Consider the following 108,728-nt stretch of genomic DNA (forward strand, 5'->3'; position numbering starts at 1 on the left):
CCTCTGTGCACTCCCTCGGTGTGTTTGACTGGATGACAGGAGATCCACTAATCACAGATGGAAGAAAAACAGTCACCAAGAAGTTAACTTTCAATGGAGAAAGAAATAAAGTTATCCAGACATGAGCTAAAATCAAGTTCCACTTCTTCTTCCTCTGCCATAGACATTAAGAGGCTTGAGAGGAAGGGCCTGTATCAACATTGATATGAACATGTAAATAAGTCATGGCTAATCTCTCTCTCTCCTTTTCTGTTGCTCTTAGTCTCTCTGTAAAAGCCGTATGCACATTTTTAGAATTCCCAGAGTTCTGCTGACGTAAAAAAAGAGATGAAAGATTCATGCTTGTTTAAAAAATTCAAACAGATGTCCTGAACTTTCAGTACATAGCCAATATAGATAAATTATTTAGTGATATGATGCCAGAAAGGGATTGTGAGGATTGGACTGCACACATCCAAACAATAAACCAAATGGATAATAAAATCAGTTGTTATTACTTGTGTGAATCATCATTATCATCTACAGCAATAACTGTGACTGCTTTGCATGTCAAGCCAAGCTAAAACAATGGTCGTCGAGTAGAATTCATGTATATTTAATTTTCTTTAGCTCAGTTGTTTTCAGCAGCACTGATGTGCACTGTGCTGCTGGCACCTGCAGGTGAAGCTGGAGAGCTGGTCAGTGAATGCACCAGCAGAGGGAGACCATGTCACATGACAGCACTGTGAACACTGCTTTGCTTCCATTTCACTCTTTTCTTCAAGTTGTAATCAATTAAAGTGGTATTCACGGAACAATTATAGAAAATGGGAGACATAAATATAAATAAACCATAGTAGGACAGACTAATGTAGGTTTTTCTTTAGGTATGTCAGCCCTTCAAACGTAATACTGTTAATACTCGAACTACTCTAGCAACCCCTCTAATGTTGTCTTAACATATATGACATTATAACAAGGATTTTACCTATGTGTATTTTATTTGTATCACACTGCCACATTTCCATGGCAATAAAGTTAATGATGTTGTAAATGTAAGTGCTGATCAGCTGTTAAGGGTTAAACTTAGTCGGACATGACACTCTGATCAGTTCCTTGTGTATTAGCTTGCTGTGGTTTAGCCCTCGCAACCATTCTGTTTTCAGTCTCAATCACACAAGTGGGTTTCGAGTCGTCATATAATTTGGCAAGTGTGTGTGTGTGTGTGTGTGTGTGTGTGTGTGTGTGTGTGTGTGTGTGTGTGTGTGTGTGTGTGTGTGTGTGTGTGTGTGTGTGTGTGTGTGTGTGTGTGTGATGCAAACCTCCCGCGCCTGTCTGTGCTGCGTCGTCCTCTGGTCGCGCACTCCCGTCCTCCGCGCACTGCGTCATGGCGACAGTGGTGGAAAAGTTACGCATTTCCTAAACGGAGTGTGAGGAATATCCCTGTGGCTGTCAGCAGACACACATGTAAGTCGTAAATGTTTCTCTACGCTGTGTTTGTGATGCTAGTGTGGAGATATTTCTTCTTCGGCGATTATTTCCTGTTGTTGTCATACCTGTGCAGCCAGGTAAGCTAACACCTGTAAGCGCGTATTGTTTACTGTGAACTACAACGCGTCTTATCTTAGTATTTCCTCTTATCAAAGAGTTTGAAGTTCTAGCAGTACATTCGTGTGTTATTATATTTTTTTACAGAGGGCTCAGTTATCTTGTTACTCATTCATTGTAAGATTCCTGACAATAGCGTCCATTGAATGAGCTTCTCATTCTTCTCTCTGTCAGTATGGTGGATTACAGTGTTTCAGATGCAGCAGGAGTCTCAAAGAGAGGGGGCCCTTTTAAAATGGAGGAGCTGGCTCTGAGTGCCTTGCTGGAATGTCCAATGTGTTGTGAGCCACTGGATGTGTCAGCCAAGGTCCTGCCCTGCCAGCACACTTTCTGTACGTCCTGCCTGCAGAGGCAGGAGGCAGCCCACTCCCTGCTGCGCTGCCCAGAGTGTGGTGCTCCTGCATCGGCCAGGACAGTGGAGGAGCTCCCTGCAAACCTGCTGCTATTGCAGCTCCTGGAGGGGCTTCAGGGTTCACAGGGGCCCAGCAGGGACAGACACACAGCCCACTACACAGTACCCATGGTCAGGGGAGGCTCAGCAGTAAGGGAGAGTCAGCAGCAGCAGCAGCAGCAGGAGGATCAACACAGAGAGACGCAAGGCCACAGTGAGGTCAGTTCACGACCCCGGCCTAAACCTCTGCAAAACCATTTGAATATAATGTAGAACAACTTTGTCTCTAAATAGGAAAGGAATCCAGGTTCTCCATAATATAAGAACAAATATTGAAATATTTAAAAGCCTTCATTGTGGTGACTATGTTGTTTAAAGGTCTTTGTTAGGGTACTTAAATTTGAAAACCTTGGCAAAAAATTACAGAGGATTGCCATCCTGTTAATCCTGTTTCAACCCCATTTTTAAGCACATCTAACACATTTTGAATCTACGCTTGAGTTCCTAGCTTTCTAGCATAATTTTTTGTTGGTCATAACCTAGAGAAATGCTTCCCCAAAAGAAAAGAGTACATTGTGTAACCCAAAAAAGAATAATGCTGGCTTAGTGGTTCCCTCAACTAGTGTTTGTGTATGCGTTAGGCCTAATTACTTGAAGGATCAAACGATGACCAATATGTTAAGCCCACAATCCTGAAATGTGAAATACAATTGTTGCTCCTTACTCTGGATTTCAGACATGACTACGGTTATTGTGATAGTGAAAATCAATTGAGAAACGTATAATGGATGAAATTACCAGACAATGAATGTGTGTTATTGGCTTAAAAAGACAAATCACACTTATCACATTGAACATCATTAAAAAATCAAATTTTGCAATCTTGGTCATTGATATGCAACATTACCCACAAATGCGCCCACCCATTTTAAAGAAGAAGAGCTAGCTCAGTATTGAGATTGTGGAAAAATCTCTTGACTGTTTAGAGATATACAGCTCTGGAAAAAATTAAGAGACCACTAAGAGACCGATTTTTCTTAAGTATGTATCTCTACATGTATGGCAGCCATTCCAGTGTCTATTGAATTCCAACACAGAGAAAAATTGTCAGTAGTTTAAAGAATACAATAAAACAAAAAATATATATAATTTAACTCAAAGACATATCTATAAATAAATAAACAAGAGAAAACTGATAATGCTGAAGTGTTCTCTTGATTTGTTTTCCACGGCTGTATATTTCCTCATGGCATTTATTGACTTGTCATCCAACCCTATGATGGCTCATTGATTTATTCTTTCTCCTTTTTCTTGGAATAGGACCTGGTGTCTCATCTCTGACCTATTGAAATACTTTCTCACCACTGTGCTCACCATCTTAAACTGGACTTTTAATGGAAAGAGAATCAAATAATACAGTGATTAAGAGCTGACGTTTTTTTCTCATAAAGAATACAATCCTCCTGGTTTTTTTCCCTCTCAGATACCTCCTTGGTGAGGAGAGCTCTATTATATCTAGCGACTTTAAACACATCTGCAGTGTAATGTGTGTACATACAAAGCGCCAAAAATTTGTCAAAAGTTAAGGAATGACCAAGAGAAGCCAAATTGTAACATCTATAACATAAGAGACTCAGATGCTTGTAGATTTGAAGTTTTGGGATTAATAATACATTAAAATGAATAATACCTTGCCTAAAGCTTATTATACTTCAGTACTTCTCTTTTCAAGTGTAAAGAATCTTCAGAAATATCAATAAAATCTGCATAATGTTGAAAATAGACTTATCTGTAAAAGGCAGGACTGTCCTGCATCACCTAATTCAAACCCAGAAGACATCATGAAAAACGTTGCAGTGTGTTAATAATGAATGTTTCCATTTGATGTTTTATTCTCTGAAGTGATGAGAAACATAGAGACCTGCCTTATCTTTAGTTTTGTGCATACACTGCTTAGAGAGCGTAAGAGTTTAGTTTTAGTCCGCAGCTTGAGTTCAGCCAGAGTTCAAAAAGTGCAGCCAGGCTCATAATGTTGCTAGTTATCATCAAGACGTTTAATTGCTTACTTTTGGAAATAAGCCATGCAAAACAGTAATGTTTTAACTGGCTAGGTATCTACTGTTAATGTCAGAGTGTTTATCTCATTAAAACTTATGTTATTTATGTTAGGAGCGTGCTTAAAAAGTGAGCTGGGGGTGATACTAAAAAGAAAATGTGGAATGAAGTAGACAATTTATAAGAATCTGTGCTAGTTTATGCAGATAATTGTAATGGAATTACAATTGGTTTTGTAGAAAAAGGTAAAAGTTTCAAACATTTTTCTTTGATTTGCATAAAATAGTTTAGTGTCGCTGGCCATTCTTGTGCTGTCATATCCCTTCACCACTAAAACGTGTAACTGAAAAAATACATTAAACACAAAAGACAAAAGACAAAACTGAATATCATCTTAAAACATATATTTTTTGTGTTTTATGGCACACACACTGGCACACACACTCACTGGCTGTAACATGTCTCAGGCGCAGCCTTTTGCACCTAGTTTAGCCTGTTGTCCAGCAAAGTCACTAGCCATTGTTTGTCCCAGTTAAAAGTAAAGGACAATTGATTGAAAGACATTGATTTTCAGAAATGAATTTCATCCTGCTTAATACACTACTTTATTTGAACATACAGTATCTGATTTGTGATTCTCTCTTTTTGTTTGTTCCTCAGCTTTCTTTCAGAGCTTTAATGCGTAACCAACGAGGTGATCCTTCAGGAGAGCTGTTCCTCACACCTGCTAACGGTATCACTCCTAAACACAGAGTGGATGAGAGCTGGCACCACGGAAACGGCGGTGAAAGTCGTGGAGCGTCTGTCACTGCCAGCGCGCCGCAGGCTGTCAGCCAGATGCATCAGCTGCAGTCCCAACCTCCGGCTCTCTGCAGGGCGCTGCACGACTTTAACCCTGAAGAGAGGACTCTGGAAGACAGTAAATATTGTCTCAGCTTTCTCAAGGTCTGACACTCATACAACTGACTGCATGAAAACATACTTCCTGTCACAGCCTTCTGTCCTGTTTGTGTACACTTGTTTTTTTTAAATACTCACAGGGGTTTTCTACATTTTAACTAATGCACAAAGAAAATTATTAACTTTAACCTTCAGGGAATATCAAAGATTTTACCTTCAGGGGAAAAGATTAAAGGTGCTATTTGACCTTAATTATGTATATACCAAATCATTTCTACATTAGCCGTTTTGTCTATGACTCATTCGTAAGTGAGTAATGTTGACATCTTCCCAGGTTGGTTTTGTTTTTAGGAACAGTCAAAATGGCCAAAGTTATTCAATTACCCAGAAGGAAGAGTTTGAAAATCAGAAAATATTTACATTTACATTACAGCCAGTTGTACAACATTTGCATATAAAGGACTGACCGCTTGTACTATTAAACTTCAAAAACTGTGGCAAATACATTGTATGTCATTTGACAAATCATTGCAAAATTACTTTCACAGTAAAATCTCAAATAAATTAAAGTTAAATTATGTTTTTTTGCTCTTTTTCCTGCGTTGATCTTGAGGCGCAGACCTCTGCTGCAGAGGTTGTTATTTACCCTGAAGGATTTCTGAGTCAGTTATATAAAGGCCCCAGTACTTGTGTGCTCTCCATTAAAGCACACTTGCGCTCAGCTTTTCTTTCTTTTTTTTATGCAGATGGTCAAATGGTTTTTAGAGTGAGGCTGGCCACAGAAAGGACCGGGCCTGTAGACACAAAGGCAGTGGATGTCACATGCTGCAGGAGAAACGTAGAGAGATTCTGAGTGCTCAGTCTTCAGGGCGAGCGCGCTGTTGAAAGCACCTCGCATCCTGTTTGTTAGTTTTTTCAGCGGGTTCTAAGCCTCTCACCTTTTTTGCCACTCTAAGTTTAGTTTTGTGACTGTTAATTATTTGTGTTTTGCAGGGAGACGTTCTTACTTTCATCAGACGATTGGATGAACACTGGATTGAAGCCAAGCTTGGGGAGAAAGTTGGAATTTGCCCTCTGCAGTTCACAGAGGTGAGTTCTCCTTGGTCCTCCCTTTTTTTTTTTTCCTCCTTCAGTGTTTAAATGTGGGTCATTGCCTCTTCAGCGTGATCAAAGTTGACACCTGCCATTTGGCAATTGGTCTGAAGGTGTAGCAGTGGTAATGAATTGAACCATCGATGTCGTTGCTGGATGTCATTCATTCCGGGTCATTGCCAGGGCGCTTACCTTGATTTTCATTCATATCTGCGATTCACCTGTAAAAATGGTTCTTGTGCTCCAAAGTGCTGAGGCAGAGAGCCAGTGTGTGAAGCCGTGCTGTGTCTGCAGCTGCTCATTAGTGTGTGACTATGTGCCTTACTCAGGTTGGCAGCGCGTGCTTAGCTAGCTGTCTGTCATTTGTTTTCCTTGGTACTTTCTGCCTCTGGGAGTTAACTTTGTCCGTGCTGGGGAAAATTGTTTAGACAATATGACACAGTAGGGTTAATGGGGTGCTTTATCAGATGTTGTTTACTCCCTTCACTTGTGTGGTCTGCTATAGTCTTTCCTCATATTTTGTTCCTATTACCCTCATCTTATGAGTTCCTTTTTTGATGTTTTCTGTCCACACGTGTCTTCTTCGTAAGCCCCGCCTCAGTTGTTATCTTTTTCTACCTCTATACTGTATTCTTTCAACCTCCTCTTTTCTCCTCTCCCCTCTCCTTTCTGAGACTTCCTCTCCTCGTGTTGTGCATCCAGGCGTAAAGACACTGTAATGCTTTCTCTGCTTGGGTGGCATAACAGCACATCACTGTAGGTAGTGAAAGCATTAACCCTTGCATGCCTGTCTGTCTGCCTGCCTGTCTGTGCAGCCGTGATCTCAGCACCAGTCAACCCTCCCTACCGTATGGCTGGTACTTATGCTCCTGTCTGGCCAAGAAGTTGTAGGGGTGAGTGCAGTATTGATAGGGGGCAGTATTTACACAGCCATTTCTTTAGTGGAAGCAAAGGTTGACATCAGTGGTCAGCAGGTAGGACCGAGTTGGAGAGAATTCTCTGGAGTGAGGTTTGAATATTCTCTGTGTTGGGATTCATCTCCATGGTTTCGTCTCTTTCAGCCAAACTCAGTGGCTGCCAAACTGCTAGAGGGAAAGAATCGAAAAGGGAGTGACTCAGCAGAATTTCATCATCGGTCTGGGAGTGGGGGCAAAGACAAGGCCACTGACGTATCTAATAGGACCACCCACTACGGAGCGCCTCAAGTCCCAGCAAAGACACCCATCATCAATGCTTTGCCCCCCAGCCAGCGAAAACAGCCCGCAGCCAGCAGCATCAACTTTTATCCGACTACCAAAGGAGAGGCGACCAACATCAGCACCTACAACGGCCGTCAGGGTCTGCCACACCGCCTCTCTGTGTCTCTCAGTGCCCGGGGCCACTCTCATTCTTCAAGAGTGAGCTCTCAGCGAATAAGACGCCACTCTGACAGTACACACAGACACCTTTTTCAGGTGAGTAATGGGCCAAGATAAATCTGCCTCTATGCATGCTACAGCGATGTTATAAGATGTCTCAGTTTGATCAGATTCGTCTTTCTCATAACATTTGAGCTAAACTTTGTTTAGTTTGCAGTGATTTGTTTTAACAGAAAGCATGTGGTTGGCAAAAGGCATGACGTTTCTCTGTGAGGTTGTAGATTGTTTTTTATTTGAGTCGCTGAGGAATCAAGTTCTCCTCTGGGATGAAGGGAGGGAACCCTGACACTAAGCTTAGGAATGAATGAGAGAGAGGAGTCGTCCTGATCTTGGCTGCTGTGTGATTAAGCGGCTGTAAGTTAGATAACACAGATGTGTCTGAGGGGTTAGATATGTAATGAGTGAGGACTGAAGGATAATAGACCGAAACTTTAAAAGATGTTTAATCTAGAGCCCTGGGACAAATACCAAGGTTTCCCTTAATACATAAAAGTGGTTTAGCAGGTGTCCTTCTGTCTTTCTGCAGTTCAGCGAGATGCAGTACTTGACGAAACTTGTAGAATTGTATTGATTGTAATCTAGATTGTTTTAGTATGCTGAGTGTTAGAGATATCGGCCTGTAGAGATGTCTGACTTCTCTCCAAAATAATGGAACTAGATGGCACTCAAAACATCAAGAAAATACATTTAAAAAACTAAACAGTAATTGATATAGTTCCAGAAATTCTACATACCTTTTTGTGATCGGTTTCAGGTAGGAACTAATTTATTTCTACTGAATTATATCCACTCACTGTAATCACCACACAGAAGGAAGCGTGCATCCACTCATGGACGAGAAGGTTGTGCTTGTGACAGCGTAACATGTAAAGTAAATTGCGTCCCACTGGGCTAAGCTGTGAATTAAGCTAGCTCAGAAAATCCTCTCCTCCATGAGTAGATGCACGCTAATTTCTGTGCACTGATACACTTAATTGATGTAGTTTAGAAAAAATAAAGTATAGTTCCTAGTTGCCGAGTATATCTAATTTGAAAGAAGGTAAACATGTCCATGGTTGACATCTTTAACACCTGGCAACTCACACCAAAACAATCATTGATAAATATTTTTACACGAAAGAAGGAAACAAAATATTTTCTACTGGGTGGTGAAATAACGTTTGAAATAATGCTGATATTTGAGCGTAAAACACAAAGCAGCCCAATGTATTTCCTAAATAATTAAAGCTTGGGTGGGTAATATTGGAGAAGCCAGCAAGAGTAAGGACATTTTTAAAATGACCCAATTGGAAAAACCCAGCCCAATATTGTTAATTCTCTTCCAATAAGGGTAGCAAACAGTTTTGCAAAAGTCGCTAAACTGAGTAAGAAAGGCACTAAGTTTGCTAAGCTGACAGCCTGTCCCGCTAGGCCTCCCTCCAAAGTCATTCCCCAAAAGTTATCATTATGTACAAAACATAACTACATCAACATAAACTACAAAAATGGCTGTTTTTAGTACTCAGGCTCTCTCAAGCTATCAAGACAGGCAGCTAGTTTCACAGGCAGGTCCAACAGCCTTTTTCAAATCTTTTTTCATTAACTTGAGGCCAATTTAAATGACTAAAGGAATTTATTACAGGCCTGCAAAATCCCCAGATACCAGATTTTGTTCCTCTTTTTTTATGAGAGCTTTTTAATGATTGATAGCTGTCGGGATATGGGGAGAATCTCATAAATTAAAACAAGTTTTCATCCCAGCTCTAACGTTTATGAAGCACTATTTGGAAAAATCTGATCTTGTCCTTACAGCCAACATGCCATCTAAATTATTCCAAAGTGGAGCGTGTGTGTGAAGTAGTCTCTAATGCTCTTGAAACTGACAATTTATACTTTTTCATGATTTGAAGAAGAGGGTCTCCTTATTATAATTTAGGAGCTTTTGGTTCTCAAGCTATTGTTAACCCACTGCTTTCATGTTACCAAAAAGATTATTTTATACAGCCTATAATGTATGTCAGCATCATGGATAGGTGATGAACAATTTGCGTGTATTTCTAAGATAACCATCAGAAGCATTATGACAGTAACCCTCTTAAATAGACTTCTGTGAAAAGGAAAACAATGACATTTGACTTATTTACTTCTGATCACCATGACTAAAAAGTTTGGATGATTAATTATTTCATCACATGACTGCGTTTACTTCATAAACAATGTAAAAAGATAATGTGAATGCTGCATGAAGTCATAGCCAGCCAGTATCTGATTGCAGTGCCTGTGCAGGGCTTGATAATGTAACCTGCTGCCAAGTGCCCGACCTACTGAGACAACCATTTCCTTTGATTCAGTATACATTTCACACATCTACCCAATTAGGCATAGCAGAGTATAAAAAATGCTAAACCATATTCAGGTTGGAGAAAAACCAGGAGAGGAAGGGAGGTGAAGGACACTTGAGAACAAGATAAAACAAAGGGAGGAAATAAGATAAGGGAGAGATAAGACTGGAAAAGGTGAATGGATATACTGGTGATAGAGAAAATAAATGGTGTAGAGCTGGGAAGAGAAACAGAAAAAGAGTGTTTGAGCTGCAAAGAGGCAAAACACAAGAAGTAGGAAGAAGGAGGTTGAGAAATAAGAGATAGATGTTGCGAGTGGGAGGCTTGGAGAGTCCCTGACTGTGTCTGCTTATCTCTCTCATGCTGATGATGGTGAGTCACTGCTGAAGTTGGTTACATAACAGACCCCTCTCTCCCCTGCCTTCAAACTCCTTCCTCTTCACTAAGCAGGTAACACTCACGCTCACATCAGTGGGCCAGTAATAGCAGACAAGCCATGCACCCTTTTTAAAGGAGCGGAGGGCTCTGTCCCTAAAGCCGAGGCTGCGCTCCCCACAGACCGAGGCATCATGAGTGCTATTCTTAGTGCTGCTGCATCCCATCATCAGCTCTCACCTCTGACTCCACTGTTTCCCAGTGATGCTTCTTCTTCCTACTGACTGTGGATGAAAAGATGCATATTATTGTGAATATTGGCATGGTTATGTAAGATTAAGGATGGAAATGAGCCAAATGCCAAAAACATCTTCAAATGCAAGATAGATCGTCTTAACTGCTACACCGAATGCCTTGTATTATTAGTACAAAAAGCTCATAGACAGTAGTTCTCCTAAAAGTCCAACGATTGAATTTAATAGACCAGAATACTCTTAAGTTGATTGGGTGGAGATGAATCGGCAATTATCTTGGTCTTTGATCAGTGAGTAAGTGGTTTATTTATATAGCACATCCCAAGTGTAAAACTGTACGTAGAGCTTCACAATATAAATGTAAGGTAAGAAGTACAAAAAAATGATTGAAGAAGGGTACCCACAACCCAAGTACAAAGAAAACAAAGCATGTTCAAAAATCTAGAGCAGCTCTCTTAGAAAGTGTCTGCATTGAGAGACTTCAACAAGCACTGTCTCCTTTAGTTTTAAATCTCTAGCGAGGAACAATAAAACCTGCCATCAGACAATTTGTTTTAGTATTCCATGAAAATATTTGATCTTAGTATACATTACAGAAAGCTGTATTAATATTAATACTGTATAAGATGTCTACAAAAAGTACACAAAAACACAATTTAGCTTTTATTTCAAATATCATTTTATTATGAATGCAGTTTATCTGTAATCTTTGCTTCATTGTTGAACAACCCAGCTTCGATCGATCATTTTCATATAGAAGTGCAACAGGAACAAGAATGTGTTGTGTATAAATAAAAATATATAAACTCAAACTGAAAATGAAGACTTTCCAGACAACATAATGTAGCTTTTTGTCATCTGAGCCTGATCTGTAAGAGCAGTGTACAACCAGGCGTATCCCATCATTTCCTTTTTTGTGATTGCTGCTGGCGAATAAAATGATTTATTAAAGTTTGTTGAAATCACAAATAGCGGTCTAATTGACCATGGCAACTGTGTGTTGCAGGGCCTTCACATTTACACCAAACAGTGTTGGCTATCGTGTGTGTCCAAAACTTTACTTTTAAAAACCTTGTCTGCATTTTATACATAAATACACTCTATGAGTTAGTTTTGAGTTTTGCAAATATTTCAATAAAAGGTATCTGTTTTGGGTGGGATAAGGGGAGTTTTCCTCCACTCTTTCCAACAGGAAACAGTTCTGACTCTTTCTTTGTGATTAGATGACTCACAGATGTAAAAATGATTTATCGTAGTTGTCGTGGATATTCCACACTTAATCACCTTCTGGTAAGAAAAGAACATATCTACAAGCTTCAATTCAAAGGTGTGTTATTTAATAAAGAGTAGAGCATTTAATAGAATCAATTCCAGCTGGAGGCCAGATAACCTGCACAACCAATGTCGTACCAGGATCTGATCCTGATCAAACATTAAACCAGATTCTTAAAGGGAAGGAAGAAGGGGAACAGCCAATCAAATTCTACATTACAGGGTATTGGAAAACATCTGGCCAGAGGGAAAAAACTTCATACATACGTACATTTCTACGATAATAGTAAATTGTGTTTACATTTTTGTTCCAACAAATTTGTTATGTGTAATGGCAGGGGAAATAATTTTCTTAAAAAGATAATTATAGAACCTGGAAGAAATCATTCAGCTGAAATAACAAATCTCTGAAGCTATAAAAAAATATAATATAATATATATAATTTCCAACAAAACTATGAAATCTTCTCTCATCTTTCTTACTTTGAATATGTGAGATTAACAACTGCTCATTCACCATTCTTGCTGGAATACTAATTTTGTCAATTGGTTTATTTACGTTAGCAGTGATTCTTCCTGCAGGAGCAAGCATTTAAACCAAATAAGACCTTGTTTCACTGCAGGACCAACAGCAGAATTACTCTCTCCATGTAAATATAGCCCATTTCACTGATGGGTCAGTGCACCTGGCCATAGCGTGATCGAAGAAGGATACCATAAAACACAAGAATAGAAAAAGGACAAAAAAAGGAGTAAATAATTGAATGCAGGATAAAATTTGCTGGGCTTTTTTTCTTTGCTTTACACAACAATTTGAGGAGATAGCTGGGCTGTTAAAAGACAGTGATTTATTGCACATAAAGATGTCTAATGCTTTCTGTCCACCCTGCTGCTTCTCTCAACTAAAAGTGAAACAGAGTAGTCACAGCAAAGAAAGGGAGTTTTTCTTTGAGTAAAAATGTCACAAACGAAGCCAAGAAAACTTTAAATGACATTGCTCGTCCTTCAACTCTTATATATGAGGCTGGACATGTCTTCAGGATAATAAATCATGACTTTATAGCTTTACTGATGCCTCACAGCACTGTCTTTGACAAGTCAGCCTTTGCTTATTGCAATGGCTGCCTCTCAATTATGCTTCTATTGTGCTTCTTTGAGGTATAGTGTGAATGCATTGCAGCTTTATGGTGTCTGAGCTGCAGGACACAGGCACATGCTGTACAGAGGAAGCCCCCGGCCCACAGGCCAGCATTAATGTTTTAAGCAGTAGTTGAGTGGTAGGGCTGTAAATAGCAGCAGCACTCTGAAGACGTGACTGCGGAGATAATAGGCACTGGGAAAGTTATCTCCGCCTCTCTCTCTCTGCAATCAGAACAATAATACAGCATTATGTGGGTGGGGTTTGTTTGGGCGGACATAAATATACAAATGAAATAAAAAAAGTTTTTTTATTAAACATGAATCCTTTTTTTTTTTGTTTGGCAATTAAGTACTTAGGTTTTATACTGTGTTGTTAATGGTTCTGAGACACACCTAAGTGTCCCTCCCTGCTTTTCTCTGGCTATGCCAGGACTGACTCACACCTCATGACCTCAAGCCTGTCAGTTTCAGTTTTAAAAAGAGCAGCTTTGGTCTGTATAAAGAAGTCTGCTAGGTCATTATACATATTTCGACTGGCACAGTATTTGACATACTTTAAAATGTATAAATGATAATTCCTTTATTGAAAAATCAGGTTCAGAATAACCACAGTAGGTTTTCACATACAAGGAAATTGCTTTGGTGTATTGGTACACACATACACACAGTAAGAGAAATGAAAATGGAAAAAGAAGAAACTATTGAAAAACATAAATGAAATAAGGAATGTAAACATTACACTTAAAATAGACAAAAATAATCTGACAAATAACTTTAAAGAAAATGACGGAAATCACACTCTGAGGGGTTTGACACACTTTAACCACAACTCAATCCAATTGAACGTCAGGTTAAGACAGGGTCATAACCATCATCATTTAAACACAAGTATTATTGTTCAGTTCATTTTATTTGACTTGATGAAAACGATAGGTTCCCATCTTTATCTGTCTTGAAACAATACACACATTCCCCTTAAAACAGTATTTTCTGGTTGTTATTATACATGCAATTCAAATGTATTTTCCTGATATAGTTAGTGTAAGGCTTCACTAGTCCTAATTGGATAAATCAAGTGGATAATCTAAAGTCTACTGAGCATGTTAGCATGTTGACGTTAGCATTCAAAGCACGGCCGCTTTTAACATGTAAAATTACGTTCTAAACACTTTCCTTTGTGTTAAATGTCTTTTTAAGGAGACATTTTAGGAAAGCAATTTTCCAAAGTAAAATTCAAGATATTCTTTAACTATGTGCCATGCAGAACAATGTGCTTCACATTTAATTATACTTTCAAATCCATCCCATTACAGAGTGAGAAGAAGATGACCAGTGAGACTCCACCCACCGTCTCTATGGCCCTGCTGAACCCCCAAATGTCCTCTGCCTCTGCAGACAGCAAGAACTCCACGCAGCAGCTCTCCATCAGTGTGTGAGTCATTGTTTTTAACATTATATTAATTATATGATAATGGAACACAAAACCCCTCCCTCAAATAGTGTTGAAAACTATGGTGTAATCTTGATATACTCGTGAAAGATAACAAAGACAGATCCCCCATTTGACTCCTCAGGTGTGCCGTCCTATACTCCTACAAACCCCGACGGCCTGAGGAGCTGGAGCTGAGGAAAGGAGAGATGGTGGGAGTGTACGGAAACTTCAAGGAAGGCTGGCTGCGTGGGTTATCGCTTAGAACGGGAAAAGTGGGCATTCTGCCGAGCAACTACATTACGCCTGTGCTCAGGTGAGAGGCTGTGATCCCTGACTGCAGAGAGTGGGAGCTGAATGACATTTGGATTCAGAAAGTAATTTAATGTGGGCAGGACGACATGTCATCATGAACTCAATGAATTATGAAACAGTAATAAAACACTGAGGCTGGTGCTTGGTGCAAAGAAACTTTAACTACAGTATAATAAGTGATATTCAGTAGGTACTTATGTACTAAATTGTCTCATTGCCTCACTACAGAACCTCAGCCAGACTACTGGAGACCAAAGCAGCTAATGCGTCCTCTCAGTACAACACACTAACTGGAAAGAAACCCACAGCTGCCAGGAATCCTGCTGTGGTCCTTGCTCTTGATAGGGTAAACTCTGATGGAGCGATTTACTCAAAAGGACAGGTTCCATCTGTGCCAAACGGTGCACAGCATGCAATGTCATCCACTGGCGCCGGAAAACCATCCCTCTATGGGGCTTCACAAGGATGGGACACTGTGAGGCGAGTCTTCAACCCTCATAGAGGTGAGTGCCGCCTCTACATTCTGATTGCTCCATTTAGTAATTCCATTTTCAATTAATGCCTTAAATGTTTTTTCAGGCTCACATCATTTCTCCCATACTTCCAACCTAAATAACCCGTCCAACTCACAGCACTTTGCACAAGTTCAAGCATCCGGCTACTCACCTGCCCTCCATAGGAAGAAAAACAGCAGCATCTTCTCTACCCCTGGCAGAGGCCGGGGCTGGATGACTGAGCCAGCAGCACCCTCTGCTGCTGCGCTTTTTAAGGACAGAGACTTCACTGCCTCACATGACAGACAGCTTGTCAATGGGCCCCACTCAATTCTAGTCAGACACGACTCACACAAGAATAATACAGACAAGGTAATGTCATACTTAGGATTTCTTCCAAAAGGCGTGACTATTTTATTTTGTATTTAAAATGGGAATACTCGCATTGAGACTCAAAAGGCACAAAAGAATAGCATAAAAGAGAAAAACTACTGACTTAAGATGAACAGCGAATGATATCAAACAATAAATAAACAATGTTCAGTCATAGGACATGTGTGTTCAGTGGTCAAATTGTCATTTACTGTGTTTTTAAATCCATAATTATATAATATCATTTTGTTTAAAATTTTGAAAATGAGATAAGTGTTAAAAAAAAGAAAATGTAAAAGCCTCAGGCAGTGTGCGTTGGAGGAATGAGGTACATCGCTTGTCCAGTGACTCTAGGTTTCAACAAGTCATATTTTAGAAGTCAATACAGAATATAAAGTGAAGCAATTTCTGTAAAATGGCCTCATAAAGAAAAAATGCATCCGTGTTCAATTCTACTGATGTATAAAGAATGCAAACTTTCTCATACAAACTGTAAATGGTGCTGAAACCACAATCAGATAAAAATCATAAAGCACGACTGAGCCCAGCTCTGTTTGTTGATGGAGTTTAGAACAATAGTATCTTTTTTTAAAGAAAAAAAACATGAATATGAATATAGAAAAAAATAACTTTGATTTATTGCTGATGAAGGCTTTGCTTCATTTAATGTATTTCTTGCACCGTAAGAAAAACAGCATTTGTTTATATAATAGAGGTGTCAAGTTAATTACTCTCTGTTGCTCTTCTAAAATTCTTCGATGATTCCTGTTCAACATGCAACTTACTGTAGATATTTTTCTCCCCTAGCTGGCAAAGTCAGTGCGGTTTTACACAGAAGAAGACTCGCCGCCTCCCAGACGCCGGACCTCCTCCTGGTCGGCAGGAAATCACGTTACCTCCCACTACAGCTCTGGCCCACCTCAGTTAGAAGTGTGGGCCCCATCGCTCACGTTGGGAAGAGACGGACCAGGGATCATTCTCAAAGAAGGAAAAGCTCCTATTCTCAGGAAAGGCTTGGAAACCATCACCTCAGATCAAAACTCTAACCTGCATAAACCTATATTTTCCCATCCGTCGCTGTCAGCCGTGTCAGCTCAGTTCAGCCCCAGCAGGTACTTTAGATTTTTCTGCTTGTCCTATAAACAATATGCTTTATAATTTCAGGGAAAGATGAGGTAGGCTTGAATGTTTTTTCATTGATTAAAATAAATGGAAGAAAACTTCTGGCTTCTATGCTTTTCTCTTTCCAGACACAGAGTGACCACAACGCATTTAGCCCAGACGGATGCAGAACTAAGTCTGCTTCAAGGAGAGATGGTCCTCGTCCACAGGCCTCGACCCGATGGACGCGTTCTGGTTACTCAGGAGAGCAGTGGGCAGACAGGCCTCTTCCACAGTGTTATTCTTCAAGCCCTTGAGAGACTCAGTTGACTGTAGAACTGCCATTGTGTATATTTCTATATGCCATGTGTTCAAACTGCCCAATTAATAGATTGACCTGCTGAACAACAATATGCGTGTTAAAAGGTTAATGCTGCCATTGACAATCCTTTCAAGGAGGTGTTTAGTTTGGTCCTGAGTGCTATGAGAGTGTGGTTAAATTCTCCAGACATATATTATGTGTTCTTCATTGTATGTGCATGTTTGTTACACATGTACTATTTAACATTTGCACAAAATCCCACCTACTGACTGTTCCTTGTTTAATACCCATGTTACACGCATTGGTGAGTGCCTTTGTCAAAACCCACAAAGAAACAAACTATATTTAGAAAACTATGAAGTAAATAAACGTATATGGTAATAAACTATACTTCCAAGTTGTTTGTGGTTTGTTGTCTTACATATGTAACATATAATCCTTTAATAACAACACTACCGTAATGGAGAATCCGTTGCTTAAATGCAAAAAGTTCTACAACTTTAATTGCAACTAATTATATAAGTAAAGCAAAAGAAGGCCTACCTTATCTTGAAGCAACTTAAATTACTTTTGCAAGAAGTATAAAGCTAAGGTTAACACTCATTATTAGGCATTGGGAGTTACCTATGTTCCACAAGTAAGAATTTGTTGTGATACCTGCAACTCGAGGTATCCAACTATTTCACTGTGTGGCAACTGGTTTGTGGTAATTTGTTTTAATAACAGTTTTTTATATATACGTTTGTATTGAAGGAACGGTGCAATACTGGTTATGTGATAAATTAAATTACTCTCGTTTGTATTTTTAAGATTCCCCTCAACCACCCAACTGAAAACATATTGGCAACATTTAAAAAACTCTCACCCTCTTGAAGTATGTCAAGAGGGTTTCAGTAATAACTATTTCATTTTGATAGAGAATCCTTGAATATAGTTATTAAAGGGTTTACACAGAGGTGGACATTGTGGTTGAAATAAAAATGTATTTCTTTATATAATGTAATATATAACATTTGCACACAAATAATAATAATATATACTAAATATATTATTATTATTATTACAATATACTAAAATATCTTCAGTACGCTTTAATCGGCCTTGACCAAGGTATTAGCTGTGTCATTTTAGCACAGTGCTTGCTAAGACCAATTATAAAGACCCTCTTTATTTTAGTACACATGAAGTACGCCAAGTTAATGTGTGAATCAACAAATTAAGACAGAAAAAAACTTTTGGCCAACCAATAGGCCTGTTCTAGCACAGGAATGTCATACAATGCACAGAGAGTTGGAGCAATGGGGAGTTAATGGGGCCCAGTAACTCATTTCTGAACTTAATGTACTTTGATTCCACTTCACTGCTCTTAATCACCTACAATGTTACACTTTATTAATACTTCCAACCAAACAATTTGCCTATATATGTCCCCGATTCGTTTCATATGTACACAACGATGCTATTTATTAGTAAGTAAGTAGTACAGCATTTACTGTGTCCAGACTTGTGTAACCAGACAAGTGAAGACCCCCCCCCAACCTGAATCGTGCAACGCATGCGCAGTGGGACCCAGACAGACCTGACAACAAGCCATCGGATGTGAGCCTTTGATATGGGCGCTGCGCTGGTATTTAAATTATTCGGTTAACCAAGAGGCAAATGAACAACCCCTGCAGACATTTCATTGTCATTAAGTGTATACTATAGTTGCTTCCCTGCCCTCTCACCATGCCGGTAAGTCGATACGCCTGTGCACTGCGGTTTTATTGTTTTGTTTGCTAGGGGTTCCTCCCTTCCTCCAACCCACTGATGTGATGCTAACCGGCTAGCATCGATAGCTTACGTTCGTGTAACAAGGAGACGGTAAACTGTTCTCAGCGCTGGATTTTGCCCATTTCATTAGCACAAAGTGTTAACATTGTGAGTTTTTTTACATAAAACTATTACCAAAATCTGCCATTGTCCTTTTATTGGGCTAGCCAGCTAATTAGCTAACGTCATCTCCAACGTTAGGAACGTTAGCGTTTGCCTGCCTAGCAACCCATCAACGGTAACTAACTGCGGCTAACGCTTGCTAGCCTCGTTTTGACCGAGTCACACCTAAGACAGAGGTTACCATTTATTTTTCAACCAAGGACACTTTTTAAAGAAAGATAATATTAAGAGAACCCCTTCATGTTTACCCCTTTGCTGTTGTAAAAATAGAACACAATCTGAAGTTGGACATACTTCTAATTATGATCTCCTCCTACAGCTACTGAAACCTATTCAATTAGCTGCAAGTATCACTGTATCAACATGTCAAAGGCACACACGCACTCGAATGAATTAAATACCACACCCTGGCAGAGTGCTAGGGACCCAACTACTGCCTTGTATTATATATATTTTAATCAACTTGACAGCTGGGCCCTAATGTCCATTTCAATTAAACGAAATTGTACGTTTACTTAATTGTCACTACATAATATTTTACGATTACATCCTATGCCGTAACTATCTCTCATCATGGTTTGTTTATTTTTTCAGAGCAATAAGCATGACAGGCCCGAGGGCAATGATAATGTCAAGGTGGTGGTGCGATGTCGTCCCTTCAACCAGAAAGAGAAGATGATGAACCACAAACAGGCTGTCCTTGTTGACGAGATCCGTGGGACCATAACAGTAAACAAACTAGAGACTCCTCATGAGCCTCCTAAGACTTTCACATTTGACACCGTGTTTGGACCAGACAGCAAACAGCTCGATGTCTACAACCTCACTGCCCGTCCCATCATTGACTCAGTATTAGAGGGATACAATGGTAAACATTTTTATAACGTAATGTATACACTTTATTAATAATTTAAATGTGGATCATCAATGTCATTAAAAGTCTATGTTATAAATGACACACATTTAGATATTATTAACTGTAATGTGAATTGATAAACATTGTTTTTATTTTATTTTTCATTAATTCTATACTGACACCGTGATTTGATCCTCTTCCATCCTTTTCAGGCACCATTTTTGCATATGGACAAACTGGCACAGGAAAAACCTTCACCATGGAGGGTGTGAGAGCAGTGCCAGAACTCAGAGGGATAATCCCAAACTCCTTTGCTCATGTTTTTGGTCACATTGCCAAGGCAGAAGGTGACACAAGGTAGGAAAGCATTCTCTGGGCAGACATTCAGTAAAATTAGCAAAAGATATTTTGGCTACACAAATAAAAGGTCCATCTGACAATTTTGTACAGCAGAGACAAATTGGGTCAAAACCTTGGCGTCTTTCTGAGTTTTCTAATAAGCACACTCAACAAGACTTAATCTTTTGAAAAAAAGTTGTGTGGCCAGAGCTAGATACTATTATTAGTCAACTGCCTTGGTTTGTTCTGAAGCAATAATTTAATTTAAATGGAATCTGATGCCTTTTTTGCATGTAACAAAAAAAAATGATTCAAAGAGGATTTTGTTGAAAAAGACTTACAAATTATAGGAATAACCAGTGTGGTAGCATACTCAGAAAAATACAAAGTATTTAGACAAATTATTTAAAGAACAACTTATCCTCTTTTAAAGCCAACCTGATTATGCCCATGCCTTTAAAAATGGATCGAACTTCTTTAAGATATTTTATGAGATAAGACTTCTTATGGGACAGTTCTGTCTCATTTGGTTCTTATATTACAATAAAAAGGCTCCATGTAGACAGAGGTTCTTGTAAAGGTGTTAATAGTGAAAGATGTGTTAACATGCTTTATTTTTCTATTTGTCACTTTTCAGCATTTTTCTGACTTAATGTAAAAATACACTTTTAACTTCCACAGGTTCTTGGTTCGTGTTTCGTACCTGGAGATTTACAATGAGGAAGTGCGAGACTTGCTTGGAAAGGACCAGTTGCAGAGGCTTGAGGTAAACGGATATTCAAAACAAGCATTAAATAACAAGGTTCAGTGACTCATATCAAACCTGTCTTGGAAGATATCTACTAAAGGGCACAACAGTCATTTTTTAAAACAGGAAACCAGAAGAAGATGCCTGAATAGTTTTGCTTGTTTTAGTATTCGAGTTAGTTCATAATGAAGTTACGTTATTTCATCACAGGTCAAAGAGAGACCAGATGTCGGCGTGTACATAAAAGACCTCTCTGGCTATGTCGTGAACAATGCTGACGACATGGACAGGATTATGACTCTGGGTCACAAAAACCGTAAGCAAAAAACTGAAAGCATGAAATAGGAAATACACACATAAAGGAAAATATACAACAGCGAAAAAACGGATATTCAGATATTTATCTGTGGGCTAGTAGTAAAACCTCATATGCAAGAAAATAACAACCCCTTCGAAGTTAAGACGAACTTTAAACAGGCTTGAGAAATCTTTCAGTCTTGAATAAGATGCATAACGCTGTGTGGACTTAGCTAATTAATGTATATAAAATAAAACACCTGCAATTAATCCTTTATTTAAAATTCAACACATGTATACTATCTAGTAATGTGCTAATGCTGTTTTATAATCTGAAAATACAGGGATATTAAAACGATGGCAGGCTCAAAAGTACGTAAGGGTGTATCACACATATTTATAATAGTTTGTGTGATTAAATAGTATTTCACTGTGTTTAGGGTCTGTCGGTGCCACCAACATGAATGAACACAGCTCCCGTTCTCATGCTATCTTCACCATCACCATCGAATGCAGTGAGAAGGGTGTGGATGGAAACCAGCATGTGCGCATGGGGAAACTTCATCTGGTTGATCTTGCAGTATGTACCTTTACGTCCTAAAGTTCTGAGTAAAAATAAACTACTTCCTGGAAAATCAGATGCTACAGATGCTACTAGGATATGCCCTATTGGCAATTATCCATCTGAACACCACCAAATCATCTTTCTTCCATCCCCTACAGGGCTCGGAGAGACAGGGCAAGACTGGAGCCACAGGTCAGCGTTTAAAGGAGGCAACAAAGATCAATCTGTCTCTCTCCACGCTGGGCAACGTCATCTCTGCCCTGGTGGACGGCAAAAGCACACACGTGCCCTACAGAAACTCCAAACTTACCCGTCTGCTGCAGGATTCCCTGGGAGGAAACTCAAAGACTATGATGGTAGAGTGAAAGTTTGAAGCATGTGTTAGTACGAGTTGCACACAAAACTATCTATCAAGTTTTAAATGCACACTGGTATTGCCTCACTTTTAAAAAGACATACTTCTCCCCACCAGTGTGCGAATATAGGCCCTGCAGACTATAACTACGATGAGACCATCAGTACCCTGCGTTACGCTAACAGGGCTAAAAACATCAAGAACAAAGCCAGGATCAATGAGGATCCAAAGGATGCCCTGTTACGCCAGTTTCAGAAGGAGATTGAGGAGCTAAAGAAAAAACTGGTGGAAGGTACCGTAAAACCAGTCAAATCGAATACATCTAGCTTTTTGGATTGAAATATTTCTTTTCCAACCTGACTTCTTTAAAATGTTGTTTTGTATGATTGTAGGTGAAGAGATCTCTGGCTCAGAGGGCAGTGGATCAGAAGAGATGGATGAAGGTGATGATGAAGGAAGGGTGGAAGGAGAATGCCGCAGGAGAAGAAGAGGTAAGAAGTTGTAATTAATGCTCTGTGTGCAATAGAGAAAAGTGACTGAAACCTTATTATGCAATCTTAATGAGCCTGTGGGAAGGTTTTTTATTTATTTAAGGGTTTTGTCAGTAGTTAGATAAACATCTCTTTAATTTCTATGTAGCTAGTTTTATCTCCTGTCATAAACTGTAACATGAGTCAGCATTTACTTCCTCAGATAACAATCAAGCAGAAGCAGCTTTTAGGTCTCTAGTTAAGCCGTACCTTTTTTTAACAGGCTTTCATAAACCTCTCATTTAGGAGTTCCCCTCATATTCTCACCTTCCTCCTCCTTTTTAAGTGTAAAGATTTTAAAAAGATCAAAAATATAAAGTCATCTCAACACATCAAAATGATGACATCAATGTTCCTCTGAGGTCACCATTCACAATGCTCTAACATTTTCCAGGTTTCATTATTATACCTCCCCATACTGTTGTATTAGGTTACTGTGAATTATTAACAACCAGAGCAGTCAGCCTCTATATGTGGCTGTGCTATATTCTGCACCTGCAAACCGGCTATCTACCTCTCCCTGCTTTAAACCTCACTTTGGCTGGAGGGGTGCTTCATCTTTTTCTTTTCCAGAGAGTGGCAGCAGCATCACCTCAGAGTCTGCCTGCTCTTCCTCAGTGCGACTGTCCACTGAGGACAAATCTCAGAATAGTGAGTTGGAGCAGCATTCTGCTCTACCAACCCTCCTGCCCACAGACCTGAGCCCCTTTTCACGCATGAAAATTGCATTCCTTTTTAAATATAAATTGAATGCAAAGTAAACTAATCTCCTCTATTCGTAAACATTTAATGCTCATGACCAAATACACTTTGGGGATTCCCTGCAGAATAATATTAAATTGCTAAAATAAAAATTCACGCCAAAGCTTAAGAGCGAATCAGCTCTCAGAATTGACTCGCTGTTTAAATGGTTAGAAGCTGCTTTTGCAGCTGATTGGCTGATTCTCCACCACCTGATTGCTGACCACAGGCAGTGCTTGTTAAGACTTGCCCCAATATGAATTTGGTGTCAGACTGCTTTTTACTTGAGAAATTCAAAATAACTTGTACATTTTTGGTTTATTTCTCTCTATTATCTCTCATTATTTGCCACAGTGCTTTGATTAGCACTTTAAAAATGTTTAGCTCTAACCGTTTTTTTCTGTTGGAATGAATAATAGTTATTTCAAATTCAAACAGACTTGACTGATGTGTAGATGTGGTGTCATTTTTTGCAGCGTATGGGTTTGGGGGATTTTCATGCTGACTCAATTGCAGCTTGAGTGATTTGATAGTGTCTGAAGTTGCATAGATGTCTGGAGGTTGCGCATGATTCATATTATATTTGAATGCAACGTTCTAGTATATATTTTTTTTAAATTGGCCTAAAAGCTCTAAGTTATATTTAGTGAAAAAGTTATTTTAAGACTTACTGGCCATTGGAAGAGTGATACATTTTTTAGGCAGACTTAGACCCAGGTGTTTAGTCTGTATTTTATGCATTCCTTGATGTATTATCTACATCAGAAAATGAGGTAAGAGAGGTGAGGAGAGAACCCTAGACCACCAGGGCTCCCTTTTTATTTTTTTTTAATTTGATCCCTTTGTGTTTTATAATACAGATCCCAATTGAAATTGCTATGCATTTTCTATTAAGTTAACTCTTAAAGGTTAACCAGCTAAGGAAGAAGGAGGCATGCAATCTCATTCTGGTTCATACTTTGCATTATTTATTCAGGAGTTTTGTCTATTCCACCAAAGAATATAATCTTTATGATAACCTCTTCTGTTAATGTTGTTCATTTAATTGACACTTGAGTTGTCCTGAGTAGACAAATCACCAGGGGATTCATTGATTACACTGCATGTGTGAAAGGGGCTCTCTACTTCCCCCTGTGCCACTCCTGTACGCTCACAGCCCAGATCCCCTCCAAATATTTGAAATGAAAATGATTGTAAAGGATTCCAGTGTGCATGTGTTGATAAAGAAGAATTGCAACTTTTTTATCCCATGGATGATCTAATGTACATCAAAGACTTGTTCTGCATCATGATTTTACAAAACAGCCCCTCCAAGACGCAATTCACCCACATCATGTGTCATTATGTAAGGTGATCATTTTGGTTTTGGTTTTTTTCCCCTCATGTCTCGTCACTGTCACATCCGCTCTGATATTTTATAATTACTGAAACTTCTTGTTCTCTTGTTGACTTGCCTTTCTCCCCCTCCTTGACCCACATTTGGTTTTCCACACTTAGACTTATAAGACTTTCGAGATCACTCTGTAATGTGTTGCTCTCTCTCTCTTTCTCTTTCCTCGTCCGGGTGCAAATGCCGCCTGTCTGACTTGCTATACACCTCTTAATTGAAGAAGAAAGAGGTTGGTGTAAGAATCTACAGTCTTACTGTATGGTAGCAACGGTGTTTCTTCTCACACAAAATATCCAGATGTCTGCCGAGTAGCTTTTTTACTAACTGACTAATCTAATAACGGAGGTTTTCGCTTAATCTCTGTTAACATTTGTCTCTCCGTCCATATATGTCCAACCATGTGTGTCATGCTGCCCACCTCCATTGCCACCCTGTCATTAAGAGCACTTAGCACTTTATATAGTTCCCCATTTAAATGTTGCTTACACTAACAGCATTTTAAATATGTGCATTAGCAAATCAGAGCTTTGTGTAGCTCACACTCACTGGCACTCATTCTTACTACTGTGGTTCCTTAAAGGCCTCCTATTATGCTATAATTGAACAATATATTGTAGGGCCATATCTATACAAAACTTGTTTGTGAAGTGTTTTGCTCAAAATACCAAACTGATCACCCATGGTAGCCATACTTCATAAGCCTCTATTTCAGCCCTGTTCCTGAAGTGCTAATTCTGTGATTGTCACTTTAAATTTGAGTAGACCTGAAGCTGGCTACGCCCCTTTGGAGCGCATGCAGCTCTCTCTCCTCTGTGAAAGTTTTCTGCTGGAGAAGATCTGAAGCTAAACGCTGCCGTGATTAAACGCCATATTATGTTCCAAACCACATCAAGCATGCTCACTGCTCAGTGTTTACCGCTAGAACAGTGACATTATATGTGGTATATATACAACAACTCAAAGTCCCTCCTGCAGACATCCTGCTGAATACACAGAGACACACAGCTGGTCGAGGGGATTCAGCTCGCAACTGTATATTGCGGACGATAGGTTGGGTCGTGTCACGTGGGTGGGACGTTGCCAGCAGTTCAATGTAAAGCCAGCCCACATTTCCGATATGACGTCATAACCAAAGCAAATCTGTATCAGCTCGTTTGTACCCCTGTTTTTAGAGATGTGAGTAAGGAGGAAAAGAGAGAGGGTTGTATTTTCTGACACTTTGTGAGTCTCCTTAGACACCAGGGACACATATTTATGTATAAAAGACATCCAAAAGTGCATTTTGCATATTAGGGGACCTTTAAAACAAATTCAATTCTGTCGTACATTTGATCTAAAACCTCACATAATAAACAAATACTACTGATTAAAAACCACAGAATAGAATGAATGAGTCTGCACTAAATCATTTTGACCTATAGACTAACTTGGAATAGGAAAATGCATCTAAAACAGCCTGTCCATTAAAGACACAATGGTTTCCTGTGTGTGTCTCTAAAGGGAGGAAGAAGGTTTCCCCGGACAAGATGGTGGAGATGCAGGCAAAGATTGATGAGGAAAGAAAGGCCTTGGAGGCCAAGCTGGACATGGAGGAAGAGGAGAGGAACAAGGCAAGAGCCGAGCTGGAGAAGAGGGAGAAGGACCTTCTTAAAGCTCAGTAAGTCCATGAAAAGACAACTATAAATATGACGTTGACTTTTTTTTCATGATGATGCAAATTAAATAATCTGTAATGTCCTATTATATTCTAAGTGGATGTAGTAGCCGCTCATTAGATATCATGATTCACCGCTATCCCCTCAGGCAGGAGCATCACCTTCTGCTGGATAAATTGTCGGCCTTAGAGAAGAAGGTGATCGTGGGTGGGGTGGACCTTTTGGCCAAGGCTGAGGAGCAGGAGAAGCTTCTGCAGGAGTCCAATAATGAATTGGAAGAACGTCGCAGGAGAGCGGAGCAGCTGCGGAGGGAGCTGGAGGAGAAGGAGGTAAAGATAATGGGCCACAAAACAAATCCACTGCCAAATACTTCCCACAGTAAACACCAGTATGTAGATTGGCTGATTACGCCCTGCGGTTTTAGTATAAACTGAAATGATTACATCAACGTGTTTCTCAAGTTTCATCATCTTTCACTTTTCTGCTGAAACTGTAGTGACGCTGAAGTTATACTGTCTAGTGTCGACTACATCTACCCAATTAATACATTTGATGATGGGTTTTTTTTTTGGGCCTAATGGTCTCACTTCCATAATGAGAGAAAATATTGCAATAAGATCCCACGCCTAATCAAGCTTTGGGCATAATGTGCTCTCCCCCACTTCCTTCCTCACTATTTGAGGCCTCTCGCTCTCACCACACGTATCTCCAATCTCTGCTTTTTATTATGAAACAACTCCACATCTGTCACATTTCATGACTGCACCTTTATGGTTATTGTCACACACACACGCACACAAACAAGATAAGATAATTCCCAGCGTCTTGGCTGGTTATTAGAACTATATCGTATTCATCCAAACTTCTGGTGTCTACACCTCTGCCACCCTGCGCTGCAGAATATGACCTCAAAAACTAGATTGTTGTCGATTTCAGTGCCATCTTTATTATCACTGAAATAGCTGCATCATTGTGTTCGGAAAAAAGGTCAGAAGCCATTTCACTTTCTTTGTGTAACAGTAAAAAGCACCCTTTCTCACAAATGCACAATGGGAAATTATTTTGATTTCTGCCTTTTGTCTTTGGGGCATCTTCAGAGTCAGGAACACTGACTTGTTTGCTTTTGCACAATCACTGATCCCTCTCCTTTTAAAAACAGCAAGAACGTCTGGACATCGAAGAGAAGTACACCTCTCTGCAGGAGGAGGCTCAAGGAAAGACCAAGAAGCTGAAGAAAGTCTGGACCATGCTGATGGCTGCCAAATCAGAAGTAAGCTCAACATAAATGAGATCATGCATGTGTGGGTTGGGACAAACATACAGCATTGATCATTTTTCCATAGAGACAGAATAAAAATGCAAATTCGATCAGAGTTTACGAAGCTCAAAGCTTGGTGAAAGCAACTCTTGTTTGATAAGTAGGGTCACCAGGTGTGGGACAATGCGGGACATGTTACTGCGATGCTAAGAAGTTTACATTTCAATATAACGTCCATCTAAACCTAAAAAATAAACATTTCTATTGAAACTGTAGCCTGTAAATATGAATTACAACACTTTGCTAAAGGTTGATTGATTTGCACAAACTATGTAAGTGAAAGCTTAAATATATATTTAGTTTGAGTGGATTTTGGAGTCTGGAAATATGAGTTCCAGCGCTTGCTAATATAGAAGTATATATAGAAGTTTCAACTTTCTGAGTGACTATCACTCAAATGCAGGACATTTAAACCACAGCACAATTTAAAGTGCTTAAAAACAAACTTTAAAGCATAACACACACACACACACACACACACACACACACACACACACACACACACACACACACACACACACACACACACAGTAAAAAAATACATGTGAAAACAGGCAAGAGAATATATATAAAATTAAAAAAAGCTAAAATAAAACCAGAAAGGTAAACACATTTCTCAGTGCTGTGTAAGATATACATTATGATTTGATTGCAATTAGAAAAGACTTTAGCCTTGATTTAAAGAAATTGAGAGCACTTGTGTGGGAATTTATTCCAGATCAATGGAGCATAAAAACTGAATGCTGAGTTTAACAAAAGAAATTGATCCATGGTGGTTGATTTGCATGTTAGATGGCAGATCTGCAGCAGGAGCATCACAGAGAGATCGAGGGCCTCCTGGAGAACATCCGGCAGCTCAGTCGAGAGCTGCGGCTGCAGATGCTCATCATAGACAACTTCATTCCCCAGGAGTACCAGGTGTGTCTGTGTTTGTACACTTACATTTATAGCACTACGTCTCATTTTCAGTATTTTGCTTTTGCTTAATACCCATGATGGTCAATCCTTCACATTATTACACACAATGAAATGTCTTACAATAAATACTGCCCTGTCAGTGACAGTCTTTCCTCTTTAAATTTCAGTTTATCCCCCCATATAGATGTTTCTTTCTGTCCTGTGTGCAACAACTTGATACTTGCTCCTGAAAAGCAGCTAATTCAGTTAATCCATTAACAATCAGTAAAAATGAATGCATCACAAGATCAACTGATTAAAATATGCATCGCATGGAGCTGACTTGTACATCGCTGACAACTTCATTAACGCACAAAATCCTGAAATTGTAGCAGGTGCACACATGTAAAAATAATTGTAGGGATTTTGCAGAAACAGCAGATGTAAAGGAGACTGGATTTGTCACTGCCTAGAGGTGATTCTAGTGTAAGACCTTTATAAACCTGCTTGCACTGCGCCTCTGTGGTTAGATAAAATAAGCCGGTTTAGGGATTAATGTCTGTCCTCGCTTCTTGTTCTTATGTTTCCTCTCTTTCCTGTGCAGGAGATGATAGAGAACTATGTGCACTGGAATGAAGACATCGGAGAATGGCAGCTGGTGAGCTCACTCATACACACACACTGGTTTGGAGTTTCATGGACCTCAAGATTCTGAGTTAAGAACACTTGTAAGTAATGTGTGTCCCTCTTGTCTTTCAGAAATGTGTGGCATACACTGGCAACAACATGAGAAAACAGACCCCTGCTCCAGACAAAAAAGAAAAAGATGTGAGTGTTAATCCCTTTTCTGCTCTTACCTGAGATTGTTTTTTTCTAATGAATGATGTTGCTGATGTTTTTCTCATTTCCCTCTTTGACAATGAATTGCTGACCTCTCCCTGGGTCCTGTAGCCTTTTGAGGTGGATCTGTCCAATGTGTATCTAGCCTACACAGAGGAGAGCATGCGGCAGTCCCTGATGAAACTAGAGAGACCCAGAACCTCTAAAAGTGGCAAGAGTGGCCGACCCAAGACGGGGCGCAGGTAATCTACTTCTTACATAGACCGCCTGAAGATTCAAATCCTCTTGAAGATTACTGATACTCCAGTATACTGTAAGTTTCTCATAGGTCGTTGTCTTTTTCCTTGACAGTTGTAGTTTCGAAAAACCTTCTATGCGGGTGTGATTTAATGTATTTTTATGTACACTAAGCCGCATGTATGCATCTCGGTGCTCAGATTTCCTACATGATTGAATCCCCTTGGTTTCTCCCCTCTATTGATGTCATGCCTTCCATTAACCTGGGGGTTATGAACCTGAAACTGTTTTGCGTCTTTTTTATTAATACTTGTAACTATCCACCTAACACAAACATATGTCCCGCATGGATAAACTATTAGTGAGTTGACGGCACTCCCTGACCCATACATATCACTCTGATCAGTGCTCATGTAAAAAAAACAGCACTTAATCGGCTTCTGTATGACTGCAAGATAAAGATAGTGACCTGAATTTGCTGTTACAGAGATGACTGATTTCAATGTAATTTTGTCACTTCATCCACCATTATCACAGGAAAAGGTCTTGTAAATGCCAACTCCCATAGACAGTTCACTGGGGAGGTGTAATGACTGTGAAATGCCTTTTCGAGACCCATTTCAACATCTGGAAAGTGTACAGCTCAGCCAGTTTTCAATTAACCTCTAATTACTCTTGTTTTGAACTATCTGTAACTCGTGATTCTGTAAGAATGTGTTGTGGTCTTAACTGGTGATCAGCTGGTTTCCTGCAACTTTACTTGCATGAGAAACTCAGTCCCTTGGTATAAAAACGTTTTTCATCTTTACCTATTGCACTATATCACAATTTACTCCTGAGTATTCAGAAGAATCATTGCTTGCAGATGTTTGGCCACTCTGTGTAATATGTAAGTGTAATGCATATATAGTATGTCAATACGAAGCAATAGCATAATGGTATTTGCCGTTATCACAATATGCTGTTATTCCGAGAAATGAGAGCGCTGAAAGCTCTCTGCAGTTGTTGATAAATCTTATCTTCACACAGGAAAAGATCTGCAAAGCCAGAAGCTGTTATCGAATCCCTCCTGCAGTGAAGACAGAGCAGAGGGGAGATTGGTTTCCATGCAGCTTTCGTGTCACCTTAGCAAAATAAGTGTCTGAAGAATTTTATTGTTGAACATTATTTAAAAGATTATCTGAATACACTGTATAACTGGTATGGTTTAAAATGTGACAGTTGCACCACAATAGGATCAAGACCTCTTGGCCAAAAGGACATGCTTTAGGTATTATACTGTAAGGTTTCTTTATGGATATTAAACATTTCAATCATACTATGAAATGCATGTTTGCGGCAGCAGCTCCAATTTAAAGGAAAGAAAAAAAACCTTTTACCTAAGAGACTCTAACATTAAACAAACAATAATTACCGTAAAAATGTCTCACTTGCAACATCATTGGTTTTGCAAACACTCAAAAGGACCTAACCTATAAACTGCATTCATATCTTCTGACATGTGCTGAATATATTTAACTTACTTTGCGCTTTGTGATAAAGAATTCAGGGCGTATTTTCACTTAAATTAAAGCAATGGTTCTGCTCTGAGCACAAGCTATAGCATTCGTGTTTTTTTCCTACAATAAATCCTGAACATGGAGAGAAACTAATATTAACATTAATAATGAGGGAGGGAATTTAAAATCATATAACTAAAACGTGCATTCTATACATTTTACTTAGGACAAAAGGATAGGGGCATGCATGCCAGCTCTTAGTGCCATTTGCGTCATCTTTTAATTTATTTAGACATGTCAAAACCCTTTGTGTTATATTAAAAAACACTATACATATTGTATGCCTTAGGTGAATGCACTAGTAGAATATTTTTGTGAAAATAATTTGATTTAATGATGTTCTGTAGTGGAGGCTAACTGGCTTTTACTTTGTATCATATTGTATGTCAAATGTTTACATCCATCTAACCCCTGGATATTTTATTTATTAAATTATTTTACACCTTTTATCTCAGACCTTTGTTGCTCCTTCTTGATTTCATTATTACATTGTTTTCAAAAGTTGATGATGGAATGTAAATTATTTTTAAATGCATTTGCTCAAACAGCCATTATGGGTGGACTGGACAGTTTAACTTCAATGATGAGGCTGAATCGCTTATACCAAAAGCATTATAAGCAGAGAAGCTGGGAAAAATTGACTTAACCAACAAACCAACCCATGTGCCATTATAATTTATTTATATAAATACAAAACAAAAATAAAATATGTAGGAAAATAAATATCTCAAGTCACACAATAAATAGAAATAAGTTAAATATTACATGTTAATAAAATCACACACATGATCACTGCAAGTTACACATTTTGTCTGCACAGTCCTTAAGATCCTTCAGAAGCTTTACCAGTTTAATTTTTTCATTCGTGTTCAGGGTACACGGAAAGCTATGGTTCTGAAAGAAAAAGTAAAGGACAATTTTAGTTTCAAGTGCACAACAAAACTAAATACAGAATGACAGTGATAAACAGCATGTTGGACATCAAAAAACATATTCATTGTTAGACTGTGAGCCTCTTCATTCACTAATTCTATATATTAAAAAACTACATTCATTCACATTGAATTCCTCCTTACCTGGTTATATTGAGACAATTGACGAGCGAGTTTATCTGTAAAGTTGAGAAACTCTGTATTATTGGGCATTTTTAGAGCCTTCTCAGCCAAGCAGAAGACATTTCGCTGCAAAAAAAAAAAAAGGTACAATTAGTACTGGTCTTTAAAAAGCTGGTGGTAGGACTGAATCAGTATAAAGAAACCAGTTGACCTTCAACTTTAGGAGCTCCATGCCTAAGTGGGAAAATTTCAAATGTCCGGTGTACATAGTCAAAATTGTTTAAAAAAGTGTTCTGACTTACCGGACAATCTGTTATTGTAGTCATTGGCACGAACATGTGCAAAATCTGCAAGAAAATAACACCAGTAGGTCAGTATTGGACAACAACAAACAAACAACGATCCTATTTATTTGTGCAGTTACCTTACCATATTCTTGGATTCCAGTAGGTTTACGGTCTCTTCTCGGATTTGTTTCATCAAATTTTTTGAATGTGGTGCTGAGTAGACCATCTCAATCATCATCAGCACCATGAGATATTGGGTATTAAAGTTCTTCATGCCGTTTTTTGAAAGAGACTTTGAGTTAGAACCTGTTAGGTCATACAGAAAAGTTGAATACTCTACACGCTCTGTGTTGCTACTTATATATTGTCACCATACAACACTTAGACCACAGTATAGTCTCTACACGTCAGCGGAAAACACCAAATAAGGATCAGAGGAAGATTTGTATCTGTTTTACTATCAAACTTTCCACTATTTGTACATAGTCATCTATTACTAAGAAATTACCTGCTTATCCCTTATCATCTAAGCTCTCAGCAAGAATTGCAGGTCATCAATATGTCTTAACATCTTTAGAAGGATGTCCTTAAGTCAAAATGACATCAAATCCTATACTGTTATTCCTGATGTTAAATCATTTTATGAAGTGTATTTTTATAATGACTGTGCCCTTTTAGCTACAGTGAAACGGGGATGCTCACAGACCTTTTTCACACTCGACATTTACTCTTTTTGCAACAAAAAGGCACAGATGGAGCTGATGAAATAAATGAGTGACCTGTTTACACTAAGTTTGGGACCGAGAGGCAGGTAGCCGCTGCTAATAACATTCTTATTATTATTAGACACACTATGTGACAAAATGACTATGGTGAGTGGGAACTGGTATATTTTTAAATGCTTTACCCAACACATATAGGGGAAAATGTGACTGACAGATACAATTACTGCCAGACATAGTTTCCGTTTTACTCTCATTCATAAAACAGCCCAAAGAAGGATTATGTTGTTGATCCAAATGTTTAACAAATATATATAACTTTAACAAAAATAAACAATTCTTTAAATAAAATAGGGTTGATGTTGGCTACTAACAAGTATACCAATCATTTTAAAGCATATTTGGTCAACTGCCTGCTTAAAAAAAATAGTTTGAAAGCTCCATTTGAATATTAATTATTGACAAGATTGCAGAGTAGGAAAGTGACTGGAAGTCTAAACGGATCTTGAGTTATTTGCATAGTCTTACTAAAATTTGCCAGATATCACAAACACTGACAGCCTTGGTGAAGAGCCCCATCTTCAGGTGATATTTAGTCACAGATTAACACAACTTTCACACCAATGCAGTTTATTTAAATATATACCCCAGCCGTAGTATGAGCAGAGACAGTAATCAAAGAAGTCAAGATTCGATTCAATACAATATATTACAGCAGGCTTTTTCCTCTTTATTGCCTTCTTAATGATCTCAAGAAAAGCCATATAGATTGTGATACCCTTTGGAGGAATCCATATCAATAAGAGTTGGGAATCACTAGACCTCACTGCTTTATGAAAAGTAGAAAAAGGAACTCCACCTCAACCAGCGAACATGTCATTCTGTTGAGTGGTGGAAGTAAATATATATTTTTACTTTATTAAAAATACCAATACCACAGAAATACCGTAGAAATACTCTGCTACAAAAGTATCAAACATATACTTAACAGAAAAAGAGGAAAGTTAAATTACTCAGTAGCTATGCAGAAAGGTCCATTTCAATATATAATAATGATAATGTATAATATATCCTATACTCATGTATGCATTAATCTGTAAATTACTTATACCACTCATGTAAAGTTTGGCCTTTTTCTTTTAACTATATCCTCTGCCAGGTCTGAGTCAATTCTAATCGTTGTCCATACATTATGTGTTTATATTTTGTGTAAATAATCTGTATCTGAAAAATAGTCAAAGGCACGAAATACATGTACTTGAGTAAGAAGCTCAATATTTGCACTGGAAATGAAGAAGGGAAATATAAAGGAACAGGTTATGGCACAATACTCAAGTAGCCTAAAATACAAGTAGGCCTACTTTACAGAAAATTACAGATCTTCAGAAGTTAGTCACAGAGACTATTTTCAGCATGGGACTTTTACTTGTTACCCCGTAAACATGTTTTTTTCATTGCTGTGTTGGTACTTTAGATTACTTCCGTCATTTAAAAAAAAACCTCTTCCGCTTCTGTTCATTTATATATTTTTAATCCAATAATACATGTTGCTACATCATTCGGAGAACCCTTCCTTATGTTGCAACTGCCAAACTATAAAATATAGTAAACACATTAGTGTGAATTTAAGAGCTTGGATAAAAGAAGCAAAACGGCGCGCCTTGCACTGTTTCAGCAAATGAATGAGTTGGAAGTGGAGCCAACAGCACTTTCCCATCCCAGAGAACTCATTCCCTCGTCGGGCTGAACCAATCACTGAGCTCCGCTGAACCCGGGCCACTCAGAGCGGGAGAGCCCTCAGCCAATAGGAAAGGGCACAGGATTTAGGCTAGATGCGCCATTTTACCGCGTCCACAGCCATCCGGCAAGATGGTCCCCTTGCTTTGTCTCCCCTGACCGGAGTTGTTTCTGTATTCTCAGGATATTCTCGCTTCCGCACCATCGAAAACCTACGAATTGGATTGAACCTGGCCTCTTATACCAAAAACTATACGTATATCCCCAAGTGAAGAGATGACGACGGCAAAAAGCAGGTAGGAACAGTGTTTAGCCTGTTTGTTTAGACAAGTCAATTGTGCATTGATTAACGTTACTGTAACGGGGAGCCGGCCCATGAGTGCTAGTTAGCATTGCTAAGCTAGTCGAGTAGTAGCTGTTAGCTACGCAGCCGGCAATGTTTAAATTCGTGCAGACGCAGATTCAGATGTGGCCATTAGAATAACAAAACGTTTGTCAAAAGTCAAAATAGCTAAACACCATTGTTCGTAAAAATGCGATTACTTGGTTTGTTTTGTAGCTAGCTCAATGTGAACTACATTGCTACTTCTTATGTCAGGAGTAGGGAAGGCCTGCTCGTTGCATTTTTTGGTGCATTTTCATGCATTGGACCTTTTTAATGCACTGCCGATATTGCAATGTTGCCTAGGCAGCGTGGGGCGATGGAAATAAGTAGTTCTGCGTTAATGGCCACTGCTAAACCTGCAAGTGTTGGCAAGCATAAACTTGGCATCCCCGATAAGCAGGAGTCCTTGTGTTGTCAAAACATGCAAAGACTGCGCTGAGGATAAAGAGGTAGCTCAGGGCTACACATGCAGGAGTGTGCGCTGCTTGAACGGCAAGTGGACTCCTTTTCTAAGACTGACAAGGGATTTTGGATACATTTTAGGCCTGTATTCTGCTGGCAGCACGGAGTGATAGCTCAGCTCACTGTGATCTAATCAGCACATTATGATGACGCAAAACGGCACAATAACAGCTCCTGTCTCCCAAAATACACGCACTCACAATCGTGTAGGCAACGCGCAGATTTACATTTTATGAATGTTTAATCACACAACTGCTGCAGTCGTTAATGTTTAAAGGCTTAATAACTGTAATCATTGCATTTTATTGGTTTTATTGCTTGTTGAATGACAACAAACCAAAAATTGTTTGAATTGGCCGAAAACAATAGATATGTCCATCTGGTCTCACGAGGATAATACTGATCTTTAAATCTAGTTACTAATCTTTCTTGAACAAATAACATGCATGCAATCGTTTTGTTATGGAAATATAAACATTTTTCAAAAAATGTTTTGTGAAAAGTAAAAATGATGTTTATTGTCCATTGTTTCATTTTCATGATGGTTACTTTTAAATCAGTGCTTTGTTTCCTTTATACACTCTGTGCTTTAATCGTATGCCAGGAAGCCTCAAAATGAATACAATACACACACTGTTGAAACTCAAACACAAACATACAGAAACAGTGGATTTGTTATATAAAGTGCTGATAACCTTGACAGTCAAAACAAAGCGTGCTTTTTTTCTATCCTTTTTTTGTTTACATTGACCATCTTTGTACAAGTGATCTAGTGGTTATGTACTTTAGAACCAATATGGGACAAGATCAGCTTGTTGTTTGATAAACAGATGTTTTAAAAATGTCTCTCCAGGTAAAATGAGTCTGGGATCTTCTGAATCGCATCAACACCAAATGTCAGAAAAAGCAGAGGAGGTTAGTATGCAGTTTCCTGCAAAACGATGCGTTTGGCCCCCTTTATGTTTAAATGAAATTAAAAAAGTTTACGTCATATTGTCAAGCTTTTAACATAAACCCTGTATTGTCATCAGCCTGGTAGCTCAACAGAAAATATGAAGCCTTCCTCTTCCCGCAACAGGAGGTGAGTAGCAGTTAATTTTAATTGTGGCAGTTTTTTTGTGTTTTTTCAAAAGAGATCAGAAAGACAAAGCTTGAAATATTAAAGCTATGTTTTTACCTATTGTAGGAAGCCCACTTCTACGGCTAAGAACACTGGAGCAAAAGAATCAGACTCGTCAGCCGAGAGTGAAAATGAAGGTGCAACTTCTGACAATCCTTCAGACAATAACACAAGCAGCCTTTCTAAAGGTGTGAACTGTGAAGGTGCTTGATGGTTTTCATCAAGATATTGTTGATGCCGAATATGAGGCTAATTTGAGATTCTCTCACTTTTGCCTGATTAGGCACTTTGGTGATGAGACCATCTGGGAATGAAAATAAAGGCGCCATGAAGCTGAGAGTGGATTTCAAACAGAAACCAACAGGTGACCTAGCTCATTATTTGGAAAATGTATTTGTTTTGAGCTGAGACAACATGCATAGGATTTGAATGTACACAAACTGCATATCCTGAAAGTAATAGTAAAAAGAAATAAAGATCATTGTTAGTTGCAGGCCATTAAAGACAGTGACAAAAACCGCTTTCTTTATCCCAGATGATACTTTGCAGAAGAAGGTAAACTGCACTGCCTGTGGAAAACAAGTAATCCATTTTCAGCGTAACTCGATGTACGAGCATCCTGCGCTCAAAGTACTAATTTGCAAGGTAAGAAAGTTCCAAAATACATTTCAGATTATTATGTCATGACCGCTGTAAATAAATTCTGCACTAAATTTTCCAGTCTATCTTTTCTTGATATGTTTTTTTCCTTTTTCCTCTAGTCATGCTACAATTATTACACCAGCGATGACATTAACAGAGACTCCGATGGGATGGATGAGCAGTGCAGGTAAGGCATTTTTAACCAGAAACAACAAAACATCCAGATTTATGTGTTACTAAATTAACAAGAAGATGCACAATAGAAGTAATAAAATACGAAGTATAGCATTGTTGGCGTTAACTGGTTATCTCGAAAAAGCTTTTATTCTTTTGCTTACAATGCATATCCTTTTAAAACTTAAAAAGTTGTTTTGTGAACATAAAATAAGACCTTGTGTGCTTTCTGACCTCTAACTTGTTGAACTTTTTCTACCCAGGTGGTGTGCTGAAGGGGGCAAGCTCATCTGCTGCGACTACTGCAACAACGCTTTCTGCAAGAAGTGCATCCTACGCAACTTGGGCAGGAAGGAGCTGTCCGTCATTACTGATGAGAACTCAAAGTGGCACTGCTATGTCTGCAGGTCAGAGCCCCTTAAGGATTTGGTCTCCAAATGCCACAGTGTCCTAGAAAAACAAGAACTTCAATCCAAGCAACGAAAACCAGACAAAAGCGAGGAACGTGAGAAAAAGAAACACAGGGAAAAAGAAGTCAAAGAGCACAAACCAGTTGTCAATGGGAAAGAACACAGCGAAGGCTCAGGGACCATGACTTTCTCCTACAAAAAACTGCAGGTACCCAAAGAACTTTTAAAGAAAACAAAAAAGCTTGTTGAGACTACAACAGGTCTGAACAATACATTCATCCAGTTCATCCAGCAGGCAGCCAACGAGCAGGAAGATAAGTCTATCAGATACCGGCATTTGAAAGCCTTTAAGGCCGTGCTTGCTGATTTGAAAAAAGCTCACAGTGCTTTGGAGGAGGCTCTAGGGCCTGAATTAAAAAACATGGAGTTGCACAATGGCAACGAAGGGCAGCATATTGAAAGAGAGAACTCTAAAGTGGCTGCTCCTGTAGATAACGACCATGTGGAGAATGTGGCAGACGTAACAGAGGATGCTGACGTAGCTGCAGATCCAACAGAGGATGCTGACGTAGTGGAGGATGCTAACGTAGCAGCAGACCCAACAGAGGATGATGACATAGCGGAGGAGGCGGACGTAGAGGCAGACGCTACAGAGGATGCTGACGTAGAGGCAGAGGATGCTGAAGTAGACGAGGAGGCTGACATAGAGGCAGAGGATGCTGAAGTAGAGGAGGATGCGGAAGTAGAGGAGGATGCTGAAGTAGAGGAGGATGCTCAAGTAGCGGAGAATGCTGACGTAGAGGCAGATGATAGTGTAGTGGAGGATGCTGACCTAGCTGTGGAGGACGCTGACGTAGCGATGGATGCTGACGTAGCAGATGAAGCTGACGAAGCGGAGGAGGCTGACGTAGACCCAGAAGAGGCTGAAGTAGCTGCAGGAGAAGCCGACCTGAAGCAGCATAATGAGCAGGAACAGGTGTCAAATGAGACTGAACTCAAAGACAGCCAAACTGAAACTGATCTAACCAAAAAGAAAATCAAATCTGAAGTCTGTGAGGAAGGGCTGGTGGCGGCTGGGGAAATGTCCCTCGATCAAGACATCATGTCTGTGCCTCCTTCTGTTCCTGAGGAGCTTTTTCAGATGGTGGAGAGCCTTGCGGATTCTACCATGCTCTCCCAGACCGACACTGATATGATCACAGACGCTGTTACAAAGTCAAATAGGAACTCGACAACCTCAACAGACTGTAAATCCTCCCAGCCCAAGGTGAAGAACCTCATCGTCAAACTGACCCCTGTGCCTGTCGTAACGACACGTGGGTCGAAGCCCTCCTGTTCCAAAAACAAAGAAAATGATGGACAGACGCAAAAAAAGTGCAAAAAAGAAAGCGAGAAGGAGAAAGGTGATGCCCCCAACGCAGTAGACGGGAAAGAAAGCCCACCACCAAGCCGTCGCTCCAGTAGGTTGAAGACAACTCCACTGAGGAAGCAGACTGAGAAAAAGGGCAAGGAAGAGTCCTCTGATTCAGAGTTGGAGGAAGATCGTAAGGGCAAAACAAAGTCCTCCAAGACATCAAGCAATGCCAAGAAAAGGGATGGGGAGGAGACGAAGGATTTCGAGAAAAATGCAGTGGATTCGGACTCGGACGAAGTTCCAAACGTACTGCTGGAGAAAGCTGCAGCTGGCCGCAGCACTGATGAGGAACAAGGAAGCACAAGTGCTAAAAAGTGTTTATTTAAACTGAACAACACATCCACAGAGGACACGGAGAAAGCATCCAAACGCAAAAGGAAGTCTGCAAGCTCCGATTCAGACTCTGGAAACAAAAGTAAAAAGACGTCCAAAAACAAGAAGAAGAAACAGAATGGCTCCGACAACTCAAACTCTGACTCTGACAAAGACAAGGAGACAAAGAGTAAGGTGGGGAAGAGGAGATCTAGCCGTGTGAAGAAACAAGATGAAGCAAAAGAGGAAGGAAAAAGCTCACCAGAGAAGAAAGCAACTAAGCTGAAGAGGTCTTATGAAAAGACGCGCAAGGGAGGGAGCCCAAAAGCATCCTCCAAGCTTCAGTCGTCGTCCAGTGAAGATGATGATGATGAGGAGGGGGAGAAGGCTGATGGGGACTCCGGAGATGACAGCGACGCACAAAAGATCAAACCAATCGTGGAGGATAGCGTGGTGGGAGGCAGTGGAGCTTTCCGCCAATCCTCAGGTAATTCAGTCCAAAAGAGTGTTCAGTTCTGCTCAGGGCTCAAGTTAGAGGTATACGTTTTCCCCTTTGGATGTTGAGCGTTTGATAAATTACCACACCTCTCATGTCTTTACGGTTAATATGTAGCTGAAGCCTAGCTTAGCATGAATCTAGCCATGCTTTTTCCAAGTAACAATCTAAAACTCACTGATGAACATGTGTTCTCATTTTTGGAAGTCGCTTGAAAACCAGAGAGTTTAAAGTAACTTTATAGAGACTTGCAGGGCAACTCTTTGCAAGAAAACAAATATATAGTCAGATATCCAGCTCCGGAAAAAATGAAGAAACCACTCCAACTGTTTCTTAAATCTCTAAATCATACGTGTGAAACGCAAGGCCCGCGGGCCAAATCCGGCCCTCACACTCATTTTATGTGGCCTGAGAGAGTTTTCAAAGAATATAATGTTTATTATACGGCTACACGCTGCTTTACAGAAGCTCGTTGCCCATAAACTACATGTCCCACAATTCATCTCGTTTTGTGACATGCGCACTGAAGCGACTTCAGTCCCTGTCGAGTGAGGCAGTGAGTGACAGAGCTTACAGCGGCACAGCGACACCAAACACGGATCAAAGTCTGCTTCAGCAACCAAGACAAGAAACACCGGAACCAGAACCAACAGACGGCTGCTCCTCATAGCATGGCCCTTTCTGTTAACAGTCCGGTGTCGCTACGGCTCATTCAGAGACACACATGGCCCACGATGAAATTGAGTTTGACACCCCTGCTCTACATGTATGGCAGCCATTCCAGTGTCTGTTGAATTTCAGCACAGAGAAAAATTGTCACTAGTTTATAGTTACAATAAATAAATAAAAAAACATGTCTATAAAAAATAAAACGAGAACATTTTAATGCTGAAGTGATCTCTTCATTTTTTCCGCAGCTGTATATTATAACAAATAATATAAATGATGTTGCAGGAGCTTGGGACTTAGGATTTTCATTGCCATATCTACACAGTGGCACCTGTGCATATATAATATATACTATAAAGCCCTTGAACTTCGAAAGCATACATTGCAGCATGTCAAATGATTCCATCAATGACTTCAGCTTTCTTACATTAACACCATTTGTGCCCTTTTGTTGTGTAGGCGACGAAGAGGACGATAGAGAGAAGGTCTCTCAGGTTTTTGAAGATGATGATGATGATCCTGAAAACAGGTACTTGCAGAGCAACACATTGTAAAGATAAACACAATGGATATACAGTATCTCACAAAAGTGAGTACACCCCTCACATCTTTGTAAATATTTTATAAATCTTTTCATGGGACAACACTGAAGATATGAGACTTTGATACAATGTAAAGTTGTCAGTGTACAGCTTGTATAACAGTGCAAATTTGCTGTGCCCTCACACACACAGCCATTAATGTCCAAACCACTGGCAACAAAAGTGATTACACCCCTAAGTGAAAATGGCCAAATTGTGCCCAAAGTGTCAATATTTTGTGTGGTCACCATTATTTTCCAGAACTGCCTTAACTCTCTTGGGCATAGGGTTCACTAGAGCTTCACAGGTTGCCGCTGGAATCCTCTTCCACTCCTCAATGACGACATCACGGGGCTGGTGGATGTTAGAGACCTTGCGCTCCTCCACCTTCCATTTGAGGATGCCCCACAGATGCTCAATAGGGTTTAGGTCTGGACACATGCTCGACCAGTCCATCACCTTTACGCTCAGTTTCTTTGGCAAGGCAGTGGTCATCTTGGAGGTGTGTTTGGGGTCGTTATCATGTTGGAATACTGCCTTGCGGCCCAGTTTCCGAAGGGAGGGGATCATGCTCTGCTTCAGTATGTCACAGTACATGTTGGCATTCATGGTTCCCTCAACTGTAGCTCCCCACAGCCGGCAGCACTCATGCAGCCCCAAAGCCATGACACTCACACCACCATGTTTGACTGTAGGCAAGACACACTTGTCTTTGTACTCCTCACCTGGTTGCCGCCACACACGCCTGAAACCATCTGAACCAAATAAGTTTATCTTGGACCACAGGACATGGTTCCAATAATCCATGTCCTTAGTCTGCTCGTCTTCAGCAAACTGTTTGCGGGCTTTCTTGTGCATCATCTTTAGAAGAGGCTTCTTTCTGGTACGACAGCCATGCAGACCAATTTGATACAGTGTGTGGCGTATGGTCTGAGCATTGACAGACTGATCCCCCACCCCTTCAACCTCTGCAGCAATGCTGGCAGCAGTCATACGTCTATTTTCAAGAGATAACCTCTGGCTGCGACGCTGAGCACGTGCACTCAACCTCTTTGGTCGACCATGGCGAGGCCTGTTATGAGTGGAACCTGTCCTGTTAAACCGCTGTATGGTCTTGGCCACCATGCTGCAGCTTTCAGGGTGTTGGCAATCTTCTTATAGCCTAGGCCATCTTTATATAGAGCAACAATTCTTTTTTTCAGATCCTCAGAGAGTTCTTTGCCATGAGGTGCCATGTTGAACTTCCAGTGACCAGTATGAATGAGTGTGAGAGCGAGAACTCCAAATTTAACACACCTGCTCCCCATTCACATCGGAGACCTTGTAACACTCAAGAGTCACATGACACCGGGGAAGGAAAATTGCTAATTGGGCACAATTTGGCCATTTTCACTTAGGGGTGTACTCACTTGTGTTGCCAGCGGTTTAGACATTAATGGCTGTGTATTAGTTAGTTTGAGGGCACAGCAAATTTACACTGTTATCCAAGCTGTACACTGACTACTTTACATTGTATCAAAGTGTCATGTCTCCAGTGTTGTCCCCTGAAAAGATATATTAAAATATTTACAAAAATGTGAGGGGTGTACTCACTTTTGTGAGATCCTGTATTAGCTGTTACCTGACATGATTAGTGCTGCATTGCATGCTCGACAATATGTCCAAGATGTGCTAGCAACACTTTACTTCTCTAGCATTGTGCAGAAGCGTACAGCATGTTCTCTGGTGTTGTGTTTTCATTGTCAATCATTTACAGCATGTGCTCAGGGTAGCTTTTCCCTCTGGTTTATGTCTGTTCATCTGTGATTGTGCGTGGTTTTTGCCCATAATGTCGTCACGTCCTAATGTTAAAAGGCTGCCAGTGTTTCCGTCAGATAACCTTTACAACATGAACAAGCTCCAAGGGGAAACTGATATTATGACCCTGTAATTCATCATTCATATATTTCTGAATAATCCCTTATTGACTCAAATTTCCTTCCCCTTTTCTCTTGAAGGATTGCAAAGAAAATGCTTCTTGCCCAAATAAAATCAAACTATTCTTCTGGAGCGGAGAGCTCCTCTGATGATGGAGAAGATGAGGAAGCAAAGTCCTCCAAGAACGCCAAAAAAGAGGACGATGAGGATGAGGATGATGATGAAGAGCAGGAAGGTAGCATAAACTAGCTACTTAAGCCTAGTAATACAACCTTTCAGTGTGTTTATTCTAAAACAATTGCCTTTTCTTTTTAGACGAGGACACTGGAGACTCTGAGGATTCTGATGTTGAAGTGAAGAAGCGAGGTGGACGACACAAACTGCTTCGGCACAAACTCTCGCTGAGTGAGGGAGAATCAGGAGAGGAGAAAGCTGCGGGTAAAGACAAGAAAAAAGGCAAGAAGAACAAGAAGAAAGGTTGGTTCTGATTTTTTTATTTGTCCTTTTTGTCACGTTTCACAATAAGAGTGCAAATGTTCTTCACTCCGATATCGGATATTGACTCTTGTTTCTGTGTGTCAGTGAGCAGCGATGACTCTTCAGACTCGGACTTTAAGAAATCAGATTCAAGTGAAGAGTCGGGGATAAGCGAGGAGCTTAGTGAATCGGAGAATGAAGGAAAACGCAGAAAGACCAGGTGGGAAGAGATGGACACATTCAATCCATCAATGGTTATTTATCACTGACACTAGATATGCTCTCCTGCTGCTCGTGCTTAGATCGATTCTGATTTGTGTTTGTAGATCTTCGAAGAAGAAGGATGATGAGAAACAGAGAAGTTACAAGCAGCAGAAGAAGAAACGACGCAGGATCAAAGTTCAGGAATCTTCTTCCAGCAATGACAAGGTGTTTAACATGCAGAGGAGTTTTTCTTGTCCAAAAGTTTCTTCTTTGCAAGGCAGGATTTGCCAAGTGGAGACGGTGGACCCACATAACGTTTACTAGTCAAGTCATGCGCGACACACAAAATGTTATTTGAACTTACCCCTGGAGTGTGTTGTGAGGATTATTGAGGGCCAAATTAATCATAGGCTGGCTCTGCCACTGATCATAGGAAGTGCCTTTTTTTCCCTGAGGGCTAAAGATCAGAGGGCTGAACTTTAATACTGTAATTTTCACAGAGTGGAGATGAAGACGATGAAGACCGCAAAGGACGCAAAAAGATCCGCAAAATCCTGAAGGATGACAAACTGCGGACAGAGACGAGAGATGCTCTGAAAGAAGAGGAGGATCGGAGGAAGCGTATAGCTGAGAGAGAAGCACTCAGGGAGAAACTTCGCGAGGTAAAAATGAACTGTTTTGTACTAAGTCTCCTGATGAAATGATCAGGACCTCCTCAGGTAATACTTATACAGGCACTTGGATACAATTTGTGGATTTTCCCCAGTTATTGGAGGTATAGGCTTGTTGAGCATCGCTGTGTCATGTAGATATTATAGTATGTGATGGATAAAAAGTGGATGGCACTGTGAGCCAGCCGGCTGCTGATCGCTTGGCTCCTGTCAGATCAAACTGGTTGAGAGTCCACAGTTTGCTTAAAGTGGCCATTAAATGAAAGTTGGAACGATTTTTGCTTTTGTACTGTGATGCATTTACCAGTGAAACGGTTAATTTGATCGGTGAATCATTCACTTTGGATTGGGCCTCCTAAAAAGTAGGAGTGCTTACATCCCTGCTGGCTCCAAACACACCTCCCTCACCTGCTTCATCAGGAGGAGGCTGAAGGAACGAGGAAAGGGATCTTTACTCAACCGTCAGCACAAAATTTAAACTCTTGTCCTTCATCTGCAGGAACTTCCAACGCAGAGTCAGCAGGACATTTCCAAAGTTTGTTTTTGAATCAATTCTACATTTCGCACAATGTTTTGAAAGTGAAAACAAAGATTTTGACCGACTGATGGTGATGGTGATGATAATACTATTGCTAGCAGTGCTATTATGGTACTTAAAAGAGCAGCATTAGGCTCTGGTAGTTTTGCTTTGAGTGTATCATTTACATTTGAATTGTAATTTTACCTTTTAAAATGAATCCATCTGATATCATGTCTGTCTTCGTGATTATTAGGAGATTTTAATTGTACATTATAATGATGCACTTGGATAAATAGTGGATGTTAACTTGATCCCAGGATATACTTTATATCATGTTTTTGTTCAGGTTGTATTTAATAGACATTTATTCTTTTTCAGGTGATTGTGGTGGAGGAGTCTTCCCCGTTGGTCTGTCCCATCACCACCAAGCTAGTGCTGGATGAGGATGAGGAGACCAAGGAGCCGCTGGTACAGGTGCACAGGCACCTCGTCACAAAACTCAAACCTCATCAGGTTGACGGTAAGAGTCACAAAAAAATCAACATGGCTGATCTGCAATGTTGGCCAACCTAAGCCCGCACACGAAACGCAGGTCCTGTGGATTCACGTCGGCCCCGTTGTGTTGGTGTTTTGTTTCAGGGGTGCAGTTCATGTGGGACTGCTGCTGTGAATCTGTGAAGAAGATCCAGAAGTCTTCTGGCTCCGGCTGCATCCTCGCCCACTGTATGGGTCTGGGGAAAACTCTGCAGGTATGGAGAAGAGAGCAGCAGCCCGTCCGGGGTGAAAAATACACTAAACTTGTGTTTTTTAAAAAGGCAATTGATGGAAAAAACATATTCATAATCAATCTGAATTGCAACACATATTCATTATTTTCATTTGGTAAAAGCAGTTAATTCACAATGCTTTGAACGTGCTGATTTTGAGCCTTTTGTGTCGGGGTCACTTCTTTCAGGTCCCCTTCCCCAGTCTTGCACAAACTGACAATTGAAGCCTAATAACCTTTAAACGGTCAGAATCCTGTAGTAGTGAGAGTATATGTGTGATCTATAAGCCTGTTGACTGTAGCTGTGGCTTTGTCCTGTAGGTGGTGACATTACTTCACACTCTGCTGCTGTGTGAGAAACTGGAATTCTCCACAGCCCTGGTGGTCTGTCCCCTCAACACTGTCCTCAATTGGCTCAATGAGTTTGAGAAGTGGCAATTGGGAATGAAGGATGAAGAGAGTTTAGAGGTAAGTAGCTGCCTTTTTTAACCTGTATATTTAACCCCCCCCCCCTGATGTTTGGCTTCTTTTCTTGATCAATGTCTCTGTTGTGTTTACCAGGTGATTGAGCTGGCCACGGTAAAGAGGCCACAGGACCGAGCATACGCCCTTCAGCGATGGCAGGATATGGGCGGCGTTATGATCATTGGATATGAAATGTATCGAAACCTGACGCAAGGCAGGAACATCAAGAGCAAGAAGCTGAAAGAGACCTTTAAGAAGACTCTGGTAGACCCAGGTACAGTGCTGAGTGAAAGCCCTGTCTGTCTCAAAAAGGACAGCTGACACACAAGCACAAAGAAAACAATATGAGACAGAATATTTAATCAGAACTTGGCCACGTTGGGATTGACCTAAGATTTTGGCATTGAAGCTGAATCGGTCATTTATTAATGGTTGTAAACTTGGTTTATATAGGGGAGCAGTTCAAAGTGCCTTACAAAAAAGTACGGAAACAAGCGAACAAATAAAAAGAAGACAGATTTAAACATGTGCTGCTGTAAAACCAGGTAATAAAATAAAAGAAGGCATAACAACAATAACACTTGTAAAAGATGAATATAAAACAAAGGAAGAGCGATGGCTAGTAAAAGGCTTTGCTGATTAAATAAGCAAAACATGTTCACAGAGCTTGCATCTCTTCTAGCCTCAGGGAAACACATCCCATAGTTTTTGTTCATAGCTGAGAGAGGCTCAGCTGTGGATTTTTCTAATTTGTGAAATAAGGGGATGGGCTGTATAACGGGTTCATCACCATCGCCGGTAACAGTCGCAGCTCCTTTGTATATATACCGGATCACAGTGTCTATGGTGCATATTTTAAAACTCCTTCGCTAAGATGTCAAAGGATTATATCGGCTTTCTGTTTCTCAAAGATCACAAATGACGTGGCACCTTTTTTTATTTCAGAAGTGAAAAATCCTGAAGAAATAAGAAATATTCTCTTTTGCTAATGTACACTTTGGAATACATTTCGAGAGCCAATCACGTCACATGACCTTTAACCTCATCATCAGGCAGGCTGCTCATCCCAAAACACCTGAAGTCCTTTAACCAATTTTCATTCCCTTTTCAGAGCCAATAAACTCAATCATGATATTTCTTTTTTGATTCCTCTTACATTGCCAGTACAGGGAAAGATGTAGAATCATAGTTTGGGTGGAGTATCTTTTAGTATAAATGTTCTAATGTCTCAGAAAATATACTTTGATATAAATGTTCCCTTATTTAGGATTCTGTATTTAAGAAACCAGCAGCAGAGAGGTTGTGAAGATTCTAAAACAACAAACATAATTAATGTAGGCGGGTCTGTTAACAAATGAAAATACCTTAAAAAGTGTTAAGAGTGTAAAAGGAGTCACTGTGTTGTTACTAGTTCATCATAAGCAATTATCTAATAGCTCCAGATCTACGTCTACTTTGGAATGACATTTCCCTTTTTCTGCTTGCTCCAGGTCCAGACATGGTGATCTGCGATGAAGGTCACATCCTGAAGAACGAGGCGTCCGCTGTGTCCAAAGCGATGAACTCCATCCGGACGAGAAGGAGGGTGGTGCTGACGGGAACGCCTCTGCAGAACAACCTCGTTGAATGTGAGAGTGCCTGTTTGAGTAGAGAACGTCAATCAAAGGGTTTTTTTGTGATTCTGGAAGTAAAACGTGTGATCTTTGTGTCCCGACAGACCACTGCATGGTGAACTTCATCAAGGAGAACCTGCTTGGTTCAGTGAAGGAGTTCAGGAACCGCTTCATTAACCCCATCCAGAACGGTCAGTGTGCTGACTCCACACTACAAGATGTCCGGATCATGAAGAAGAGGGCTCACATCCTGTATGAGATGCTGGCCGGCTGTGTCCAGGTGAAAAAAACAACTGGCTAAATTAATTTACTCTCGTTCTCTTTGCTTCATAAAAAATAATTCTGAATCTTTGCTTCCCACAGAGGAAAGATTACACGGCACTCACCAAGTTCCTCCCACCCAAACACGAGTATGTGTTGTCAGTCAGAGTGACTCCCATCCAGTGTAAACTCTACAGATACTACCTGGAGAATTTCACAGGTGAGAGCCACTGAGGAAAATAAACGGCGTACTTTTCACTGAAACACTGGGCTTCGTTACAAATGTTGAGGTACTTATTTTTATTTCCATTTTGTGCTACTTTATTGTCCTTCTCCATTTGAGCTTGGAGGCAAATATCTTGACCCTGATGCTTTGGTATGGGTTGAAATAAAACCTTATGTATCGCTTTATGAAATGTATAAACTAACTAAGTATATAAAGTTAAAGTCAACTGTGCCTGTTCATGCTGGAAGTAATTCAATAAAATACCATATCATTTTCAGGAATAGGACAATGTCCATATTGAGTACTTTTACTTTTAAAAGTACATATTGATGCTAACATTTACTCACAGAAGTACATGTGAATTAATTTAGTTTGTAACTGAGTATTTCTACACTGGTATATCAAGTTTTACTAAAGTTAAATATGCAAATACTTTGTCCATGGCTTAAACAGCACACAGTGAGATAATGGCAGTGCCACTTGATGCCTGGTTCAAAGTTCCCAGGTTATTTTGGGTGTTGGGAACAGCTGAGCCTCTAGGGGCCGCTCTCCGGGCTCTTTCACAGTCCGGTCTGATCGCCCAGATGGGGGCCCAGTCTTGGACTCTAACAAAACTCAATTGAGAATTAAATCGGAAAACGCATGTCGTGTAGGACTGGGCTAAATCCTTCTGCAGGAGTCGTGTTTCCCTTAAAGTGCTCTCTAGCATGGATGTCTTTTTCATGAAGGCTTCAGATAAATGAAAGGTCTTTCTGGTCTTCCACTTTTTCGGGCTGCATTGTTAAGTCGTTTAGTGGACTTTCCTCTCAGTGTGTGTGTGTGTGTGTGTGTGTGTGTGTGTGTGTGTGTGTGTGTGTGTGTGTGGGGCAGCTGGCAGAGTGCCGCAGGCAGGGTTTAAGCCCAGTTTCCCACGTCTCCCTAATGAAGAGCTCTGGGAGAGAGGGAACAGAGGGTGGGGGGTAAAAGGGGGGAATGTGGGGGCATAAAGGAAAGGGAAAGAAATTTAGAGGGAGGAGGGGCCAGAGGTTTTACACCAAAAGCGAAAAACAAAGAACAGGAGAGTCGGTATGTAAGAAGACGAGTGATGGTGGGGGTATGTGCTGTGGCTCATTAGGCCAGGTTGTCCACAGGGCAGGAGTTGGGACTGGGGCTCTGGACCTCCTCAGTGATGTTTTAAGACCCACGACCACCAGTTGGTCAACCGGGGGGGGTGTCTCTTCTGTTTGCCGTTGCCTATGTCAAACCCTTCTGTAACCTCTGACCTCTCGGGTCAATGAAGGCAGTTACAACATTAACATTTCAGCAGCTGCCACTTAGATCATAAATCTGCTGATTGAACAGGTCGGACTAGACATGTTTAATCTTCGGATACGGCTGTCAACAAAACGTCTAACACTTGTTTCTATGTTTGATTTGTTTTGAGACTTCTTGTACATTTGGGAAATGCTTACATAATATATTGATATGGTTGAATATGATATTCTACTTGAAAAATAATAGATTTTCAACATAATCTGGCGTTTCATCTACAAACTCTCTTATGTAAACCACAAATCTTTTGATACTTGAAATGAAACAATGTTGTCGTCGTGTTTGTTTGTTTTGTCTCCTGGCTTCTCACACCAGACACAGGGCTAGCTAAGCATTAAATAACCATGATAAAAGCATCAAAGATATTGGGAACAGCTGGTAAAATAAACAAATTGGCCAAATAGACTGATTGATTATTAAGGAAATCTGTGAGCTTTATTTTTCACAATTGGATTTATAGTTACAATTTAAATGTGATGATAACAGCTTCAAGAGTCTGAATATTTTTGGCTCATGTACTATGAATTTTTTTGCACTACATTCTGTCCATAGGCCTGCCTGTATGGAAAAAGTTGAGGGCATGCTGTCAAGTTCATATAATGCAAACGCACATCCATCTGCCTCCTCACACTCTTTCCCTTGTGTGCAGGTGTGGGGAATGCTGTGGAGGGGGGCCGGGGCCGCGCCGGGACCAAACTCTTCCAGGATTTCCAGATGCTCAGCAGAATCTGGACCCATCCCTGGTGCCTTCAGCTGGACTACATCAGTAAAGAAAACAGGGTAGGGCTCCAGACGACCAGACTAAACCACACTACACACCAGCTCAAAAACTGGGAATGCAGCTTCACACATCACACACACTGTGGGGAAACAATACAACTGTAGTGCTAACAGGACATGCACCTAAGGAGATCAACATGCATATTTTCCTTATTCATTATGTTACCCACAATCCAACGTTGATGTACCGTCTCTCTTTCAGGGTTTCTTTGACGAAGACAGCATGGATGAGTTCATCGCTTCTGAGACGGAAGAAGAAACCTCCATGAGTATGACCTCTGAGGACGAAAAGGCCAAAAAGTAAAACATGAATTCAATTCCTTTTCCCCTCGTTGTACAATCGCATAGCGATGACCTCATTGAACTGTCCTGCTCTCTTGCACCGCTTCCTCCCTCCTATTAGGAAAAAGAAGCGAGGCAAGGGGAAAAAGAAAGGTTCTGAGGACTCGGACAGCGATGATGTGGAGGTCATCAAGGAGTGGAACACCAGCTCTCGGGGCCGAAACGGAGAGGGGCGAGTCAGACCAGAACCTGTGGAAGAACGTAAGTTTGTTAAACATTCCAGTGCATCGTGGGTAGTCGCATGTGCAAGTGAGGTGTGTGAATACGTGTTTGTGATCCCAGCTTCAACTTGTGTTAGTTTTATGATGTCAATAAATAGTGTAAGCATTTATTGAATTTGAAACTGTTTTGTTCTGGCTGGGTTAAGGTGACATCACTAGGAACTTTAAGGAAACCAATTGTTGACATTCTTGCTCTTCAAATAACATCCACACACACTGCAGCTGTAGCGTAGCAGAGGGAGATCATGTAGTGAGGCTCTGTAATGTAAGCTTGATGTCTTTGTTGCTGCTTGGCGTTGTGAGACTGTACCAACAGCAGTAAGATGAGTCTCTAACTCTATTTCTGACGAGCAGCGCAGCCCACCAGCTCGGTCCCGGGGAGTCCCTCTCATGACTGGCACAAGGAGTTTGTCACTGAGGCTGACGCTGAGATCCTGGAGCACTCTGGAAAGCTGACGCTCCTCTTTGAGATCCTGCGCATGGCAGAGGAAATGGACGAGAAAGTGTAAGTGTTTGAGGGTACTCTTATGTGTTGGTTGGCAGTCTTAGATGCAGTGAGTTGACTGGTGTTTCTTCATCCGTCCTCAGGTTGGTGTTCAGTCAGTCTCTCATCTCTCTGGACCTGATTGAGGATTTCCTGGAGCTATCTTGCAGAGCTAAAGATGAAAATAAGATTTCTCCTTACAAAGGTACAGTTATTTAATGCAATCTGACAAGGCCGCTAATTCAAGAAGTTTTCATTTCACTCGACTCGCCTCCTGAATGCTCCATAGCTGCTATCAGCTTCCCTACTTATGTCATGATTTCAATCGCTGGTTTCAGTTTCATGATGTGCTAAAATCACAGAGCAATGCTAATACTGTAATCCAGCTACTGCCTTATGGAGTGAAATAGCTCAGTTATCTGACAAAGTTAATTTGGGTGGTTTTACAGTGTAGTCTCTGAGCGGTCTCGACTGTGTTTAAGGCGTACGATGTGCCCTGTAGAAGGCTGAAGTGTTTTCATATGGAGATGAAGGTTTCACACTTGTAAGACAGCCCGCATGCAACATGTATTTTTGTAAACGTTGGTGTGTTATTACCCTTAAACACACACAGACGCACGCACACACACCGCCGCTGGTGTAAGGTCATGTTCCTAATTAAACTTGAGCAGCTGTTTTTACTTTCATTTTGAAAATGATTAGACCTTGACTTTTTATTCCACAAAAAAATGTTTGCTCAAGGGTTTGTAATTTGTAATGAAAAGATCACAGTGCCGTAATTGGAAACATACTGAGATGTTGGTTGTGAAGGCTGGTAGGGGGTTGGCCATCTTGAAGGCTAAACACGGCTGGCCTCTAACCAACACAACCATCTATCGGCTGTCTGTTAATACCCAAACTAAATCCTTTTGACAAGGAAAAGGCCAAGTTTGTTTTTGAAGTTTTTTAGAGGACAGATGTCGATGTTAATTAGTCGGAGCAGATGTCTTAAATGTAACTCAATTGTCTGTGAAGGTGAAGGCAAGTGGTTCAGGAACATCGACTACTATCGCCTGGACGGCTCCACCAACGCCCTGACCAGGAAGAAGTGGGCTGAAGAGTTTAATGACATCAATAACCCAAGGTAGACATTTGACATTTGACTCATTTGTAATGGTCCCACGGTGCATTTCAAAGCACTAACTCTCCTCTCTCCCAGGGGTCGTTTGTTCCTCATTTCAACGCGAGCCGGCTCTCTTGGCATCAACCTGGTGGGAGCCAACAGGGTCATCATCTTCGACGCCTCCTGGAACCCCTCCTACGACGTCCAGAGTATCTTCAGGGTTTACCGCTTTGGCCAGATCAGGACCGTCTATGTGTACAGGTTCCTGGCGCAGGTGAGCTCAACAGACTGTTGTTTACTACTTCCTGTTAAAGTGAATCTGTAGTTCTCCTTTCAGGACTCCCTCCCATTCATTCTCTTCTTCCAGGGTACAATGGAGGAGAAGATTTACGACCGGCAGGTCACCAAACAGTCTCTGGCGTTCCGGGTGGTGGACCAGCAGCAGATCGAGAGGCACTTCACAACCAATGAGCTGACAGAGCTCTACACCTTCGACCCAGACATGCTGGACGATCCCTCGGCGAAGAAGAGCAAGAGAGCCACGCCGGTGCTTCCTAAGGTAAACACGCAGATATGTATGCCAACTATGCACTTAGGTTTTTCAAATCTGCTTCTAAGTGGGACCAAACATACTTTAGGAGTGAATAAATCATACATGTTATTGGGCTTTGACGAACCATTGACTGAGATTTCATGGTTTTCTTGAGACTGACCCCGGAGGAAATGCAGAGAAGCCGGCTGAAACCTATTAACAGTGGTAAAATAATATTTTTTTTTCCCTCAACAAACATGGCACACAATGCCTGTTCAAATGCCAAGCTTGTTTTCCAAACCTGCACCAAGCAGTATATTCTCTTTTGAAGTTTAGCACTTTATTTATACACCATGCCAGCTTGTGTCCTGCATGGCCTTTCCGGGATCTATCTTTTTCTTCTCGTTTACTCTCATAATCCCCTTGATGCAGGTGCTGTGTCACTATTTGGGACCCCCGGAGTTTAATACGAACACACAGCCCTTAAATGGGCCATCCAAGCCCTCACAGCTGCACAGATTTCTGTGTTTACTGTTATTTACTAAATAGTCTTCTCATTGCAACACTGCTTCTGCCCTGCTATAAACCCTCACTCCTCTTTTTTCATTCATTCCTAGCTGTCTTTTACTTCTTTGTTGATCTTTTGAATCACTCCCACCCGTTCCCACTCTTTTACCCTTTATGCAGTCTCTGGGTTTATTCAGAAAACCTTAAGTGGTTTTACCTCCATGTTTGGGTTTGACCTGGGTATCTGTAAACACAATGCTTTAAGGAAGCACTGTACATCCTTGCTGGGTCTCTCAGCGGACAGTCAAGAGGCCTTGATGGCAAATCTGTTTTCCATTTGCACTGTCAAAAGATCTTTATCGCTATTCCCTCCATGGGTATTAACAGGTAGGAGCGCTGCGTGAATCCACTCAGCCGGCAGCTGATATCATTGCTCTCACCTTCCATATTCCTCTAAAGCTGGAGTCGCCTATTACAGTGCAGCGCAGTTGGAGATTTCAAGAGGAAAGATGTGTTCATTGAGCCGCGGCCTGTTAGATGTGTATGATCTTTAACGAGCCCACTGACATTTATGTGACACAGTATTAAAGACGGAGAGGCTGACAAGCTCTTTAACAAGCTGACCTGTTTTGGCCAGGGGCTTCACTATGATGTGGCAGCAGGACTGCAGTATTACGGAAGGAATTTGCCGTCTGGAATGATGTGAAGATGAGTCAGACACCCTCCATCAGTTTCAGCCAAAAATCGCTGTGCACAGAAGGAGAGGCTGCAGCGAGCCACAGCACAGGGAGTTCTGCACTTCTTCTAAACCCTCCACAATGGGAAGCGCTGTTTTTCCTCAGCCTGAAAGGGCATATTGCTTCAGAGCTCAGGTCACACTCAGTGTTAATAAGAAGCTCAGTTTGACTTATTGTTGGCCTCGTCTGTAAAGTCTCGTTGTAAGGAGAAAGTCACTGAAGACTTTTCAGTGGTAGCACTCCCCCTCCTTCCTCTACTGTTCAGTCCCCCTTTATGCTGCCACCTGTACCGCCCTCACCTCAATGTACATCTTCCTCCCCCTTGTCCTTACCGATGTCCTCTTTCTCTCTTCCCTGTCCACCAGTACCCCACCCCAGCTTTTTTTCCTGCCAGCCTCATGACCATCTGTTGCCCTAACTCGCCACTCTGCCTCTAAATGTTCAAAGCGAGCTCAGTAAAGCCGTTTTTCCTCCCTCTGGCCTACCCTGCATGATGAAGGGTCATTATTTAAACCCCTCTCTTAAAGATGTCTCTGCGCTCTTCACAGAAACTAATTGGAGACAAAGGAAGCAGGAGCACTTCCTCCTAATGACAAAGAAGGTCCTCGCAGTCCAGACATGAGTTTGACCCCCACCAGTCCCGAGACACCCTCACCCATTTCCTGCTAATCACACTCGTCTCCACCATCTAACATGCAAGCGCTTGACAAATGAAGAGTAAAGTTTTTGTTAAGCGGCGTTCTCTGCAAATGTTTCTGCATGTTGCCGCTCCGGGGGCGGGGGGGGCGTGGCTTGCTGTCTGCGCTCGCAGCAGGTCAGGGCTGCAGTGGTCATTAGGCTCCGTCAGGTACACCGAGAAGCTGCACTTGAACTACAGTGCAGACGGGAGCAATAAGCCACACCATGCTTGTCTCATTAAGGGTAGGAAGTCACTTTGACCTTCAAGGAAACCCCCCCCTGAATCCCCTGAGCATTATATATCACCAGTCAGGGATGTTATGTGAGTTACAGGGTTATTCTGTGCTGAAATCTCTGTGAATTAGTGTTCTGCTGTACACAACCTCAGTGTGCCCATTGTTGGTCTACATGGGTAAGTGTTTTGTCATACTTCCCAGAATGCTCTCTTTTTTGCCAGCCTTCTGAAAACATGCCTGAGCTTGTTGCATTGCAGGTGGAGGGAACACTAATGATGGTAAAGCAAGAGGCTGTGTTGTGCAGGTGAAAAAGGGGAGAGACGTTTGCTGCTTTCTGCTCTGTTACTCTCTGTGGAGTAGAGTGCTGCTGCCTCTTTATGTGACCCATCGCTGTATGGTTGGTTGTTTTTATATTTTTGAACTCATTTTATTTGGATAGGATGAGGTGTTTCATTGAGCAGGACATTGTAAAACCCATCACAAGATAAGACAATGAGAACCCTGTCGATGTCTGGTATTCAACTGTTGTAATAATAAAGGTTCTGAAAGGAGCGTTATACAGAAACGTGTCATACAATCGAACAGCTTATGGGACCCCTCCCATTTAGGGCTGCAACAATTTTTTTATTTCATTATCTAGTCAGTCATTTGCCATATAAAATATCAGAAAATTGTGAAAAAAGATCAGCAACATTTCCAAAAGCCAAAGGTTAAGTCCTCCCATGTTTGTGTTTCTTTTGTTCCCATTACTCCCCTTCAGTCTCCTCTCATAGAGGAGTCAATAAACCAGGACATGTTCACATCTAATGGAGCTGTAATCTGAGCATTTCACTTTGTCCTTTTGAAACCAGTAAATTGGTGGTCTGGTCGAACTAATTTCTGTAACTTCTCTGAAACCGACCATCCCACTTTGTGCCATGATTGGCCAGCTGTGCAGAGGTGAAAAAGGAGCCAGGGTTTGAACTTCAAGCTTTTTTCTCCTTTACACAACTATTTCTGTCCTTTTTCACATGTACAACGTGTGCAACACAATGAATACCTCCCGTTGGAGACGGAATGTGTGCACCATGATCCCAACATTTAAGCGATATTGCATCTACGACTCACAAAGGAGGCGGTCTTTTCTTCCCGCCGTCAGGTGTGGCCAGTTTTAAACCGCCATAAACACTTGTGATTTTGGACACGGTTGGATAACACATCTTATGAACCACTTCTTCTTAAGAGCATACCCCGGGCTTTAGTCTGCAGAGCATCCCATGAGAAACGGCCCAGCCTGGCATCCTCGCCACTGCTCCACTCCCACACTGCACTCAACCACAACTCGTGCACAGACTGCTTCTCACTTAAGATTTATTGAGAAACCAATTTCCATTGTTTGACTTTGTCCCCTCCCAGTACAGTCCCACCGTTATGCTGTAGTGGACTGGCTGTGACTGTACGCTCAGGTCCTCGTTGCACGATCTCTCAGAAATACAAGACCCTGCTGCTGCTAGCCGAGGCTTGTTTTTATAGGAATGTGGTGTGTTTATTGTCTTTGTTTAGCCCTTTGTGACATGCATGATTTTGTGTCTTTGTTAATTGACTGACAGCTAGATCAACCCTGCAGGCCCCAGAGGGTGTAAAGACACCGTGATGGTGAGGGCAGGGCTGGCCTCCTGACGCCAGGGCCCGCGCCGGTAGTTAAAAGCTGAGAAACTGTTCAGCAGGCCAGGGAGGTTATGTGCATCACTGCTGCTGGGGGAGACGGACACTTTGGATTGGCTATGTTTAGGTATTACAAATATCTCAGACACTCGCATTCCTGCTGTCGGGATCCCATCTTGGCCCCTCTGTTGCTATGGATAACACACCTGTGTGTCAAAAGTAGTTTCTGGCATAGGCGGACAATTTGAACACGTTCAAAAACTGCTGGACAACTTGTGAAACTAGTTTCTGCAGTCTGACAGCTTGAGATATTTTCCCCTTTCAGGCTCATTTTCCTCCTGATTTGTCTCTTTTGTATTGTTTGATTTTTGTTTTGCAATAAAATATCTATTTCCCTTCATATCTCCATGAAATTCATTCCCCCTGCACATTAAACTCCTCCTGTGTAAAGTGGAGGTTTATTGTTGTGGCAATGACAGACATAAAATAAATGTGGAACCCTCATTTTAAGGTTTCTACATAACAGGCAGCCCTTTGGTGCAGGAAATCAGGTTAACATGGTTGAGAATGTTCTCAGCTTGAGAAACTATCTTATAATGCGGCCAGAAACCCTGCCTGCATCGAACCCAGAGCTGTTAATGCAGGCGGGTGTTTAATTGCATCAGACCTTTTACAGTTCAGCGTCACCTAAAGCCTATTGGTAAAGTACGCGTTGGTGCCTGTGCCAAGTTGTAAAGTCCACATGAGGCCCGCTTATGTCGACTCTAAACTTTTGATCTTTGTGATGTGCGAGCTGCTGAGTTTACATCATTTATGGACTGCTGGCTGTTCTCAGTGTATACATGTACAGGACTTTGTTAAGGAGCGCATAAATTGTTCTCTCTCTCAGGCTTTCATACGATGTTAAATGTCATGCGTGTTGGATGCCTTGTGCGATAAGTACTAATGGTTACCTTTTTGTTGCTGTGCTGACCCTTTCTTGTGGTTTTGTTGTTCAGTCAGATGAAGCCAATTCCTCCAGCTTCAAAACTTGTTTTAAATTAGCGGCACATTTGCAGACCTTTTTGTTGAATAAAAGTAAACACTGCTGTTCAGAATCAGGACAGCAGATTATCACGCGCTGATTGAGGCTGAATGTGTTGAGATTCTTTTGGTTTGAACTAACTTGAGCTTATCCTCAGATGTGGACAGCCAACTCCATTATTAAATCTCAAAACACAAACACTCCGTGATGCCAAATGCCAAAATTCCTTCCCCAAATTCTCCCCCCCAGAAATCCTCCCCCTGCTTCTCATATTTTCTCTAAAGGGGAGGAAGAAAAATACAAGTAGAGTTGAGTGGGGTAATTTACATCTTTCTGTCTGAGCATCTGCCCACCCAGCGTCTCTCCCTGCAGTAAAGTGATAGGCCTCACCACGCAGCTCCATCAGATGACAATAGCCCAGGTCAGTTTACCTCCCATCATTAGTGCTGGCTCGGGACACACACACATTGAGCGCACTGGGATCGGAGATGGACCGGACCACCCCAGAGCCATTGCTGGTGGGGATTACTTGGTTATCCCAGAATGCACTGGGTTCCAGTGGGAGCGTCTGTACTGTCATTTGACCTGCGGCTCCACTGACCCGTTACCTGGTCCACAGTCAAGAGTTTATTCATGCATGCACCACAGATGGGTCAACTTACTGCAGTTTGTTTTCATACATAGTTTAAACTTCAGTGGATATTAAGGCTCACTCTCTATCAGAATTATAATTATGACACCTGCAAGTATTTGAGCAAATGGAAAGACACTATGCCAACTTTGATGATGGTTTTCAAATATTTTAAGCACACAGGATTTTTTACATTTCCTGAAAAGTGACAGTTTTGAACATGCAACATTGACATATGTATGCATTTACAGCAAGGGTTTTTTACCCGTGACAACTTGTGCCTTTGCTGTCATCTACTGTGGCCTTCATTCGACCTTGTGCCCACCTATGTTTGCAGAAACAAACAATGAATGCCTTTTTTATACGAGACTCACGCCAACAGGCTCTTCGCTGCTTTTATGTCCTCATTAGAGAGCAGAGCAGCAGTTGGATCTCTGGCTGGTCCGCTGCGCCACATGTCTGCCTGCTCAGGGGTGGCCTGGTTGTGTCCTGATGGAGTGCGATGGCTGGGAAACGTAAACTATAAATGAGAAGCACAGTCTGTTTTCAGTGTGAGCCGTTGATGTGTATGGGGGTGTGAATCTCTGTCTGCTCCTACCTGTTTCAGACACCTTTTCTGTTACTCTCTAGAGTTGTGAGGCCTAAAGATAGGTTCTCATGTCGTTTTCATGCCGCTCCCCCCACCCCACCCCCCTCCAGAGATCCAGTTTCACTCCGTCTGGTCTGGTGTTTATTTTCTGTTTATTCAATGCCGGTCTGCAATCACTGCTTAATTTCATAGTTTGGGCTTTCTTTTTTCCCTCCTTAATACGGTGACATCTATGATTAATTTTGTTTGCAACTTCACACTCATTGTCACAGTTCAAAGCGAGACCGTGCAGGAGAGGAAAGCTGAGCCCCTCTCTGTCGGTGTGTGTCCGGGGCAATGATGCAACTCCTGCATGACGTTGTTTCCAGATTGCAGAGTTCCAGCTTAATGTAAAGCTGAGTCCAGACAAAGAAAAGCAAACGTGCTGCAGAGAGAGTAATTTAAACCATGTTTGCGTGCGCATAGCCCAGCTCTCTTCATTTTACTCAGGTATTGTTTTCAATAATAGTGTGGTCATGGAAACCAGAGGCCCCCCCACCCCCCCCCAAATCTTCGTTTATTTATTATGGTTTTTTACATGTCGTTTTTAATCCTCCTTACAGGCAAGCCCACTTTTTCCGGTGTAAAATCCGGGCATTACAACTAAGAGGTTATGTTTTGTACTTTTTGACCTTTTGTTTCATAACAATAACAAAGCAGGTGCTACCTGGTGCCCCTGTTATAGAATTTGATCCTAAAATATTGCACTGTGCCCCACAAACAAAATCAATGTCCAGTTACCGTGCAGATGTTCTGCTGTGTTTACGTCAGTGTTGCATTGTGGGTGACTTATAATTCAGTCGCATGGTTTAGAGGATATTGTGATTGTACCGTCTTTGGTTCATTTAGTGGAACATGTCCATTTCTATCGCTTCTCTCCTGGTGAGTACTGAATGATTGCAAAAGAACAATTTGAATGCAGACAAAATAAAGTCTCAGTAGGACAAACTCATCCCAGAAATGAAATGTGAAGTCATTTCTCTTTTACAGACCAAACAATTAAAAGTGAAAATAACTGCAGAATACTGAAAAATAAAAACCCTAATTACAACGCCCCATAACCCTCTTTATGTTTCTGTGATCTCTGCTGCTTGTAGGATCCCTTCCTGGCCGAGCTGCTGCAGAACAACAAGGACCAGATCATGTGTTACCATGAGCACGACTCCCTGCTGGACCACAAGGAGGAGGAAGCCCTGAGCGAGGAGGATCGCAAGGCTGCCTGGGCCGAGTACGAAGCAGAGAAAAAGGTAGGCATGGAGACACACGCACGCACGCATGCCTCACGCTGGCATATCCACCCGTTCTATCATCATAGGTATGCACAGGCAGCTCTCAGCACTGTGTCCATCACGCTCCAGATTGACACCAACGTGCAAGGTAGGCTTTGAACAGTTATCTGTCAAGATGTGTGACTTAGTGTGAGATGTGGACGATCCTATTCATCACCTAGAGTAAACAGATGACGGGGCCCACGTCCCTGTTGGTGTAATGGTTGTTCTGGCCACCACCAGGTTGGGGATCTGATGTAAACCCCTGAGAGGCTCCATGCAGTGTCAGTGACTTTCTCTTTGGCACCTCCCATCCTCTTCCCTCTTCTTTCTTGTGGGACAAATCAATGGGCAATTAGTGGGGTTTATTTGGAGAAGGGTATGGTTGGGGGTGAGTTTGTAAGAGAGCAGGAGCAGGTCTCCCCCCCCCCCCCCCCCCCCCCCCCGTGTGTAATCCTAGATTCTAATTCATCCTAATGATTATTTTTCCAACACACTCTCGCTCCTCTGCCCTCTGTGTGCCTTAAGCTGCCTTCTGTCAGAGCTCCTGTGATTTTCAGAGAACAGAGGGTTTCCCATTCACCGGGAACACTGGCACCAGAATTGCATTTGCATCACTGCACTAAAGATGAGCAAGGAGACCCTTCCCTCCCCGAGAGGCTGGTCCGTTTGATGCTGTAAACTGTAGTCTCTGTAGAGAAGCGGACCCGCCCTCTGCTAATGTCTTCACAGCTGAAGGGGAGGCTGGTGGTGGCCAGGGAAAGCTGTGTGTATAAATATCAGATTTGAAACTCAGGAAATGGGAAAAACTGTGAGAAGATGATCATGCGCCCAAAACTAAACTGAACCCATGGGCCCTCGTCCTCACCGGACCGACCTCAGCTCAATAAGAAGCCTAGAGGGGCTCATCATTCATTTCAGGTTTAAAAGCAGTCGGGCTGAGAATGCAGCACAAGTTAAATTGAGTTGCTGCTAGCTAATAGCAAATGCGTGTGTGTGTGTACACATTCATGTGTTGTGGTTGTTTTGAGGTTTTGTACTGTTTAAATCTGCACACCTGTCTCTGACCTGGTCCAAAGACCCCCAAAACGCACACAAACACACAAACACACACACACACACACACACACACACACACACACACACACACACTGACACAAACATACACCTACATCATACCGGATGGCCAGATTACAGGGCACAGGAAAACCATCTGCAGCAGAGGCTCAATTACACACAAACACCGGCATCCTGCTGTCCTTTACCGAGACACCACTGTTTACTTCACATCATGTCTCTCTCTTAAACACACGTACACACACACACACACACACACACACACACACACACACACACACTCTTAATACAACATCAGCAGGCTGAAATAAACCTGTTACTCTTACTGGCAGTTTCAGTTGAAGCTTTCTTATTACTGACATAATTAAAATGAGAAATCTGGTGATCAATTGAATTAAAGGTTTAAGTTAAAGAAACATGAGGAACATTGCTCTTCATTTATTTTATATATTAATTGTGTGTAACTGACAATATGCCAAATAAAACTATCTTGAATAAAATGGGCCATTTTAGTTTGTGTTTAGAAACAATGAATCATTTAGCTTGGAATGACAGCAGATTAACCCATTTAAGCCGGGTAAGCTTTGCCGCGTTTCTAACATTAAAGCCGGGGGCGCTGTTGCGTCATACTACCATTGAAGCCGGGAAAGCGGATACGTCATTTTCTGGTACAAGAGCCTTGTGGTATATTTTTGCATTAATTGTCGGCCTCTTAGCCCAATTAAATGCATCAGAATATACAGGTGCCATTGTTTTGATTTTTTTCGAACAATCATGGTTATAGTTATTTTTGGGGGACTTTTTGCCTTTAATCGGAAAGGACAGTGGAGAGTGACAGGAACGTGGGAGAGAGAGTCGGGGTGGGATCCAGAAAGGACCACGGGTCGGGAATCGGCGTGCGGTGCAGGTGCCCCAGCCAGTTGCGCCACGGCCGGGGCCAATCATGGCAGACTTAGTCTACTGCGGAGGGAATTCTGAAATTAGAGAAGGTAGTGATATTGACTATTTGCACAGCGCTGATGACATTATTGCTGACGACTTTGAACCCGTCGAACCAATCGACCGGGATTTATGGTTAACACGTATGTTTGAAGACGGCGACGACGATGACCATGAGTTCGAAGGTTTTGAAACCGAGTGGAGGACGGAGAATTACTACTCTAATCCACAGAGTTTTCAACCGCACCCCAGGGATGAAAGTCGATTTACCTGCATTGGCCACTCATGAACGCCACAGCTGTAAGCTCTCAAATACTTTTTGAATTTTGTTTCTATCTGCTACAGAGGCTGAGAAATCAATTATTTAGTAGGCGTTGACACAATTGCTGGATTTCCAGAAACACTTCAGGTTTGAGGGGGTTCTTCTAAAATCGCCCATAGGTTTTCCAGGCACTTTTTCCAGGCATTGTAGGCCTAAATGGGTTAATCAGTGGTAAGACGCAATCCTAGTTTCTGGTTAACCATAGGGATTGCACACATGTTTCCCATCATGCACTTGGTGTCTCTTCACACCTGTAATGTTGCTCTTATCTTGTCTCTCCTCTCAGGGGGTTTTCATGAGGTCCAACTACCAGGCCGGATACCCTCAGATGGACATGGGTGCCTCCAACTACTTCTCCTTTAACATGGCGGCTTTGGCCTCCATGACCAACCAGCAGCTGGAGGTAAGTAATGAGCTCCACATGCCCCTCTCCTGCCTCCCACTCCTCCCTCTCCTTCCCCCACGGCATGGCGCCCCACATTCCTCAGACCCCACTGCTAATTGTGACAACAGTCTAGTAGCCGGCTCTCCCAGCACTGCTTCGCTCCTCCGGCCGACGGTTTATAATACCGTGTCTGGGGCGGTAACTATTTATATACGGCGGCACATCTAAGAGAGATGGAGGACAAAACGTCCAGGAGACAACTTGTGTTTGGATGACTTCGAATGAGTGTGAAAATACCGTGGATCTAATTCTTCTTATCGAGGCATGTGAGGAATTATCCCACGGATCCTTTAAACATCTTAAAAGACATTGAGATCATTAATCCGATAAGAAGTTATTTATTCAATTGTCTTCAAAGGGAATTTTCTTTTACACACTCAACAGTCAAAAATGCTGAGAAGAACGAGGATGTGATTTTCTGATGATGTTAAATCCCTTTATAGTTGTTAACATCTAGTTCTGAAATAACCTACCGAATGGCTCCATGTTTTCAGGTGTTGAGTTGTGATCGGAGAACTAAAGGAGAGGCAGCATGCAAGGGTTACGATAGACAAGACGACAAATACCTTTATAAAATGACACTAACGTTCAGTTTGGATTGGATTTGACTCACGATAGTGCTGCTGCGTGACGGGCACCGGATCTAAGAGAATATTTGTTTTCCTATCGCAAGATTGTCTCTAATTAGATCTTGTTTCTGTAAACGGATACAGAAAAATATAAATACTTCAAGACTGCCGAATATTGCAGTCAATAATCAGCCAGGCTAAAAACCAACCTAGTAAATAATCACCAATTATTCCTCACAGTGATGTCACCGATGCTGGTGGTGAAAAAATGAGAAACGCTCACCGGTCTTCTTCATTTCTGTTCAGGACCTTATAAACCAGGGACGGCAGAAAGTCATCGAAGCAACCAATTCATTGAAGTCTTTAACGCGGGAGCCGCTGGAAGATATCATTGGCAGAGTGGTGAGAAACTTCTCTTATAAATAATTCTTTATTTGTCTGTTACTGGTCTGCAGCATGATGGGAGCGGAGTGATTCTGTGGTGGTGGTGTTTGTTAACATGTGAGTCGTCCTCTGCCCACAGTGGAAAGAGAACCCGTCCCTCAATGAAGCCCAGGTGCAGTCCATCGCTCTGGGGCGGCAGTCTACTGTGGAGCTGGAGTTCAAGCACCGGGAGGCCGTGTACCGGGACGTCCTCACCAGGCAGCAGACGGTACGGACTGCTCTGACGACTCAAAGACAATCTGCTGTCAGCACTTTAGTTTCAAACATCCTGTTTGTGATGAAGAATAAACAGAAGAACTGGCCAAACGTTGTCAAACATATTGACAATCTATTTTGATATATTTGAAAAATAGTGCTTAAAGGACACTTACTAAGCCCCACCACTGCACTGGTTCATTGGTTCAGTCATTCCTCTGTAACAGTTGAATAAATTCATAAGGTGTGAATCCTAATGAAATGGAGTCCTTTACACCAAGAGATGGCAAAGGTTAAGATTACTAAAACCTACATTTCCATAATGTCTAGTAGCCAAACTGAAGGTTTGGACTGCAGCACCTGTCGTGTGATGTACAGATGCACGATCAACAGGACACCTTTTGATAGCGATAACCGATACATTTACACGTGTAATTGAGCATGCTGTCCATCATAGCTCTTAAGGAAAAGGAAAAAATTGAATTCTCCAGGAATCTGCAGGCCAGACTTTTGAAATTGTGAAATGGAGAAGTAAATTGTTGTTATTACTTATTCTTCTACCTTTACCTGTACGGCTGACATGATGGGTCATCATCTGACCGTTATTTTCCCATCCCTTTGTCCCTTTCAGCTGATGATGTACGTTCAGAAGCTGATCACCAACAGGAAGGTGCAGGAGCAGCAGCTGGCCATGGCTAACCAGGCCAACTACCTGAACCAGCTGGCCATGCAGAACGGCATGATGGGAGGTGCTGGGCTCAGCCAAATGGACCTGGTGGGTCTCTACCAGCAGCTCCACGGCCTGGGAGGCATGGGCAAGAATCCGGGGCCCTCCAAGGGCCTGTAGGTCAGAGGGACTGCTCCTCACCGCCCCACTCAGCTAGCCGACTCCCAGAGGGCCAGCACGAGCGAGGCCCGGGTCCCTGTTACACACCGTAACATCACCGTGACATCACCGAAGGCTCAAAGCAGTCGGTGTAGCAGGCGGAGGAGTTTTGAGACTCGGCTGCTGTCCACTGGGGACCCAAGTGGGTCCGACTCAGTTCTTTATTCTGTAGTTCACTGAGACAGTGTGGAATATAATTTATAAATGCCTCTGTGAAATGGGTCTGAGGAATTTCAACAGAAAAAAATGTATATACCGCCTTAATGTTATTCAAGTTCTATATCTTAATTTTTTCATGTATTTAATGACAAACTCATTTTACCCCAAATGCTTTTAAGCATTGTATTTTTTTTCTCTGAACAGAGGGTCTCTTTATTATTCAAACTCAGTTTTTTATACTGTTTTCAATGCTAACTAAACCGGAATGGGACCAGTGCCGCTGGTGACAGGACTCCATGATATAAAGCTCTACAGGTTGATCCGCCGCAGTAGATTCCGTCACCAATATCTAGCAGCGCAGACAACCGGTGGTGCTGCCAAGTCCTGCTTTCTTTTTGGGAGAGACAAGAAATTGACAAAAACGGGGAAAAAAAATGGCCTTATTTGTTTCCTAAAAAATAAAAATAAAAAAAGCTCTGTAAAGATTTGAGATTTGTTGAGGATATTTTTTAATATGCTTTTAAGTGTTTACATTAGTTGTCGCTGAACATGGTAATGGAATGCTTGTGTTGTTCAAAACTGCCTGCCGGTTCCTATGACCTTTTTGTAACATCTTGCTCATCGTCACGTGTTGTCTAGCATAGCACCGTGCGTCCTGTTCATTGTTTATGTTCCACTTGTGTTGATCCCGAGCTCGGGTGAGGGACTGGGTCTCACAAAGCACAGCCACTTCAGCCGGACATCAGAGGGCCCAAAATGTTTCCCTTTACTTGTCTGTCAACGTTTTAATGCTTTGTTTCGCATGGATTTGAGAGCGTAAAGAAGGAAATGTTAATACATATCTGGCTGATGTGTTTTCCTCTGCTTTGTGAGAGATGCCTTCTGGAGTGTAGTCTCACCAGGCAGGCTCTCAGGCCCCCGAAATGTATATTACTTTGGCACATTTTTGCTTCTAACTGCTTAAACTGGTGTAGCTGTTAATCAAGAGGAATATGTATATTTCTCACAAACATGTTGTCTCTAGTCGGATCCTGTGTTTGCACAAGGTGTATTTTATAAATGTAGAGAAACTTTTTTGCCCTCCTCTAAGAATGTTCTTATGTTAGCAAATACACCGACATGATTTGCCATGAGTTTGATCTGTTATTATCTTGATAAGTATTTAATATAACATTTAATAAAGTGACCAAAAGGATGAGCAGCTCCTGTGTTTGAGTCATTTGTGTTAAAGACTGAAAGACTGACCAGTGATTTCCGCACTGACTGAATTCATGAAGGGGAATGCAGGTAAGAGTTTTGATACGTGCAGTCAGACTGGTGGTGGACTTATTTTTTTTTGTATGGTTTTTATCAATATTTAGTTGAGCATCTAAAAGATGTCTGATGACATAATGTTTTCCTACTTATATCAGACATAAACAGATGAAGCTGAGCAGTAGTGAGAGCTGAGGAGGATGTGCCTCTTAAGGTAACGGGCGATGATGGAATTTCATGGTTTTCATGGAACCTGAACATATTATTCATATGCATCGGTAAATGTAGGTGTGAAAGACCTCTAAGATGTCTCATTAGCAAGTAATTTGAAAGGTAAAATATAAGTTTCAGTCCTTTCTACGACACTATATGTAACAGACAGATGTATTTGACCTTTTCTGCCGGTTTCATTCCAGTCTTTTTGCTAAGCTAAGTCATCCTTTACCTGACTCCAGCTTCATATTTACCATACATGTGTAAACCATAAAATTCTCTGTTGGAAAGCAACGTGCGCTTCCCTTAACACAGCTCTTTAGCAGTTGGAAGGCAGATAGCTGATACATCCTAATGCAGTGTCCCTGTATTTCACACCCACTGCACTAAGTGCCTTTTGTCCCTCTCTTCTCCCTTCAATCTTTCATCTATTTTTCCCTCTCCCGGTATTGTTTTCATTTCTCAGTCTGCCAGGGTTTTCCCCTGCATGTCTTTGACTTTTCCATTCCCTCCCCCCAAGGGGAGCTTGCTCTCACAGCTTACAGATATCTGCCAGTGGAGAAACATTACAACTATTGCAGATGTTGAAATGTTGATCCCATCCCCTCACAGCCTGAGATTACCACCACTCCAGGTTTGCAGCACGTCCCTGCTGGTTCTGAGAGCAGCAGGCAGCTGTTTCTGTCTGTTGGGCAGGCTGCAGACTACACTATAGTGGAGTCTGTGAGGCCCCTGCAATGGACAACCAATCACTGCTCTAAATCCATGCTGATGTGTAAAGCCAATTAGGAGCCAGGATCCAGTTGCATAAGGAATCTGATTTTGTACGGTGGATGTAGGCGGACTAAGTCCTTATGGAGACAGAGAGGGCCTGTGCACATTACTTGGTAGAGGGTTTATGAGGCCAAATTGGCATGGGATTGTATCATGTTCTCCTCTGGGAAAAAAAATCTGCTGTATCTTTTTACCGGCAGGACACAATGTCATGCAACTGGTGCTATGAACAACATTACATTTGAGGTATTTAAACAAGAAGAAACCAAATAATTATTCCGTTATCTACATTTCTGCAAAACGTTAACTTTCTAGACTGAACAAAGAAAGTTATTTTTTGAATATAAGATGGGTGTTCATTATCAGGTAAAACACATCAGTGTCTTGCTCATGGTGGTGTTGGAGAAAAGTCAGGGGATCACCGATGTCATTTAAATTTGTCCTCTGGGAATGTTCGTAGAACGTTTTATGGCAATCCATCCAACAGTTGTCGAGATATTTCAGTCTGGACCAACGTCCAGCTGGCCTACATTATCATTCTGCTATCATGGCTGAAAACAAGAAATAGAAATGCAACATTCACATCGATTCTATATCTGGTTTTAATTGGTACATCAGATTTTTTTCATCCAAGCAAAAATAGTCTCACAATGAGTTCTAGCAGGACAATTTTATTGTCAAGTTCATTGCAGTTTTTTGTGTGTAATTTCAGTAGAATCTACAGTCCGAGTTCATTACAAAATAAAGTCTTTGCAATAAATAAATATATATATTTATACTTTATATGTAGAAAATAAATATATTGTACATCTCATAAATAGGATCACCCATATGTACACCTCTGCTGCTTGCATTTTTAGTAATGTTCCGGACACTATGAACACTACAAGTCACCATCCTTTTCAAAAAACCTCTCACAATTCTTTACAACCACAGTCAGAGAAGTGCTTTTGCCCCGAATCTTGCTAGCCTGTACGGCATATAAATGCTACAAGACGTGCAATTTGGTAAAAGAGATCATTAGACTCTGATTACCAGTGAGCCTACAGATCGAGGTGGGGATGTGCAGTAAGTGCTCTTTCATCTATCACACATTCATCTTCGAAATAGTTCTCCCCTTTTTCTTATCTTTGATTTTAAAGTCATCTTATAAAAACTCCAGTTTGTCTTGTAACAGTTTTTTGTCTGCCTCACAGACATTCTTCTTCTTCAGTACCTGACCATCCCACCCTGTCACTTTACAGTTTCTTCTTATATCCATCCCTGTGTATGTGGAATGTGCCCTTTTCCTTCCTTAACTCTATATAGTGCATGACAAATGCACATAGTTAAATCTACGGTGCTTCCCGTCATGTGGAACTCCTAAAAGTCTCTATGGTGTTCTCATAGTCCACCATTCATTTTTACCCCACCAGCTTAGTGCTACCCAGAACCATTCCCTTCAGTATCTATGCCTTTACCTCTTAAAGTGGTTATTGAGAAAACATGGCACCTGATTTGATCACCACACAGCTGAGCAGTCATGTGGGCCTCCTCCGTCCATGCAGTGGTTTTACAAGATAACATCTCCCGCCGACATTCAATGTTTATGTCAGTGCTTGGCGGTGGGCCGAGGTGCAAACACAGTGACCTCAGGGGGAGCTGAGGGTAAACAGTTCTGTACCAGGGCCAAAATATCCACAACACCCCCTCTCTGCTCCTCTTTCATTTCTAAATCCAGTTCTCCAAGTGTAAGCACTGGTCACCTGTACTGGAATAAGTCCCTGTACTCCTGAGGGATCTTCTCAATCTCCACCGGCCTGGGTAAGAAGTGAGTGAGCTTCTGGTGCTTTTTAGTCCTGTTGCCCTCCCTGGGTGAGCCGTCTTTGTTTAAGGCCACGTAGTAGAAGCGTCCCGTGTCCGTGTGCTTGTACAGCGTCGAAGCGTAGGTGTTGTACCAGTTCTCCTCAAACTGCTCCCTCAACACGCATTCTGCTGACAGCTTCTTCTGCAGGTCAGAAAACAACATCAGTCACGTGTTAAACACCTGCCTACACGCCGCTGAGTGAGAGAAGAAAGATGCAACAGAAACATGATTAAGCAGAAAAAAAATGCAGCTGATGTTGAAATGGATTATGCCACTTGGCATTCAGATCCAACTCCTCCTGGTATGCTAGTTAATGTGTTTCATTAACCTATTCAGGACCGCACTTGAAAGCTGAAATGAACCGGTAGAAACTCATTAAGGCAGGTGGTTATTATTACAAAAGAGGGGAAGTCATTACTAGCTGCTTTCCACTTTACGCCCCACGCTCATTCCTCAGACCTGTTAACCTCTCCTTGTGCATGGGGACTTATTTCCCTCCCCGTGATGCAACAATCTTCCCTTGGTCTCTGATGTTGACACACACACACACACACACACACACACACACACACACACACACACACACACACACACACACACACACACACACACACACACACACACACACACACACACACACACACACACACACACACACACACACACAGAGTAGCAGCTCTCAAAGCCTCTGTCTTCACTGACAGCGCAGCATGAGCGATGGCTGTGGGTTCAGCAGGTGAGAGTGTGCTGGCTGAGTGAGTGTGTGAGAACAATAAGAGACATCAGGGCTAGAGCTGCTCTCCTGCCAAGACAATTCAGTCATGCATCAAGAGGGTCCAACCTCAGCTGATATTGGGGTATCACCGGGAGCAAAACGCAAACCTCTTTTTCAAAGGTGTCACTATCCCACCCCTTTTTTCCTTTGAATACAACTTTCATGTGGTTTTTGTTCAAGGCCAGTCCCTTATTTGAACATGATACGGTAATAAGAAGTCTTTGTGCAAGAGACTCAGTTTTTATTCCAGCAGCAATCTTGTTGATTGGCTGTCAGGCTCTGCTTGGCTGGGGCTATGTGGTGAAACTGTTGTCTGTAAACACAGCCCTGAGGGCACATGACTGGGCCAGCTCCAACCTTTCTCACACACAGACACACACACACACACACACACACACACACACACACACACACACACACACACACACACACACACACACACACACACACACACACACACACACACACACACACACACACACACACACACACACACCTCATCAGATCAAAAGCTCGCCGAGGTCTGGCTGTTGTGGGGCGGAAGCACCCTTTTACCTGTCCCCCACCCTCCTCCACCTCCTGGCCTCTCAGCCCCAGACAGACGTGTCTACATCCCCCTGTCAGTCAGGTGACTCAGTCAGGTGTGCAATTACCCCCCCCCCATAACCCACAAATCACCACCTCCCACCATCGCCCGACCCCCAGGCCCCCCCTTGTCCCAGGGTCAAAGCTCCAGGATGCCAGACTCTGATAGCACGCAGTAACAATATCTGCACTTTCAACATAATGGCCATGCTTAAAAGTAGCCTCTGTTCGAAATGCTCAGAGCCAGGGGGAGTCTGGGCCCTGAGGGGCCCCCAGGTAATGCACTGGGACACCTGATACAGGTAACCCTTGCATACTTCCCCTTCATTGTCTTTATCTCTTCTCTCTTTCTGTCTCCAGATACCAATTGCATGAGAGAAAGATAGCCAGGATGAAAGAAATATCTTTTTGATTCTGCGTACATTTACTGTATTAAAGCGAAAGATATTTCTTTAATGTTGAACACTGCAGTCAACACTTGAGTCCAGCTGTGCACAAAGAGGTAATCTCCAGCAAATTCACCCACAGCACACATCCAAAGAGACTCCAAACACTCCTGTCTCCACTCTGGGAAAATATGTAAATATTTCTGCACATCTCAAAACTAAATGAAGAGGTAGATTTGCTCTCCAAAGCTGCAAAATCTGCATTTCCTTCAAAGACTTGACATGAAATACAAGAATAATACATGATTGTTTTTTCGTTTCTTTGCTAGTGTTCCTGGTCAACTTTGGATCTAATTCCATTATAAATGTATCCGTCCCTATTGTGAAGGAAAAGGAGAAGGAAGTGTGTGACGGAGTGTAAGACCCTGTAAAAGAAACATGCTTGTATTGTCTTACTGAAGTTTTCCCATCGCACAGGAACCTTGATAACAAACCAACTCTCAGATTGCTCCTGAAAACATATTTTGATTGCCCTGCACTAACACTCTGTATATTGTAAGTTCAACTCTTTATGAGACGCTGTGAACAAGTGCTTTCTGTAAAACAAGTCACGTGTGTCGAGTGGCAGACTTGTTGTGAATGAGACCCCAGGCTGTTTAGTGAGGGCGGGGTTGTAAATGAACGGAGAAGGGTTTTTTTTTTTTGACTCACCGACCCAAAGAGCTCTCCTTTCTCATTCATGCCGAGGTAGAGTCCAGCGTCTACCCCTCTGATGCTGACCAGACCCACTGCCAGACTGATGAACTCCAGGATACCTGAGGTCAAACAATGCACACACAATGCACAAAAACAGTCAAGAAAGCCCACACACAGACGACCCTCCCCATCAACAAGTGGCCTCCAGTTATGTGACCTCACAACGGTCAAAATGTGCATCAGAGAACTGATTTTCGAAGCTTTATTTTTGCTTTATTATCACATTTTTTCCTGCAATGTAGCTTTCCATTCATAAATGTTGAAAGAAAACAAACAAGTTTGCATCTCCCTTACACAATTGGAAAAAAATGCAATTGTAAGGCCACTAAATAATTTATGTTGACATTGATTACAGCTGAAAGGGCACATGTATGGAGCGGATGCACCAGATAAAGATTTCTTTGATTTTCTAGCTTCCTGGTCTGAGGCACATAGATCATTCACTACATTAAAAGGTTGTGGTGTCTATAAAAGTGTGCATCCTGTCTTTTGGGATTTCCCAGTGGCTACTAATACAGCCAGAGAAGCTGAGATGTGGGTAAGCTGTTTAGTGGGCTCCTGACTCACTGAAGGTTGTAACCTTCAGTGAGTCAGGAGCCCACTAAAGTGAACATGTACTTCAAAGGCAGGAAAACAAGTGGTAAAATTAAAAGCTATTGGCTGTTGTGATGCAGAGGTTAGTCAGAGAGGATCCAGCTGCCTGTTCTGACTGGCAGAGGCCTGCTTACAGCCACCTGGTCCCCATCTCCCCGACCTCATCTGATGCCAGAGAATGACAGAGAAGATCCCTCTAATTTTTTTGTGGGGTGAACAGTGTATCCCTCTAATCAAAGCCACGTCTTCCATGCAGCTCTGACAAAGACCTTGCATTTTAAATCTAAGTGAAGCCAGAAACAAACACGCGGACCACCCATCCCTGTACACCGGCTTGTTTTGGCTCAAGTCTGAACATTAAACTTCCCTGGATTCCGCAGTGGTCATGCTTTAATTTAGGGTTATTCTGCTTTTTTTCCCGCAGCCAGCGAGCCGGCCTGCACCTGCGAGAGATGACTACATTGATATGAGGCGCGAGACATGTGCGTATCTGACCTCACTTGTTTATCATTCTCCCGCGAGCCGCACCTCGCTCCATATACATTAATGATACCAAATCTTCAGAGCTGTTGCGCGCGCCCACTGTTGCTCTTAGCGTGAGACGCGCACGCGCTGCTTGTTTGCACGGCTGAGGAGAGACACCTGCCCCCCACGCGCAGAGGTGTGTGGCCAGGTGACTGTGACGCACGAGCATTCACTGGGGAGCGCGGCAGGAAAAAAGGCTCCTAATTAAACTCACTTCACCCAGTTTCAGAGTGACAGCAGAGGAAATTATTTTAAGTGAGAGAACATGATATATTACATGGCACTACTGTAAATTCATTTTGTAATAAGCTATTGATAATTGCTTTCCTTGAGATAACCCGAGGCCACATTCACACCTTTACATTTACACCTCCCTTATAATTATTGTTTGCCAGTAATAAATTGATGGTTGATGACAAAATAAACAATTTCTGTCAGTTGAGACAGTAACATAATATGACAGAATCTTCTACGAATGTAACAAAAACAGAAATCCTCACCAAATCTGCTGTGGTCTTGTCTTGTCCCATACACAGTCCCATTGGGGAATATCTCCAGCTGAAAGCCGGTCCTGCAGTAGAGCTGCCGTCGCCTCAGGATCCCCTTGAGGTGCCCGAAATCCGTCGGCGACCCCCGCTGCAGCCTCCCTTCAATCTGCCCCAGCCTCTCATTCAAGCCCACTGGAGACTCCGGTAAGGGCACAGTCCCGAGTGCAGGAAAGCTTTGTAAATCCAAGTCGAGTGTCCCCAGAAAATTCCCAACTTCTGCCATAGTGTGCACAGCTGTCAAATTAAGCGAAGGCATTTCAAAAGTTCGGTGCCTCAAGGAGAGAGAAAAGTTTACACAAGTCCAAAGCGTACCCAGCGCGCCTTGCGCCTCCAAAATCAGCAGCGTCCTTTCAGCTTATTGCTCGTCCTTTGCTATAATCATCAGTTTGATATCTCTGTTTATCAGATGGAAAGACTCTATTATATACATACTCCCCACGCATTCTCACATTGGATATTCAAACACAAGCCACGCCTGGCTGGCATCCCTTCTTACGCGCATCAGTTTCCTCACTGAATGTGAACTTTCAGTCCAACTGATGGTGCCGCTGTGTTTACGGGGTTTTCACTGCGCTCTGACAAAGCTCTGACTATCTTCCGACCAAGCAAATCCGAGTCCAGCAGTGTCTTCTCATAGCTCCTGCTGCGCTTCTGAACGCGGTCCGAGGCTGTCTGATAAAACCATATCGCCCATCCTTGCGCAGGCAACACTTTTATTTTTTTTGAATGCGACACAGATGCAGGAGCGAATGATGTTCATCATTGTTCGAACACAAATGGTAGCTGACACAAAGCTGAACATCTACATTTATCATAAACTGCAACTACCACTCCACCACAAAGGCAATCCATATTTTACTGTGAATGTAGCTTTTTGGTCACACCATAGCCTCTCCTGGAAGAAAAAAAAAAGGAAAACCACAAAGTATCTGGCAAAGGTTTCGCACTCAGAAGATTATCAAAATAACCTGAGTTTAATCTCAGAGCCATCCAACCTCCTGCAGAAGTGTCAGTGCCAACCACCGGACGTTTTCATGAGAGCATTTTCTCCACCTCCTCGTTGGAAGCAGGTGCTTCCTCGCCCCTCTGCACAACGTTTGCAATGTGCTCCAGCAAACCAGCAGCTAAACCACTTGTACTACTGGCAAGGAAAGGAAAAAAAGGAAAATCCAAAAGCTGATGACGTGTAGAATCAAATCTGACTGCAGTAGAGACTGTATGAACTTCTGGAGTCTTCTTTAAGATGTAATTTAAAGAAGAAAAAAAGTTTCAAATAAGTACTGCTCTTCCACAAAAGTGTTGCTGCTTACTAATTATGTTGCTAGATGAAACAGCACTGGAAGCACCACACAGAAAGTAAACACATACTGGTATAAATTGAACTACTTTAAAACAAATGTCCTCCCTTAATCAACAGCTGTGGTTGGAAGTATTCACATCATTTACTTACTTTGTAAAAGCAGAAAAATAAAAAATAATTCAATTCAACAATCAACAATTTACCAAATAAATATTTAATAGTGTCAAGAAAAAATAATGTAAAAACATAATCTGAAAGTATAACTATTGTAACTATAAAATAAATCAAATACCATTACATGTGAAGACTCAAATAAAGTACCTGAAAGAGGACTAATAATGAACACGAGTTACACTTTAGCTTTATTGTGTTATCATCAACACTGATCTGTTGTGTTTATATTTTTGATATGGCAAAAGCTGTTCTTAACAACACTGTTAAATAAATGTACTTACTTACACATCATATTTGAGCTGAAGCCACAAATCAAACATTGTGTTTTTTTTTCAGGTGTAAAGGGAGCTGTGCAGCCATGCACATGAAAGGGAACACAGAGAAAGCCACAACAGGAATAATGGATAATAGGTGTGATTTATGATTGAATGGGGATTTTGCATCTCTTCCCTGCACAGTGGGGCAACCGGTCCCAACTTGTGTCTGCGCAGGGCAAAAAAGAGAGAGGCAACTGTTTAGAGAAGACCTTCTTTCTGTGCAAGGATTGAAATGAAAACAAACTCCAGGAGTGTTTTAATTAGTTCACTGTTCTTGAGATATCAGTGACAGCAGGACGGGTGGGAGGGCAGGGCATGATTACATCAATAACACCGTTTAACTATTAGGCATGTTATTTTAGACCTCCTTCAAGCTGTTTTTGGAAAACCCCGTCTTCAGGGGGAGTTCTCTCTGTAGAACTGCTCATCACAAGCAGCAGCAGCTTCCCTGGAGAGAAATGGGAGATATGACAGGGTCCCGCTCCCATGAATGGTGACAAATAGCATGTTAGAATTATCCAAAGTATGTCTGATTGTTTTGATGTCACTGTGAGCCTTTGATGAATTTCCCAGCTTCTTGTTATTTGGCTAATTTATCAACTTTTGTGGTGGTGGTGAAATCTATTTAGAAACAGATGTGACTTTCTTTGGGAGCTCCTCTGAGTGGGATACAGTATGATTGACCCTCTAAAGCACGCAGGCCTTTTTCACTGCTACTAATTATGCCACTATAAATCTTAGGGGTGTGTCATGGCTGCATTGAAGTCATAGGAGGGACAGTGGCTTTCAGCTGGTGCTGGATATGAAAGGTGGTGGGGGTGATGAATGCCCATGGGCCTCTGCTTGATGAATTGGGCAAGGGGTTGACAAGGAGTCAGGGATGGTCAGGCTTTGTGTGAACAGACACCAGGGCCCTCGCTGCAGAAGAGGATGAAAGGAGGATTCGTCTCAGCTAAAGGGTGGAAAGAGAGGTATTAAAGAAATGAGAAGGACAGAAAGACAGAAAGAGATTGAGCAAAACTGAGAAAATGAAAAAGAAACAACCAACCCCCTTTTCTTATCCTCCTCGTGGGCGACTTTCGCTCACTGTCCATCTCTTGCGTACAAAACTGAAATCAAACTTACAGGCTATAACATTTTAGAATCAAAATCTAGAGGTGGTAAATTTTGATTTCATTACTTTTTGGTAGCTATTAGAGCTACATCTGTTACTGGTCAGCTGTATTTTATAGTTGACATGGCAGATTTATGGCTGCAGACACAGAAAAAAATCCAAAGTTAAAATGTTCCCATATGCTGAGAACCTGCAGAGGATATAGAAATGAAGATAATGACCTCAAGTGCATGCTGCAGCTTTGAAGTTGCTCTCCCATGAGTCACAGCCAGAGAGGAGAAATGAAGTTACACTAGCAGTGGGAATAAGAGTCTAATAAGCACCTCACCTGTTTATTTGATTAGACAAACTTCATATGTGTCCTCTTCAGAGGGGTGAGCAAAGGTTGGTATGTTGTGCAGACGGAGGTGTGATTGATTCGATTATGGAGCTTGCTGGAGGTGCTTGTCTCTATCAGTGTCATTGTTAAAGTTAAGAAACTGTTTGTGGGGAAAATATGCTTCCTTGACGAGAGTTGCATGAGAATATATATACCACTGTCATTTCTGTACGGTTATTAAAAAAACTACAGCCAGCAACTGGTTAGCCTAGCTTAACATTAAGACTGCAAACATGGAGAAAAGAGATCTAGTCCAAAGGTAACAAAAACCTCCTTCAAGCATCTCTAAACACATTTCCCAAAATATCAAGCAATTTCCTTCGGTGATGCTGCATTTTACCTGGGTAAATTCCTTAACAATATGTTCAAAAAAATGTCATTCTTTGCATGTGAAGAATGTGAAAGTCCTGAAACAGAGCCCCCCCCTCTACTGGAGCAGCCTCCCTCTCCTGTGATGGATGCCCAGTTTCGAAGAAGGCCTCCTGCTGCTCCTGATGGCTCACACATAATCATCAGATCTGGGATCAGGTTCCTCGAACCACTCTTAACCTCACCCCAGTGAGGGCATGAAAAAACGACTGACTCAATGTCAGCGGCTATGCTCATATCTCATGCTGCCCCGTTAACAAGGCGACTAAAGGGGTCAGGCCCCTGCGTACCGGACCAGCAAAGCAGCACAACCAAGTGTAAGGGTTGTTGAGTGGAACAGCAAACTCCCAGAGAGAGAGAGGAGAGAGGACATCATCTGTTCTTATTTTACCTTTTGTCAAGCAGCATGTGGAAAATGATCTTCACTGTGAGTTATTTGCAGAGCTGGATTCCGTGTTATTTCATTCCCGAGCAGAGACATAACAGAGAGGGTCTCCTCTTTCACGCAGGTGGTCCTTCGGCCTTGTTCAAGGGCGCTGTGTGCACTGGGGCAGTGGTGGGAGGGTAAGCTGGGGGACGGTGGGGGGGGGAGACACATACAGATGCATGCGATTTTAGGTAGTAGTGTAACATTTTTGTGCCTGCTTACTTTGGCCACCCCATGTGAAGATAGTGTTAATTAATTAGTTTGCTTTGCTTTTAAGCACTAACGAATGAAGCCCTCCAGGTTTTTGAGAAGCCAAGAGTATGCAAGGAACACAGACTAAAACCAACATTTGTTATACAAATTGCTTGCATGTGTTCTTAGGAGAGGGGAAAGGATTCTTGCCATGACACACCAACAGACATGTCCCACTCATTTCTTTTTTCGCTCGATGGGAAAACCTTGGTAGGAATATTTTAAGATTGTCTCCAACACTTTGGTTTAGCAGTTAAGTATCCGCACTCCAAACTTTTGGTTTTGCTGTTTTCATTAGTCGGCTGACTTAAACAGACACTGGAACACCAAATGCTGGATTTCATGGTGTGAACGTCCTATTATCCATGGTATGAGTTGGGTCATTGAACTAATCACAAGCTACTGATTCATCTATGAATTTACATCTTTAGGATTGTTCTGCATATTCAGTCCAATAAATATCAGCCTTACATTACTCTGTTCCTGCCCTGAGCTGAAAGGAGCTCTCTCTATCTGAGCGATGTTCCACCTGTCCATCCACCCTGATGACTGAGCCGCGGTATAATAATGCCAATAACAGCTCGACTTGTATTTCTCAGCTCTGCAGGGCTGCGGTCTGATGTTAGAGATTGTATATGCGTGATCATGATCCTGTCTGATGAGGGAACAGGCCCTCAGAGCGAGACTATTATTCTTACAACAACACAGAGCAGGAATCTACCCTCAAACAGATGTTAGGAGCCCTTTGTAGAGCATTTGGCACGGAGCCCAACCCTACCTATCTGCACAGCTATTTACATGGCAATCCAGCTGCTCAGTCTCTCTTTTTCTTCCTCTTCTTCTCCTCTCTTTCTTTCACCCCTCCCTTGCCCTCTCTGCCTGTGTCTTTACGTCTGCATTCCCTAACCCTAACCCTTTCTCTTCTTCCCTTGTTCTCTCCCCTAACTGTTTGAAATCAAATACCCCCTCTCATATAAACTTTGATCAATCAAACACACTAATTTGTTTAGCCGAGGAGACAGTGACATACTGATGCAAGTTCAGTTAAACAGAGATGAAAAAGGCCAGGCGTCCCGTATCTCAAAATATCTCGGTGCTGACGCAAACCTTTATCCCACACTTTATATTTAGTCATTCCCTTTCAAAGAAAAAGACAAATATATCTGAAAACTCTACCTGCCATACTGACGTATTGTCCCCTCTAGTCCAAGCAGATGTGGGAGGGTAGGATTTATAATGACAACGGTTCCTGGAATCAGAGTTTATATTTGCTTTCTCACTAATCTTGTGAGGCGATAGAAAACGCTTTGCACTTTTATTTTAGTGAGCATAGCCTTTGATATGTGCATAGCTGGAGGAAAGACATTTGTTAAAGTTATTTATTTGATTTGATTTAACTCATTTATCAAGTCAAGTGTACTTAAGGAACTGTAGCGAAATTAAAGGAGTTGGGAGAGAGGCTGAACGTTTCTCTTTATAAAAAAAGGCCCTCTCCAATGTTCCATTTTTTTTAAACCTGCCATTGAGTGAGAGAAAAACCACACATTCATCTTAATGACTTAAAATAGATTGTGAATTTAAGATACGTAATAATATGCTAATGGTGGACCCATTTTTTTTAACATAGATTACGTTATTATATTGTGCAATACATCTCACAAAAGAAGAACGAAATATAAATAAATTGTTAAAAATAACCTCCACCTTTTTACCTTCCCTTTTCTGACCCTACCCCTCCCTCTGTAATTTGTGTATGGTACCTAAAAACAAGAGCCAAATTGTGGTTTTCTTATAAAAAAAGAAGTGTATATAGGCTGTAGTTATCCACTTATATAGGGCCAGCTGCTAAGTGTGCAGCCCTTGTGTGGTTCTGACACTTTCCTTTTATACTTTATTGTCATTTTTGTAACCCTTAGTGTTTAATAACACTCATAATGACTTAAACTATGCAAAACAGCAAAGGTTCTTCTCGCTCAAAGGATGGATCTGGTCCTCATTAGCAGGCAGCTCAGTGGCAGCATTACCGCAAGATGATAATTAGACGACCAACCTTCATGTTAACGAAATAAATGAAATCAAAGACTGATGGGGCCCTGAAGCTGGCCGGCCCGTCAGTAGAGGGTGCTGATGTTTTCCCATTTCAGAGCCCAGCCAACATCTCAGATTGCCTCAGAATCATGCAATGTCACGCTATGACAAATGGAGATACATTAGTTAATTAAAGTGGGGAGTTCAGAGCGGGGTGACACAGGGCGTCCTTTTTTTTGTTGCTTTCGTTCTTACACATTCCTCCATGTCACGAAACAAAGGCAGAGTCCAACTCGCTGACTCTGCTGGCGTGAGTGGATGAGTTCTTTCTCAGTTTCTGTAATCAAGGCCGCTTCAGCTTCTGACATAGTTTTGCTGCTAAACTCTGCTCTGTTGTTGACTTAAGTGAACACTCTGGTATATTATTGGAGGTAATTTACTGTCTAGAGTGATTTACAGATTGGGGTTATAGTGTGGGCCTGTGCATGTGAATGTTTAACGTTTGTTTACCAAATAGAATTAACAGAAGGCATGTCTCGTGTGCTCATTGACATTAAACAGCTTCTCCACCAGAGACATTTTAATTGACTTAAAGTGATGTTTGGCAAATGAGAAAACGCCAAACAAATTAATGGGGGCAATGGGTTCATTGTTGATGATTTGTATTGGGAGGCTAAAATGGAAAAGAAAGCACACAAACCCACTATTTTCATCCACATCAAGTCTTCAACTTCTCCTTCTTTGATGTCATGGGGGCGAATAGTTGTTAAGTTGAGACACTGTCTCCGCTGCCAGAAACAAGGCTGGAGGCTGAGGCAGGTGCACAGCGTTCATCACATCCTGATGGAGTACGTTGAGGGCCAAGATGTTGTTCTCAGCATATTGAAAGTGTTTGTTAACAGATGGAGACATGTGCTGGCAAACGTTACCTCACTTTGTCCAGAAAGAGGGGAGTGAAAAAGATGGGCTGGAACGCAACGTTTTTAAATTTCCAATGGCAGGAAGAACTTGGAGATAGAAAGAAAGAGAAAGATAAGCGAGAATCACTCAACATTGAATTGTGTTATTTGCAAGTCCAAACAGTGCATATAGCATGTAGTAGTAAGAGAAACCACAAAAACCTCTTTACAAATCTGTGTTGTAACTGTCAATTTAGTGTGAAAGAAAATGGTTGGGACTTTCAGGTTTTGATTATAATATCCAGCTGCAAATTGTGCAAAACCACAAGCAGGTTAAGGATCTTTTCTGAAGTAATCTGTTTTTTTATCCGATGTCTGTCCTACTTCTAGTTTTAGTCATGTGTTCTTCCCCAGTCCACTCCTCTGTCTGTGTTTGTATCACAGCTTTATTCCTCTTGTAAGGTCATGCAGCTACAGCTGGCATCAATATGGCAGGGATTTTTCTGTCTGCGTCCAGCACTGGAAAGTTATATTCATAGGGCTAATCAGTTTAAAAGATAATGAAAACAGAGATTGTTTACAGAGATTAGGCCCTTGGAAATGGAGTAATCAGTGCTTTGAAAGGGCACTGACAGCGGTGGGCTGGATTTCGGTCTGTAGAAACGGAGCAACGCCGCTCTCCATCTCTGACAAGCTCTCAGAGCCCTGATGTCATCATAGATACAAGATAGAGTACCTTATCCTCCACTCCTCTCCATTTGCTCCTCTTTGCTGGAATAAAACATTTAACAGACGGGGCACCTGTCAGCCAGATGTGTTTGAGTAATGAACAATCTGTAGGATGAAGTAAGCGTTTTGACAAAAATGTCCACAGAAAAATTAATCATGGGCTTAATTTCTTCTCAGCTCGCATTGTTTAATATGATTTATGATTTATGTGACAATGGATTGATTTATTTCAGAGCAGAGATGCTGGATTACTCTTGGAAAGTCACGTATTATATTGTAACATTTCACGCTTTTGTAAGCATATGGATTATACTTATTTTTATTTATTTTTTAAACTGCATGAATAGAGGCCAGCTATTGAGGTTGTTCCCTCTTGAGAGTAGGTTTTAATTTGTGTGGCTTACATAGTGTTGTTCGTTGGCCGAGGTATTCGATCCGGTTCCCATTTTATTGATTGGAGAGACACACAGGGCCCCAGTTTAATTGGGGAGGGGTTCCCTCAGAAAGAGCTTTACCCAGAAAAAGCCATGAAAGTAATTATCAGTATCTTAGATCTCATCCAGCAAGGGGGGGAACACATGTTTAGGATTTGGACTTGTACAGGGTTGCCCTCTTCACTAGCCAAACATGACTTGTATTGTTTCCCAAAAACTGGTAACCATGTAGCAGCATGTCTACTGACAGCAAAAAAAAAAAGAAAGTGGGAAAAATATAGATGTAGAGTTTGTGTCCTAGAAGTTAGTGAGTGTGATGTGCCATGACAAGAGATAAAGAGGTAGATCTGCTTGTTTTTGGCTTACGATTTGACTCAACATCTAGCCGTTCTCAAGTCTTTCTTATTGCAAACTAGGGAAAGGGAGGAAACCTGAACTAAATACCTACTCCATTTATAATTATAGCTCTAGTATATGTGACCATTTACTTTGAATATATCAAAAATCTAAAATGTTTTACTTGGTGCTTTGTATGCCATGTAACTGATCAGAAGGACTTCATGGTAAGGATTCTTCTGGAGAGAAGAGGATGGGTGTGAATCTTTTGTCTCACTCTGAGTCCACTTTTGGCGACAAAGCGCTGTCAGATGAGCAGCCCAGCAAGGCTTACCCTGGCCCTCCGCCTCTGACCAATGGCTCTGGCATCCTCGGCTCTGGCACTGCGACGTCCTGCGGGAATCTTTATTCTGATCAGAATACAGGGCAGAAACCTCCTATAAAGTCCAACAATAAAGTGAAACAGAGACTTTACTGGAGAGTTGAAGGGGACAGATCACCATAAAAATGTAATTTATCTTTCGGGATTTTACTTTTACTGATCACATTGTCTTATTTTTACCTTTCTGTACGTCAACAAAGAGCAAGGCATGACCTTCTTTCTGTCATTGCTGCTGTTGTCACATTTTAAGCCATCTTAAGACTGATGTAGAGTTTTGGGTTTGTAAAGCACTGCATGTATTCCAGGGGTATCCATTAGTGTAATGCCGTTGTTTAGGAAATCTGGCTGTTTGATTGCGAAGGAGACCCTGACAGTGCGCTTGACAAACAGTCGACTGATCCATTTCCTTCCCAAAGGAGAATGACAGGGGGCTGCCTTTGCTGCGAGCGGCCCCACTGTGCGCCTGTAAGAGCTGAGAGTTGGGTGGTCTGTCCATCAACGGCAGATTTGGGGTTAGGCCTGAGAAAAGCAGCTCACCCATATCAGTTTCAAAGAGTGAAACCCTAAGCGCCGGTCGCTCTCTGCTCGCTGCAGCCTTATATGCACAAAGACACCTGTTGTTCGACTCTCATACAAAGGCTTAATCAATCTAGGTGTTTGCAGCCAAACACACACAAATGCCATTTTATATTCAGGTTGTTAGGTTGCATGTCACTAAACAAGAACTGCAGATGTTTGTGCTTTTGGCCAGTTGCAGCGATGGATAATAATGCCAAAGCACTGATTACACAACAATTTGATGCTTTTTGTACCAGCTATAAAAATCCAACATCCATTCACAGTCAGTCCAAACCAACAAGAACACCATATTTCAGTACTTGGCTGTAGGTCGCCTATAGAGAGGTAATACTTTATCTGAGCAAGAGAACATGTCAGTGCTGGAGGACACCAGGATGCGAAAGCCATGTCCTTACAGCAGCTTGGAGCTACTCACAAAGAAAAAGAAGTCTTCCAAAAACTTCTGGCTGCTCTGTCCCTGTGGTCCACACTGAACAAGCCAAGGATGTTTCCAAATGAAGAATGATGTCCACTTCAAAATATTCTGCCATGGCAAGCATTTTGTTTCCTCTGAGATGTTTTATTTCTTGTTGTAACAAACTGGGTAATTAATTTCTCAGTTAGACTGCAAATAAGTTCGCTCATGGCTATTGCAAAGAGACTATGAGGGTTAGTTCATGTTCACTTCTCTCTTTCACTTCTTACTTGTTATGACAAATGACACCCGCAATAATTCATTGATTTTCTTTGGACAACATTGGTTGATCGTGTTTCTACTCGGGGGAGCAGTTCGCTAACTCTTGAAGGCCAACCATTAACATTTTTTCAAAGTCAAAGATATTGAACCCACATTTTTTCTTTTTTTAAATGAAACAGCATAACATTTGGTCATTTGTAAAAGCATCTTGTGTTGGGGATATGCATATATGTTCTATAATGAACAGTTAAAAAGGACATCTTTCTTCTACTTCCATTAATAACATGTATCACAATAAACAGGGGGTTGTAATCCAGGATTATACTTTGTGCCTCCCTTTGACTGGTGTAAACAATTAATACAGGACAATTTAGAAAACAACAGTGATGGAGATTTACACATAGAGACAAAAGTCTAAATACTGTCAAAGAGAAGTTTGTATTTTTATGGAGTTAGTTTTCATCTGGAATGCCTAATGTCATGCCCACTGGCTGTACGTCTGAAGCTATTTAATCTAGTAGTTAAACAGTGGACAATTAAGAGAGACTAAAGATTGTTGAGGAAAGATGGGATTGGTTTCTGCCTAAATCTTTCGAGTGGAGCGGAGGCAGATATGAATAGCTTTGGTAATTTGATGAGACACTGCCTCTCTTTGGTATCACACAATGAGAGAAGGCCTTGTTTACGTGCCAAACGGATTTATCGAATCAAATAGGAGTTTTTTATTTCCTTGTTTGAGTCGATGTGCAGGGGATTAGGAGGCAAAAATGTTATCAGGCACACAGTGGCTGAACAAAGGCTCTTTGGTTTACCTGCAGGTTGTGCAGTGTCTTTATGGTGCACCATTGGTTCAGATGCGAGTTAAAGAGGGTACAGTTTTTTATGTAATTTGGGATCAAGTCATGCTTAACTGATAAAAGTTTGTTTATTCTTTTGCACAGTTGACTATTAATAGACATGTGCATTGATTAAATCACACTTGACTTCTTAGAATAAAAAAATACAAAATGATTCATAAATACAATCGCTAAAAGAAACTTTCAGCAAAAAGATGTTTTGTTTCAGGATTTAAGAATAAATAATTGTGCAAACCACCAGGTGCGCCAGGTTAGGCCAGTGCAGATCAGATCAAGATGGCTGACGATGTAAACATCGGAGGGAATCAGCCATAATGCATGTTGAAGCCTCAGTGAGACCCTGAGCCCCAGATAACTTGTTGTGCACCAAAATCGGCGATTAGCAGACGTTTCTAAAGGGTAAGTGCATTAAAGATATTTTGTTTGTTTATGTTGTATGCATGTAACTGACAGGGTATCTTCTTGCAAAAACATTTAATAGCATCTACTGGGATATTTTGGAGGAAGGTGTAAATAAGCTCTAGTGTCCAGTTTCTGTCTAAAACTTTGTGCTCTTTATTTTTGCTGGCTAAAAGTTTACTTTGCTAATGCTAACTCCTGTATTGACAAGTGGAGGTTACAGGTTTGTCTGTTTGTCAGAATTCTTTCCCTGTCGCCATGGTGTTGGTGTTTGCTATTAGACAATGATTGGCTTTAAATTTGTGTCTTACCAAATGTAGTTTCACCTGGGTCCATTTGGATCTCAGATATAGGGAAGTAATATTTGAGTAAAGGGTTAGGGTTAATGTGTGAATGCCTGTTTTAAACAGCTCTGCCCTCTTGGCCTGTTCTCTGTGGTCAAAGACTCATGTTGACATCTAAAGTCTATTTCACTAATCAGGCTGCCTTCAAATTAACAGCAGTAACGTCTCTGTGCTGGCATTGCCTTTGTGTTCCTATGGAGAGAATAGTGCCGCATGGAGAAGGTGCTACTTATGGCTTTGTGCATTGCTTGAAATTGTTGCTGAGCACTGCTCTTAAAGTTCATATTATTTCAACTTTGACCTTGATTGCCACTGACCTAATGACATGCTACCAATCAGCTAGGTGACCGCTTAGGCTTGCAGGGTGGGTAACTAATAGAAACGAAAAAAAGCTATTTTCACTGAAAGGCTTTGCTCCTGACCTCGTGTTTAGCAAAAAGCAAATCACTTATCATGTGAAAGCTGCTTTATAGTCTATGGTTACCTCCCCTGCTAGCTTGCACTGCTACATACATCTGATTGGCTGAGCGTCCAAAGGTCAGCTTTAAATGAAGTTGAGGTTCAAAGGACTTGAACCTTGAGAGCTCTGCAGAACGTTGTGATGGCAAGGGTAGCGCTTCTGCCCACTCAGACGGCACCACTCTCTCCATAGAAACATAAAGGCAACATCAGCGTAGAGCCGCTTTGCTGTTTGTCATGTGAATGCAGCTTAATTCTGATTGTCCATTGTGTCTCCAGGGGTCTGACAACATCTCGCTTAAATCATCGACTTTATTTGATGTTTCCATAAAGTTAGAACAAATCAATATCACAGAGTACACAACATGAGCCCCCTGCCAGCCACACCAGATTGGATATGAGACTCTGCTGGCCATCACAGATCAAAACAGCAACAGCATGGATGAAATATGGAACAATTTGTCATGGCATTGTGCATATTATGACTTTAAACATGCTCTAATTGGCTTTTGCGTGTGAGGCACAAGTGAGGTTATTAATTATCACAGCTCTAGTAAAGGCAACAGCTGCATTTCATAGAGGACTTGCAGGCAGATTTGTGTATAAAGAGAGGAACAGAAATAGACCCTTGAGCCTCAGAGGGATGTGTTTCTCACAAAGTGCTGTCCGAGACCTAATGTGAATGAGAGAAAAGTGAAAATGAATGTTGATGAAGCACCTCATTGATGAAAACATACATTGTATTTACTCATTCTGTATAATTTCATTGTGCTAAAACATCACACAACATCTTAAAATCTTTTATTCCTAATGGAGATTTGTCTTTGTAGTATAGCTACTTTTACTGATCAAACTTGTTTTTCCATAGTAAAAACAGAACAGGTTATATCTAGGAAATCAACCCTTATTATTAAACAAACCATAAACATGTTAATTAACTGGAAGGGTATTGGAGAGTGCACACTAAGGCCAAATATTATAACCCGCAATGTCGACAGTACAATATTTTGATTTGGATCCGCTGGAAAATGGTTCAACCTTGCCCATGAATCAGGAAAGTAATATTGAATTAAACCTGCTAATGAACAACAAACCAGAACTACAAAATGTAGCCTGTTAAGCGCAAGTTGTTATTACTAGCGTATGTATAGTACACTAAGCATGAGCCTGAGGAAACCCAATGGTTATCTGTGAATTTAGTGCATTGATTTAAATTATTTTTATTCTATGGGACTCTAGAGGAACTCAACACTTGTATCTCTTCATCGTTGGCCGTGTCTATGGGAACATATGTTTGCTCCTGTCTGGTGCCCCCACCAAGCCCCAGAGTAAAGGGGCAATTCCAGGTCTTTTGAACCTGCATATTTTCAAATATACATTTATTTATGATAGACGTTTTTGATTTCCCATGGATCCCCGCCCCTGACTGGTTCCTGATCCCACGTGTGCCACCGCTTTCAAATATCCAGGAATTGCCTCTGGTTTCAGTATGTGGAGAAATCCAAAAAGTTCGACAGGCCTGCCATGCCAGGATACAGTTGCTAAGATGTGATTGTACGATCTCTGTTTGGAGAAAGGCTTTTATGGACAGTCAGGTAGCATTATTATAAAGTACTGATAGAGGGTGCATTTAATATGTTGTTGGAAAAAGGGAAGGGGGCTGGCGGCAATAAGTAAATATCTTTCTGCTGACATCAGTATTAGGATTATAGACAGAACACACACGGTGGCAGCTTCTTCGGAAGATATGAGCATAACCTTTGAAGTGACTGGTGACAGTAGTTCATATATCCGGCGATGGTTTTGTCAGGTGGACGCTGTCTATAAAAACATTCCAGAGGTCCAGACATAAGTCATTTTCCAGGGAAGGTGGAGAGCAGCGATGTTAAAATCACAGGCTTGTTTAGGTTTTGCCGAGTGATCACTGTATTATGAAACTTTACATCTCTGACCCTGGGGTCTGGAAATGCCCATGGACACATGGCTTTTTCATTGTCCTCACAAAGCCAGTCTATTGTATGCCTCCTCTCTCTGTGTCTCAATCAGAGACTCTAAGGCAGCTCTGCGGATGCACCTGGCCCATAAGGTTTCACTCATACATCCTCCGCCTTAGAATATTAAAACTTTCTCTGACAAAAAGTTAAACTGAGCAGTGCTGTCGTCTTTTAGCAGACTGGTGCAATATCAGGTGCTATTGTTCGGACAGGGTTAGCAGTCAGTAAGATGTGATATCATGTTTTGGGGGGATTATTTGATCTGGATGTGCTGGGATGAGGGGGCGAGGTGTGGAAGAAGTCTGAAGGTGGCTCTGACTTTTACTTTCAGTCTCGGTTCCTGCGTAGGGGCACAGACGTGTTGTGGATCGGCCCAGTCATGAGCCTAACAGATGTGGCCTTCTCTCTGTTCCTTGTCCAGGCTGCCGTGGCAGTCGTTCAGTTATTTTCTGTCAGAGGTTCAGCCGGGGAGTACAGGTTCGGGCCTTGCGTGCGCCCTTCCCAGTGTTTACCCTTCATCCTGTCAGCATGGCTGGATACTTGGCTAAAAACAGCGAGCAGCTGATGATGTCCAGGACTGATGGAGGTATCTGCTTTCATTAAGGAAGAGTCTATTAGCCAATGGTGTGAATTTAACGTTTGTTCTTTGGGGCCAAGCCTCAAATAAATGAAGGGTTATCTATAGCTCTCTAATTGGAACCACCTTGACTCTCGTTTCTTTCTCTCCCTCCATCCCTCTCCGCCTCTCTTGTGAGTGATTTCATGACTTTTGTCCGTTGGCGTCACAAGAAACAGATGTGAGCGAGATTCCTGCCGGTTTCTGTTTTTGATCGAAAACTTGGTAGATGGTCGGATTGATGACATTTTGTTTGCCTGTGAACATGTTCTTCATTGGATTTATGGAGTGTCTCTCCACTTTCAAAACACCTGCTGCACTGGGGCGGAGGGTAAATCGCATTATTCTCTCTTGTATCTTAAATCAACACAAAAAGGAAAGTCAAACCAAATATGAATAACAAGAAAGATGTTAAAAATGTCTCCGAGTTGATTTGTGAATGTTTTGCAACTCTCTTAAACAGATGAATGTGTTTGAGGTAGAGTAGAGGTTACATTAAACATGAAGGAGATGCTGCATCCATCATTAATTTACGCCATATTGAATGTGTTATCTTGATAAATACTTATTATAAATACTTACAATATTCAGCACAGAGTGATGAACTATCACTAATACAGTATGTCTTGTTGCTTTTATTATTGCAGCCTCCAAGAATGTTGTACTTACCTTTACTTATGGTTTAACCCTACTCAAATGTTGAGTATCAAATAAACAATACGATACAGTTTAGGCTATACATTGACAATTAGTGTAATAGTGTCGATAACATTTATTTTAGCATCAATAAAATGCAGAGCCATTTAATCAAAAGCATTTGAACTTGTCAAGTAGAAAAACAATTAATCCCTGATCTAAGTGTTTTCTCTGATTTGTGTTTAACCTGTGGTTAGCCTGATAACTTTGGAAAGTAGAACGATCCTCTATTCTTTCCTTCAGAGGCCCTGTCACTTCACATTAGCGCTAACAGTCAGCTGCACCCCGGCCTGCTCTGTCTGGCAATCAGCTCGCAAGTCTGAAACACCTGCTCATGTGAGGCAGTTTCCATGGAATAATGCAGTAATTCCAACAGAAATTGATTGGGATTGGGGGAAAAAGGAGGAAAGGGGGAAACAAATATGTGCCTGCACTTACAGTAGACCCGATTGGAAAGAATGCCACTGTTTATTTTTTCAAGCAAAGGAAAAACCTACTCTGTTGCGGCTGGAGATCAAAGAGGTTTTGCGATATGACATGGTCGGCATGAACCGTTTGAGAAGTGAATTACGTCGACCCCCTGTTTCCCTGATGCAGTGTGCCCCCCCCCCCCCCCCCCCCCCCCGATAATTGTGAAGAAAATATGAGCTGTTATATCTGCCTTGCCTTTGGTATCTGTCTTTATTTAATGGCAAAGTTTAACCCTATATTCTGATAAAAAAAACCTACTTGCTGTTTGAGAAGGACTTTAAATAAAAAGTGAGACAGCTTGAGCAAATCATACATGAAGCCTCTCAACTCCTCTTACAACTTAATGTCTTGGTGGTATTTCCTCTTAGCTGTCTTTTGGAGGACATGAGTCTCTTTTAATTCCTCTCAACGCCCAAAGAACTCCCTTCATTTTTAAAACACAATATGATAGGGGTAATGCAGTAGTGTTTTTTTAAATCTGAAAAAAAGTGGCAGCCACTTTTTCTAACAAAGTGACTCAGGCACTTTCAGATCTGTGGCAATCATTCTCTCTCTGGCTTCTATGTTTTTACCATTTGACACATACAAGTATTCCCACTCCTTTCAGAGGGGAGAATAAGTGTAACTGTTCTTGCCAGGGTCGAACACGCTGCAGGGAAGATATGATATCAAAGGGCAGGGGACGTTTGGAGAGTGTGGAAGCACACCTCTTGGACCCTGGAGAAATACAACTCTTCACACATCCATCATCCCACAAGAGCACCATTAACATAGTCATTCTTCAACCAGCCAAGGCCAGAGCGTATTGCTCAAGCCGTATTTTGTCTTTCAGAACATGCAATCTCAATTCCTTCATTCCATTCAGAGCATCCCTCTCATAACCTTGTCCTTGGGCGTGTGGTTTTTGTTTTGACAAATTGTACTTCAGAGCAAACTACGGCCTCTAGTGGTTAACATGATGTTCTATGTGAACTGTTTTTTCAGCAATTACATGTGGAAAAAAGGTTTTCCATGCCATGCATCTTAAATATCAAGGTAGAATGGTAATGACTGAAAAATCTGATAGCAATCTAGATTATCGGATGGAAAACGATGCGTGTGTCGTGGAACTTTCCGACTGATCTAGGAAAAGCATGTCATGTTACTCTCTGTTTACTTTGTCCTCTCAATCTGCTAGGACGTGAGATATGGTCTTCCCACTCTTCGGTATTCTACAAGCTGTCTCCCTCGAGCCTGCACATATAGGCGCGTGCACAAACAATTTCCCCCTGTGTTCATGGGTGAGCGAGAAAAACATTCCTCAGTCAGGAGGTGGGGGTGCCCTGAAAGTGTGTGTGTGTGTGTGTGTGTGTGTGTGTGTGTGTGTGTGTGTGTGTGTGTGTGTGTATGTATGTGTGTGTGTGTGTGTGTGTGTGTGTATGTGTGTGTGTGTGTGTGTGTGTGTGTGTGTGTGTGTGTGTGTGTGTGTGTGTGTGTGTGTGTGTGTGTGTGTGTGTATGTGTGTGTGAGAGGGAAAGAGAGAGAGAAAAATAATAAAGACAAAGGAGTAATTTCACTACAGTTTTTACTATAAATTGTCCTGTTGCAATGCAGGAGACACACACCACACACACACACACACACACACACACACACACACACACACACACACACACACACACACACACACAGCAAGACAGACATGGACAGACTCGTGCTGCAGAGCGAGGCCAGGTGGATTACATCAGGAGTTGGGTATTACTTTAGGTGATGCCTTGTCATCTGCAGGCTGTTAGTGTTGTACGCAGACTTATGCAGCGAACTCCGGGGAGAGGCATTCTGTCGAGGCGAAGGCAAAAATAGCAAAGAAATAAACATGTTGTCAAGACGATATCAAGCATGTTCCCTCACGCCTGCGACTGGCAGTGGGAGAATTTCCGAAGCCTCGCCGCTGTTTCTCTACTTAAACACCTGTGACACACGATATGAGCAAAGCCTGGGAAAAGCATGGTTGTGGTTCCTGTGGGGAAGTTAGGGGAACAAGGGTGGGGATGTGTGTGAGGCCTGCAGAAGTGTGTGTTCGTGGGGTGTTTGCCATGCAGCCCAGTGTGCAGCACTTAGGGCTGCTGGGGACCCTGGTGTGTGTTCAGCTGGACCTGCAGGATGTTTTTTTAAGGGAGGCGATCCCCTCCTGCACAATACACACACACACACACACACACACACACACACACACACACACACACACACACACACACACACACACACACACACACACACACACACACACACACACACACACACACACACACACACACACACACACAGGTGCATACAAGTTTTAGCTGGGTTACGTGGTCAGTGCACCATGCGTCAATGCGTAGTATTTTTGGTATGCAGCACGTAGGTCGGGCTCAGTGCAGTAGCGGGGCCTTTCCTTTTAGCCCCTTCTGATGTCTGCTTCATGGCAGCCAGGCTTGTACGCCTTCTCCTCTTTTTGCTGTCAGTCTGTCAGAAGGCTTGTTCAAAAAATCTGGAGGTTTGGTCTGCCCCGCAAAGCCACAGAGGGACCTCCACTCACACGTTTCCCACAGACAGCAGCAGGAGGAGGCAGCTTGACGCTTGCAGCCAGTTTTGTGCAGTTACAGTAAGTGTCTGGCTACTCCCAGCCAGGAGGAATAAATAAATAAATAAAGGGAACTCCACTTCATAACATTTTAATTGGCTTTGGAGGCTTAGCTGTGGCTCGCCTGTGGTTACCGCGGTCAGGGAAGTATGGAGCGCAGCAGCCACTGGATGTTTTAGGCTCCCAAACACACACACACACACACACACACACACACACACACACACACACACACACACACACACACACACACACACACACACACACACACACACACACACACACACACACACACACACACACACACACACAGTAAGTACACTCTCTCTTTCACTCTGTAAAGGCCAAGAGTGCTGTACCACAGTGGTTGGCATTTCCTTTGATGAAACCACTTGTTGAAATTCAACTCCCTCATTACACCTTGTTAGAATTGCTGAACGCCACAGCGGAACATCCCACCACTAGCCCAAAGTTATCTTCCAAACAAGTCAAATCAGACTATAAACACACTGAGCTTGTTTCTGTTCGACCTCCCGTTCTGCGGCCTGTGTGTGTGTGTGCTGAGTGTTTTGATGTGTTTTGACTTGAGGCTTTTTGCAGTGTGTGTGGCTCCCATGCCATTTGGAGCCGCACTGGATCAGATCCTGTCAGCATGGAACCTCGCTGCGATGAAACCTGCAAGAGGCAGCTGATGATGTCATCACCTGTAGGAGCTTAGTGTATGTTTTTGTATTTGTGTGTGTTCCTGCAGATTTTCTTGCAATATGTGTATTCTTCATGTTTGGTTATAGCAGGGATTAAGTGGCGTTTCAGAGTGGCCTCTCAGTTCAGATGAGATGATATGAAGGTCTGTACATGAGGGTTTCTGTGTGAATGTTTCCTGGTTCCCTTTGAGTGATAGAAACGTCTCCAATTAGAGCCTGAGCTCATGTCACACATCTGCTGATCCCATCCACCCAGCTCCAGGAGTTTCCTACCTATTTATGAGAAAGCCATCCATCCGCCTTCACGCCTCCTAATCCCCCAGCCTCCATTATTCCTGGGAAGTGCACTGTCACCATAGAAATCAAGAGAGAGAAACACAAAAACAAAACAACTGTAATGGGGAGAAAATGTAGAAGAAGAAAACAGGGAATGAGGCAGGAAACAATTGTAAAAAAAAAATCTCCAAAGGTCAAAGCACTGGTAAAATATATATATATAAAAGAGGGAGAAATGAAAAAGAGAATAAAGAATCGTCCATGAAAGTGTCAATGTGGAGTTTGTGACGCATTGTCGGTGCGGGGTTTGCCTGCTCAGGCGAATGGGTCTCAGGGGCTCTTTATTTTTTAAGCTTCACTGCAATTTGGATAAGAGAACCAGAGGTCCAAGGGAAGGAGCCGCCAACCCTGACAAGCTGCTGGAGGAGCCCTGCACGGGGTCACTGAGTGAACCCCATCCTCTCAGAAAATACTCACATGCACGCTTTATACCTGCATGCACAGTTAGTCATCTTGTGCAGAGTCATCAGCGAGTTATTGTTTACTGTGTCTTCTTTCCACCATTGTTGCCAACCCCTCCACTTCTTTCTGTCCTCTTCACTCCACCTTAAAAAAAACAAGACACTCACTGATGTTCTTTCATTACTCCAACAAGATATGTATTATCTGTGGCCATAGAAACCAAAACAATAGAAAAAAGCAGAGAGTAGTGAACAAGTCAACATCAAATAGAAAGCTGTTTCCCGACTATTATCCTGTTGTAGAGCACTCACATCTAGACACGTGAATTTTTCCCCACATACTGGTCTATGCATGTGCTAATTTGCCAGACTGCTGCTTGATGTAATGTAATAAGGGGAGCGGTGTGAGCAGGAGCGAGAGAGAGGAACCTGACATGTTCCTGTTTTGATCGGGAGATTCCATTATTACCGCAAAGGTTAAGCCTCCAGAAGGCTGGCTGCTGACTGGATGATGGGATTAGAGAATACATAATTGTTCGCCAGTCACATGTGTCATAAAAAGAGACGCCAAACCCTTTGTAATGAGGATTATGTGTCTTTTCCATGGATTAATTTCTCCGCTGTGTGACATTATTGTGTGCTTGGTGAGCTGTGAGAGCCTGTATCTCTCCCATCCCGACTGTCTTTGTCTGATTGCACACAGGGGCCAACTACCTTGTCTTTCCACTGTGCACTCTGAGACTTTTACTGGTCAGTGTGGACAAAAAGCACCATTGGCCAAAACCCATAAAACTAGCACAAGCATGTTTCATTACACTACAAGGTGTGAACTAATAGTCTTAGTGTTTGGCAGCAGAGCAAACTGGAAGTGAACCCTTGGACCTTGACCTCAGCAGATAATTGTCAGTTATTTTGACTCAGGAGAAGACAGAGTGCTAAGAAAACTCCTGTTAAGGTGTTTTATGTGCTGGACCGGTAAAGGCAATTGGCGTCTACTTTTAAATGCCTACGTGAAGCTGTTTATTGTTTAATATATAAATTGACTTTAACCGCTCCCACCGGTACAATAAAGTCCAATGAAATAGCCAGTTGTACAAATCCTTCATCTTAAGGTGACTACAAAGACGATTTTAGAAACATCAGAGTTTGGCTGAGATTTGTCCTTTTCAAACAAGGCTGATTTTTCGGCACCCTGTTTTAATAAGGTGCTCTTTAAAAAAAGTAAAAGGTTTACTAACTGTTGGCAATGGGACAATATTTTGGAAGTCCTTCTGGCTCCGTTTGTTGTTCGATTAGTTTTGATCAATCACATTTGAGCGGGCTTTGGCTAAATGCATTTAAAAAATATTTGTGGCGAGCAAAAGAGGCACAACGTATTTCCTGAGATGCAATCTTGGAAAGCATTGGCAAAACATCTGACCCAGTAATATTGGCTGTTTCCCTAGAGGCTTATCGTCATCGGGCCAATAGCCGATCGTCCTTTTCGAAAGCCCCCTGTAGTGGACCCTTTGAACACCAGAACGTATTTAACAAATACATTTACATTATCCTATTTAGCTAATGCATTAAGTCTATTTAAGGTTTCTTTATAATGTATTGAGGGCTAACTAAACAACCAAAACAAGCGTCAAACAAATGTGGATTTTTATTCAACCTGGTAACACCAAATGTTTTTTTGAAAGTGCTACCCTGATTTTGTTCCAAAGGGGTCAAACCTCTGGAAACTGCAGTTGCACTATGAAGAACACTTTTATTGTGATTAGTATTGCGTTTTGGCGTGTTGCCATCATCAGGGTTGTGTAACATTTGCCACACAACGATGTTGTCCATTTTCTACAAATTTCTAGAGCTTACATTATCACGTGTCACAGATGACTTTAGATGTCTGTCTGTGTTTGGAAAGAAATGCTGCAGAGTGTAAATGCAAAGTGATCACTGGAGCATGGACTGAAATAAAGTTTGGCTGTGGTGATGGGAAACATTAAGTCTTACGCTGCACAGCAAACACTAGAAACGGCATTAAACATTACAGTCACATTGTAATTTTTACAGCCTGTTTTAGTATTGCTCATGACTCTAATGTAGGAGTGAGGCAAGCAGTGTGCGTGAAGCTCAGGAATCCAAATGAACTTTGAAGTGTACATTTGTGTAATGAGTTTTCTTGCACGCCAGGCAGTTAAATTGTGGGAACTGGTGGACAGAGCGAGACCATGCAGCCCATCAAGCTGTCTGAGGTGTTTGCAGGCTGAACTGTCTGACTGCAGTTTTGTGACCGTATGGACTGGAGCTCTAGCGTTACAACACGGCTTCTCTTGTCAGATGGAAATTAATAACTATTTTGAATCTCTTGTATTGTTATTTTAAACTCTGTCCTTAGGTTCATATTATAATCTCTTTGATTTAAGAACAAAAAAGGTAATTTAAGACTGGACTTAAAGCAGATGTCATCAATGTTGTTTAATTAACAATGGAAAAAAAGACAACATGTGACTGTGTTCAGTTTGTATGCTTGTCAACTACATTTTTAATTACAAAAATCAACTTAGAAGACATGGCACGTATGTCGTTTAACACGTACTGTGACTTTATATGACATATGACTACAGCGACAGTATACAACAAATCTGGGTTGAAATCAGGAAAGCTAGTTAGCTGTAGGCTGTGAATGAATGTTCCATTGAGTAGCATAATGGTGCATTCATGCCCTGTTCAGTTAAACATTTTATATATTAAAAAATATCATGTGTACATTCCAGTCTTGTAAATGTAGTTTTTAGCAAAAAACGTGGATCAAAAATTACTGTTTGAAGGAAATGTTTTCACAGCAGTTTCAGATATTATTAGAAATGGCTATAAAAAAGAAATTATGATCTGTTGTTCTTGCTAACAAAAACCAGTGTGCATAAAGTGTAGGTTGAAGTACATGGGATATATAGTTTTGGCTTAATTGTTCACAGTTGTATCAAATTGATGTTGAGAATCTTTAAATTTCACTAGTATTGACCACAAATGTTATGATATCATGACACCCTGTGTTTAACCTCTAACTTACATCTCTGCTAGGTGTGATTGGTTGTGGTCAGAAGTTTACTGTTCATAACAAAGTTAAACCACTGGAGGCGAAAACACATTTTGTTTAGTTGAATTAGTCTCAACTGATTCATGTTTAAGTGACTAGCATGTGTTTGTGTACCAATTGTTTTCTGATTATTTGTGTGTCATGACAGTATCATTGTTTTTGTGAGAAACAAACAGAAAAGCTGTGAGTGTGTGCAGTCGTGCTAGTGTACTGCTTCAACACCCTGAACAGTGTAAAATGGCCCTCAGTGGAACAATCCTCCACACTGCCTATCACTCCATTACCAGCCGAGCTGCTTGACTCGGGCCAATGTGCAAAACAGCTGTGGAAAAGGCCTCATGCCTTTTCTTTAATAGAGTGTCCCCTTAGAAATGTTTTTCCAACTCTCCCCATTTTTATCAGAAGTACAAAAATACCCACCCACTTCTGTCATGTAAGATTGGTTCGCCTCCAAGTATGACATGATGGAGCTCATCTGGATTGAGTTAGGGTGGGGCACCCTGTGGAGATAGAGTGGACGGGAATGTCATTACTGAATCGATAAACCTCGTTAGCAGCTTGGGCTCACAGTGTGCAACAAACACTCAACCCTCAGGATGCAGGTAGTGTTCAGAGGGAGCCTTTGCAAAATGACGGTGCACCATTTTGCCTTCAGGAAGTGTCCGCTTCCAGCTTTTCACCCCGCCCCCGCTCCTGTTTCTTGTATGTTATATGTGAATCACATGTTGCACAAATTTTAACTCCTTTAATGTTCTCTCTGCTTCTTCCTGTAAAGCACAGATCATTGTAGCAGTAAGCAGCAGATTTGGTCATCTCCAGTATTTGGGGGATATTAGCTGGATGACACACACAATTACTCACAGCTAATAAATATTTGGAACTGATTTAACTTTGTTTCATATCTAATAGTCTGTGTTCACACACTAAACATGCTCTTCAGTCTCATTCAACAAAGCCAATAGAAACAGCTCCTGAGCCATGTGCTGCAGCTTGTGTGCTAAGGTAATTCAGAGTAATTGGTTGCACATTACAGAAGCAAAGACTCAGATGAGAGTCTCTGTGAAAGAGTGTCAAGTAATGGGAAGCAACAGAGAGCAGTAAACAAAATATAAGCGAGGAGTGATCAAAAGACGAGGAAATGTGCCGTCATAGCACAACAGGCGACGGTGAGCATTTTTCTGTAAAATCTGACAAATATCATTATGTCAGAGCAGATCAGTTTTGGTAACTCTATACACTACAACTACATGGTAAAATGTATGCAGCATTTTATCTTCCTAATATTTGGCTGGATGTTAAAAAGTGAAGGTTTTTTGTTGTATTACCTTATTGTGGAGTATATCAACCCATTTCTTATGTTCATCTATATTTAATTTCCTAACCATGAATTTGTATTCAATCAGCCACACACTTTTTTGTGAATTTAGGAAAAAGAAGCACCAGTGGTTCCTGCTTTTGGTCAGTTAAGATATTGGATTCCCTGCACAGAAAAGTGCAAAACTAAAACCAAGGCCAATCCAGTAGCTCAGTATCTTTTGTGTTAGTGGTTTGTTGGTCAGTCTATACCTGGTTCAGACACTGTTTTTTTTCCTGTTGGCGCTACATCTGGGATTTGATTATGAAAAGACTTACATTTTTAATCTCTGCAGTCGCGTAATGATATGTCTTTATTGGCCAAAGTACATTTTAATTTACGTAATAAAAGGAGCTTCGTGAGGAAAGCTCATTTCTCAGTATCTTCTCCTCACTTCAACCCTCTGGTGGCTATTCATTGCAGATCTTATTCCTTGTAACCATTTATGCAAGCAGACGTAAAAGCATAGCTGACATAGCTGACCTTTTTTCTTAAGTCTTGTTTGATTACGTGAGAAAGGTTCTAATGAGAGACATCAGGCTTGTTTTTCAGTTGTTCTTTTGCATGTCGAACACTCTGGACCATCAGGCTCTCTCTCCCAGCCGGTCTTTGATGCCAGCGCAGAGCAATCAGACTAATTGGCCATGGCAACACTGATGAAACATTTCAGAAGGATAGAAGGAGAAAAACACAGTCTTGGAAAACTGAATCAATATCATTAATCACAGACAGGAATCTGCTAATAATGGTGTCTGTTTTCTATTAGAGGCCCGAACACAGACATTAGCGCGGGGATGGGGATTATTTGGCCATTGCTGTGACCCTGGCTGGCCTCACAGAGACCAGACACTGTAGTTCAACGCAGAGCGTGCAGCAGAGTTTGCAGTTATCATTCCCCCAAAAAACAAACAAAACAGCCTCATCTCTACCTATCAAGGTTACAGGAGATGGTACAACACATACCTGCAGGTGCAATGGCAAAACTATGGATTTGCATAACAGAGGGGTAAAAAATTCCATTTGTTATCTGTATTATATGTTTCAGGAGAAGGAGGAGGTATGTGTCTTCACAGGCTTTAGACACAGCAGAAGTTCTGTCTTTGAATGGTATATGATATGAGTGTCTGTCAGATTCAAAACAGATGTAATCATCCTCCTTTGAGCAAGGCTGTCTGGACAGCTGTGAAAGTTGCTGTTTGTTTTTAAACCCAGCCATTATAAGTTGGGAAATTGAGTCAGGACATTGATTTGCACAAAGTCCACTGTGCAGGATTTAGTGGCATCTAGGGATGATGTTGCAGTTCGCAACCAACTGTATATCCAAGCGTGTAGAGATCCAAGGGGGGCTTCAGGTGGTTTAAAAATGCCCGTGTTTGGTTTGGCCGGTTGCTAACTTTATCTGTCTGATGTTCATTTTGGAAATGTGGACACCCACTTCGGGTTGGCAAAGATGCTACTGCAGCGATAAAAGTTAACCTAAACAGTGAAGTTGAGAAGCAGAGGACCAATGCAAGGAGCTTGGAGACGCTAAGAAGTTCTGTAGCGTGGAGGAGAACCTCTCTCTGGTGTTTCATCACTACGAGCAACCGCTTACACATACAACAAGTAACATGATCCATTGTAAATCTGAAAATATTGATGATAGCAGCTTTAATATCCTTTTACTGCTCTCACATAGAAAATAATGATTTATGATATATGATTCCAATAAACAAGTACCAGGTATTGTATAAGAGCATGGGCAAGAGTGTGAAAAAAGCTAATCATGATAAAGTCATGAACATAAAAGACCCAGCACTGCTCTGAGCCAGCGTGAAACATGAAAGGCCCTTCACAAGCTGGTCGGCACTTTATGAGAACCCTGCAGACCAGTAAGCCAGCCTGGCCTCCAGTAACACACACACACACACACACACACACACACACACACACACACACACACACACACACACACACACACACACACACACACACACACACACACACACACACCACAGTACATCAGTGGCCGTCCATCTACCAGAAAACAGACATTCCACAACGAGCCTGCGTAACCAAAAAGAACTATGAGAAAACTACCTCAAGTGGAAAGTTTGTTATGCTAATGTGTTGAGGGACTGCAGGGGGAAGTGTCAAGAGTGAAGGGTGTATGGCTGCGAGGGCTAAATAGTTAGGCTGCCGTCCCAGCTCATGGCTTCAGCGCTGGTGCAGTGTGGGCCTGTTACTTGCCAGAGGGTGGGAAGAAGTAGTGGGGTACACAGGAGCAGAACCGAACCCCTCCTCCCTCTCAGACGCTTTCTCTTTTCCTCTCCTCCATAGCATTCCCTGACTTTGATGTAGCGCTCCTGCTAATGCCATATTTTTCTTGGCTATTGAATCCGAATGGAAAATACAATTTAACAAAGTCCTTGTTGCTGCCCAAGTGCATAGATTTAACTTTTATATGTGAGTTTAAAGGATGGAGGGACTATTTGTAGGTGACACTGGCACTCTAATTCCTCTGTAATCCCCATCTCAACACAGAGCTCTTTTGCGAATGAGAAGTCTCTTCCACACGCTATTTAATAAAGGAGCTCCCCTTTGTGTGGAGGTAGTGACATCACCACTACAAGACCTGTCCATTATCAGCCACCTGATGACATGAGGTGAGTTGAATTTGTTGTCATGGGGACGGTAACACTGCTATATATACACAATGCATTTCTCTTTATGCGGGGAGGCTGTGGGATTTTACAATATAGTACAATTATTTATGGCTTAAATTGAGCATAAATGCAAATATTTCAAAACACTTTAACTGATACAACCAAATTTCTGTTGAAGGTTAGCTAAAGGAAAGTGCCATTCATGCTAGCTGGATTTCAATTCAGGCCAGACGTTGAACAGTGGGTCATAATATTAACCTTACATGACTATCCAACAGAAACATGTTTCTATTTGTTAAGTAATGTTTCCCACCAATGAATCATTCACGCACATTAACAAGTATTTGTGCTCGCACTTTTTTCGACAGTGATTACTTATGTTGTCAAATTCATAATAGTCTCTGGAATGGCAAGCCATAGTAGGCGTTGGGGTCACTGTTGGTGTATTCCAGTGTGTACAGTGGGAACTTCACGGACTGGATGAGGATTTACAGTCACGCTGAGACCAAAAGGAGCCCGACTAGAGATCTGTTTGGACCCACGAGAATCTCTTTCCAGGCAGCTGTCGGTCTGGCCGGTGGCTCCTGACAGCATTGGGACTGTAACACTGGATCCAATGCAGGGGAGACAAAGTCAGCTGCCAGGGTTCACATGACACTGCCAATGGAAAGATGGAGCGTTTAAAATACATCAGTGGAAAGACCTTCAATGAAACCAGCTTTCCTCTACTGATAAAAGAAGCTGTTGACAAAAAAAGCTCTTGCACGCACTAGCAAGTATTGGATGATCTGACTCACTCATTAATTTATACATTTCCCGTTGCATTGTTAATCAAAGTGATGGAAAGTCTTCATTTAGAATCCTTTGTCCTGTTAATGGTTACGTTTTATAACATAATCTTTTGTGTAAATTGCAGCCCATTTAGTCCACTTTGATCCTGAAATGTTTTTGGTTTATTATTGTAGAACTATTGGATTGCAGACATTCATGTTCCACACAGGATTAATTGTATTAACTCTGGTAATTATGTACATTTTCATTTAGTACCATCATCAGGTGAAAACCTCAATTTGTCCTAAACATTTGCTCAAGAGAAAATACCAGCAACAAGTATTCCCTCAGATTTGCATTGTGTGTAGTGCTAATAAGCGAATGTGAGGATGCTTACAGAACATGATGGCGAAGCATTGTAAACATTAAACCTGCTAAACATCAGAGTTAAAGAAATGTCACTGTGAGCATATTAGCATGTTGACATTACACTCAAAGCACCGCTGTGCCAGAGCCACTAGGATGGCTGTAGACTTTCTGTCTTCCAATTTCACCACCTCAATATTTTTGATATATAACCTACCTGAATCTACCTGAATGCACTCTTTGTTTCCATGGGGAAAAAGTCCCAAAATCAAGAAACTGCTCAAAATGAAACAACAACTTGCCGTTTATAATGGCAACGAAGAGGTTTTTGTTGGTATTCATTTCAATCATCACAACTGCAACTTCAGGCGTGATGTGGAGTTGTAGAAATTGAGAGGAAATTTCTTGCAATAACTTGCAAGACACATGGTTTATGTATTATTTTTCTATTTTTATAAGCACTGTCAGCTAATGAAGTGTTCCTGCTGGCATATGCACTGATTTGAGTTGATTTATTCAGCTGCTTTTCTGTCTGTCTGTCTGTCTGTCTGTCTGTCTGTCTGTCTGTCTGTCTGTCTGTCTGTCTGTCTGTCTGTCTGTCTGTCTGTCTGTCTGTCTGTCTGTCTGTCTGTCTGTCTGTCTGTCTGTCTGTCTGTCTGTCTGTCTGTCTGTCTGTCTGTCTGTCTGTCTGTCTGTCTGTCTGTCTGTCTGTCTGTCTGTCTGCATTTCAAAGGTATGTATCAGATACAGCGACCAGTCCAGGTTTCTTGGGGGTGCAGACAAGGTCAGCAACATGTGCTATGACTACCAACCAGCCCCCTGCAGCTCCAGACTGCATCTGTTACATTCCTCACAAAATATGACAAAACACAGTCACCACGTTTGTTTTGTTAACCCCGAGCATGAAAAATGTTTGAGTTTATTTACTGTGGTTTACTACTCTGGGCCACCTTTGGTTACCTTTTCTCCCAGTGCTAACTCTGACTGCATCATAACTCAATAAGCCACTTTTAACCCCCATACACTTTCTATTACCTCCTTATAGCTGGATCTTTCTTTGTCAGCGACCCCCACATTCACGTATCTTCTTAATCTCTTTACCTATGCTTTGTTTACCCTCCTGTCTGCTGCTCCTTGCTCTCATTACTCCCCAGCAATCTTTTTCTCCATCTCCGCCCACATTCACCTTTCTCTGTTCTATTTATTCCACTCTCTTCATCTGCCTCTCCGCCTCTGTGTGTTACATTGGAGCATGGAAACAGATTCCCTTAAGTACCTGCTCTGGAATCTCCTCCGCGATGATAACTCCAGACCCTTTCCATGCAGATCTGGGAAAACAGTCAACCTAAAATTCACATTTTCAGACAAGGAAAGAAAAAACCCCAAGCCATTAAAGTGTTTTTGCAACCTTTGAAATGTAAATTATTGTCACTGATGGGGTTACCTCTTTTTCTCAAGGCGTTCTTCAGAATATTTATGAGCATGTAATGTTGGAAAGCATTCATTTGTGTACGGTTCAAACAGGGTGCTCGTAAATTACCGTAAGCTACCATAGCAGGAGACAGATGAGCTGTTGTCACCTAGATGTTCTGTATGCCACATTGCTGCTCTGTCAGAGCTTGGTTATTTGCGGAGCTGGCTCTGATAGAGTTGCGCACATCTGGTACCAGAGTGCAAACATTTGACTTAACCTCACAACTCTGGGGCCATGTCCTCAGGTGAGGGTGAGCTCAGCAATATACTGAAGCAGGGATGACCATCGCAGGAAGGACAGGTACAAACATTATTTTTGATTATTGCCACCTGGATTTGTGTTGATCATTTTTTTAACCTTCCCCTTCTTTGAACATCTTGCCACCAGTACCACCACCTAATTTTAATGTATAGTAAATCCTTTAGTTAAATCCAAATGATGTTTTAATGGACCCAAGTCAGTGGAAGAACACACCACTTTTATTATAATTTGCCACTTTATGATGCAATTTTTGTTTGTATGAATTGTATTTTGTACTGGGTATGGTAAGTGTTATTTTATCTTATTTGCCAAAGACACATTTCCATTTCAGTACAGTATACTGACTGACTGATATATAGCTGCTATTCTCTGTGTGTGTTGAGGCACAGAGGAGTGTATTCATGGGGATGGGTCACTGGCACCCATGGTGGAAGAAGACCCATTTGGTCCCATGTGAACCCGACATGGTTGCGTCAGTCGGATTGGATCATCTGAACCCAATGAGGCCTCCCCTGTCTAACTCCGTCTATTCCCCGCTGCACCATCATCAGTGAGTAATCTGTTTTCTGAGGCAGTATGGGAAAAAAAGGGATGTCCAAATATTCCAGTTATTGCTGTTCTCACTGCCTGCTCCGTCTCCGCTGAGTTTGATATAAGAAATTCATATCCTGCAGCAAAACATCCAAAGGGGGGTGGGGCGGTTTGTGCTCATCAGTGAAAAATTTCTTTGTGTGTGGTTTTGTGTATGTTGTGACTGTGTCTGTGTTTCATGGAAAGATTAGCGTCCTTGGGGGACGCTGGAGGCTGGCGTACAATACAAGGCAAACAAGCGTCTAAACCTGTGAGATGATAGACTTTCCAGCTGCCCTGTGTCCAGTTGCTGCAATCTTTCCTTTCCCCAGCCTCTGTTTGTATCTCACCAATGGCAGTTAACAACCACTTCCTTTTCACTCAGCAAAATAACACATATTGATACAACTAATCGTATTTATGGAAAGTCATTACGAGGTGATGAAAATGAGTCTATGTGAATGCGTTGCCTTTTGTTCGGCACTATCTCCGAGGGAAAAAATGGTTATCTCCAGATCAGATTTTCCATGAGTTATTTTCAGCAGCGAAGAGGGGGTTAAGTTTAGACAGACCACAGGCAGTATTTTAGCTTTCAAAAGGGCCCTTGACGCAACAAAGCTGCTACAATCACCCCTTTGATGTTCCACTCCAAATATTATCATGTGGTTAGACACAATGTATTATTTTATCACTTGGCAAAATGCAATTAATCTGTTTGACGACAAGCACGGATCAAGAACAATGATCCTGATGAAGTACGTTTTCAGTTTAGATCCTGTCAGCATAAGGGGAAGAGCTTCACATAGGTTGTCAAGGCAGCATATGATACAGAAATCACCCATGTGTGCGTGACAAGCACTCGGCGTGACAAAATGCCTTTATTAAAATGCGTACAGCATTGGCCATTGAAATTTCCATGATTGTTGAAGACACACAGGTCTCCACCCTTGAGCAGATTTATTTTCACACATGCTGGGTGAGGTGTCTGCAATTCCTCCCCGCCCTGTCATTGTTTGTTCTGCTGTTAAGTGTGAATATGAGCAGAGTCCAGGCAGAAATATAGTCTTGTTTAAGGGCTTCTCCTGCTCCGCTGAGTGCCGTTTGCTGATGTCACACTAACCCAACAGCTTTCCAGACGTCTGTGCTCTGCCGTGTCCATCAGTGGGGTGAGAACCAGACCTTGAGGCTCTGCAGTCTGCCTCAGAGTCAGAACATTTGGCTGTATGACGTATTTAAAAAAACCGCATAAAAAGACATGCATTATTCTCCCTGATTCCAACTTGACTTATAAATACATGCATATTGTACCAAAACAAGTTTCAAGACATCAGTGAAACACATTGGTGTTAATAGGTTAATGGTCTAATGCATTAAGTATTTTTCTGTGTGGTGTTACGTTAAATTGTAAAAGACGTGTGTGACCACGTTCTGTGAAGTCATAACTGTGTTTGCTTGTACTGGTCTGTCTCTCTAATTACTGCTGTGCTCATTTATGATTTTAGCACACATACCTTTTGTCTAAATGTGGGCAACCGCTGAAAAGCGACTCTTTGATCACCTGGCCGCACACCAATGACAGTATATGTTAAGATGAATGCAGACTTTCCAATATGTGCACCATATTGACTTCAAACGGATACACACATTATGAATTCTACCGTTCAGACACTGAGGCATGCAGGGAATGAAATGGAAATCAAACTAAACACTACAATTTTTTTTGCGGTGTTGCAAGACGCACTTACAGTCTGCAAAACAAATAATACCTCTATTGCTCTCCCTCACACACACACCTCCCAAATGAATCACCCTCCCAAATGCTTAGCATCATCAGCATTCCCTGAACCAGCCGTGCACAACTGCATGACATGAGAGTCTCAGGGGTCAAATGAAATGCACACTCTAAGTGCCACTTCATCTTCAAGGCATAACAGCAAGCAGCAGCTCAAGAGCAAACTCAAATAACACCGGATTGCATCTGCCATTGTGCTCCTCTTGCCGGATAACATGGTTGCATGGCGGTACATTGTGAACCTGGGTCCTTTGGCACTTTTCTGCAGCCACGCATGACTTCTGCCCAAACAGGCTTATGCTCCAGCCCCTACTGTCTGTTTATGTAGACTACCACCAGGGCGGCATGGAATGCACCTCCGCCGATCCGCTCACACACACCTCTGAGACCAGGAGTCTGCCTCAACCTGCTGATATGAGCCGTTTGTGTTTTAGTTTTTACACAGGAGTAAATGTTTTGATTAAAAAGGCCGTTACTATTTTGCTAGTCACAATGGCTTTGTAGTGGAGGGGTTTGCTGCCGTGCTGATGGATGGATGGCCGCTCCCTGCCTCCAGTGAGCGGTTGAATGAGAGGGGAGCTGTCATCGCCCCGCTGCCGACACTGTTGCCTGTAGAGAGGGGAAGACAGAGGGGGGTTGGGGGGGTCAAAGAGAGCAGGAATTGGATGGAGAGCCAGCGACATACGATGTGTTGAAGTGGGAAGAGATGTCAGGGAAAAGAGCAGGCCTGGAGAATAAGAAGAGGGAACATGTGTGATGGAAGAGAGGAGGTCACTGTTGGGTGCAGCTCACCTCACACCCCTATCCCAGAAGGCACTGAGGGACTCTGCATTACGTAAAGGGGGGAGAGCAGGTGGTACTGTGAAGCACGCAAAGCTTCTCTACGACGTCTGCGATCAACTCTCCTGTTGGGCTGTCAGAGTCCACGGTTAAATGCTCCTTGTGACTCTGGGGTCTCATGACCAGTTTCACAGCATACAGTAATGGGGAGACTATTACAGTTATTGTTACGCATTGTGTCAGACGCCACGTCAGAGGATGACCGCATGTCATAAATCTACAGAACGAAAGGAAGCATTATCTTTCTAAAGGGATGGCCAAGGAGTTAATGGCATATATTAAATATAAGATGCACTCTCCTTATAAACAGACATCAGTGCTGATAATGACATCAGCCAGGTTGGTCTTCCCGGCATAGGTAAAAACACCAGCCTGTGTTGTAACCAGTGTAATGACCAGTCTAATTGGACACCTTGGTGTTCAAACAATCTCCATCTGCTTTTACTTTGCTTTCAGATTTTAAAACTTGCATAGAGGATGAACACTGCTAATGAGTTCACATTAACCTAACACTTGACTTTAACCTATTAATGTTCAAAATTGAAATTTTCTGAAAGGATATTTTAAAAGGTGTGTTGTAAATGCTAGGATGATGTGGCTGCAAGGATGCAAGTTATTGGTCTCACAGTGCCTCCCATTGGTGACTGCTGCAAAGTGCACGGGCTGTTGATGCTGTTTTTCCCTAAATGTGTTAAAGTTCATTTTAATTGAACACAGACACTAACCAATATATTAAATGGTGCATATCTATGCCTGTAGTTTGTTTGGTTCAAAGTTGTTCTTAGTTAGGTACTATATGATCCTTATTGAATTCCTTGAACACAATATGGATGGAAAATGATTATAAATGAAAAAAACAACAAAAAAAACCCAGCAGTGGGGCCAAGTGAAAACGTTCTTTTTATTTCTTAAATTTGATATCTGATTTTTATGACCATTTTAAGAGAGACAGGAGGGGCAGAGAGTAAGGGATGAAGCATCAAATGGTCCCATGGGCTGCCCGCCCTAACAAGTTTATATTTTAAATATAACATGTTATGTGTTAAGTGTAATAGAATTGTGGAGTCGGTGATAGTTTGAAATAACAGTCCATCACAAACCTGTGAGACAGCACTAGATACTTCTGTTCACCCTCATAAATTCAGATTCAAGAGTTTACTGATTGAGAAACAGTGAAAGGAAAATAGTTCACACCT

The 108,728-nt window shown here is 41.7% G+C and overlaps 4 protein-coding genes and 1 long non-coding RNA gene across 11 annotated transcripts; 3 read left to right on the top strand and 2 right to left on the bottom strand.

Moving 5' to 3' along the window:
* The first annotated feature begins 1,255 nt into the window (after positions 1–1,255).
* On the top strand, positions 1,256–17,235 carry sh3rf2 (SH3 domain containing ring finger 2). Of its 4 annotated transcripts, none has more exons than XM_063877181.1 (11): positions 1,256–1,446; positions 1,762–2,197; positions 4,694–4,978; positions 5,927–6,022; positions 7,087–7,479; positions 14,119–14,237; positions 14,380–14,550; positions 14,778–15,052; positions 15,129–15,415; positions 16,223–16,527; positions 16,666–17,235. In XM_063877181.1, exons 2-11 carry the CDS (start codon positions 1,763–1,765, stop codon positions 16,844–16,846), a joined length of 2,547 nt encoding a protein of 848 aa, XP_063733251.1. In that variant the 5' UTR covers positions 1,256–1,446; position 1,762; the 3' UTR covers positions 16,847–17,235. The 4 variants fall into 4 exon arrangements, with proteins under 4 accessions (XP_063733251.1, XP_063733253.1, XP_063733252.1 ...); XM_063877183.1 differs by having other exon boundaries at positions 1,278–1,446; positions 1,777–2,197; XM_063877182.1 differs by having other exon boundaries at positions 1,283–1,547.
* A 1,173-nt stretch (positions 17,236–18,408) lies between these two features.
* kif3a (kinesin family member 3A) lies at positions 18,409–31,554 on the top strand. Of its 2 annotated transcripts, none has more exons than XR_010165219.1 (17): positions 18,409–18,572; positions 19,368–19,641; positions 19,842–19,986; positions 20,650–20,734; positions 20,927–21,032; positions 21,454–21,593; positions 21,737–21,934; positions 22,051–22,225; positions 22,326–22,424; positions 26,095–26,251; positions 26,398–26,578; positions 27,409–27,519; positions 28,360–28,485; positions 29,069–29,122; positions 29,224–29,292; positions 29,416–29,617; positions 30,571–31,554. XR_010165219.1 is itself a non-coding variant. In XM_063877192.1 (17 exons), exons 1-17 carry the CDS (start codon positions 18,567–18,569, stop codon positions 30,617–30,619), a joined length of 2,106 nt encoding a protein of 701 aa, XP_063733262.1. In that variant the 5' UTR covers positions 18,409–18,566; the 3' UTR covers positions 30,620–31,554. The 2 variants fall into 2 exon arrangements, 1 of the variants encoding a protein (XP_063733262.1); XM_063877192.1 differs by having other exon boundaries at positions 29,416–29,546.
* Positions 31,555–31,759: 205 nt separating this feature from the next.
* Positions 31,760–32,792, bottom strand: LOC134860329 (uncharacterized). The gene is made up of 4 exons (XR_010165224.1): positions 32,585–32,792; positions 32,458–32,502; positions 32,177–32,281; positions 31,760–31,994 (listed from the first exon to the last, which is right to left on the bottom strand). It is a non-coding gene; the product is annotated as an uncharacterized LOC134860329 (long non-coding RNA).
* A 2,226-nt stretch (positions 32,793–35,018) lies between these two features.
* On the top strand, positions 35,019–67,042 carry atrx (ATRX chromatin remodeler). Of its 3 annotated transcripts, none has more exons than XM_063877163.1 (35): positions 35,019–35,197; positions 36,602–36,663; positions 36,780–36,829; positions 36,935–37,056; positions 37,152–37,232; positions 37,404–37,513; positions 37,630–37,697; positions 37,948–40,307; positions 41,445–41,514; positions 43,564–43,718; positions 43,799–43,960; positions 44,066–44,180; positions 44,287–44,389; positions 44,665–44,826; positions 45,335–45,370; positions 45,734–45,875; positions 45,995–46,104; positions 46,443–46,589; positions 46,683–46,860; positions 48,077–48,214; positions 48,304–48,479; positions 48,563–48,680; positions 50,647–50,777; positions 50,980–51,077; positions 51,181–51,320; positions 51,695–51,845; positions 51,929–52,029; positions 52,839–52,947; positions 53,023–53,200; positions 53,294–53,485; positions 60,641–60,790; positions 63,436–63,552; positions 64,470–64,565; positions 64,687–64,815; positions 65,434–67,042. In XM_063877163.1, the coding sequence occupies exons 2-35, from the start codon at positions 36,607–36,609 to the stop codon at positions 65,647–65,649; spliced, it is 6,468 nt and encodes a 2,155-aa protein (XP_063733233.1). In that variant the 5' UTR covers positions 35,019–35,197; positions 36,602–36,606; the 3' UTR covers positions 65,650–67,042. The 3 variants fall into 3 exon arrangements, with proteins under 3 accessions (XP_063733233.1, XP_063733235.1, XP_063733234.1); XM_063877165.1 differs by having other exon boundaries at positions 36,935–37,005; XM_063877164.1 differs by lacking the exon at positions 45,335–45,370.
* A 1,752-nt stretch (positions 67,043–68,794) lies between these two features.
* fgf16 (fibroblast growth factor 16) lies at positions 68,795–74,466 on the bottom strand. Its single transcript, XM_063877262.1, has 3 exons — positions 74,056–74,466; positions 72,392–72,495; positions 68,795–70,075 (listed from the first exon to the last, which is right to left on the bottom strand). The coding sequence occupies exons 1-3, from the start codon at positions 74,357–74,359 to the stop codon at positions 69,830–69,832; spliced, it is 654 nt and encodes a 217-aa protein (XP_063733332.1). The 5' UTR covers positions 74,360–74,466; the 3' UTR covers positions 68,795–69,829.
* Positions 74,467–108,728: the final 34,262 nt, after the last annotated feature.

This window comes from Eleginops maclovinus, chromosome 23 (genome assembly GCF_036324505.1).
Source record: "Eleginops maclovinus isolate JMC-PN-2008 ecotype Puerto Natales chromosome 23, JC_Emac_rtc_rv5, whole genome shotgun sequence".
NCBI classification, from domain to species: domain Eukaryota; kingdom Metazoa; phylum Chordata; class Actinopteri; order Perciformes; family Eleginopidae; genus Eleginops; species Eleginops maclovinus.

Coding starts and splice junctions, on each gene's coding strand:
- sh3rf2 (XM_063877181.1), top strand. CDS start 1,763: ATGGTGGATTACAGTGTTTCAGATGCAGCAGGAGTCTCAAAGAGAGGG. Junction 15,416..16,222: donor ACAAGAATAATACAGACAAG/GTAATGTCATAC, acceptor TTTCTCCCCTAG/CTGGCAAAGTCAGTGCGGTT. Junction 16,528..16,665: donor GCTCAGTTCAGCCCCAGCAG/GTACTTTAGATT, acceptor TTCTCTTTCCAG/ACACAGAGTGACCACAACGC.
- kif3a (XM_063877192.1), top strand. Junction 21,594..21,736: donor TTCATCTGGTTGATCTTGCA/GTATGTACCTTT, acceptor CATCCCCTACAG/GGCTCGGAGAGACAGGGCAA. Junction 21,935..22,050: donor GAAACTCAAAGACTATGATG/GTAGAGTGAAAG, acceptor TCTCCCCACCAG/TGTGCGAATATAGGCCCTGC.
- atrx (XM_063877163.1), top strand. CDS start 36,607: ATGAGTCTGGGATCTTCTGAATCGCATCAACACCAAATGTCAGAAAAA. Junction 37,057..37,151: donor CACAAGCAGCCTTTCTAAAG/GTGTGAACTGTG, acceptor TTGCCTGATTAG/GCACTTTGGTGATGAGACCA. Junction 51,846..51,928: donor GAGGAAATGGACGAGAAAGT/GTAAGTGTTTGA, acceptor ATCCGTCCTCAG/GTTGGTGTTCAGTCAGTCTC.
- fgf16 (XM_063877262.1), bottom strand. CDS start 74,359: ATGCCTTCGCTTAATTTGACAGCTGTGCACACTATGGCAGAAGTTGGG. Junction 72,496..74,055: donor ACAAGACCACAGCAGATTTG/GTGAGGATTTCT, acceptor GTTTGACCTCAG/GTATCCTGGAGTTCATCAGT. Junction 70,076..72,391: donor AAGGAGAGCTCTTTGGGTCG/GTGAGTCAAAAA, acceptor TCTGACCTGCAG/AAGAAGCTGTCAGCAGAATG.